This window comes from Dromiciops gliroides, chromosome 4, assembly GCF_019393635.1.
Source record: "Dromiciops gliroides isolate mDroGli1 chromosome 4, mDroGli1.pri, whole genome shotgun sequence".
Classification (NCBI taxonomy): Eukaryota; Metazoa; Chordata; class Mammalia; order Microbiotheria; family Microbiotheriidae; genus Dromiciops; species Dromiciops gliroides.
The window spans coordinates 43877618-44021796 of record NC_057864.1 but is presented as its reverse complement, the minus strand read 5'-3'; the positions used below and the strand labels follow the sequence as shown (position 1 = coordinate 44021796).

Here is a 144179-nt window from a genome sequence, read left to right as displayed (position 1 = left end):
CGGTACTACTTGCCCTGGACATGGAACAGCCATAAAGTAATATTATTAGAGTAAAAATCAGCATTTTCTGAAATTTCCAAAGGCAATATTATAAAAGTGTATTTCACTGAGAAACCGGCAGTGCACAAAAGGCTGCCTGGGCAGTCAGGCCTGATTTCAAGTCCAGCTTCTGACAGATGCTGGCTGATCAACTCTGGGCAAGTGTTTTAACCTCTTAGTGCCCGAGACCTATTCGCCAGGACTCTAAATTGCAGATGGTTGCCATCCACTAATCACCATGAATACTGTCTAGACCCTAATAGCTGTGTGTTGAATGACATGACATAGCACCTACTCCTTGAAGATGAAGCGAGGGAGAGAAGACTCCTATCTCTTACCCCTTAATTTCTCCCCGGGGGCATTGAGTGGTGCAGTAAGTAGAGGGTTGACCTTGGAGTCAGACCCGGGCTCAAGGCCGCCTCAGACAGATACATACTAGCCGTGAGAGCACAACCAAGTCTTTGACCTCTCCGTGTCCCCCGCTACTCTCTAAGACGAAGTTACAGAGTAGCCAAGCTCGATCAGTGGAGGGAGTTTCCATACCATGAATCTCCCCCCACGCTGATGAAATCACTGGTCCGGATGAAAAGAATAGGAATGAGGACAATCACTTGGGAGAAGAGTAAGTAGCTGGAGAAAAAGTAGGAAAAGGCTGAGTCTGCTTTTCCTGGGCTAGGTTGAGGCTACAGCCCCAGTGTCAAGAACTTATGGGTCCCAATTGCTTTTTGCTCCTGTCAACTTGAGTCAGAGGGCAAGGTACATAATCCACTCACCGCCTTGAATGACACAATCGCATTTTTTGTTTTGTTTCTCTCCCCCTTTTTTTCTGGGCTCCCGAAAATCGTCCTGGCCAGAATCAATTATAACTGAATTACCTTCAGACACAGAAAGGAACCCAGGGCGGGTCACAGGGCTGCGGGACCTACAACCCTAACCACCATGCGGGCGGGCACGCAGATTGGCAAGCGCCCCGGGACACCCTGGGCATCACCTTCCTCCTTTGGAAACATGGGAGATTGGACTTGATGCCCCCTAAGAATTGTCCCGGCTCTAAAACCTAGCATTCCCTAGATACGTCTTCCCCACTCGTGGGCTGGGGCAGCTAGCTCCCTTGCCTTAGCCATCAACCGGGAGCTCCGGGAGCCAGGGTGTGGGAGCCCTGGGGCCGCCAACGTCGACCAGGGGAAACATATGCGTGCTGCATTGTGCCATGCCACGGGACCTCCGCGATCTAGCAGAGTTTCTCAACTTCTCAGCGGGGGACTCCGGGCTTCCCCCGAAATCCCCGGCCCTTCCTGGGCAGGCACTGTCTGTGGGCACTCGCCCGTCCACCAAGGAGCGGCGTGACCTCACAAGTCCACTTCAACCACAGGCTGCCTGCCCTCCTGGACCCCGCACCCAACTCACCGCTCACGCTCGCCCCCGCCCGTCTTGGGGCGCTCCGCTCCCTGTCCCGGACCCCGGGAACCGGGTGCCCGCAGCCCGGCCCGAGGACTGCTGCATGCCCGTGTGTGAGTGGGAGTGAGTGTGTGAGTGGGAGTGAGTGTGTGAGTGGGAGTGAGTGTGTGAGTGGGAGTGAGTGTGTGAGTGGGAGTGAGTGTGTGAGTGGGAGTGAGTGTGTGAGTGTTCCCTCGCCCCCTGCCCTCCCTCCGGGTGGAGGAGAGAAGAAGAGGACGGGGAGAGAACTAGGAGTAGGAGTAAGTCTACCGCGGAGCAGAGTGGGACCGGAGAAAAAGTTTGGCCCAACCGAGGGCGGGGAGCTGTTGGAGTAGAAGGGGCTGGGCCCTGGCTCCCTGCCCCACCCCGGCCCGCCCAGCCTCTGCTCCTAGGCTGGCCGGGTGCCCGGACGCGTCTAGGCGGTTCCCACGGGATAGAAAAGCACTACCTCTCTCCCCCCTCGCCTCCTAGAAAGAAGCAGGGCAGCGCGAGCGGGCACCTCGGAGGCAGCCAGCGGTGTCCTCCAGCTGCTGCCGCCGCCGCTGCTTTCCCCTCAGCCTCCCCGAGGGCATGCAGGCACACATAGCTTCTTCCTGGTATCCCTACCCTCCCTCTCTGAACCAGTACCCCGCCCCTACCCCCCATACCCTTGGGCCCAGGGCATCCCATTCTGTGCCTGAAAGAAAGAGCCCAAGACTCCTTTGACAAGATCCCAAGGAAATAACAGCCCCGACCTGCAGTCACACCGCGAGGGAAGTTGCTTAGACAGCCCTCCCAAATTCAGAAGCTGGATCCTAACCCCAAACGCATGCATCAGAACTTCAGTGTTCTCCAACTATGTGGATACAGGCTCTAAAGCCTCAGATGGCAACTCATCTGTGCTTTCTACTTCTTTATAACCCTCATCTGGTGTCCTTAGATCAGTTTTCCTTAGAACATTTACCCAGGCCCTGGAGGTTTTCCCTCTAGGTTTTCAAACATCACCTCCCCTCAGTCGGAACCAAGACGAACTTAAAACCTGAGGATTTAACAGAAGCAGTAGGAATGACCTAAACTGGGGCGGAGTGGGGTGGCAAACTGAGGAGGGGAACTGTAGCATTCTGGGTGGTTTAGCTTAAAAATTCATCACAGAATACACACAAGCTAACATCCTACCCCTTCCTCCTCTGCCGTCTGAGAAGCCATTTAAGCCAAAAAAGTAAATAGTTTCAAGGCTTTTGTTTTTTAACAGCTGGCATAGAAAGCCTCCAGTGACCCACCATCCAAGCAGAAGAATAACTAATGAAAATGATTGCAAGGCAGGCTCTGTTGTTCTCTCTGAGCTCTGCAAATCAAAACTAGGGTGACAAAGATGCAAAAGGGAGAGAAAAAGAAATTCTCCTCAGTACCTCAAGGGTACTTTATATCAGAGGAGAGGGTAAGATAATTCTGGGAAGGTGCAGGAAGAGAAAGGTCACCTATGAATTGAATCATCTAAATTAAATCTTTTTAGTAACCTTTAGAGGATTAAAGAATATGAAATTTATGGTCCCCCTCATTCATTTTGAAAACAAAACAAATGCAAAGCTGAAGTCGAGGTGTAATAACATCATCCTTCTGACTTGTCCAAAACACCATGGGATCAAAAAAAAAATCAGTCCTTCAAAAATTCATGAAGAATGGGGAGGGTCTTTATCTGGCATTCATTGCTAAAGCTCTCCTGCCTTATCGCATATTACTCTTCTCCTTGCATTCTACACTCAAGCCAAATTGCATCACTCTTTACCCCAGGACAAACTTGCAATAACTTGCAGATGTTTCTCTGTTCTCTTGACCTGAAATGTCTCCCACCCCTTCTTCACCTATATTATTCATCCTTCAAAGTCCAAGTCCAATGCTATCTTCTCTAAGGAGCCTTCCTCAATCCCTCTCCACCACCACCTCCTTTTTTCTCTCCTTAGAGAAATAATAACTGACATGTATTTTTCTCATCTGGCATTTCATTTTGCAATTCTCTAATGCACTTCTCTTGTAATACTGTGTATTATATGGTAGTTGTCTGTATTTCTGTCTTTTCCCTCTACTAGACTATAAACTTCACATGGGTAGAAACTCTATCTTATCTAAATTTATATCCCCCCCCCCAGTATATAGCATAGAATTCTGCATCCAGGTGATACTTAATATCCTTTGAATCAATGAACTTATCTACATAGAGAAATGTATTTGACATGTCAAAGGCTGCATATATCAAATGTATGTTTATAGGACAACAAAGTCTACATATACCAAATGTATATTTATAAAACAACAAAAAATGTGTTATGTCCAGCTCAGAAAGAAGCCAGACATAACACATTGATTGGATGAATTCCTACTAATGTAAAAGACATAGAAGACCTAATATGGAAGGAGTCAAGAAATAAGATGGCATCAATAACTGGGCCCTAAAATATGCAACAGATACTTCCCATAAAGTATTATAATTCAAAACAAACATTATTGAGCAGAAATTTCATGTTGAACACTGATTGATCATTGCATCACAGCACTGAGTATTTTATAGTTTCATCAGGTCGAATCCCATTCTTTTGTAGATGGGGAAATGGAGGACCAGAGGGGTTAAATGTTGTTCCCAAGGTGATGAAGTAGGGGAATACAGAAGTATAGAATATGGTCTTTACACAAGAGGAGGTTAATACCAGTCAGGAAGACACTAACAGAACAAACTATTAGCAAATATATAACAGTATATTGTATTAGCAAACATATACCGGTATATAACAAAAATGTTAAAGCTAGGGTATTATGACAGAAAGAATTCTCCCCCTTATCCAAAAGGGAAAGTGAATTTAGTTGTATTCTCAGACAGATCCAAAGTGAATATCCTATATAAACAAAGTTCAGTTGCATAATCTGCCTTCCCTCACCCCAAAACTAATGTATATAAAGCTATTTATATAACGTTGCATTATATAGCGTTGCATAAGTGTGTTATTACTATAACAATACTCATCTCAGTCCCTCCCCCTTCTCTTCACAAATGCTGTGGAAAGCAACCAAGATGACTGTCTCTTCCCTACCACTTCCTTTCTTCTGTCAGAAAGATAACAACAATTGACGGGGATAGAATGCTTTAAAATTTGCAGGCTTTAGCACTTCACATACATCATTCATATGACCCTCCCAATAACTATTTAGAATAAGTACTATAGGTGTTATTTTATATTTTACAGGTGAAGGATATGTCTTGGAGAGATTAAGTGACTTGGCCATGGTCACATAACTGGAGTGTTATTAAATCATATCAGTTGTGTCTGATTCTCCATGACCCTATTTGGGGTTTTCTTGGCAGAGATACTGGAGTGGTTTGCCATTTACTTCTCCAGCTCATTTTACAGATAAGGAAACTGAGGCAGACAGAGTTAAGTGACTTGCCCAGGGTCACATTGCTAATGTCTAAGGCTTCTCCCCCTTCATCATATTTATGAGCCCCAAAGAAATCATCCTAATCGTGACTGGCAATAGTAATATACCTACACAAAGGAAAAGGAAACAAGTTTTTAAATGAAATCAACATAATATTGAATGCTGCTATAAAGTTCTTAAAATCCTCCAGGACTTTCCTTAAGATTTGTCAAAATGCTCTATCTTCTTCCAACTAAATCTGTTTCTCAACAAGTAATAGCATTCCAAACACACACACACACACACACACACACACACACACACTTTTTTTTTCTTCGGGTTCTGTTATTTGGTCACCCTACACTGATGCATTATGCAGGCCATACTCATCAAGGATAGTGCTATCAGAGTACAAGTAATGGAATAGAAGATCTCTGGGGGCCCAGACTGCTTGGTCTTCTTCAAAGGCCCTGGAGCTCTGACCCTCACAGAATAGTTCTCCCAGGTCTCATGAGTCAGGACAAGCAGGTAAGCAGGGTAGGGGCCCCTCACCTCCAAGATCACCAATCTCCTCTACTCCAGTGCTGGGGAAATATATAAGCAACTTAGAAAGGCAAAGGTTGAAAATTAAGAAAAGTCCCAAGAATGAGGGGAATACAGAGAAACTATTCCCAGGAAGCTATTGCCCTCTAGAAAAGAGTCAGGTCCTGGACACCCCTGCTTGTCCCTTACCAGCACTTTATGGCAATGGGAAGCCTATATAGGACCTGGGGAAGCATTCTCCCTTCAGGGCAGGAGTCAGGCATTCGCTTTTTTCTTTTCTTTTCCTTTGTGATCTTTTTTTTTTTTTTTTTTAGTTTTTTTAGTGAGGCAATTGGGGTTAAGTGACTTGCCCAGGGTCACATAGCTAGTTAAGTATTAAGTGTCTGAGGCCAGATTTGAACTCAGGTACTCCTGATTCCAGGGCCTGTGCTCTATCCACTGCGCCATCTAGCTGCCCCTGTGATCTTTTTTAAAAAGAAATTTTCCCCAATTACATGTAAAAACAGTATTTAATATTTACTTTAATTTTTTTTTAATTTTGAGTTCCAAATTCTCTCTCTTCCTTCTCTCCCACCTCCATGAGATGCTAAGCAATCTAATATATGTTATACATATGCAATCATGTAAAACATTTGCATATTAGTCATTTTGTGGAAGGAAGGAAGGAAGGAAGGAAGGAAGGAAGGAAGGAAGGAAGGAAGGAAGGAAGGAAGGAAGGAAGGAAGGAAGGAAGGAAGGAAGGAAGGAAGGAAGGAAGGAAGGAAGGAAGAAAGGAAGGAAAGGAGGGAAGGAGGGGGAGCGAAGAAGGAAGGAAGGAAGGGAAGAAGGGAAGAAGGGAGAGAGGCACCTGTATTCAGATACCATCAGTTTTTTCTCTGAAGGCAAATATCATTTTTCATCATGAGTCCTTTGGGATCGTCTTGGGTCTTTGTATTGCTGAGAACAGCTAAGTAATTGACAGCTGCTCATCAAACAATATTGCTATTACTATGTACACATGTTCTCCTGGTTCTGCTCACTTCATTCTGCATTAGTTCATGTAATTCTTTCCCGGTTTTTCTGAAAGCATCCTGCTCATCATTTCTTATAGCACAATATTATCCCATTACAATCATATACTACAACTTCTTCAGCCATTCCCCAATGGATTGGCATCCCCTCAATTTCCCAATTCTTAACCACCACAAAAAGAGCTACTATAAATATTTTTGTACAAATAGGTTCTTTTCCCTTTAAAAAAAATCTCTTTGTGGGGGGGGGGGCGTGCATCTAGGTGGCACAGTGGATAAAGCACCAGCCTTGGATTCAGGAGGACCTGAGTTCAAATTCAACCTCAGATGCTTGACAGTTACTAGCTGTGTGACCCTGGGCAAATCACTTAACCTTCATTGCCCCACAGCAAAAATTAAAATCTCTTTGGGATACAGACCTACTAGTAGTATTGCTGGATGAAAGGGTACACAGTTTTATAGCCACCAGGTATTATTTTAAATGAAGTCCTCCCACTCCAATTCAACACACTCCCCCAACAAACTCTCTAAAACAGAATGACCCACAATACTTTCAACTTGGTTCTGTGATAAAATAATGGGATTTGGCAGTTGTCCAGGGGCCCCCACCTGAAGGCTGATTTGGAATTGATTTACTTGGGTGAGACTGAGAGCCTATGAGAACCTACTTAAGGATGATTAAATGGAGACCACACCTGGCTGGCTCTGAGTGGGGCGCTGTTCTCAGAGGCTGTGGACTAGGGCATCAACAGGAGACCACCCTCGATGAATCAGTTTGAAGGACCTCTCCTTTCAGGGAGGGAGACAGGAAGTAGGAAGGGAGATTGGCTCTCTACCTCTACCCTTTTATCGTCGGGGACTTTGGTGTTGGTGGCAGAGAAAAAGAGAGGAAAGTAAATAGACTTTTCTGGCATTACAGGACCCCATGTGTTACTCTTTAATAAATACTTAAAAGCCTAAATTCTTGCTGAATTTATCAGTAAATCTTGGTCAGTTTCCCCCCAGAACTGGGGGGGGGGCGGGGGGGGACAGGTTAGGACACACATTAGATTTTAAATGTCACAGTTCTACCTTAAATCCCAGGTCTGGGCTTCAAAAAAGTAAGAGAAGCCAGCAAGGGCAGTCTTTTGGGGGGAAAGAAAAGGCCCCTAGCAAAGAAAACAAGAAGGATTAGTCTTCCAAAGGTACTTGTCTCCCTTACCCCAGCACCTTTTTCTTTGCAAATTTATCCTGGGAAGGGGAGGAGAGGCTTTTCCCAGCCGGCATTTGCCTTTGAACTGACCCCTCCTCATTATCAAGCAGCTCTTGTGCCATCGAGGGGCCTGTACTTCTCTTGGATCAAGGACCCACCCAGAAACCTGGGAAATACATCCTTCTGCACATCCTGAGGCTCCCCACTTACAAGGATGCCTAAACTAAACTATTAAAGAACTCAGTGACCTAAAATTAATTCTGGTCTCATCTACTTCTGTTGTCCTCTTTCTAGGGTCTCCCCAAGATCAATTCCAGAACAGGCTAGATTCTTCTGCCTGCAGTACCCATTCTCATTTAAAGGTACCTCCAAATGTGGCTCCCTGTCTCTTATCTAAACAATAGGTGGCTTGATGGAGACTGCTAATCTGTGTAGCTCTTAATCCCTCAAATTGCCTGGAGTTCTCTCCAGACTAGCTGAGTATTTAAAAGAAATGAGTCTGAGAACACCTCCTGATCCAATCAATGATGATTTTTTTTTCTTGCAGCCAGTGGTCACTTTTTGCATTTAAGCATTAAACAGGCTATTTGTGGTTGTCCCTATAGGCAACCAACCAATAAATCAGATTGTGAACTCCTTGAGAGTAGAGATTGGTTCCTTTGATTTTTGTTGTTGTTTGTCCTTTTTTTGGCGGGGCGGGGGTAATATTTTCCAGTGCTTAGCACATTGCCTGAGATGTAATAGATGCTTGTGGACTTAATTTAATGCTTTTCCCGTTCCATACTGTATTTATACTGTATTTATACTGTATTTACTGATTTATGTATTACCCTAAATAGCCTGGTATGTCCTTCCCCAAAGCACCTTATAACCCCTTCATCTGCCAACTGCTCCTTTGATTGGTTTTCAACCTCTGTGGGTCAATGGCATATAAATTAAGTACCCACAAAAGAAATAGCAATAACCATCATAGTTTGCATTTGTATTTTCATAGTGTTGTAGGGCCTGGCACCCCAGAAATTCTTTGGGGTACATCAAAGAAACTTCTCCTCGAGAAACTAAACAAAAGGACAGACATACCTAAAGAGATAATTGGAATCTTATCAGGACTGAGCTAGCTCCAGGACCCTCACCCTTCATTCCAGTCTCCCTCACCCCTGGGGAGATAAGATTAGGTGGGGCTGCTGCCTTTGTGGCAGGAGGAGGAGAGAGACTTGAGAGATCTACAGCCACCCCTCACCCAACTCCCCCAGCCACCACCAGTGGGAGATGGTCCTCCCTAAATAGGGGAACTTTCCACAGTCAGACGATCACCTCATCGGACCTCTATAAAGTATCTGCCTGTCTCCTGCTCAAGGAGATTGGTATCTGAAAGCCACACTCTGTGCCATGCCTTCTCCCCATGAGAAGAAGTCCAAGGATTTCTCTCTTGGTTTCCCTTCCCCAGCATCTAAATAAACATATTATCTTATTCTACTGGATTTGTGTGCAAGAGGATGTAATTCTTTAAAGAGGAATTCCTCCCAAACCCCCTACCTTATTTCCCCACGACAATAGCATTTTTCTATTCTGTTCATCCAAAACTTTCCTTTAACATCCATGCAGAGTGATTCTATTTCTCTCTAAAGCATGGAACACTATTGTATCAAAATTGCAGGTGACTCAAAAGTCAATAGTGGATTTAAGTAAACAGCAGGAAAAAAATTCAGGAGGATTCACACAGAAGAAGTGGTCTTAGAAGGTATCAACAAAGAAATGTTTTGTTGGAAGAGGTGGGTTAACTGCGCAAAGAGTGATGTCAAATAGATGTAATACATTGGCTCCATGAAATGGGAAAAGAATGAGAAGGTCTCCAGGATATCAGGTAGCATTTCTATGGAAGATTTCTAGAAGGCATGGATAAGAATGGAACTGGACAGAGAGATGCTGATGGATCATTATCTGCCATGGAGGACACTGGCCAAGTTGATGAAGGAGGTCACTCCTAAGCAGGGAGGGGTGGGGTGGGTGGGGGGTGTGGTAAGACCCAGAGCATTCATATGCCCTACCCACATTTTATATATGTAAGGTGTGTTTTGTGTATGTATGAAATGTATATCCATATGATAAGTCTAAACATATAAAGAGGCAGCTCAAAGGGAGGGATGGCTAGATATCTCAGGAAGCTTTTCCACCTCCCTCCAAGGAAGACTTTGATTTCTACCTTTAGGGTAAGGCACTGTGAGTCTGGCTGCTTTGTTCTCCCTCAAGAGGAGAAAATGAACTAGAATTATAGCTACATGACCCCCTAAATATTTCATAACTGAAATGGAAGCAAGGTGGGAGAGCTTGGAGTAAGGAGGTCTAAACTGTTGTCCTCAGCCACATCAGAAAAGTAAGTTCTACATCAGACACTACATCCTAGGAAGGTCGTTGAAGGAGAGTAGAACCTGCCATGCTGGTACTGGTAAAAATAAAAACAACCCAGAGCTATTTAGCCTGGAAAAGAAGATTGGGGGCAGGAGATTGAGGGACTAAGTTGAGGGCTCTCTCATAGAAGAAGAATTAGGTTAGGCGTGCTTAGTCAAGGGGTATTTATCAAGACTGTTCAATGTATGTACCCCAAAAGGGAGAATTAGAAGAGATGGGTGGCACAACCTAGTTAATGTGGGAATGTTTTCCATGACTACTCATGTGTAACTTACATAGAATTTCTTGAGTTCTTGGGGGTGGGGGGGGTGGAAAGGAAGGGAGGAAGAGAAGTTGGAACACACAATTTTTTTAAGTGATGTAAAAATTTGTTTTTACATATATTTTGGAAAATAAAATTCTAAGGTCTTGACACAAAAAAATAAATTAAATTAAATTTTTTTTATTTTAAAAATTAAAAAATAGGAGATGGGTGGGGGCAGCTAGGTGACACAGTGGATAAAGTACAGGCCCTGGATTCAGGAGGACCTGAGTTCAAATCCAGCCTCAGACACTTGATACTTACTAGCTGTGTGACCCTGGGTAAGTCACTTAACCCTCATTGCCCCACAAAAAAGAAAAAGAAGAGATGGGTGGAAGTTGCAAAGATAAATTCCTGTTTGATCTAAGAAGAAACAACCTAACATTTAGAGCCGTCAAAATGTGAAATGGGTTGCCTTGGGAGAGAGTGAGTTGTCTCTTCCCCAGAGCTTGTCAACCAGACTGGACTAGGGAGGGTTGAAGATGTAGAGGAATTTGTGAGGTGGCTGACAAGTATTAGTTGAGCACTCCCTACACCTCAGGCAAGATGTTAAGCAATGAGGACACCATCCTGCACACCCCTCCTCTCCCCGCCTCCCCCGCCCCATGCTAGAGAGACAGAGACAGAGAGATAGAGAGAGACAGAGACTTCCTAGGTACAGGTTGGACTAGATGGTATCTGAGGCCCCATCCAACTCTGAAATGATGCTAAAAAATGCAGGGTGGGACCTGGATTCTAAAGTCTTCAAGAACTTTCCTTAATAAGGCAGCTATAATTAGAGGCAGTATGGTGGTTATGAGTTAGACTAGGAGTCAGGATAGAGCTCATATCAAATCCTACTTCAGATATTTTCTAGCTATGTGATCTTGGGCAAAGCCACCTCATCTATAAAATCAGGACAATAACAACATCTGTTATTGTTGTGAGGATCAACTAAGATGACATATGCTTAGTTTACAAATCTTAAAGCCCTCTGTAAATGCTAAATATTATTGTTGTTGTTGTTATTTGCTCTATTAGGAAAAGAAGCATAACGCTAGTAGATTATATTACGGAAAGTGATCATATTTTTTAATGTTTGTTTCTCTTTACTAACTTCTTGCAGGTCTACTCAAAATCCAGATTCCCTCTTTTTCCTTACAAAATCTTCCTACTCATTTGCCTTTTTCTCCCTGGATTTACTTGTACCTATCACCATACAGGCGACCCCTGACATGAGCTAATCAACAGCTAAGAGTGTCCTAGTAATGAAGATGAAACAGAATTAGAACCTTCTCCCTCTGAGGGCTATTTTCCAAGACTGATATTCTTGTTTACAAATCAAATGTTGTATTAGGCTTATAAACCCACCTGCAAAATTAAAAGATTCAGCGATTACAGCTGGCTTCAGCTCTAAGATGATAAGATTTCTGATTTGAATAAGGGAATGCTAATTTCCTGTTGTTCTTTTCCAAAATGAAGAGCAAACTGTCACCCTCTGAGCTTTTGCTTTTTCTTCTAAATGAACCAATTGAATTGGATTGAACCAATCATCTCTTGATGGACTGAAGGTTAACAGCACTAGTTGTTTTCTCAGTGCATTAGCATTCTACAATGTTGTGCTATGCCTTGGATTGTACAAACATTAAATATTAATAGGATAGGAATACATCAAATCCAAGGGGGGAAATCAATAACAAGAATGAAAGTTTTTGCTTCAGATTATATTTTTCTTTAATTGCAGAACAACAGCAACTGACATTTATGTAGTATTTTACATTCTTTATCTTATCGAATCCTCACAACAACCCTGGGAGGTAGATACTGCAAGGATGATTATCCTCATTTTTAAATCCTCATCTTTAAAAGATGAGGAAACTGAGGTTCAGAGAGGTTAAATGGCTTGCCTGAAATGAAGAAGCTAAGTTGTGTCTGAGGCAGGACTTGAACCCAGCTCTACATCTATAACCCAATGATTTAGAAAACCACCAATTATATAAAACATGGAGTAGTGGTTAGAAGACTAACCTTGGAGTCAGGAAGATGTGGAGTTCAAGTTCTGTCTCTGATACATAAATAGCTGTTTGGTCATAGCTATTATAATATTTTACCTAATAGCTAGTTAAGTCAATTAATCTTTCAGTGTCCCAAGTAACTGTTAGACTGTAAGCTACAGAGAAGTTGCCTATCAGTGGAAAAAAGCCTCCATACCAGGAGCTCTCGTTGAGAGAGACAGAGACAGAGAGACAGAAACAGAGAAAGAGACAGAGAAAGGAGGCGGAGAAAAGGGAGGTGGAGAGAGAGACAGAGACAAAGATCACAGATGTGGACACAGATATACACATTGTCATAAATGTAGATGCTGATGTAGACATAAATACAGGTACAGATAGATATATACAAGGTGAGAAAATTAAAAGCATAACTAAAAAGAACTCTATCAAGTCCCAGACTAAATTATGACCAACTTCCCCCTCTATCTAGAATTCTGTGGCTTACCTTTACCATGATTCTCTATGTTGGGGGATAGTCTCTGACCAATAAATTTCAGACAAGCCTACCCCCCTCCCACTAAATGATGTCACAGAATGCAAAGGGAAGATGTCCGAGGTAAGAAAATTAATGAAGTGTTAAATTAACTGTAAAGATGATAGTGAAAACATTTCTCTAATTGAATTGGAAGAGGAGCTTGGGACCTTCAGGCTAAAATTGGACACAACCCTGGGGGCCTTTTAATAGCTCAGCCAGCCAGGCTGTCGTCGAGGTTCAAGACTGAAAGAGCCAGGGGCAGCTAGGTGGAGCAGTGAATAAAGCACTGGCCCTGGATTCAGGAGTACCTGAGTTCAAATCCGGCCTCGGACACTTGACACTTACTAGCTGTGTGACCCTGGGCAAGTCACTTAACCCTCATTGCCCAGCAAAAAAAAAGAAGTAGAAGAAAGAGCCAGGAGCTGTTGTGTGGAGGAGATTCCATATATATTAGAGGGCAGTAGGGAAGGTTTTCAATTCTCCTTCCCCAATGACCATGGCATCCAACAGTAGACCTACTTACCCAGTGGGAGAAAACCTCATCTAGAAGTTCAAGAGTTGGTCTTTTCCAGAGAGTTTATGGGACATTTGAGGGACCAGAGCCAAATACTCTCCAGACAGACAGACAGACACAGAGAGACAGTGGCTCAAGAGAGAAAGCAACTTCAAGGAGAATAACATTTGATAGCAAGGAGGGAAGACAACCATGGATTCAATGGAAAACCAGCCCTGGAAATCAAACATTTGGCTATAGAGACGCTGGAGCAGAGCTTGGAAGTCCAGCCAAGCAACCTGCACAGCAGAGACAATGTTCTTAGGGAGAACTTTCAGGAAGACAAAGGACCCTGGGAATCAACAGAAATAGTTATAAGTTGATCTGACCATATGTTGCCTATATTTTGCTTCCCTACCATTGTACTCTAAGATTTTGCCCAGTCTTCTCATGGATGCTCTGTGTTATTGTAGGAAAGTGCACCCTCAGGCTTATTGGGGGAATGTTTTTGTAAATGCCTTTGATTTTAGCTAATTATGTCCATAGGCTCAACATCAGGAGCTCCTGAGGTATGTTTCAGGTGGTTCAGATACCCTTTGTGTCTGATAATGTCAGCTGCCCTCTAGGGACCCTAACCTCAAAATCTGAGTGTAGGTTGAAAGAGTAGCCCAGAGATGGGGAATGGCGTAGACTATGAAGGGCAGGGAAGGGAAGAACTACATCTTCCAGGCTGAAAATCTGGTTCCAAGACACTTTCACTCCCACTTCGCTGATTTGCTCAGTTTACCCTCTCCATTGTTAATTTCAGCTGTTCCATTGGGTTTGATTTTTCTATGCACATGATTCCCAGACAAACATCTCCGGTGACCTAATGAACATTTCCACCTGAATGTCCAGTTGGCACCTCAAATTGGCCATGTCCTAAATTGAATTTACCCCTTTCCCCTATCATCCTGCTCCTCATCCCAACATCTGTTCCCCCTCCCCCCCCCGCAATGATGTGGCAATCCCTCCTACTGGAGGTTTGGAAAAGAGGTTAAAATTTCCATTTCATTGATAGAGAGAACACAGAATTCTTCCATGACATATCTTTCTACATAAGCCATTCCTGATGACCATACTGGAGTGGGACAGAGAAGATAAGTAGCAACAATAAAGAAAAAGACAACATTCCAAAAAGATGCCACTAGGGAAAGACTACAGGATAATGGGAGGAAATGGAGACCCCAGTATCTGAGAGAAATGTGTCATGGTACTTGAGTTGGCAACTTCTTCCACAGGCTACCAAAATCTGGAGACAGTACAGTACAGCAGAAAGAATGAGGGATTCACAGAAAAGCCAAGGTCAAGGCTTGGCCTACCTATGGAACCTTGGACAAATTGTTTAGTTTTTCTGAGCCTCAGTTTCTTCATATGTACAATAAAGGTTTTTGATTAGATAACGCATAAGGTCCCTTCAACCTTTAAACCTACCAAACAAACAACCAGCCAGTACAAATCTTTTAGCGAGTAAAGCAAAGGAAAATGTTCTGTTTGGCCAGGGTGTAGAGTCTTTGATTTTAACTCCCTGAATGGAAGGTTACTTGAAATAAATGGTGAGTGGAACAGTTACCAAAGTGTTAGGCAAGTGCTGAAGAAACCAAGGAGAGAGGAGTTAGGCAGAGCTTGCTGCAATGTCTGTGGGGTGGGGGTGGGGGTGGGTTCTTAGGAGGTAGAAGAGAAGCATCTGGAATATTTTAGTTCATTTTAATAGGGTATTTGGTGCATTTTCAAGGTGTTTGGCAACTTGGGGGCGGAAATATACTGTAATAGGAAGAAATTGAATTCAAAATTAAAGTCTCCCTTCTAACACTAACTGAGCCTCAGTTTTCTCATCTTCAAAATGGTCATAATAACACCTGTAAAGTATTATTACAAAGTGGGAAGCTAGGTGGAGCAGTGGATAGAGTACTGGGCCTGGAGTCAGGAAAATTCATCTTCCTGAGTTCAAATCTGGGCTCAGACACTTAACTAGCTTGGTGACCGTGGGCAAGTCACTTAACCCTGTTTTGCCTCAGTTTCCTCATCTGTAAAATGATCTGGAGAAGGAAATGGCCAACCACTCCAATATCTTTGCTAAGAAAAGCCCAAATGGGGTCTCAAAGAGTCAGACATGACAGAACAACAATTATTACAAAGTCACAGGTTTGTTGTGATGATCAAATGACATTACCCTGCAAACCTTAGAGCACTATATAAATGTCAGCTATTACAAATTAAAGATCGTAGGAGACAGCTTCTGGGGATATGGTTGAGTGCAGAGTTATTTCTGATAAACCCCACTCCCTCAACAACAGAAAACAAGCCAGAAAAATATTGACCCAATGAAAGAGAAATCAACTGCCATTCAAATGATTCTTCCTGGTGTGCCAATGACCCTGCATTCTAGAAGTGTATGACAGTGGAATACAAGTCTCCTTTTATGAATTGTCTTTCCCCATTACAATTCAAGCTCCTTGAGGAAGCAACTGTCTTCTTGCTGCTTATATTTGCATTCCTAGCATTTAGTTTAGTAACTGGCACATAGGGAGTGTTTAGTAAATGTGTGCTGCCTACTTGACACAAGCTCTGAAAGGTCCTACTAACTTAAAAACATTCCAAAACACATTTCAAAACATCATGATGGTGATGGGCTGCCTCCTCTTGACCTCCCTGCATCCTTTGATGCTGTTAACTATATTCTCCTTTGGGATACTTTCTTACCCTCTCCATTATAGGGTTCCATGACACTGTTCGGTATTGATTTTCCATTCTGCATTCTAAGCCTCCTTTATTAAATTATCATCCATATTATGCCTTCTAACTATGGATGTACCTCCAAGGTTCTCTCCTGGATCCTCTTCTTACTTGGTGACCTTTTCAGCTTTCATGGGTTTAATTATGTATCTGAATGCTGAAGACTCTCAGATCTACAGATCAAATCCTAGTCCCTCTTCAAAGCTCCCATCCCATATCACCAACTGCCTAGTGGACATTTCATACTGAATGTCTCAAATATCTCAACACATCCAAAAACTAAATTCATTATTAATTCTCTCATAACCTTTCCCTCTTCCAAGCCTTCCCATTTCTTTTGAGAGCATCATCATCTTTCTCCCATTCACCCAGGTTTGTAACCTTGAAGTCATCTTCAACTCTTTACTCTCACCCCACAAATGCAAGTAGTTGCCAAATTCTCTTGTTTCTACTTCTTTAGCATCTCTCACATTCTTCCCTTTCTTCTCACTCACATGGGTACCACCCTAGTTCAGACTATCATAACCTCTCAGTTGGACAATTGAAATAGTCTCCTAACTTGTTGACCTGGTTTAAGTCTCCCTCTACTCCAATTCGCCCTTCATAATACAGCTAATTTTCCAAAAGTGCAGATCTGAGAGAGAGGCGGGGGGAGGGGGGGAGGGAGACAGAGAGAGAGAGAGAAGGAGGAAGGGAAAAGGGAGGGAGAGAAAGAGAAAGAGAAACTATTACATCTAGAATAAAATATAAACTCATCTATTTAAAATTCAAAACTCTTCACAACATGGTCTCACCCTCCTCTTCCAGACTCATTGCACATTACACCCCTTCATACACTCTGTGGTCAAGCCAAACTGACTTTCTGCTGTGCCTCACATGAAATACTACATGGACAATCTCTCTGTGCCTTTACACTCCTGGAATCCTCTCCCAGAACATCATATTCCAAGCCCTCTGATCCTTTAATATAGAAGCTGCTAAATCCTATAATCCTCTTCACCTCTACTTCTCCGAGTCTCTGGTTCCCTTCTAAACAACTCAGCAATCAACTTTGAAAGTATTGGGAACTCTGATCCACATAGTGACAAACCACAAGTTGATTATAAACAGGCTACCTAATAGAGAAGCAATAGACTCATAGCGCAGATTGAGACTTTGGGGGGGGGGAGGGCAGGGAAGAAAATCACCAATGGATTTTTTTTTGCTTCATTATACATATTTGTAACAGAGAATTTTGTTTTACTTACTTTCTTAATGGGAGAGGTGGGAGAGAGGGAGAGAAGGTAGATCTTTATTGGGAAAAAAATTTAATTAAAAAGACAGCTCAAATACTACTCAGTGTATATAGCCTTTCCTCCCACCCCCACCCCCACCCCCTAGTTGCTAATCCCTTCCTCTTTGTGGTTACTGTGTATCTTTTTGTTTCTATGTACTTTGTCCATATTGTTTGTATCAATTATTACTGTCTTGAAATATAAATTTCTTGAGGGCAAGATCTCTGGGATTTTTTTGTATCCTTAGTGCCTAGCCTAATACTCGGCACACTAGGTGCTTAATTGATGTTTGCCGATTTATTGGTATTTTCTTTTGGAGTACCAATTTAGTTTAGTTCTGAGAACAGTTTAGTCCTTACCAAGTTGCTACAGAGTGATACATTTTCCCACCATACCAACTCTCGGAGACCATCTTCCAAGGGGTTCAGCCTTCATCTGCAGAGGGAGTACCCTTACCCAAAAGGATGTTGACAAAATCATGAGTCCTTGAAGTTATGAATTAAAGATAAGATAACTAAAGGGAGATACTAGCAAAAAAAAAAGTGTATGTTGACTCAGGAATTAGAGATGACTTGAAAAATGCTAAGGGACAAATTATAATAGATACTAGATATCCTGAAATAAATGAGGGAAGACATGAACTTCTCTAAAAATACACAAGAGGAGATGAAAGAACTTAGAGGCCGGCAAATAACAAAGAATAATTACAAACACCATTAGAGGTGTTGAAAAGTCAAACCAAAGAACAAGGGACGTTGGAAACAAATTGGGAGGACAATCAATCACACAATTTAACGGGACTAAATCAACAAATGATTGTGGAACAAGAGAAAAAGCAACTGACTTAGAAAATAAATCCACAAGATCAAAGCTCAAAATAATAGAGATCCCAGGCCAGACAGAAAAGAAGATAAATAAATAAATAAATAAATAAAACCTGGATGTGAAATGTAAAGAAATAATTAAGAACAACTCTGGGGGAGCTACGAAGTACAAACAATAGTCTGGGAAAAGCATGCCTCTCTAGTCCATATAAGGAAAAGCTAAGGTTAGAAGCCCCAAAGGCACGCATCAGGGGGATAAAGTGCTGGACTTAAAGTCAGGAAGTCTGAGCCTGAACCCCCAGCTTGGACACCTAAACCTCTCAGTACCTGTTTCCCACATCCAAAAATAATTGAATACTTGCACTACCTACCACATGAGGTTGTTTCAAAGAAAATGCTTGAAAAGTTTTAGGGCGCTGTACAAATAGAATTTATTGTGATCACTATTAAACTCTTAAAACACACACACACACACACACACACACACACACACAAGATCTTTCAAACACTGAAAAAAAAGCCAAAGCTATATCAACAGGTTCAAATTAGATTTGTATCAGATTACAAATTCTAAGAGAGACAATGGGAATAAGATAACATTGATGTTCCAGAACATACAGAAAGCTAAAAAGACATAAGAGTATGGATTTAGTTAGAAAAAAAAACCTTAGAGACCATCTAATTCAACCGCCACATTTTACAGATGAGGAAACTGAGGCAAGAGACATCAAATTACTTGCTAAAGATCATATAAAAATAGTAATTGACAAGAGTCAGGATTTGTATTCAAGTTTTCTAACTCCAAAGCCCAAGCTATTTCCACTGCATGGCATTTCCTTTCATGCTATTAGATTCAAGAATCAGCTTCCCAGACAATCTTTTGGAGGATGGAACAAAAAAAAAATTGATTCAACAATCAATAGGCTTTCAAACAATTAACCAAAGCAAATACCTGAAAAAAAAAATCCTTACTGTTAGAACTGGAGCACTACCTTGTCATTTAGCTGTCTAGATCTTAAAATACTCCTTCAGGACAAAAGATTTCCATAGCTTATTTAATGGTCAAACAACTGCAAAAAGTTGTACAGAAGTAAAGAAACCAGGGCTACTGTGGGGTGGCAAGGCAATTACCCTGATCAGAGATCAAAAATTGGAAGGACCCTTAAGGCCAACCATGTCCAACCCTTTCTTGTTTTACAGATGGGGAAATTGAGGCACTGGGAGTTGAAACAATTTGCCCAGGGTCGCACAGATAGTAGGCACAGAGGCAGGCTTTGAAATCAGGATTTCTGACTCCAAAGGCAATTTTCTTTCCACTGTTCCTTACTGCCTTTCTACTGGTATTTTGTATATTGACCCATTATATTGAGATTGCGGTGGTAGTTGTCTGTGAAGGAGAGACCGAGAAAGAGGAGGCAGAGAGACACACGGAGAGAACAAAGGCCTCTTTGCTTTGGGGGAATACAGCTTTCTTATGTGTATATATTTGTATACCCTTGTTTCATATGTGTGCCTTGGGGAGTTCTTTGTTCTTGGGGCATACTAGGAGCTGCCCAGTTCTCAGACAAAGAGAACACCTAAAGATTGGGTAATGATGAATCTATGCCATAAGGTTAGCAAGAATTTTAGCCTTGAGAATGACTTCTCAGCCTTCTACTCTTCTCTTGGGAATGCCTCTGTCAAGAGACCCTGACAATCACCATCTCCCATCTTTTTGCCTTTGCTCTGGCCCACATGCTGACATTCATTCCCACCTCACTTTCACCTCTTTGAATGCTTTGTTCCTTCAAGTCTCCATTTCAGCATCAACCTTCTACAGGAAGCCTTTCCTCATTTCTCCTAATATGCCCCCCAAATACTTTGCATTTAGTTTGTATATATTCTGTATTAACTTATTGCATACAGTGATATAGTACATATCTCTTCTGATGGAACGTAAGCTCCTTTAGGGCAGAAGTCATTTCATTTTTTACTATCTCCAATCACCTCCATCAAAATACCCTGAAAATCACTTAGGAATCACAAAGAAATATGAAAAATAAATTAGAGGGATATACAAAGGAAATAGAAAGATGAAAATGGCACTATTTACAGATGACAAGTTAGTATTCTGAGAAAATCTAATGAACTAAATCAAAAAGGTAATGAAGATAATAAATGGCTTCAGCAAAGGAATAGAATCTAAGGTGTGCCCACAAAATAATTTGAATAGTCATACACTAGTAAACACTGAGAAGAATTAATAAAAAGAGAAATCTCATTTACAATAACTGCCAGAAATACCAAATAAACTACCAAAGCACCTAGGAGATCTTTATGAAGAGAATCTCAGGTTCAGAACTTCAGATTCATCTTCCATGCTTCCCTCTCCCTCAATCTCCATAGCTGCTTAGCAGATTTTGCCCACTCTACTTCCACATTATTGGTTATATAGAGTGGAAAGGACACAGAGGACCTGGGTTCAAACCTCTCCTCTCTGATGCTTATTACCTGTATGTATGTCTTCAGGCAAGTCACCACCTCCCTGGGTCTCAGCTTTCTCATCTATAAAATGTGAGGGATGGACCATCTAGTGGTAGTGTCTGAGATCCCTTTTGACTCTAGAACTCATGGATAGAGTACAGGCCTGGAATCAAGAAGACCTGAGCTCAGATATGGCTTCAGACACTCACTAGCTGTAGAACTCATTTAACCTCCATTTGTCTCAGTTTCCTCATTTGTCAAATGGGTAAAATAATAGCGCCTACCTCCCAGGATTGTTGTGAAGATCAAATGAGATAACCATAAAGCAACCCTACTTGGCACATAGTAAGGGATATATAAATGTAAGTTATTATTATTGTTGTTGTTATCGTTATTGATCACCATCCTCATCATCATTATCTATTGCATTGAGGCCCATCTCCCCACTCATACAACTTCTACCCTCATTTAGGTTCATAAACCTAGAGCTATTAAGGAATCTTTTAGGTTATCTGGGTCCTCATTACCTCTCACCTGAAATGGTCTCCTGAACAGTCTTGCTACTCCTAGACTCTTCCCTTTCCAAGTCATCCTTCACAAAGTTACCAAATTGATATTCCTAGAACCTATCTGACTGCCATTCTTCCCTAATAAAGAATCTTCATGGTATTCCTATTGGTGCTAGGATAAAAGACCTTAGGAGTCATAGAATCCAACCTTCCCATTTTACAGATCCCAAGTCCTGCAGAAGTAAACTCACTTGTTCAAGGCCCTCCAGCTAGTAAGGATCTTGAGCTTCATAAATGCTTATTGACTGACTGACTTACTGACTCTCATTGAAAAGACAGCCCTATTTCCACTGTATCAGACCACCCCCTTAATCAGTTTAATCAAATACCAATTAAAACCCCAAAGGGATATGAGACCTGGATAAAATGCTAACTAAGCATTTATTGTTTTTTGTTGTTGTTGTTGTTTTAGTGAGGCAATTGGGGTTAAGTGACTTGCCCAGGGTCACACAGCCAGTAAGTGCCAAGTGTCTGAGGCCGGATTTGAACTCAGGCACTCCTGACTCCAAGGCCAGTGCTCTATCCACTGCGCCACCTAGCTGCCCCTAACTAAGCATTTGTAGGAAGCGAAAGCAAGCAAAGATTCCAACAGATAAAGGAAAAATTTGATTGAAAAAGCAGACTTGTTATGTTGGCTACATACATTGATTTGCACCAAAGTCCATCATAAATATCAGCCTTCCACTGAACTTAGAAAGATCAAACATTTGATTTGGTAAGAGAGGGAATCACCCCCAGGCATGTTCCCTTTGAGTTACCAAATATAGTAGCCTTTCCTTAGTCTTCATCCCTCTGATGTCATATGACTAACCTCTGCTAGCTGCTCTCTCATCACTAAGCAGCAAAGGAATCCTAGTTAAGAACCATCAATTGGCCAGACTCCCTCCTTGGAATCAAAAGGGTACCCACCTTATAACTCTGAGTGATCAGCAGAGTCCTTGCTGCACCTCTGGAGCTTCCCATTGAGAGAGAGCGCAGTGGCTTTTCAAAGTCACTTGAGAGGTCAATGGCATTTCAATGTGATGGAAGAAGCAGAATCTTTTTGAGCTTGTACTAAATGATTTGGGGATTTGAAGCTCGGACAGTTCATTGCTTTCAATATCAGAATCTAAATAAGATTTAATGAACCAAGACTTGCCCTACCAGATTCAAAAACATATAAAATGACAGCCATCATACTATTTGGCATTTAGCAGGAGAGTAAAAGAGACAGAGAGTGATGCACAGAGACAGAGAGACACATTCAGAGACAGAGATATACAGAAAGAAATCAATGAAACAGTTCAGATATCTCAGAAATAGACTCAAATGTCAAAAATATGAATTTTTCAAGATATATTTTGGTTCTAAACACTAGAAAGGAATTTTTCCTGATAGAAGTCTACTTTTCTGTGAATATACAAGATACCCAACACAAACAATGCTTACTCCAATGGGTGGAGAAAGAAAAAGACAAATGAAAGAAATGTTAAAGGCAAGGGGTTTGGAGTTTGGGAGATGATACAGTGAGAGCATTTCCCACTGAGATGTTCTTTGTAGCTACTATTTCGGTCAAGGTGTTGACAATTTACACTAATTGCTGATTTGATGCCAGGGAAGATAAGGAGGAGAAGCATCCTCTAAAAGTGGCTGCTCAGTAGTAACAAATACAGAGGCACAATGAACAAGTAAAGCAACTTGCCATGACTGGGAAGAGTTGAGGAGAACCACAAAGAACCAAAGATTCTATTCTTAGCAGTTATTAAAGGAGAAATCCCAGTAGCCTTCAGGAATATGTATACTCAAGGCTCTAGGTGGCCAGTGGATAGTGTTGGGCTTGCAGTCAAAAAGACCTAAGTTCAACTCATGCCTCAGACACAGTAGTTGTGTGACCCTAAACAAGTCCCTCAACTTGTTTTTGCCTCAGTTTCCTTATCTGTAAAATTGAGATAATCGTACCTACATCATTGGAATGTTGTGGGGGAGAGATGTAAAATGAGATGATATATGCAAACTACTTTGCAAACCTTAAAATACTATATAAATGTTAGCAATTTATTTAGAGGTGAATTGGACTCCATGTCAGGGGAGACACCCTTGAAGATTCTGCTTATCATGGAGGATGAGGTGATCCTAGAAAGAATGTTCTTACAAGAAAGGGGTGGGGGTGGGGAAGACTCTTTAAAGATGGAGGAAGAACCAGCCAATGCCAAGAGACTAGAAGAATGTGACAGAATTTGAGAGAGAGGAGAAAGAGGAGGGACAGAGGGAGAAGACTTGGAACCACTAGAGCTTTATATAAGGTTATCTGACCCAACCCTCTCATCTCATAAATGAGTAAATTGAATCCCAGAGTCTCGAATCCCATGTCTTGTTTAAGCTAATACAAATAGTATGTGGAAATAGAACAACTAAGATTCAAATCTAGGTCTTTGTACTCCAAATCAAGAATGATAATGTGCATGCACTAAAATTCTTTCACTATCTTTTGTCCCATTAGACAGAACAACATGGGCACTGTTCAACCATGGTCCTTGCCAGACTTCAAGGGCTGGGCCAGACAAAACTGTAAAATGGACCACATAGCCATAGGCATGAATAAAGCATGGGCCAGGTGAAGTGGCATATCCCAGAGAAGCATCTCCTTTGGTCCTTGCCCTGATGAGGTCAAGATGCAGTGCAGAAACTCTCAAGTCTTGTCAAATGAGATGACCAATTTCCACTTTTTGTGATTTGATAATGAATACTACTGCTAAAAGAATCTTCTAGGGAACCAATGATAATGCATACTACCTACCTCTTGACAGAGTGGTGATGGACTCAAGGTGCAAAATAAGATTTTCCCCCCAGATACAGACAACGTGGGGATTTGTTTTGCTTCACTATGTATGTTACAAAGGTTTTCTTTTCTTTTTTTCCTAACAGTGGGGATGGAATGGGGTAGAAAAGAGGGCAGGATGAAGAAGATGGGATAATGATAGAGTTCCCAAAAAGAGAGAAAGAAAATAAAGTAAAGAGACACTGAAGCATTTTTAAATGCATAGAAGAGAACAAAAGGTCAGGACAAGTAGAATGCTTTGAAAGTTATATACGGAATGTATTATATACTTAAAAAGAAAGTAACATAACAAAGATTCAGAGTTTCACACACAATACTCCTTTTTTTCCTAAAATATATTTTCCATATAGACATAGACATTTTCCAATATATATATATATATATATATATATATATATATATATATATATATATACATATGTATATATGTATATGTGTGTATGTATATATGTGTGTGTATATGTATATATACATATATACATATATATACATACACATATACATATATATACACATATAGATAGATATATATGGAAATGCTTATTTTATTTATTGTTTGTTAAGTTTAGGCCAAAAAAAAATGAAGCAAAAGTAACCTTGAAGCATTAAAACCAAAGCAGAACACCAAAGGCCTTGAGGCCACAGATGGTATTTTCATTACTGCTAATGACTGAAGGTCATGCAGATTTTAGAAGAGAAAAGAGGTGATGAGGTGTGAACAGCTGGCTAAAAAAGTGGTTTTGGAAAATGACATTTGGCTTTCTGGACCATTTTAATTAAGATACAGGAATTATGGGGTTTGGACCAGGCATGCAGTGCATCTGATGGGAGCTAACAAGAATGGATTTGTCTGAAGAGTTACTGCTTTTAACCAACCAATTTTCAACTGAAAATTCAAGAGGAAAGTGGAAGGGGAGAACATTACACAAATGCCAAGCCCTACCAAACACTCATGGATGACAGCTCTGTTTCCCAGGCTCCTCTGAAGGAGCTTCAGTTAGACGTCTTTCTTCTGTCTCCAGTAGCAATAATCTTGAAAGAAGATGCCATCTCCAGGCAGCTGGGACTAAGAGGTATATAGGACCTCTGGTCAGCCTTAAGACATGATTAGGTTTGATGGACAGTGAGTAACTTTAAAGAGCAAGGAGACATTTTTTTTCTTTTTGAAAACATTTTTACTGATGATTTGCAAGAAGAGTAGGCATTCTTATTGAATTCATGAGTGGTCTTATTATTCTGTATATCCATTATTCCTTTGACCAGGCTAGATTCCATCCAATCCAACAAACATTTATTAAGCACCTACTATATAGGAGGCACTGTGGCAAGCTATAGGGATACAATTAATAAAAATGAATGGAGTGCCTGAAATGGCCTCTTTTCTCACTCCCACCCACTAAAATTCCCATTTCTCTTTAAAATTCTGCCTAAGCTTCACATTCCACATGAGACTTTTCCTGATTCTCTCCCCACCACCAATTTCTAATGCTTTTCCTTTTGAAAATCACCTTGTATTTTACACACACACACACACACACACACACACACACACACATTTTGTGCTGTAAAGGGGAAGAGGGAGAAAACAAGCAAATAGCTATGCAAACAGAATATATTGGGGATAATCTCAGGAAAGCACTAAAATTAAGAAGGATTGGAAAAAGACTTCTTATAGAAGGTGGACTTTAGCTAAGAGTTGAAGGAAGCCAAGTGGCAGGGATGAAGAGGAAAAGAATTGCTGGCATGAGAGAGAGAAGGAAAAGGAATAAACATTTATATAGTTCCTACTATATGCCAGGCTGTACTAAGCAGTTTTTTTTTTGTTTGTTTTTTTCTTTTTTTTTAAGCAGTTTTTTTAAAAATAAATATTAGCTTATTTAATCCTCTTAGAAACCCTGAGAAGTAGGTACTATCATAATTATTATTTTGCAGTTGAGGAAACTGAGGCATGGTGAAGTTAAATGACTTGCCAAGGGTCACATGACTAGTAAGAGCAGGTCTCAGGGCAGAACCTTAGGGAACACCTATGCTTAGGTGTCCAGGCATTACCTGGATAAAGATCTAACAAGGGAAACTGAGAGTGAGTGATCAGAAAGGGAGGACAAAGAGGAGAGAAAAGTGCTTTGAAAACCTAGAGAGAAGAGAGTATCAAGAAGAGGATGATCTGAGCAGTATCAAAGGCTACAGAGAGATCAAGGAGAATGAGTGAGAAAAAGCAATGGGATTTGGCAATTAAGGAGCCACAGGTTGGAGGCAGCTAGATGGCACAGTGGATAGAGTACCGGCCCTGGAATCAGGAGGACCTGAGTTCAAATCCGGCCTCAGACACTTGACACTTTCTAGCTGTGTGACTCTGGGCAAGTCACTTAACCCCCATTGCCCTAAAAAAAAAAAAAGAAGCCACAGGTAATTTTGGAGAGAGCCAGTTCTCAGTGAGTGCAAGAAGATTGAAGGAGCAGGGAAAGGAAAGGATTTAAAAATAAAAGCTAGTTTGTTACCTATTGTGTTATCGTCATTGTCATCGTTGACGTCATCATCACCAACAACAACGACGAATGGAGGCTGGATAAATAAAGCAACAGGACTTGTATTAAGCAGGTCACTATTTCCTAAGTCTGAGTCTGGCCATGGAGACAGACACATTAGCCATATTATCTCTTTCTCCAAATAAACAGTTCGTAAAGAGACCACTTTCAGCCTCCCATTGAAAATGTGGTCTCAGAATGTGCCACATCCCCAAAGCTGGAGGGGCACCTAGGGAAGTCCTACAGAAACCCCGAGGAATAGTGCTGACCACAATGGGAGGAAGTCTTCCAGTGGGAGGAAGTTTTGCTTGAAGCAAACCCACAAAAAGAAAACCAAAATAAAGAAGTTTGGGTGGCTACTAATTTGAGGCAGGGACAAAAAGGACAACAACCAGAAGCTATTACAATGTTTTCTGGTTTTGCATTCAGGAGCTCCCAGATACTGGGAGATGGCAGTTTCATTAATGTCCACATCAGTTGGGCTTGACCTTCCAAGCCATCTAGCAACACCCTCCCCCCCACCCCCAGCCTCCTAGAATCCTTAACCTCCAGAGTCTCCTCCCACAGGGAGGCTAGTTATTAGCATCTCTCCCACTTCAGCGGAATTTGCAACACTTACCTGGTGAATGGTGTTACTTTCTAATGATAACAATCTCATCTGGCCATTAGATTGTAATCTCCTTGAGGGCAGGAGTATCCCCAGTATCCCCAGTACTTAGTACAATGCCAGGCCCAACTGGGTCCTTAATAAATGTTGATTGACTGACTGATTGATTAGAATGGAAGGTCTTCTTTTTGTTGTTGTATCTTTAAGTTTCGTGTGACCCCATTTGGAGTTTTCTTGGCAAATAAATTGGAATGATTTGTCCTTCCTTCTCATCTCATTTTACAGATGAGGAAACTGAGGCAAACAGGATTAAGTGACTTTCCCAGGGTCACAAAACTAGTGTCTGAAGCTGTATTTGAACTCAGATCTTCCTAACTCCAGGCCTGCCACTCTATCCACTGTTCTGCACTACCTTGCTGCAGAAGCTCTTCAAGGGCATATATTACAATATCGGTAATTTGTAACTAATATCAACCATTGCATTTTATCCAATTTTAGTCTCTTTTAATGTCTTTTCTCATATAATTGTTGTCCTTGTGCGTGTTGTTCTTCTTACTACACTGCATCAATTGATACAAATCTTCCCAGATTTCTCTAAATTTTTCATATCAATGATGATAATATATCCTTCCACTCACATAGTACAACCACTTTATCCATCTCCCAGTTGATGTGCATTTGTTTTATTTTGTTTAGTTTATTTTTTGTTTTGTATTGTTTTTGAAGGGGTCCCTTTAACAAGGAAAGCCCCTGATTTTATCTTTTAAAAATAAGAGTTTTATACATGCCATTTGTTTTTACAGCTCATTCATTGTTCAGTTGTTCTCAGTTGTGTCTTATTTTTCAAGACCCCATTTGGGATTTTCTTGGTAAATAAAGATACTGGAGTGGTTTGCCAGTTCCTTCTCTAGCTCATTTTTATAGCTGAGAAAACTCAGGCAAAGAGGGTTAAGTGACTTGCCCAGGGTCCCACAGCTATTAAGAGTCTGAGGCCAGACTTGAACTCAGGAAGATAAATCTTCCTGACTTCAGGCCTTTATTGGTGCCACCCCAATGCTTCTCTCATTCATTTCATTATCTTAAAAAGGTAAGAAGATAATGAAGTTGCTTCTTGGTTTTAGCGATAGGGAACAAGTAACATGATTCTGTTGAAAGAGCTTGGGATCTAAGTTCAGGAGATTCACATTTCAATACTAGCTTCACCTTTTTGTTACCCATGTGTAGTAAGTCATTTACCTTCTCTGAGCCTCAGTTTCCTCATCTGTAAAACTAGGGCTTTGGGCTGGATAACTTCCAAGGTCCTTTCCAGCTCTGCATCTATGTGGGAGTAATCTGCAACAGTCCAAAAAGTAACCCTGCCCAGAGATTGTCACTGCTGGAAATATAGCTTGGAAATGACCTAAAGCAGGGATTCTTAACATGGGTGTCTGTATAATAAGAGGTCTGAGAACTTGGAAAGGAAAAAAATGCATCTTTATTTTCAATATCCTTTGGCTTCCTTTGCAATACGCATCAAAAAACAGAATTCTGGGAAGTCTCTAGCCTTCACCAGATAATCAGAGGGATGTATGATAAAAAAAAAAAGTTAAGAATTCCCAATCTAAGGAAACTGAACTCTAGAGAGACTTAACTAGGGTCATATGACAGTAACAATAACAGAACCCAAGGCCCTGGAACACAGACACTTTGGCTCTAAGTCCAGGTCTTCTTCCAAATCACTGGTCTTCCTTGTAGTCTACATGCCTAATTTATTCATATTTGATTTCATGACCTCTTTTTCTCAGAATTAGTAAAATGCATGTGTGTGTTCTTTGCTGCCCTGAGGTGAAACTGTGAAGTGGGTAAAGTTTAGTGCCCACCCCAGCCTGCCATTTCCACACCCCTTTCCCTCCTTGGAGGTATTCACTCCACTCCCCCCATACCACATCTCTGTAACTCAGCACCTTTGGGATAGGTATCCTTCCCCCTTCAAAAAAGTTATTCTGGAAAAGATCTGACAAATACCTTGTCAGTGAGGCATAAATAACTGATTAGGCTTAATGAGTTGCCTCTGCTAGATAACATATCATAACACACCTGGGCAAGATTTTCAGTCCAAGGAATGAATCTTTATTTATAAAATTTTAAAAATAAGTCAGCTAAAGAATTGGAAATCCAAGGAATGCCCACCAATTGAGGAATGGCTAAACAAACTGTGGTATATGATGGTGATGGAATATTATTGCACTGTAAGAAATGACAAGCAGGATGATTTCAGAAAGGCCTGGAAAGACTTGTATGGTGTATAGTAAAGTGAGCAGAACCAGGAGTACACTGTGCACAGAGACAGCAATATTGTTTGATGAAGAACTGGGAAGGACTTAACTATTCCCAGCAATACAATGATCCAAGACAATCCAAAAGGACTAATGAAGGATACTTTCCACCTCCAAAGAAAGAACTGATATTGATTGAACACACACTGAAGCAAGCTATTTTCACTTTCTTTCATTTTTTTCTTTTATTCAAGTTTTTTATACAAAATGACTAATATGGTAACGCTTTACATAAAAATAAATAAATAGGGACAGCTAGGTGGCACAGTGGATAGAGCACTGGCCTTGGATTCAGGAGTTCCTGAGTTCAAATCCAGCCTCAGACACTTAACACTTACTAGCTGTGTGACCCTGGCCAAGTCACTTAACCCCAATTGCCTTACAAAAAACAAACAAACAAATAAATAAATAAAAATAGGCTAATATTTGGGGGTATATTTTTAGGTCAGGCAAATGTTCTTGAACCCTTAAATCATACTACATAGATGGCAAGACAGTCCTGGTGTGTTATCTATTATTATTATTATTATTATTGTTGTTATTATTAACATTATTGTTGCTATTTTCATCTTTTTGTGTGGAGTTCAGATAGAAACAGTGCTGAGACAAGTTTCTATCTTCTACTGTTCTTCAACAAGCAGCTAGATGGCACAGTGGATAGAGAACTGGGCATGGGATCAGAAGTGTTTATCTTCCTGAGTTCAAATTTGGCCTCAGACACTGACTAGCTGAGTGACTCTGGGCAAGTCACTTAACCCTGTTTGCCACAGTTTCCTCATCTGTAAAATGTTCTGGAGAATGAAATGGCAAACCATTCCAATATTTTTGCCAAGAAAACCCTAAATGGGGTCATAAAGAGTCAGAAATGACTGAACAAAATTATTCTACTATAGTTCTGTAGACTATTGTCCAGGTCATACAGAGAGAATAAATTAATTGGAACTGGGTAAAATGCCTGCTTCCTGTTGAATAAAAGTAGCAGAATATAAATATGCTTCTAAGTAGGGTCACTGAAAGCATCTACAATTCAACCCCAGGAACAAACAAGATGACAGGGTTCATCCTTTTCTTCCATGATTTTGATTTCTTCTGTTGAGTATCCATATTTTGAAAGTTTTCGAATCTAAACACCTTAGAGAAAAACGTGTTAAACATGTAGTCCCACTCTCCTGAATGCAGCAGAACCAGATTAAAATGTAAATCAGAACTACTTAACAAAATAGATTAAAATACAATGGAAAATAGATAATGTTAACATGTGGTTTTCTAAATCAATCTGTAGTCTGGAGGGATCCTTATGTATGGTTTAGCAGCCCCCATTTTTATTTGAATTTGAAATCACTGACAGGGATTAGGAATATTTGTTATGAGAATAGCAATTTTAAATGAATTTTTGTTTTAATTTGGAAGGATCGATGTTCTTATTGATTGCTCAGTCCTTTCAGTTGTATAAAACTCTCCATAATCCCATTTGGAGTTTTCTTGGCAAAGATACTATAGCATGTCATTTTTTTTCTCCAGGTCATCTTACAGATGAGGAAACTGAGGTTAATAGAGTTATGTGACTCGCCTAGGGTCACATAGCTAGTAAGTATCTGAGGCCAGATCTGAACTCAGGAAGATGAGTCTTCCTAACTTCAAGCCAGGAGCTCTATACACTCAGCTGCCCAACAATGTCCTATCTGGGCAATTATGGTTGATAGTTTGGTATTCGATGATACACTAGATCTAGTACAGTTGCTTGGTTGGAGTCTCTCTTTATTTATTAGTCTATAAAAAGTATCTGGCTTCTGATGTATAGGTCTAGCCCCCAGGTCACACTTTTGAAGGAACACTTAGATTGTCTAGGCTTCAGTGATATGTTACACAGTTTCTACCATTTCCTTGCATAATCTGCATTGATCATTAAGTTCAAGCTTCTGTCATTTCTAACGTCAATAGCACAGTGCCAAATTGCCAGAAACCATTCCATTTCCATAAATAATTGTTTGCCAGAAACCCTTCCATTTCTATAAACAAATGACAGTCATTTGCTTATGCTTCTTTGTTAAATACTGTTGCCTGAATTCATGCAGATGTTGCTCATGAAGGGTGTTTTGGGATCTTAGCCATTTCATTGGCTACTTCTAGAGTGGGTGTTGATATTCTTGACGAAGATGTTGTTTCTGCTGCTGCTGTTTTTAAGGTTACTGTCATAGAATAATCAGAGCAGCTAGGTGGCACTGTGGGTAGACTGCTGGGCCTGGAGTCAGGCCAACTCAGTTTTCTGAGTTCAAATCTGGCCTCAGATACTTACTAGTCATGTGTCCCTGGGAAAGTCATTTAACCTTGTTTACCTCAATTCCTCATATGTAACAATGAGTTGGAAATAGAAATGACAAACCATGTCAGTATCTTTGCCAAGAAAATCCCAAATTGAGTCATGAAGAGTCAGAAACAACTGAACAACATATTAAAAAATATAGAAGATCGGGGCAGCTAGATGGCGCAATGGATAGAGCACCGGCCCTGGAGTCAGGAGTACCTGAGTTCAAATCCAGCCTCAGACACTTAACACTTACTAGCTGTGTGACCCTGGGCAAGTCACTTAACCCCAATTGCCTCACTAAATATATATATATATATATATATATATATATATATATATATATATAAGATCAAACTCAGAAAATCTGACACCTGTAAGATTTCATATTCCACTTCTGCAAACACATCCTCCTCAAAAGACTGTTGGTGGCATTTGGGGAGTGGAATCTTCCTAAGCTATTCTCTGTCAATTGTCTATATCTGGGTTTGGAAGCCAGTCCCAAATAGTTCAGTCTGCTTCCCATTATTTGCAGTGGTATTCTCAACTCTCTTCCTGGTCATCATTGCCTTTCTGGCTATCTCCTCCTAAATCCAATGGTAACTTCTTACTTCACAACCCATTTTCAGTCTCAAGAAAGTGCAGATCCTTCCAGAATCATTTCTCTTCCTTGGATCACCAGGTCCTGGGATCTATCTTCTACTGTCATGGTGGACATGGTGCTGGCCCTGGAGTCAAAAAGACCTGAGTTCAAAAAAAAAAAAAAAAAAAGACTTGAGTTCAAATCTAGCTTTAGACAATTATGTGACTATGTGACTCTGGGCAAGTTACTTAATCTCTGTCTGTCTCAGTTTCCCCATCTGTTATATCATAATAGTACCTACCTCCCAGGGTTGGTATGAGGATCAAATGAAATAGTATTTGGAAAGAGTGTATGGAACATAATAGGTGCTTTAAAAATGTTTGTTCCCTCTCCCCTCTTCCCTTCTCCTAGCTTTGTTGCCTGTGCTAATGAGGTCAATAATTAATTAATGAGTTAAAAAGTGCAAAAATAGGGTTCAATAAGCAGCATACTCCTTTTTCCATCAAAAATACTGAGAGATAGCTACCATTGAAATGCATTCCTATACCTAAAAAGACCATGGATTTTCTTAATTGTTATGGTCAACTCAATTCCCTGAATCTACAGTGAATAATAGTGGAGGATTCATTATTAATAAGGATGGACAAGCATGAATGTATTGCTGTCAAAGAAAAAAAACTCCCAAATCAATGACATCACAGGGTCATTCAAGTATAGTAGATTTAGAACTGGAAAGAAGCTTAGAGATCATCGAATCCAACCCTTTTATTTTACAGATTAGTAAACTGAGGTAGAGAGATAGTGACTGGCCCCAGATCATACAAGCAGTAAGTAGCAAAGCCAAAATTTAAACTCAGATCTTTGTATTCCATATCCAACAGATTTCCCACCATACTTTCCAACTGCTTCCCGTCTATTTTTGTAACTAGTCTTTCTGCCTCTCCAATCCATCTCCCAAACAGTTGACTGTGTAATCTTCCTCAATGATCATGTCACTCCTTGATTCATAAACCTTCTATGGTTGTCTGTTGTCTGATAGAGAAAGCATACACTCCTGATTCTGACACTCTAGACCCCTTTACAATCTGACTCCAACCCATCTATCTACATTACTTCCCTTCATGTTTTCTACATTCCAACCAAGCTTAAATCATCATCATCATCTTTCTTCTTCTCTTCTTCCTCCTCCTCCTTCTCCTCCTCCTTCTCCCTCTCTCTCTCTCTCTCTCTCTCTCTCTCTCTCTCTCTCTCTCTCTCTCTCTCTCTCTCTCTCTCTCTCTCTCCATCCTACTCTTTCTGTATCTGTGCCTTTAATCACACTGTTCCCCATGCCTAGCATGGATGATGCCCCTCCATCTCAGATCTTTGTCTATTATAACCCTTTGATCTCTTAAAGGACCATCTGAGATGCCCCTCTCTATAAAGCCTGCCCAGGTCCTCTTCTCCTGGGAGAAAGTGTCCTTTCCTTCCTAACACTCTTCACCTATCTCACCCTCCCTTGTATCATAATTAGGACTATAATTAGACTGTGACCTTCTTGAGATCAGGAACTGTCTTTTACTTTTCTCTGTCCTCAGCATTTAGCACAATACTTGGCACACGGTAAGCACTTAACAGATACTTGTTGACTTACTGTGTGTATTTACTATTATATTGAAAGCAGGGTCACTGCTGTATGTTTTTCTCACTAATTTCCATTATATATTTTAGGAGATAAGCTCCTACCAAAAAAAAAAAGAATCTCAGCCCCTTCAATGCTCAGACCTAGAGTTTCTTGCTTGAATCAGTTCCTTGTCTTAATTCTGTGACAGCCCAAGATTATTAGAGGTTCATTTCTGTTCCCCATATTTGTTTATTAAAAAAAACCCACCCAGATGGTAAAAGCCCAAAACAAGGGACATCACATTTTGGAGTGAAAGCTCTCTATGGCTTGAGTACATTGGGCTTATTGTATTAGCACAGTATTAGATTAAATATTCAACATTATAAAAGCATCAGGCATTTAGAGAGATAGAGGTTTCCAGGCACAGCTAATGGACATTTTCAGAAATAGAGTGTATCTAATGCCAATTTTTAGATACATTTCTTAGAACCGAGTGCCTGTTCAGTGTTTTTCCTATCTCAAAAAAATGAACAAAACAATAAGCTTGAACATCTAATTGGCGGAAATTGCAGAGAACAAACTTTGGCTTAATGACAGGCAAACTTTCCTGACAATTAGAACTACCCAAAAGCCATATAAGGTGCCTCAGGAAGTAGTGAACCCCTCAACAAAGGTTTTCAGACAAAAGTTAGATGACCCCTTCTCAGATAACTGAAAATTTGCAAAAGGGGTGCCATCTTGGATATGAGTAGAAGTAGATGGCTGCTGAAGTTGCCTCCATCTTATATATTCTGTGGCTCTGTGAAATACACAAAGATGATATATATAAAGAATACAAAGACACAAGGTGATGAAAACAATTCAATTCCACAAACCTTTGAGGGTCTACTATACACAAGACTGTGCTAAACACAACAGATACAAAGAAAGAAAAGAAATAATCCCTGTCCTCCAGAAGCTTGCATTCTACAAGAAAGGGGTAAAACATGCACACAAACAAACACAGAGTTATTAAAAAAAACAAAACAAAACAAAACAAGAGCATGGGCAGGTAGGTGGAGCAGTGGAAAAGGCACCGGCCCTGGATTCAAGAGGACCTGAGTTCAAATCCTACCTCACACACTTGACACTTAACTAGCTGTGTGACCCTGGGCAAGTCACTTAACCCTCATTGCCCCACAAAAAAACCCAAGCAAACAAACAAACAAAACATCAAGAGCATGTACACACTAAATACCACTAAATACCAAAAGAAAATGAAGAATGGCAAAGGTGATCCAATCTGAAAAAAGTAAGCCACAAAATAAAAAGAAATCCAAATGGAGCAGGGGAGCAAATAGAGTGACTTGGTGATTGATTCACTAAAGTTAATATCCAAAAAATAATTTTTTAATTTAAAAAAATTTTTTAAATTAATTTCCTTTCTTAAGGCAAGTTTCAAACAATGAAATTTGTGGTTTTGAGTTAGAAGGAACCTCGTAAATCATCTAGTCAAGGGTTCTTAACAAGTTTTGTATCAAGAACCCTCTGATGACATCCTAGGGAAACTGAGGCACCCCTTCTCTGGATCATGTTTTTAAATGCATGTAAAAATACAGAGGATGGGGGGCAGCTAGGTGGTGCAGTGGATAAAGCGCCGGCCCCAGATTCAGGAGGACCTGAGTTCAAATCTGGCCTCAGACACTTGACACTTACTAGCTATGTGACCCTGAGCAAGTTACTTAAGCCTTATTGCCCTGCAAAAAAAAAATACATAGGATTACCAAGGAAACTAATTATATTGAAATATGGTTATCAAAATACATTTTTAAAAACAAGATCATACTCCTCAGGTTAAGAACTCCTGAATTCTAGTACAACCCATACCTGAACAAGAAAACCCACTAAAACCAAGGAGATCTCCAATGAGCATTGTGTGTACACTCAGATGCTTGTTTTTATTGGTTTGATTTAATCTCATAGTTTAATTAATGTCCTACTATGTGCAAAATCCAAGGAATATAAAGACAAAAATAGGTCTTCAAGAAGCTTATAATCTGCTTGGGGAAGGGGGATAAAACATATCCATAAACAAATACATCACCCCTCCACTACAGAAGTCAGGGTGAAGTCTACGGAAAAGGACAAGAATTTTTAGCATATTTTGATTCAAGGACTACAGGGACTCTGGAGCTGTGATTGTGTCCAAAAATACCCTATCTCCCCTCTTCCTAGAGAAGGCATAGGTGTCTTTTCAGAAATGGTCCCAGCTCTTATATAATCATTGAGGTCAAACACACCCATGACTCCTGTCGGGTAGATGTCTGTCTTAGCCACACACCTGGGATAAAGGGGTGCTATATAAGGAAATAGAAGATCCTACAAGAAAGGAATGTACACAAGTGAGGAAGCAGGAAAGACTTCATGGAGGAGTGACATCTTACCTAAGCCTGAAAGAAATTAGGAATTCTAAAAGATGGAGGTGAGAAGGCTTTTGTGCAGGCCTGAGGAAGAAGCTGGGATGCTGACTTTGGGGAACAGCAAGTATTTCATGGTTAAATATGGAGTTTACAGATGATGGTGGTGGTGATGTGGGGGGTGGTGATGATGGTGGTGGTGGCGGTGATGATGATGAAGAAGGAGGAGGGGGAGGGGGAGAGGGAGAAGAAGGAGAAAAGGAGTAGGAGGAGGAGGAAGGGAAGGAGGAGGAGGAGAAGAAGAAGAAGAAGAAGAAGAAGAAGAAGAAGAAGAAGAAGAAGAAGAAGAAGAAGAAGAAGAAGAAGAAGAAGAAAAAGAAGAAGAAAAAGAAGAAGAAAAAGAAGAAGAAAAAGAAAGAAAGGAAGAAAGAAAGAAAGAAAGAAAAAGAAGAGAAGGAGGAGGAAAAAGAAAACAACATATAATAGGCTTGAATACACCTTTTTTTTTTTTGCAGGGCAATGGGGTTAAGTGACTTGCCCAGGGTCACACAGCTAGTAAGTGTCAAGTTTCTGAGGCTGGATTTGAACTCAGGTACTCCTGAATCCAGGGCCGGTGCTTTATCCACTACACCACCTAGCTGCCCCTTGAATACACCTTTTAAAAGCCAACCTTACTAACTCTAACAGGACAGCTGGGTGGTGCAATGAGTAGAGTGCGGGGTCTTCCTGATTCATCAGGAAGACTCATCTTTGTGAGTTCAAATCTGACCTCAGACATTTATTGTGTGATCCTGAGCAAGTCACTTAACCCTGTTTGCCTCACTTTGCTCATCTGTAAAATGGAAAAGAAAATGACAAACCACTTTTGTATCTTTGCCAAGAAAACCCCAAATGGGGTCATGAAGAGTTGAACACAACAACAACAACAACAACATTAACTGTAACCCTCCTTACCTCCAACCCTTGCCTTCCCTGGCTTCTTCTTTCAAGACTCAGTTATTATTCTACTTTCTTCAGTGTGGTTCTTGGTCCCTTCAGCTGCTCATGCCTTCCCTTTGAGATTACCTTCTATTCACATTGCCTATGTGTTCTACATACATAGTTATCTGTCTGTTGTCTACTTCATTAGAATGTGTGGTCCTTGAGAGCAGGAACTAATAATGTATTTGTATTTCTTTGCATTTCCAGCACTTAGTACAGTGCGTGACACAGAGTAAACCTTTATTAAAGGCTTGCTAACTGATTTCTAAAGATTCCTAGTCTTTTCCCCATCCATTCCAAACTCCAAATCTCTTTCAAATCCCAAGTGGATGAGTAAAGCTAGAGGGAGAGTATGAGGTATTAGAGAAGAAATTACAAATGAAAAAGAAAAAGGATGAGGTTAAACCCATACCCATAAAATGATTATTTAGCTCAACATTTATTTGCCTTGAAAGCACTTTCAAGTTTATCAGGAATAAATCCAGAGGACACTAAACTCAGAGTAAAAGTAGAATTTCTTTATTGTTCTTTCACTGATATAAAAAAATTATAGCTCTTTCCTTTTGGAAATGAATGTGGTCATAGGTTTAAGGTTAGAAACCAGAGAGGACAGGCAAGCTTGCCAATGTTTACAAAGCAGAATGGAAAAGCTTATATGACTTCTGCAAGTGAAGTTGATTTAAGGAACTCAACTTAAGGAAGCCTGAAGGATACAAAATGTGGTTAATGTGCATGGTCAGGGAGGTGGCATTTCAGCCAAGTCTTGACACAGACATAAGAGTGGGGAGAGCCATTCCAGGCAACAAGGGACATTGTGATTAAAGGCACAGACACATAAAGAAAAAAAACAAGAATGAGACCAGGAATGGAAGAATATTACAATTGAACGATTCCTAAAGTAGAGTAGTATAGACAAAGTGGGTTGGGATGAGCTTATAGAGAGCCCGGAATGCCAAGTTCAGGAGTTAATTTTCTCACTAATGAGGATGCTGAGGCTCCAAAAAGGTTAAGATGGTCATTATAAATACAATTTTAAGATGCCCTTTTAACTCAGGTCTATTGACTCAGAGCCCAACAAATTTAGCACCGCACCAAGTTGGTTCCCATCTTAGATGACTCAATTCAATTCAATTGACATATGAGGAAACTGAGGTCCCAAAAGGTAAATGACCTGTACAATGACACCAAGTGAGTTACTGACAGAACTGAGATCTAGAACTCAGGTCTTCTGACCCCAAACCCAATGTTCTTCCCCAAATATCCAAGTATGATGACTTCCATCCATAATGTAGGAGAACACTACCATAATGACATCTGAATTTGGAGTCTAACAACTTGGACTCAAATTCCAGCTCTGCCACTTACTTAATTTGGAAAAATTGCCTAATGTCTGCAGGTATCAGTTTCCCCATTTGTAAAATGAGGAAGATTGACTACATGGACTCTAGGTTCCCTTCCATCTATGATTCCGTTATCCTTCAACTAGATGGTATCTGAAGTCCCTTCCAGCCTCAAATCTATGAACTTGTGAACATAGTAAGACCTGGATCATAGCTTTAGAACCAGGAAGGACTTCCAAGATCTATAGTCTAGAATCATAGATAGATGAAAACAAAGAGGATTTCTCATCCACTCTCCTTGGATGGTCAGTCCACAAACATATATTAAGCACCTACTATGAACCAGTCACTTTTCTAAGGTCAAGAATGTTGTCACCTTTCATACCTATACCTTTAGCAGCTAGCACAGTGCTTAACTAATATTTGTCAAGTAGTCAGATGGGGAAGGGGCACCCTTTGGTGACCCTCAAAATGTTTGAGTATGCTACCACCCATACATAAAGGACTGGCTACACTTGGGTTTATAGCCACTCATCTTACTACCTTCCTGTTGTGCTATTTCCTACCTGTTACTTAAATTCTTGGGGCCTCAGTTTCTTCATCTACAAAATGAGGAGGACTTCAAACAAAAGTTAGATAATCCCTTATCAGGCAATGTAGACTCACAAGTATTTCCTAAGCATTTATTATGTGCCAAGCACTGTAGATCAGATACACAGGCATGTATAGCACATTAATTGGGGGTGGACACCCAGGGAATTCCATTTGAAAATTTTTCTTTGAGGCAAACATTAATTGATTACTACATTATGTCTCCATCATAAAGGACATGATTTTTATTCATCAAAAAAGCTAAAGAAACTAAAACTGAACTAACCTGATTTTTAAAATTAATAGCCAAGCTTTGCTTAAAATATGCATTTTTAAAATGAAATGTAAAACATGTAATTGGGGAAAAGTAAAATATAAAAAAGAGAAAATATATAATTTATCATATATCATTTAAAAAATATTGAGGGTTTTGTGTTTAGGGCAGGTAGGTGACAGTAGATAGAGTGACAGGACTTAAGTCAGGAAGACTCATCTTCCTAGTGTGATCCTGGGAAAGTCACTTAACCCTGTTAGCCTCAGTTTCCTCGTCTGTAAAATGAGCTGAAAAAGGAAATGGCAAACCACTTCAGGATCTTTGCCAGGTAAACCTCCAATGGGGTCACATGACTGAAATGAATCAACAACAACAAATTGTGTGCTCAGGCACACCCAGGACTCTTCTATACACACCTATGATCAGGTATGTTAGAGAGGGGATTTCTTTTCCAGTCTGGATGGGACTAGAAAACTTTTGATGTCCTCTCCAATTCCAGGATTTTGTGACCTACTATGATGCGTCTCCTAATTACTAATTATATGGCAGTCCTAATAATTTTAACACATCCTTTTCTCCAAAAGACCAGCCACAAAAGGACCAAAAACATTCATTTAAAAATCACAGGGGCAGCTAGGTGGCACAGTGGATAGAGCACTGGCCCTGGAGTCAGGAGTACCTGAGTTCAAATCCGGCCTCAGACACTTAACACTTACTAGCTGTGTGACCCTGGGCAAATCACTTAACCCCAATTGCCTCACTAAAAAAAATTTAAAAATAATAATAAAAAAAACAATAAAAATCACAATCTACACACACACACACACACACACACACACCAGAGAGACAAAGAGAGAGAGTAAACAGCCAGTTGTTAGGCAGAAGAATCTTTGGAAACAAGATAAATTTTGGAATTTGGAATTGAAACCCTGATGGAAAAAATTCTAATACAGAATATTTAATCTGGAGTCAGACAACACGCATTCAAATCTCAGCTCTTCTCCCTTTGATCTCTGGGCCTCAGTTTCCTCATCTGTAAAATGAGGGCTGAGGACTGGTTGGTCTTTGAGGTCCCCTTCAGCTCTAAACCCAATGAACCCATGAATTTTTCAACATATCCTACAATTTAATTGTTCCTCATGTGCCTTTTTTGCAGGCTTTACCGTGGTTAATGTCAGCCTTGTGGTTTGAGTGTCATCGGCTTTTTATTTCTACCCACCACAACCTCCCTAGATACCGTAATGTTTTTCAAAAGTGCACTTAGAAAAATCAATCATGACAACCACTTTCTTACTAAACCTGTCATTTAGCAAACTTCTCATCTCATCATTGATCCTTCACAGAGTATTCAGAAAGATACCAATGATTGTTCAGGGTGATGTAGAGGGGGCTCTCATTGAGATACAGACTAGGTCCCTTCCAAGCCTGAAAAAGAAGATTCAGGGGGTTCTCTTAGCTGGGCGGAACTAGGAGCAATGGGAAGACATTGCAAAGTGGTCAATTTAGTCTTGATTGAAGCAAAAACTTCATTGAAAACTGCAAAAGCAGAACAAGCTATCTCAGGAGGTAATGAATGATAGCTCCTCATTGGAGTTCCTCAAACAAAGACTAGATGACCATTTGTCCGATGTGTCATGATGGGGATTCTTTTGGGGGGTATAGGCTGGGTAACATGGTCCCTGAGAGCTTCTTCCAGACTGAAATTCTATTATTCTGTGATATGAAAAGAAGTTGGTTCTTTTTCCAGTGGGCATTTAAAGACAAAGGATCAACTTTCTTGGCATGGAATTTTAGAGTTTAGGTAGAATCTCAGGCTCTATCTACTCCAGGAATTCTTAACCTAGGGTAAACTTGGGTTTTAAAAATATATCTATTTTGTACCTATTTCAATATAAATAATTTCCTTTGTAATCACATATTTTATTTTAGGCATTTAAAAACATCATTTTAAGAAGAGGGCATACACTTGAATAGACTATCAAAGGGGTCTGTGACTCCCTCAAATGTTGAAAACCTCAGATTTAATCCAACCCACTTCCTGCCCCCATAGAGAATCCTTACTGCAACACAAATACAAAGTGGTCATTTAATCTATCCTGGAAGACGCCCAAAGAGGGGCAGTCCACTGACTCCAAGCCACTCTTGAGCAGCTCTAAATATTAGGAAGTTCTTTTTCCCCTTGGCATCTTCAACTGATTGCCTCTAGTTCTACCCTCTGGGGTCAAGGAGAGCTAGTTGAATACCTTTTCCATTTTGTGGTCTTTCGAGTACATGAATTCAGCCATCCTTTCCTCTTGCCTTTCCTCCCCACCAACTCCACCAGTCTTCTCTCAGCTAGGCTTAATAGGCTCAGTTCTTTCCTCCTAAGGCATGTCCTCAAAGTCCTGCAAGTTCCTGGTTACTTTTGTTCTGGACATTCCTGCTGAAAGAGACTTCTTGGTCAGCAAAAACACAGCCCTTTCAATAGACGGCATTAATGCCATTTCCCATTAGCAAGAAACATCAGCAAATGAAGATGGAAATTCCCTTCCCTCAAAGTAAATGGTCCTCCTCTGGGATAACTCTACCTCATGAAGAGAGTAATAGCCACAGCTGATAAGAAGTGTATGAGGAGTAATTTGTGGCTAATTAGTGTAGCGTTGTTTAAAAAAAAAAGGCTTGAACTTAAAATGCTATCTAAACTCTTTCTATTATGGCTCATGAGCTAATTCAGGTATCATTAGAAAGTGACACATCCATCACCTGTGGTCATCCATTTCGGCGACTTTTTCAGACTTAAGATATTTCTGTAGAAGAAGCAAAGTAGCTAATGATACTAAAGCAATAGGCCATTATTATGGGTGCATTTTACCTCATACAAAGAGCCTTCGATTGAGACACCCAAGAAAAAGGAATAAGGAAGGACTTATAAGGATGGAGGGTGGTGGCAAGAAGACATCCAGATCAAAGTCGACATAGATCTGTAAAATGAGGGGATTAAACTGTATGGTCTCTGAGGTCCCTTCTGGTTCTAAATCAATGCTCATAGGATCTATGCCAGGTTCTCCACCTACCTCTTAGTTTGGTACAGACACACCTGAGCTACATATCTCTGACTCTGATCTGGATGTCTCCTTCCCTCATCCTTCTTCATCCTCTCCTCTTGGGAGTCTCATGTCAAGTCTTTTACTATGTGAGGGGAAATGTACCACAGAATAGGTGTGCTCCCCCAATAAAGAAGAGGTCTAAGTGTTTTACAGGGAAGGACAGAGGTTCATTGGTTTCCCATATCTAATGGTTATTTCTCACTAGAGGTCTTTATGCAGAGGTTAGATCACCATTATTGCAAAGGGAATTCTTAATCAGGGAGGGGTTGTACTAGATTTCCGACATAGGTTTGTTTCAAAGAAGGGAGAAGGAAGTACCAGACATGAGGAAGGGGCACCAACAGAACAGAGCCCGGAAGCCCCAAATTTTTCTGGATGGCCATATCACCATAATAAATCATCTTACCAGCTCACTACTGTCAATAGCTCCCACAGGTCTTTTAGTTCTCAGCTTGTTGTTGTAGTTATGCACCCATGAACGATGATGTGAAAATGTTTGGGTAAAACTCATTTGGCTTCATAATCATAAACAGGCCTAAGTGAAGAGAAGCATTTGGCCATCAGCAGCCCTTTTAGCAGTCTGTAATTTACGGCAACAGTTGTTTTGACCATCTAAGTAAAATGGTATCTGCCACCTCCCATTTGGTTTATCGTTTTTCCTAATAATTTCAGTGCATTTGCTTTTCGATTTTATTCATCGGCGACTCACAGTCAATTTTCTCTGAGGCACAGTATGCTCAAAATATCCTTCAGTATGAAAGCGGCTGGTTAGAGCAAATGCACATCCCTCCATCAGTAAGTGCGTCACTAAGTAACCTTAGAGGGAATGCAGAATTTAGCCTAACAGGACCACCGGTAATCTGCGTTTAGCAAGAGCTCACATCCTAAACCATTTTAATTGCTCTGTCAAGGGAGGAACTTTAGATGGAAATTGGATAAATCAGCTTTATTCTCTTTGGGGAAACTTTTCTTTCAACAGAGCTTTGTAGTCAATCCAGCCTTGGGGACAGGGAGAAAGTGCTTCACTGTCCTCCGAGGAGAGAAAATGCTTAAGGGAAAGCAGCAGCAATAAAGCCTGGTGGATTTTGAATCTGCTTTGATTTGTTTCATTGATGGGGGGAATTTTGATTGGTGTGGTACAATGGAGAGTGATGAATATGGAGGCAGCCCCCCAATCCCCCCTCCCCCGCCTATAATGCACTTCTCTCTCCTAGAATCCCAAGTTTTCAAAGCTCAGCCCAAGCACAACATATGTGAAACCCTTCCCCATGCTAATGCCTCCCTCAAAAAAGTAACCTTATGTTTAACTTATATGTCTGCATGTGTATGTACCATCTCCCCTAACAGAATGCAAACCTCTTGAGAGCAAAGACTGTTTCATTTTTTTAAGTATTTTTGTTTTTTTGGGTTTTTTGGTGAGCCAATTGGGGTTAAGTGACTTGCCCAGGGTCACACAGCCAGTAAGTGTTAAGTGTCTGAGGCCAGATTTGAACTCAGGTCCTCCTGGATCCAGGGCTGGTGCACTATCCACTGTGCCACCTAGCTACCCCTGTTTCATTTTTTGTATCTGAAGCACCAAGGCCAGTGTTGAGTGAGTGAGTGAGTGATGGAGTGACCCTGGGCAGGTCATTTAACTTCTCTGGGTTTCAGTTTCCTGAGGAAAGGGGGAATAAGAGGAAGGGAGGGGAGGAGAGGGGAGAGAAAGAGGGAGGGGAGGAGGGAAGGAGGAAGGAAAGAAAGAAGCATTTATTAAGCACTTACTCTGTGCCAAGTACAGTGTTAATCTCTGAGGATGCAAATAGAAGCAGAAAAAGAGAAAAATGTTTGAGTTTACGTTTTAATATGGGAAGATAATACATAAAAAGGGAGCTAAAACATGTAGGGGGAGGGGAAAGGTGCCTAGTATAGGGGCATAGTTATGAAGTCAGAAAGCTAGGAACAGGGCTGAGAAGGGAATGAAGGCAGACCTAGGACTCTCTACAACATGAAGGCTTCAGAAGGAACTCACCAATGGGAGAAGGGAATAAAATACTCCAGGTTCAAAAGTTTGAAAGGATGGGTGAATGTTCTAGGGTGGTACCTTGAATGAATTCTTCTCTCAAAGTCCCTTCAAACTCTGCTCCATTCTTCTGTTATAACACACGGTATTCTTTATACGTTTGCCTGTTTGTTGTATTTACTGTCTTGGAAGGTCCTTAAAATTTGTCCCTTTCGGACTTGACTTCTTTAAATCATAGGAGTTTTTTTTTTTTTTTGGTTTTTTTTTTTTGGCAGGCAATGGGGGTTAAGTGACTTGCCCAGGGTCACACAGCTAGTAAGTGTCAAGTGTCTGAGGCTGTATTTGAACTCAGGTACTCCTGAATCCAGGGCCAGCGCTTTAACCACTGCGCCATCTAGCTGCCCCCAAATCATAGGAGTTTTAATAAATAACATTTCATAATGTCATGCTTCAAGCCCCAAAATACTAAAAAAAAATTTCAAAATGAGAGCCATATCATTCCATATAGCTTGTTTGAACATGGTTTACATGTTGTTTCCCCTAAACTATGAAAGTCTTCAGAGCACAGACTGCCTTTTTACCTTTCTTTATAGCCTCAGCAGTTAGCATAGCACCTAGCACATAGTGAGAACTTAATAAATGTTTGTTGACTGACTGACCTAACCATCCACACTGGAAAAACTAAATGGATGAGAAAAATGCCTGTTGTCCAAACAGACATCATAGTTTTATACGCAACACATTGAGCTTGTCCAGCAGTATGTAAAATTTGAACAGGTTATAAAATCATAGTTCTGGAACCAGAAAAGAACTTAAGAGGTCATCTAATCCATCCTCTTTGCTTTATAGGTTGGTAAACTGAGGTCCAAAAAATATGAAGTGACTTGCCCAAGGTCACACACAAAACACTGCACAGACAATGTGCAGGTTTAGAAAGGTATTGGAAGAATCAGTACTGTAGATGGAAAAGACAAATGACAGGCATAAGTAGGCTACAGTACATTACTAATGCTAACTCAAAGGTTATAAATGGGACCAAAGACCTTGTAGAATTTACGAATAAAAAGTGGGCCAGTCCTATAGCAGGGGCAAGGCATGACCAATGAACACCCCAAACCCTGTAAGAAATAAACAGACCCAGGAAGCCTCCAACACATTGGGAAGACCTTTGATGATGAAATTTTGGGAGAACATGGTGAAGAATACCCCAGTAAAAGAAGACATGGATGGGATAGGGTTAGAGTGCTCTACATAAAAAGTCAGAAATGTTTGGATCTTAATTCCACCTCTGATGCTTATTGATTATGCGACCTTGGGTCCCTCAGGCTCAGTTTCTTCATCTATAAAATAGGGATGATACTTGTACCTTCTTCACAGACTGATGAGATTCAAACGGGACAATGTATGTGAAAGGGCTTTAAAAACCTTAAAGCCTCTTAGACATTTTAGCTGTTATTGTTATTATTTGTACCACTGGTGGCAATATCCATGTTGAGTAAGTTCATGGATACATTGAGGTATTTCTCAGTCAAGCAAATTATCTCCTCACCTCCCTGGCTTCCTTTAAGTCCCAACTAAAATCCCACTTTCTACAGGCAATCTTCCCCAACTCCTTTTACCCCCAGTGCCTTCCCCCTCTTATTTCCTACTTATCCTGGATATAGCTTGTTTTGTAGATGATGGATAGATAGATGGTAGGTAGATAGATAGATGGATGGATGTTATTTTTCCCATTTGATAGTAAACTTTTTGAGGACAGGGATTGTAAAGCCCTTTTTTATCCCCAGCAGTTATTAACACATTGGCATGTAGTGGGTGCATAATGTTTATTGAATTGAATCGATTGAAGAATACCTAAAATCAGTGAGGAAATGGTAAGAGAATAGCAACTTTTTCTCCCCTTGAGTTCCAGTTCCCATGTGCCTGACAAATCACATCCTAAAGTATTCAGTTTGTAACTGTTTGAGAAATCATGGAGAACGACAAAACTACTGTGCTACTGGAGACAGCAAAGGTTGTGCTAACTTTTTAAAAGGGTCAAGGTCAAGCGAGCTTGTCATTGATTTCTGGAAAAATCTGGGCCCAAATTTTTATAAGGCAGTGGTGGTAAGCATTTATGGAAGCAAATGGTGATCACTATAAGTCAACATGAGTTCATTAAGAATGTGCCATATGGGGCAGCTAGGTGGCGCAGTGGATAGAGTATTGGCCCTGGAGTCAGGAGTACCTGGGTTTAAATCCGGCCTCAGACACTTAACACTTACTAGCTGTGTGACTCTGGGCAAGTCACTTAACCCAAATTGCCTCACTAAAAAAGCAAAACAAAACAAAACAAAAAAAAAGAATGTGTCATACCAGATTAAACTAATTTCCTTTTTTTATGTCCAGCCCTGCCATGCTACTGTTGTGCCCCCTCCTTTCTCATCTACTCCTTGGTTGAGAAGATTGGCATTATGAATCCCTCTGCCTTCCCACCACCCCTAAAAGCATCTGCTTCATTACCTGCTCCCCCTACTTTGCTCAAGTCTCAGCAGATGAGATGGCTTTTTTTCTTTATTCAGGCTAACTCTTGTCCTTGTACCCTCAATCTGATCTCTTCCTGAAACCTGAGGAACTTGCCTATCCATTATTCCCTGTCCAGTCTTCAATCTTATCCTGGCTATTGGTTCCTTCCCCACTTTTTATAAACACCCCCCCATCCCCCATCTTAGAAAAAAAAAAAACTCTTGCTTGACCCTATGGTCATCTCAAGCTCTCATCCTATAAAATCTATTCTCCCTTTCACCAACAGTTGTTTGCACATGCTACCTCCACTCCCCATCTCTATCCCTTGCCTCAACCTCTTGTAATCTGGTTCTTGACCCTACTATTCTACTGAATATACTCTAAAAAAAGGTAACCAGTGGGTTTTCCAACTGCTTCATGATGGTCTTGTCAAAATCCTTATCCTTTTTCTAGCTTTGGACACTCTTCTTTCTTGAGTTTTATGAATGGGCTCTCTTGGTTTCTCTCCCACCTGAGCCTTCCTTCTATTTCCTTTGGTGACAGGAGAGGCAATTCTACCTGACATGGAGGGGACTTGGACACTTATCCCAAAATCAATGAATTGTCATTAGAAAGTCTTCCCAACCATTAGAATTGTCCATAAAAGGAACAACCTTTCTGAGGTGATGGTTTTCACATCCCTGGAGGTCTTCAAGAGAAGTCTAGGTGCCCATTTATCTGGGATATTATAGAAGGGATTCATAATTGAGGTAGGTGGTCATTTTTCAGCTCAAAGATTCTAGGATTCTATGGTCCACTTGACATCTGAGAGAACGTAAAATCCTCTTGTATCCCCAGTACCAGGTATGAGGGAAATGAGCAAAAGTAATCCTAGTGGGGCAGCTAGGTGGCTCAGTGGATAAAGCACCGGCCCTGGATTCGGGAGGACCTGAGTTTAATTCCAGCCTCAGACACTTGACACTTACTAGCTATATGACCCTGGGCAAGTCATCTAACCCTCATTGTCCTGAAAAAAAAAAAAGGCATCCTAATTTTGCCATTTGCTGATGACCTGTAGGATTTGGGGCAAACCACTTTCCTCAGTCTGTTTAGTCATCTGTAAAATTAACAAGGTGGACTAGATAACCTCTGAAGTTTTTTTTTCTAGCTCTAAATCAATGATCTTATGATATTCACAGAATGATGCATATCTTAGCCATTTTCTTAGTAGTCCTAAATGTTATTCAAGAAAGCAAAAACAAATTTATAAGCATGTCCCAGAACAGACACTGGTCTAGGCACTGGTCATGGGGAAGTTTCTTTGTGATTGCCCTATCAGCAAAAAAAAAAAAGTCAGGCAAGAAAAAGAGGGAGAAGCCTGGGGAATTGCTGAAATAAACCAGGTACCTGTACCAGTAGAGGAGAAAGTGTCTTCCAACTTTCAAAATGATCTTCTCTAATGGAAACTTGGAGTAAAGAAAAAGAATCAGAATTGAAGAATGGTTTGTCCCATATGTACTCATTAACTGCAGAGTTGAGAGCAACCCACCCCCTCTCCTCCCATAATGAACTTGGAACAGATGATGCAGAGGGAAAGTTACAATTGTCGTGATTTTTTTAAAAATGAAAATACAATGTTACAACATACGCAGGAGAACCTTGAAGGAAGATTTTTCTTCTTTTAACTTCTTCCACTGGGAGCAACGGACAGTATTGGAGGGAGGCAGAAGAAATAAAACAGTTCTTGGAAGAAGGTCCTAGTCAGAGGATAATGGGAGTATGAGACCATCATTAATCTTTTTCAAGCAAGAATCCTAGCTGGGATCCAAGAAAGAGAATTAAAGGCCACTGTGTCTAACAGAAAAACTCCAAGTGTGCATGAGTATATTATATGCCTGGAAAGGGAAGAAATGTAATCAAATGAACTAATCTTGATCCTGGGTTCTTGTACTCAGTCATACCTCCCCCACCCCATACACACACACACCCCAAGTCTGGAATCTGACTGGAGAAAATCATCTAAATTCTTTGGTTTAGGCAGAGAGTAGTCTACCACTTCCCTTGATTATTTAATACTGACATCCTAGTATGAAACATCATACAGTACCATGAATTGTCATAAAAATATATTTATTGACTTAACAAATTGCCATGTTATCATAACTTGAAAGGTAAACAGCACATTGATGATGTTCAATCAGGAATCAGTTTATACTGAAATGTGTGCTGTCCATGCAATAACCGTGTCTCCTCCCCCCAACCTTCAATTAGGTTAGTGTGCAGTTACCAAGTAACCCTCATGGTAAGTATGGGTTCAAATGAGCCAGTCTCCAGCTAATTCACGAGCTGACCCATTAAGATTAAGATTTCTAAGTCAACAATGAAGTAGAAAAAAAAACACAGGGAAAAATTTTAAAAACAGTTCAAGAAATATCTCTAATAACAGTAAATTGCTTTAGCTCACTTTAAGAATTAAAAAGAAATCTTTATGTCTTTAAATGGCTTAACAGGTCTTCAGTTTGGGGTCTTTTAGTTTCGTCCAGCAACCAACCTCACTGACATGAGGATCATTAAAAACATCTTCCAACCCCAAGCATCACTTTTCTTCCTGTTAGTCTTTCCTAGGAACGACATGTCTCAATGTATGTGGTTTTAACACCATTATTTTAAAGTCTTTGAAATATGTAATATTTATTTCACTTCCTCTCCTTATTTCCCCCCTGCCAAATGTTTCATCTTATAAATAAGACAAACTGGGGAAAAAAAATTAGTTGTCTCTATCTTAATGTAGTTAAGCTCCTAGAGAGATGGGTGGTCTAGTTCTTTGTCATTCAAATACATAAAAAAGTAGCTGCAGTTCTTCAGCCAGTGGGTAGCAGCAATTAGCAGCTTCTCTTTCCCGGCTCTGCAGTTCAGTAAGTCAGTCTGTTTATGGAAACACAGGTCCAAATTCTGTCTCTTTGCAATCTGAGTAACTGTTTCAACAACAATAGCTTGGTCCCACCCTGCATTTCCACGGTGTAAGGAGGCCTGAAGTTCCATTCTCTCTGACCAGCAGGTCCTTAGTTAATAAGTATCAAATTGTCATCACTTCCTTGCCTGTAACAGAGAGAGGGGGAGGTGGGGGGAGGAAAGAAGATGGAAGAACAGCATGATTCGAAATCTTACTGCAGAGAATTAAGAGCACATAGCAAAAGATATACTTCAGCATTGTAAACACCTCAGGTTAAATACAGTTCTTGTTGTTGGGGGGGGGGGTTGTGGAGGGAGTGGACACAAATTTGTGATTTCATTAGTGTTAGGAACATCCTGGTGTGGAACATTTACCCACCGATGCAGAGATCAGCATCTCTGAGAAGTTGGCTCAAGTGCCCCGTCACATAGGTGGTATGTGTCAGACAGCTCTTGAACCCAGGATTTTCTGACTTAAACTCAATGAATGCCTCTCAAACTCAATGAATAATTTTTAAAAGAGAAATACATATTTTTAAGTACTGCATACATACTCCTTTCAAAGGACAGGCATTTTCCTAGGTTAACCATCTCTTATGAACATTTGTTGCTCTTGTTTTGTTCAGACCTTATCAATGCTTAAGTGGTTGACTTTTTCTTACCTTCTAGCAGTCTCTAAGAACTAAAGATGTGCCCTGACTCCAGTGTCAACCCTTCATCGTGTTTACTGAATCATAACTACCCATGCTCATTATGAGGTACAGCAACTTCCTAACAATCTCCAGCCTTGACGATATAAACCCATTCTGAGACTCTTCACATAACATAATTACTACTACCACCCTGCTCCTAATCTCCACTTTCCCGCTTCACCAATTGGCATCATTATGATCCCACAATGCAATTAACTTTCTAGTAGACTGTAAGATGCTTGAGGTCAGGAACTAAACTATTCATCTATCATTATGTCACTGGTGCTTACCCCCAGGTCTTATATATTTAGGTTAAATATATCAGCAGGAACTTAACACACATTTGTTGGGTTGAATTTATTGAGTTCAAGTTCTCATATATATTATTTCCCCAATAGAATGGAAGAGCCTTGAGGGCAGGCATTATTTCTTTGCTTTTTCCCCCCCTTCTTTTTTAATCTTCATCTCCCCACAAGCTAACACCATGCCTGGAACACAGTAGGTATTCAAAAAACACATCCTGATTGAGACTGACTGTCCATTTCTGGCTAAGCACTTCAAAGGTAGGCTGTCTCTACCTAACCATCACCTCCATTTTTCCCCAGCATGAGTTTGGCCTTTCATCTTATTCCACTGCAATCAAGCTTATTAAGGTCACCAATTTCAGTTTAACCTTTCTGGCCCAACTAAAGGCTTCTTTTATTTCCCCTGCTCTACATACCTGTTACTTTTGACACTGTTAATGTCCAGCACTTCTTTGATCCATTTCGCAGCTGTAGATTCATACTCCCCATCCTTTTATCATCTAATGGCCAAACTAGAATACCTCAAAGGTCCCTTTCCACCTTTTGATCCTATGATCTTTGGTGAGTTTCTCCTCTTCTCTTCCCCCAGTAATTACACACATCTTCCAAGATTCAAACTTGAACCATATTTAATCCTTCCCTGGGAAACTAATTTACTTGTAATGGACATCTGCCTTAAATCTGCTTATGTTCCTTGAGGTCCACAAAATATCCCTGATGCCCTGCCACGACCTAAAATGACCTAACCTGAAAATCACCATCCATTCCCAATGTGAACAACAGCAACAAAAAAAGGCTAAACTCAAGACAAAAGTCTTAAATCTGAATTCCATTTCTGCTATTTACTATATGTACAACCTTGTACAAGTCATTCACCTCTATGGACCTCTGACTCCTGTAAAATGAAGGCATTGGACTGGGTGACCTCAAAAGTGCTTTTACTGCCACATAGCAGGAGTTCTTAACCTTCATTGTGGCAAAAACCCCTTTAGCACCCTGAAGAAGGACCCCTTCTCAGAATCATGTTTTCAAATGCATAATAATTTTTTTAAGTTAATGAAAATGAAAATGTATTTTCCCCCCAACCCAAATTCATAGACTCCCCTCCTGAAACTTACATAGGTCAGATATGGAACTGAGGTCATCGCTCTTTATTCACTCATCTAACAGCATCCTTTATTCCCCAATGGTAGTACCAACTCCTCTGCTTCCACAGACCCAATCTTACATCTTCCCTTCATTCCACCTTCTATTTCATAGCATTTCATTGGGGTTTTGTGCACAAAAGGGCCTCCTTGTTGATCTGACATCCTCTTCTCCTTCCTGACTCCTGTCCAGTCTGTCAACAAGTCCTGGAGTCACCATGCATCTGTCCATCACTGGTTAGATGTGGCAGCATGGATGGCACTGGAGACATTCATGGATGGAGCTGTTCTTTGCAAAGAGATGGCTTTTCCAATATACCACAATTACAGCCCCTTGGGGCAGATTGTGGTATAAACTAAGCAGCCAAACTCCAATGACATTTCAATTATCTTTCAGGAGTCATACCTCCACATCCCTCTAATGTATTTGTCTTTGCAAAAAACAAATAACAAACAGGCCCACAATTCTCAGAGCCCTCCACCAAACAGGGCACCACTCAGGAGCCAAATGCCAATCAAAGAAAATGAATTTGCATTTATCCAAGCTCACTGCTGCAATTAAATGTTCATAGAGGATGAAATGTCATTAAAAATCGACTCTTCTCAGAAGCCCTCATTTCATATTTACCAGGCATTCTTTGGAAATGCTCAATCATATCCTCATTTCAAATCCCAAGACAGAGTATGAATTGATTAACAGAGAAATACGTTCTATGCTCTGAAACAGCAACTCAATTTTTCTGTCTTTTTCCCCCCTAGGGGTGGTTTAGATTATTTTTCTCAAACAAATAGGAACTCAGTCTTTTAATGTAGGAAAAGAGGTATTTTGCAGCTGTATTCTCTTTTTTACTTGATACAAATTTATACATATGTGTGTATACATACACATATAAACAGACACACACTCTATATATATATATACATATATATGTTGACTTGAAAGCCCCTAGTTAAGAGGAAACTACTACCTTCTAAGCATATTTAAGAAGCTATTAAGCTCAGATTCAGTCTAGTCTTCAAGCTCTTTCTCTGCTTCTGTTAAGTCTGATTTCAGAACACAGGCAGGATGCTTTTGGAATAATCAGATAGAGAACCCACCAAATGCTAGGAAAAGATGCCTTCCCAACCAGGCAGAGGAGCCAGTGGGGATGGATCTGACTGAGCATCTGAATGTGGTCTCAAATCAGCTTTCCTCCTCTGGCTAAAGCTTTTCACTTCCAGAGAGAGAGAGAAAGGGAGGAAAGAAATGTATTTGGTTTCACATTTTTGAAAGCTCCCTTCTCTCACTCCCAAATTAAGAGTTCATTTGCTAATACTCCCTTCAGATAACTGGACCTGGTGGTTGGGGGTTTTGCCTCTACATCAAGGTTCTTACCCTTTTTCTGAGTGTCATTAGAGACTTTTGATCATCTGCTGAAGCCTATGAACCCCTTTTCAGGGCAGCTGGGTGGTGCAGTGGATAGAGCATTGGTCCAGGAGTCAGGAAGACTCATCTTCCTGAGTTCAAATCTGGCCCCAGACACTTACTGTGTGACCTTGGGCAAGTCACTTCACTGTTTGCCTCAGTTTCCTCATCTGTAAAGTGAACTGGAGAAGGAAATGGCAAACCACTCCAGTATTTTTGCCAAGAAAACCTCAAATGAGGTCACAAAGGGTTGACCATGACTGAACGACGACATGAACCCCTTCTCAGAATAATGTTTTTTAAAATTTCCTAATGAAAGGAAATACTGCATTTCGGGTAGAAATTAAAAATAAAGATGTAATTTCTTTCCCCATCTAAGTTCATGGATTCCAGGTTAAGGACCCTTCCTCTAAACCAAAAACAAACAAAAACCCCCAACACTTTTAATGCTTAATTTTGCTTTCAAAACACCTATTCAACTCAATTTTATTCAACCAATATCTTGCAAGCTCCTTTATGCACTAGACACTGAGGACAAAGACAAAAACAAAACAACCCCTCCCCTCAGGGACCTTGTACTCTACTCTCCTTGTAGGGACATCCAACAACACTCTGCTAACAACTATTAAAAAGAGAAAATTTCTGACCTACTCTGCCATCTTCCCAGAATGCTCCAATCCATTTCTTTGGCTTTTAAAACATCTCTAAGAAAGGGACACAACAAATCCAAGTCCTCAATCTTGGCCAAGTGACTCATAAAGTCTATGGTGGGAAAGGACTTTTGGGGTCATCTTATCCATTTACAATTCAGCTGGCTGGGGCTAGAGAATGCAGTGAATAGGGGGAAAGCAAACCTTCCCACTGAGGAATTAGACCAACAACATCCTCACCAATCCGCTCATTTTACAAATGAGGAAACTAAGGCCCAGAGAGATGAAGTGATTTTTATAGGGTCACATAAGTAGTAATTAGCAGAAATGGCATTTAAAGGTCATCTAATTCCAAATCCAGCTTCTTTGACCGAACCAAAAATGCTTTTGGAGTCCTTCTGCCTCTCACTTCATACCTTCATACAGGCTGTCCCCCATTCCTGGAATGCTCTCTATCCTGGAACCTCTACGTCTCTTCATGGTTCAGCTCAAGTGCCACATTCTATTCCCCTTGAAACTAGTGATTCCTACCCTCTCCCTCCTTTTCACCAAAGTAATTTAATTTGTACACATTTTTATTTACTTAACTATGTACTTTTTTCTTTCCAGCAGAGCACAAGCTCCTTTGTGTTTCCAGAGCCTAGCATAGTGCTTGACCTGTGGGAGGGTTTTAATAAACATTTGTTTGATTGAAATCAACTTAACTTGATTGTTTATACAATACCACACTGTCCTATCTCATAAGAAGAGATAGTCATTTTCAAATGTGACTGACAGAAAAAGAAACCAATTCCCTGGAATACATTGTTTTCCAAACATGGCTTTAGCTTTGGAACAAACTTTTTAGACCAAGAGAATGGTCTCTCAGGAACACCAGAGGGCATCGATGAATCAAGGAAATGGCTGTACCCACCTCTGACAGCAGCAGAGAAAGGTCACGGGTGTGGGAGCTTGTTTCTGATACTCTTCGTTGCCACTGCATTCCTTTAGGAATTCCTGAAGGTCCGTTAGAGGAAAGCCATTCTGTTGGTATTTCTTTTAAAAAATCACATAATGATGTTACCTTATTTATAGAGGGTGAGAAATCATTCCCATTGTCAACAGTCCAAAGCCACCTAGGCTAGAATAGAGCTCTCCCACACTAGGAACAGAGATCCAAGAGCTGATACTAAGTTGAATTAAGCTGTCACTACAGGAACAGAGAAGGCAGGGCCACCATGGAAACCAAGATACAAATGAATATAAAAATCCAAGAGAGAAAGGGAGGGAGCTAACTCTTTAAAATTAGATATGTATATTGGAGTGCTCCATAAACTATGAACGATTATAAAGTATTAGGATCAAGATGGGATGGATAATAATAAAACTTTCTATAGACTAACCCTAATCTACCTACCTTTCCTCCCTCTCACCTTCCTTTCTTCTTCCTTCTCTCCCTCTTTTCTTCCAGCCATCCCTTTTCTCCTTCCTTCTTACTATTTTAGTTGTTTAGATAACTTTCCTTCCATCCCTCCTTCTTCCCTTTCTTCTTCCTCCTTCCTTTCCTCCATTTTCCCATCTATCCCTTCCTTCTAGCCATCATTTCCTTCTTTCTTCCCTTCTTCCCTTTTCTTGGGTTGTTTATGTAAAATATTCCCTTACCCCAGGGATCAGTTATACATTTGCCCCAAGTTCTGCATTTTTTATTCTTTTGCACAGGTGAGAGGTGGAGCCCCCTAAAATCAGAATTTATCTGTAAAAGCTTAATGAAGGTAGATTGTTCCAGCCAACTATCATGTACCTCCCCCAACCATGCCAGCCCCTAATCTCCTCATGTCCAATGGAAGCTCATGGGAGTGACCCACATGAATATTTAAGCTTGGAATACTTTTAGGAATATTTCAGCTTCAAAGATTCATTCTCTAGAATTATAGTAGGTAGCTATTATCTCCCACATAAGTGCTCACTCTTGTTATTAAAGCAAATTGTATTTGATGCTAATGTGAAGATGACAATTCACTAATCTCCTTGTACATATGTTTGCTAGTTAAGAGTTTTTCAATGAAGTTGACTTTCTAGGTGTTATGGGTCAAATGTGAAAAGGAGGCTAAGCAGGGGAGGGGTTGGAACTTCCAACCTCTTCCCAACAATGGCATTACATCTCAAGTGGGTCTCCATGGACAGTGAGTCTCACCATCTGAAAAATGAGTTTCCATGTTGAGCCATCATCACTATAAACACTGAGCTAGAGCTATGTCACACTTGAGACTATTCAAGCTATCTCGATCTTGACCTGAAAGATAACGTCTATCCTCAAATCCCAGAATCTCTGCATTGGAAAGGGGCCTCCAAGGTCCTCTAGAACTACTCACATCTGAACAAGAAAGAATTCTCTCTACTTTTTTGACAAGAGGTCACTTAGCCTTTGTTTGCAAATGTCTAGGAGGAGAAAATCACCATCTCCTGGAACAGTTCATTCTATTTGAAAACAACTCCAAATTTTTTTTAAACAAGTATTTATTATCTCTCCCCCTCCCCCCCACCCCCATTGCCCCATAACTGAAATACACATATACACATACACATACATGTGTATGCTCATGACACACATAGTCCAGCAAAATAGATTTCAACATTGACCGTGTCCAAAAATATATCTTATTTTGAATTTTAAGTCCATTACCTCTCTGGTAGGTGGTGGCTGGCATAATTTCATCTTCATTGCTCTGGATTTATGGCTTATCATTGACAGCTCTAATTGTTTTTCTTAGATTAAACTAAAATTTGCCCCTCTACTGATTCTACCCATTTCTCCTAATTCTGTCCCCTGTGGCCAAGCAGAGTATTTATTCAAAAGCTGAATGAACTGCTTTGTCTGGCGGTGGGTTCCCCTCCTCATTTAAAGTTTTTCAAGCAGAGGCTTGGATGACTGGTTGGTGTATGTATTGTATATTTCAGGTATGGCCTGAAGGTCTCCTTCAAACTCTGAACTTTGTCATTCTGTCCAATCCCTCTTCCACGTCAATCCTCCAAATACCAAATACTAAAGAGTCTCCCCCACCCCCACCCAAGTTTTCTATTAGTCAGTTTAAAGACCCCCAGTTCCTTCATGTGATCCTTACATGACATGAGCTCAAGGCCTCTCATTCCACTAGCTACTCTTCTGGATACTCCCCAGCTTGCCAATGTTCTTCCTAAAATATAGTATCCAGAACTGAACAAATTATTCCAGATGGGAACTGTCTACTCCTTTAGCCCTGGAACCATGAACAATGATCAACTAAACTCAGGCATTGTTCCTGGATAGGGTGTGTCAATCGCCGGAAACCAAGACAGAATTAGCTATAAGACACAATGTTACATGATAAATGATAAGTGTTTTACCTAAATTTTCTATCCATTCCCCCTCACCACCCCTATTCCCCAACACAATACTCTGTATACAACAGATGTTTAACAAGCTTTTATTAATTTATCCACTGGGAATTAAATAATAGAAACTCCTCTTACTCAATTTAAAACAACCCTTTAGGGTTAAGTACTTGAAGCTTCATTAGAAGAGAAAGAAAATCACAGGTATCTGGCCAGTCACCTGTCAAAGGATGCTTGTACAACATTACTGTGCACAGACTGGCATCCAGTATTTAGCTTACAAGTAGCTATATCAAGCTCTATCTGAACTGATTACTGGAATGTCACCATCTTAGTTTGTTTTGCTGCTGGATGAAAATCCAGCTCCCTTTCAGATCTGAACATGAGATTACATAGAACTGCTGCTCTGAAAATTTATCTCCCTGGGGCTTCCGTTACATTATCTATAAAACAAGGGGGTTGAACATGATGAGCTCTAAAAGCTTTTCCAGCTCTCACTCAGTAAACTCTATGTTCCTCCCTCCTTAACCATCATGCCTGGTAGTCAGCCAGCACCCTTCAAAGGAAAACACTGTACCATTTGTTTGTAACACAAGATTGAATAATTAAGACGAAATAACAATTTACCTTAATGGTGTCATAGGAGTCGGTAATAAGTGCGATGAAGAGACTGAGAATCATGTAGATAAAAAGGCTGATGAAGGAATATAAATACACGCGACTGAAGAGCCACACCAAGATGCTCTTTTGCTGGATTTCAGCAAAGGTTGCGAACATGTCGTCACCATTCACCAGAGAAAACAAGCATTCAGCCACTGTGCTCAGGTCTTCAAACTTGGTTGGGGTAGGGAGGGGAAAGAAGAGGAGAGGTTTTAATTTCCAAAGTCCATTTACACAGTAGGAAAAATAGCTCAGCTTGGTTTTTAAAACATTAGGAATTCAGAAATCTACTGGCAATGAAAACGCATGGGCTTCTACCCAACCATGCATATGTTTGTGATTGGTGATGTCAGCTTGGGTCTTTTCCTATGTTATGGGTAGCATTTCTTGGTGGTTCAGATAGGTATTATTGATACAAAGGAAATCTATAGGTCCAAGGGCCCAAGGGTTAAAACACTAGATTCAAAGTGAAATAGGATCATGCTATTGAGAAAACAACAAGGTTCCATTAGGTGAGATAATTCAGCTCTTCTTACAAAAGCCTATTAGTCCAAACGAGGTATCTTCCCAAATCATTGCTCTCATTGTTATCTCTCTCCTACTTAAAAACATGCAATGGCTCTCTAATGGTTAATAAACAAGCCCAGACTTCTCTGCTTGGCTTTTCAAGCTCTCAAAAAATCAAGCCCCCATTTTATCCACTCAAATTTACTCATTCAATCATTCATTGCCCAACTCAAATTTATTTTTAAAAGAAAGTTTCTTTAAAAAAAATGAACTGCATTTAATCAACATTAATATTTCAACATACAGAAGAAAAAACAAAGGATTGTACACACAAACTGTAAACTTTTGTTCCCTATAACTTTTTTAAAAAGAAAGATGAAATTTAACAAGTTTGCATCCTCCTAGACTTTTAAAATTTTTTTAATTTTCAATCTTAATAGTATTTTATTTTTTCCAGTTACAGGTAAAGATAGTTTTCAACACTTCTTTTTATAAGATTTTTGAGTTCCAAATTTTTCTCCCTCCCTTTCCTCTCCTGTCCCCAGTACAGAAAGCAATCACATTACAATCACATTAAACATATTTCTGCATTAGTCATATTGTGAAAGAAGAATCAGAACAAAAGGAAAAACCTCAAAAAAAAAGTAGAAATAGTATGGTTCAATCTGCATTCAGATTCCACAGTTCTTTTTTCTGGATGTGGAGAGCATTTTCCATCGTGAGTCCTTTGGAATTGTCTTGGATCACTGCACTGCTTAGAAGAGCTAAGTCTATCACAGTTGATTCTCACACAATGTTGCTGTTACTGTGTACAGTGTTCTCCTGGTTCTGCTCACTTCACTCAGCATCAGTCCAGTTAAGCCTCCTGACCTTTTTTGTTCTAATTCACTGCTTACTGTTTCCCTCAACACCCTTTACTTCAATTCAATTCAATTCCTTGCTCATCCCCACCTCGAAAGCCTTTCCTCTGTGCCCTGCCCTCTTTCTCTGCCTGTCCAAATATTAACCATTTTCAAGACCTAACTCTCTTTACCTCCTCTAGAAAGCATTCCCTGGCTTCTTTCAGTCCATTCTCATCTCTCTTTGTTGCATTCTTGCTGCATTTAGCCATATATTATAGCAACTAACTGTTTTCTAAATTATTTCATCATCTTTTCTCTCGCCACTCTCCCTAGGGTGTTAGCAACAATAGAGGCCAGGACTACATTCCATACTTCTTTCTCCTTCACAAAAAAAGTCCAGCAGGGACTGGCCTCAATACTTACTGACTGATTAAGACTAGTCTTTTGCGTATTAAAATTATAAGACAGAGTCAGAAGGAAGCTTGAAAGTCAGATAGTCTAGCCCCTTCATTTTACAGATGAGAGAAATAAGGTCTACAGAGGATTAGTGACTTGCCCATGGTCACATAAGCAGTGCCTAAGCTAGGATTTGAGCCCAAATCCTCTGAATGCCTGTGTTCCCCTTCTACTGGATCACATTATCCACAAATAAGGAGCCAGAATTCAAACCCAATAGCCAAGTAAAATAGCTGAGAAGCAGGGGTACCCTAGGTCCTTTGGAATCAAGCAATGGCAGGGTAAATCCTGTGTAGGGCCCAAAGGTAACATGCAAAGTGCATTATGTTAATAAAATAAGTAGAGCTCTTTCCCAAGCTGCCCTTTTCATATTACACCTCCCCTCCCCCAAGCACAAAGTTTGCATCTTTCTTGGCCTTGAATTCTATCACACACCTGCCTTTTGGATATAGCTCAAGGTCCCTGGCCCTTGGTCTGTAGGGAAATATCACTGATGGTTCCATATTTATCCAGCCACCATTGAACAGAGAGGTAGTCTGAATCCTAGGCACTGGGCTAGGAGCCTCGGGAAGTACACAATCCCACCCCCCTATTGTGACCCAGAGGCATCTGTGGCTTGGCTAGTTAGGGTTAGGGTAGTCTGACACCATAAAAGAGGAGAGAGCAAACTGCCACAGAGGGAACAGACCAAAGACATGTACCTCATTAACAACAACTCCAACCAGCCAAGCTAAACCAGGACTTCTGTTAACGAGCCAGAGGGCAGTGTTAAAGAAACACACACACACACACATGGGAATGCACCAGTAAGCAAGTCATTTAACAATGTGCAAATTTTTATTTAACAGTAAAAAGGTCAGAGCTTATGGAGTAAATCATTTCCATTCCCACCACAGGCCTTGAGCCAGTGAATTTAAAACAGTTTTCTGTAGTTGTCAATCATCACTGGACAGCTCCATCAATAAGTCATGTTTATTTCCTGGAACTCCATTAGGATCGAGCCAATTAGTGTTCCTAATTGCAAAACTCAAGAAAATTCTAGGCTTCACAGAATGTCCAGAATTTGCAAGCATCCTAGGCCTGTCTGGCAAATAGCAGTAAAAGGACACTGATTGGGTTGGAATAGAGTTCGGTATCAAATTCATTCCTCCTGTTTCTTCCGCATTAATTAAGGCACAGTTAAATTGGAAAGCATTAAAGAGATTTATACTCATGAAGCCTCCCATCCCCGGTGTGTGTTTAAGACTTATCTCACCCCACCTATCGGCTGTGGAGAGCAAAGCCCCAGTAAGTTACAAACGACTGGCCCCCACTCTCTGTCATTTCATGCACTGTTACCTAGGGATCTCACGCTGACAGCAGAAGGAGCTGGGAGCGGGAGCCAATTTCCGCAGCCAATTTCCTTGTGCTGGGGAGGGTTGGGGGGGGGGGGAGTCTCATGATAACAAGTAGATTTTGATTTTTTTTTTCTTTTTTTTCTTTTTTTTTTAATATACAAGGTTTGGAAGAGGAGAGAGGGCCCTGTCTGACATGCTTTAGGGGTGTGAGAACTACTTCTTATAATCTAGAGATACTCAGAAGCACGGCTTGAGTCCCCAGGGACATTTCCTTAAAGGCCAAGTCAGAGGATGGCACCATCCACAAACCTAACATTCTTCCCCCCCCCCCCCAGCTATGGCTGATGAGAGAAACCCAAGTATGTGGACTAATGAATGACATTGCTTGCATGATTGAGCCAGAATTACTAGTCATTACTATCACGAGTCTACCTCCCAGATCTCTCAGGCCCATTCCAGCATGCAAATTCTATGGGTCTATGGTTTGTACTGGCTCCCAGCCAGTGGGCAGTAAAGGAAGACATGCGGGGCAGATGGAGGATCTTTTTCCTTTACTCAATTTTGGTGCCAGCACCAGCTCTAGGGACCTTGAACCATAGTGTCCAGCCAGAGAGAAATTGTATTTGTTTGTTTTTTTTTTAAAGATTGGGTACAAGGCTGGAGAGGGCCTTAAGCAAAGAGAGCAGAGAAGGCTTTGAGTAGAGAAGTTATCTATATCCAGCCAACAACTCTGCCCATCACTGGGCAAACAGCTTAACTTTCCTGCATCTGGCTCTAAAGGTGACAAGAACCTGTCAAAAACAATCACTTTCACCTGACCCTCCCTCGGTACTCACACAGGCACACCCTCATCACCTTTCACCTCAGCTAACACTGTTAGCCCCTTATTGGCATCTTTTTTCCAAGTCTCTTCCCCCTCCAATCCCTCCCTTATACAGCTGCCCAAGTAGCATTCATAGATCACAGGTCTGGGCTGCATCAGTCCCTGTTTCTCTCAAGCTCATGGATTTAGGAGCAATGGAGGCCTTAGAGGTCACTGAATCCAACCCACTCACATTTTACAGATGAAAAAACGGAGGCCCCGTTGGAATTCAAACCTCCTTCTTGACTCCAAATCCCCTCTTCTTCCCACTGTATCAAGCTGTCTCCAGGATAAAAACATACCTCTCCATTTGGCATTCAAAGCCCTTCACAACAGACTCCCTTTCCAACCTTATTCTTTGTTGTTGTTGTTGTTGTTGCAACCTTATTCTAATACTTCATGAACTCTATGTACTCTGAGTAGGTAAACTAACCCTAACCTTCTCCATCCCTAGAAGGCAATTCTTGCTCATCTCAATCTCTTAGAATTTCTAGTTTCCTTAGAAACTCAGCTCAAGCCCCCATCTTCCCATTATTTTGTATTTCCTTTCTACATATCTTATATTTACTTATATGTGTATTTGTTTTTCCCAGAAGAATGTGAGCTCCTTGTAGGCAGGCACAATTTCCATTTTTCTCTCTGTATCCAGCCCCCCTGTAATACGACTTGGCACATAGCTCATATGTAACAAGTGCCTGTGGAATGAGTGAATGAATGAATAGACCATAAGGCTTTGGAGGACAGGTACAGGAACCTGCATTCAGGTTGTTGAGCACCGGGGCAGGCACACAGGAGGCATTTCATAAATGTCCCTTGAATGGGATTGCTGAGTAATGAACATAGAACACCCTGAAGCTATAAAGCTGAATGAAAATATAGGGTTGACTAATTCAAGATGTGGTTTCAGAGAACCTCAATCACTTTCCCAGTTTCCTCTGCCCAGACATCTTGGTCTTGGAAGATTTTGATGCCAAAGTGCATTAGTTCCAAAGCAAAGAGTCAGCAAGAAGGAAGGAGTGCACCCTGGCTCTTCTTCAATTGAATCAATGAAGTTCAGTGTCAGTAGAGAGGAGGTCAAGAGATGGATGTAGAATTCCTGTTACTTGCTGAATGGTGGCCCAAAAGGATGGCCTTCCCTATTCTCTCTGGTTTGGTAAAAAGGCATTGTTAAGCATCTACTGTCTGGACTAGGGCTTATTTTACATTAATTCTTGAAAGGGGCATTGGGGGCTAATCTCCTTAAAGGTTTCTGGAAAACCCTTTGGCTCAGACACTTGGTGATTTTCTCAATTTATATCTGTGGGGGGCAAGTTTCTGAATATCTCATTTTAAGCCTGGTTAACACAGGGTGGGAAAGTGGTAACAGTCCAGTGATGCCCTACAGGGCTATCCCTAGGAGTCAATGGTTCTTTTTACCAAGTTCTTCACCCAAAGGTGCTCACCTTCCAAAATGGCAGAAACTAAAAAGGCTTCTATAAATAGAAATATAATATAAATATAAATATAAAATAGGAGTCTAAGGTGCCTTCCAAACAGCCATGAATACCACACCTAACTAATCACCTCCCTAGGCTACCACTTTGGGTACAAAGTGGGAGGAAGAGGGGAGATGCTAAACTCCTTAGGTTTTCCTCCAGGCCTATGTAGGGAGAGATAGGGGAGAGCTGACATAGAAAATAAAAGGAGAGACCAAGTCCAATCAAGCCCGGGGGGCCTCTTAGTTATCACAAAAAAAGGATGGAAATGACTGAACCAAAACCAATGAATCCCATTCCAGTGCAAACAAAAACGTGTGGTTATGTGGTTTTATAGCTACTGTTGAAATGTGAAATGGAGATCTTGAGGGATGTCAAAGCAAATGTAATTTGGAAACTTCCAGCCCTGAGATTCTGTGACCCTGCTCCAAAATAACTGGAGTAGATTTTCGGCAGGGGCCAGAAGGAAGGGGAAAATGGGCAGCAACATCTAAGGGGCAAAAAGAAGAGAGCAACCCCAACCCTCTGCTCCCTCTCCCCCACCCCCTCCCCACTACAGTTCTGGGGTCTCTGAGCCAGGGACTTGCATAATGCACCAAAACCAGCTGCAGAGCTCAGTAGAGAATTCCATGAAGTGCAACATTGCCCCCTAGTGACGCATGGAGGTAGCGGCTCCTTTTTTTTTTTAATGCATCTGTGGGGGCAAGGAGAAAAATTAATGTGAATTTTTCCGATGACTAATATATTGAGTTCTCCAAGTCAGAGAAGGCTTACCAGAGACTAATCTACAAGCATCAGTCATCTTTTTAATTTCCCTGCACCAGGTCATCTTTCAAAGCAGAGGCACGAAGTTGGAAGAGCAATAGAAAACCCAAGGCATGTCTCTAAGAGACATTTCTTAACGACTGTTCAAGCCTGGAGGGTTGCTAACCATCCCAGGATAGTCTAAATGGGACACTTAATAAGGCCGGCAGTCTCTGTGTAATAGGCTCCAGGGCTGATTTATTTACAGGACGGGGACCACATTTTGCTTCTTTGAAAAGGATGCTGAGAGAGTTGCACACCAGCAATTGTCTGCAAAACCAAAAAGCTGTTCATATGTCCTGGAGCTACACAGACAGCTTGCCTGGCAACTTTAAGAATACTAGCTTTAGGGTCTGAGGAACTGGATTCAAATTCTACCTTTAACCTTTATGACATGTATGAGGAGTTCCATCAAGTCCACCTCCCCTCTCTGGGCCTCAGTTTCCTCATTTGGAAAATGAGCTAGCTTCTGAGGTTGATCTAGCTCAAAATCTATGAATGGACTAAGCCAATGACCTGTTCTGTCCTTCTTTCCAAGGAGACAACAATGTGGGTAGAATGGATAGTGCGAGACTTGAAAGTCAAGAAGACTTGAGTTCAAGGGGCAGCTAGGTGGCGCAGTGGATAGAGCACCGGCCCTGGAGTCAGGAGGACCTGAGTTCAAATCCGGCCTCAGACACTTAACACTTACTAGCTGTGTGACCCTGGGTAAGTCACTTAACCCCAGTTGCCTCACTTTAAAAAAAAAGAAGAAGACGGGTTCAAATCCTATATGATACTAGTGATAGAATGGACACAGAGTGCTAGACTTGGGAATCAGGAAGACCTGAGTTCAAATCCCACCTGATACTATATGGCCATAGGCAAATCACAACATCTCTGAGTCATCCAGAAAATAAGAAAGCTAGAAATGACAGCCTCTGAAGTCCCTTCTAGCTTTAGTCCTATGAGCCAGTGGCCCTCATCAACAGCTTTGTTGGAGTGAAGCAGAAGCCTAAGTTAAGAACACTCTATCAAGCAAAAGCCACACACCTCTTTTGCTTGTGGACAAGAGTAGGAAGGAGACAAAGTCTCATTTCCTGTCTCAAAAGCTGCAAATCCTATCTTCAAGGGTTCACACTAAGCAATAAGCTCTGGGCATAGCTGTGAAATCTCCACAGTCATAGGATATTGACTTATGCACTATATCAATTTAAAGTTCAGATACCAATCTTTAATAAGACACCGAAATTAAACTGCGGCCACAAACACCTATAAAGATAAGGCATATTAGCACTTCATATTCTAAATCTAATACAATCAGAGCAAAGCAGTTGGACCACTGACACCCTCCCAGCTTAAAACAGATGCCAATCCTAATAGTTAATAAAAAAAATTGAAATTAAATAAAAAATTAAAGCCAAGACTAGTATAATTTCTCTGGCTGGATTTTACTTTTTACTGCAACGGCCTCCTGTCCAAATATCCTTGGCATTCAATGGCCAACAGAGTTAATATTAGCCTCAGTAAGCCGGCCCCAGACTGCTATAAAAGATCCCCCACCCCGACCTCCTGCCAACCCCCCCTTTGTAATTCCTATTTCAATATCTCTAAGTTTCTTCAATATCCTGCAGGGGGAAAAAGAAAGCTTCTAACAGGAGTGTTTAGAGGTTTGGGGGTGGGGAGGGGGTACTCTAGCACAGCCTTCATCTGTCATAGCAGCTCTTGGCTAGGGGTCTTGCTGCTTTTTTTTCCCCTGGGACCACTGAAGAGGGGAAGGATAGAAGAGGAAGGGCTGGGGCCCACTCACATACCTTTTCATGGTAGGGTCCTATGACAATCCAGCCACAGAAAGTGTATCCCAGGTAAATCATCCCGGCACAAGCACAGAACCGGAGGACTTTAGGCAGCGAGGCCTGCATCGTCAAAATGAGCACCTAGAGGGTCCAGAAGCAACACTCGGTGGGTTGAAGCCCCACTAACCAACCCAAACCCAACCAGATGGTGACACGTGAGGTAGGTAGCCTTACATTGTATGTCTGGAAATAGCCCAAGTATCTGATGACTCCGACCCAAGCGAACAAAGTGGACGTCCCAAGCAGAATGCTGCAGAGGTCATAATTTGTGAGATTCTAACACACAGAGAAGGAAAAAAGAAAAACAGATGTGAGTGAAAGACTTTATTCTATTCTATAAAGAAATCATCTTGGGGCAGCTAGGTGGCGCAGTGCATAGAGCACTGTCCCTGGATTCAGGAGTACCTGAGTTCAAATCCGGCCTCAGACACTTAACACTTACTAGCTGTGTGACCCTGGGCAAGTCACTTGACCCCAATTGCCTCACTAAAAAAAAAAAAAAAAAAAAGAAATCATCTGTCCAGTTAGGGCTACCAGCTTTATTTTGTAGGACCTTAGATTTTGAATTGGAAGGGGATTCAGAGATTGTTCGGTCCAACTTACTCCCTCTTTGCAGGCAGCTAGGTGGTGCTTCAGTGCACAGAGTGCCAGACCTGGAGTCAGGAAGACTCATCTTCCTGAGTTCAAATCTAGCCTCAGACACTTAAGAGCTGTGTGACCCTGGGCAAGTCACCTAACCCTCTTTGCCTCAGTTTCCTCATCTGTCAAATAAACTGGAGAAGGAAATGGCAAGACATTCCAGTATCTTTTTTTTTTTTTGCAGGGCAATGAGGGTTAAGTGACTTGCCCAGGGTCACACAGCTAGTAAGTGTTAAGTGTCTGAGGCTGGATTTGAACTCAGGTACTCCTGAATCCAGGGCTGGTGCTTTATCCACTGCGCCACCTAGCTGCCCCTCATTCCAGTATCTTTACCAAGAAAACCCCAAATGGGATTACAAAGAGTCAGACACGACTGGAGAACAACAATAACTTCCTTATTTCATGGTTTGAGGGAAAAGGCCCCCCAAAGTGCAGCTAGTAAGGCATAGAACCAGGATTTGAACACAGGTCTTGACTCCAGATACAAATCCAGCACTTTCTAAATGACAAAATGAAGCAAATTTACCAAGTAATTATAAGTAGACTTCTCCCGGGGTTTCAGAAATTACTTGTTTCCCTCCAGGCACTGCTGTGATTGCATACAATAAAAAAGGCTCTGTTCTTTAGATTTGATTTTGTTCTTTAAGGAGTTGTTCCTCACCCCCTTAAATGTTTAAGGAGAGCAGTTTACTTTACTTTTAAGTGATCCACCTAAGAGACATTTACAACCATCTTAGTATAGGCTCTTTAATGCTTATTAGAAGGGGTTTGGGGGGGTTTAGTTTTGTTTTAACATATTCCAGCCCAAACACACAGCAGTCAAGTCACAAGTGCTTATCAAGCATTACTTACATACAAGGCTGAGGAATCAAAGACAACAGTGCAACTTTAGTCCCTGACCTCAAGGAGTTTCCATTCCATTCAGAGAAATAACATGTAAACATATGCATGATATACATAGTATTTTTTTTTGAGAGAAATCAAGAAAAGCTTTTTGAAGGAGGTGGCAGAAGAGGAGAGGGAGAGCTTAAGTCTTCTAAGGGTGGTGGGCATCAGACTGTGTGTATGTGGGGGAGGGCGTTAAATGCTAAACAGAGGAATTTGTATTGGATCATAGAGGCAATAGGAAACAGCTAGAGCACTAGCTGCAGTGTAACTACAGTCAACCTTTTTCTTTAGAGATATCATTTTGATAGCTAGATAGAGTATGGATGGCAACAGGAAGAGGTAAGAGGAAGAAAGATTGATAGGAAGCCAATACAAATGGCATCTGGTTGGATGTGTCGGGATTTTAAGAGCAAGGAAGGACCTTTAAAAATTATCCAACAGGGGGCAGCTAGATGGTACAGTGGATAAAGCACTGGCCCTGGATTCAGGAGGATCTGAGTTCAAATCCCACCTCAGACACTTGACACTAGCTGTGTGACCCTGGGCAAGTCACTTAACTGTCATTGCACGCCCCCCCCCCAAATTATCCAACATTCTTATTCCACAAATGAGGAAGCAACTCTAGAGAAAGCTGTTTGACATTCAGTGCCCTTCTTAACCTAGTCCCTTCCTACTTTTCCAGTCTTCTTACACCTTATTCACTGACCTGTGATGCAGTGATACTGCCCAAACAAGACACCCCATCATTTGGCTCCAGGCATTTTGTCTCTCATGTGTAGAATGTTCTCCCCTCCTCACTCTGTCTACTGACCTCTTTGACTTCCTTTAAGTCCCAACTAAAATCACATCTTTTACTAGAAGCCTTTCCCAACTTCTCTTTATTTTTTTAATTTTTTATTTTTTTGTGGGGCAATGGGGGTTAAGTGACTTGCCCAGGGTCACACAGCTAGTAAGTGTCAAGCATCTGAGGCTGGATTTTAACTCAGATCCTCCTGAATCCAGGGCCAGTGCTTTATCCACTGCGCCACCTTGGTGCCCCACAACAGCTTTCTTTTAAGAGTTCTTAAAATGTTTAAGCTAGGCTGGATTTTAACTCAGATCCTCCTGAATCCAGGGCCAGTGCTTTATCCACTGCGCCACCTAGGTGCCCCACAACAGCTTTCTTTTAAGAGTTCTTAAAATGTTTAAGCTCTTTTTTTGTTCATGGTTTTTTTATGATCCAATGATTCTGTTAGTAGGTGCTTATAGAGAAGCGCTCACTACATTGCTTCCCATCATTCCACTCTCTTGCTCTGCCTTCCCAACCATTTTGTCATCATTTCCACTTCCCCAAATAATATAAACTGCCCCTACCCCCACAACTTTTCTTAATCCTAGTGCCTGCTAATTAATCTCTGTTAATTACTTCCTATTTATCCAATTTACAGATTTCTTTGTATGTACTTGTTTGCATGTTGTCTCCTCCATTAGATTTGTAAGCTCCTTGAGGGCAGGGGCTGTCTTTTGCCTCTTTTTTATCCCCAGACTTTAACTCAATGCCTGACACATAGTATATGCTTAATAAATGTTTACTGATTGACTGATTCATTGATTGATTAAGAAGAGACCAGTCCTGGGGCAGCTAGGTGGTGTAGTGGATAGAGCACCGGCCCTGGAGTCAGGAGGATCTGAGTTCAAATCTGGACTCAGACACTTAATACTCACTAGCTGTGTGACTCTGGGCAAGTCACTTAACCCCAATTGCCAGAAAAAGAAAGAGAGAAAGAGAGAGAGAAAGAGAAAGAGAAAGAGAGAGAGAAAGAGAAAGAGAGAGAGAAAGAGAAAGAGAGAGAGATAAAGTGAGAGAGAGAAAGAGAAAGAAAGAAAGAGAGAAAGAAAGAAAGAGACAAAGAGAGAAAGAGACAAAGAGACAAAGAGAGAAAGAGAGAAAGAGAGAAAGAAAGAAAGGAAGGAAGAAAGAAAGGAAGGAAGGAAGGAAGGAAGGAAGGAAGGAAGGAAGGAAGGAAGGAAGGAAGGAAGGAAGGAAGGAAGGAAGGAAGGAAGGAAGGAAGGAAGGAAGGAAGGAAGGAAGGAAGGAAGGAAGGAAGGAAGGAAGGAAGAAAGAAAGAAAGAAAGAAAGAAAGAAAGAAAGAAAGAAAGAAAGAAAGAAAGAAAGAAAGAAAGAAAGAAAGAAAGAAAGAAAGAAAGAAAGAAAGAAAGAAAGAAAGAAAGAAAGAAAGAAAGGAAAAGAAAGGAAAAGAAAGGAAAAGAAAGGAAAAGAAAAGAAAAGAAAAGAAAAGAAAAGAAAAGAAAAGAAAAGAAAAGAAAAGAAAAGAAGAGACCTGTCTTGTCCAAAGTCACACAGGTGATTGCTGGGTTCTACCTATGATCAGATTGCATTGTATAGGTACAATGGGATTGGAAAAGAGGGCAAAAATGACTGAATTTAAAAAAAAAAAAGGAAATAGAATAGAGAATGCAAAGGTCAATGAGATCAAGTCAGATTTGTAGCAAAATTCTAGAACATATTAAAAAGAAAATGGTGATCTAGCACAGCTTTAACCAAGTGTCCCACCAGCTGAGGCAAGTCAACAAGCCTTTGTTAGGCTCTTACTGGTGTGTCAGAGCTCTATGCTAAGAGCTGGGAGGGCAAATATAACAGAAAGACAGTCCCTGTCTTCAAGGAGCTTACATGTGAATAAGGGAGAAGACAAAACATAAAAGAAAAGCAGTTCTCTCCTTTTAAAGCAGTTTGGCATTTAGTCCAGGGGCCACATTTTAGGAAAAACATGGATAACATGAAGGACATTCAGAGGAGAGCAACCAGGATGAGATCATTAAGGGCTTCAAGTTCATGCTATGTGAGGAACATTCTTAGGTCAGTGACTGGTACACAGTAGGTGTTTAATAAATGTTTGTTGACTTGACTGTTGAAGTCAAACAACATGTTGATGTGTTGAAGAAAAAAAGGATGCTGGAATGTTTTCCATTTCCTTCTCCAGTTCATTTTACACATGAGGAAATTGAGGCAAACAGGGTTAAGTGACTTGCTCAGAATCATATACCTAGTATGTATCTGAGACCATATTTGAACTCAGGTCTTCCTGACTCAGGGCCAAGTGCTCTGTCCACTGCACCACCTAGCTGCCCTGACAATTAGAACTGACCAAAAAGTGAAACAGGGCTGCCTTGAGTACTAATGAGCTCCTCCTTCCTTGAAAGGTTCAGATGACCCCTTGTTGAGCGGGTTATATAGAGGATCCTCCTGTCTCAGGTAAAGGTTGTACTAGATGGCTATGGAAATCCTTTCTGCTTCTGAAGTCCTGTCCATCAATTGCAGCAGTAATACCCATTCCCCATGTAGTAGTACACTGACTTTGGTTTTAGTCCAAACACATGTTAAACACAAAGGATGATGGGAATAGGATTACAGGCAAGTAAACTATGTCTAACCTTAGAAGGCTCTTCCTTACAGAAAACTGCCCACCAGACAGCCTGGAAGCTTTATTTCCAAACACTCCTGCCCAGCTGGCCCCCAGTAAAGTTTTGCCAAGAGTTACACTAAGGCTGAGTAAAAGGGATTTACCAAGAGGGATTATCTCAGCCAACAGGACTGTAAACAAAACCCCTTAATGGTGGATTTCCACTTGTCCATTTGCCACATTTATCCTATGAGTAATCTTCGGGTGACCACTGTGACCATATCTGTATATTCCATGAAGAAAATAGAGTCTTCCAAAGATCCCCTGATGAGGGATTCTTATTTGGTCATCTTTTCTTGGTCTTTATTTTTCCTTGAGATCTCTATAGCTTTTTTTTTTTTTTAAGTGGGGCAATGGGGGTTAAGTGACTTGTCCAGGGTCACACAGCTAGTAAGTGTTAAGTGTCTGAGGCCGGATTTGAACTCAGGTACTCCTGACTCCAGGGCTGGTGCTCTATCCACTGCGCCACCTAGCTGCCCCTTGGGCCCAGGATTCTTAACTTCCAAGGCACGAATCTTTACTCCCAGTAAACTTTGGGGTTGGAAGGGCAGAGGATTTTTAGCATCAAGTAATCCCTGCTCAAATAAGATAGTATTGCAAAGCACTTAGTAAAGTGCCAGGACATATTAGGTGCTTAATAAGTCCTTCCTTTCCTTCTCCTTCACTGTCTTTCCTCCCTTCCCTTCTTCCTCACTCCCTCCTTCCTTCTTTTTCCTTCCTTCCTTTCTCCCCCACTCCCTTTTTTCTCTCTTCCTCCCTACCTTCTTCCTTCCTTCCCCCTCACTCCCTCCTTCTTTCCCTTCTTTCTCCTCCCTCCTCCTTTCCCTTCTCCCTCCATTCTCCTTCTTCCCCCTCATCTCCAGGCAAGCTGCCAGGACTCTAAATCATGAGGTTAAACAGATTCAGCTTTCCAGAGCCAAGAACTCAGGAACTCCTGTAGCCACAAGATGCAATAGAAACCCTCCCCCCCCCCAGAATCCCACAAAAGACCTCACAAGACCAAGAGGAGGATTAGGGGGTGCCGCTGGATTTGGGGGCAGAGGACTTGGATTTGAATCCAAGCTCTATTCTTCATTCCCGGTGTGACCTTGGACACATGACCTCATTTCTCTGATCTTGTCTTCTCACTTATGAAAAGTAGGGGATGGAAGGGCAGCTAGGTGGTGCAGTGGATAGAGCACCGGCCCTGCATTCAGGAGGACCTGAGTTCAAATCCCACTTCATACACTTGACACTTAACTAGTTGTGTGACCTTGGGCAAGTCACTTAACCCCAGTTACCTCACCAAAAAAAACAACAAAAAACAAAAAGATTAAAAAGTATGGGATGGTAGGGTGGAGAAGATAACCTCTGAGTTCCCTCCCAACCCTAAATCTATGGAGGTCATACAATACAATAGCAAGAATGTGGGACCTGAAGCCACCTGTACAACTCTGAGCAGAACCCTTAACCTCCATAGACCTTAGTCTTTTCATCTGCCAAACAAAGCAGCTGGGCTAAATGACCTTCAAACTCCCATCTGGTTCTACATCTTCAATCCTACCCATTTCTGTCTCACCAAAATCTATGTGAATCCTTGGTTATATAAACCTGGTGACAGAGAACAAAGGTTCTGTGGTTAGCTTCTCCCCAGTTAAGTAGACAGATCTTTGGAGAGTCACTCTTTCCAGGGGGAAAAACAGATTCTCTTTTCACCAAAAAGCATTTTTCCCACTTCAGGGTCTACTCAGCAGATGCTGCCAAGTACACAGTGTAATCAGGAGAATATTATTTTCCACAGTGTGTCGGCCACTTTATTCTACCTTTCTTAAGAAACCAGAGCACAGCAGTGGTTCATTTGTATGTATGTGAAGGGAGGCTGAATAAAAGAAAGTATTCCAGATAAAGCTACAAGGAGTGTCAGTTTTCAAGATAAAAGTCCATCAGAAATAATAGCCTCAGGGTAGCTCAGAATTGACACTTTCTCACCTTTGCTTTGATTTCCATTTTTAATATTGATCCAATGATGGTCATTAGGTCACTGATGATCACAAGAATGTACCATCCGTTGATAAACTCCCAGCGGTCAGCATCACTCACATGTTTTTTATATTTCTCCAGGAAGAACCTTATAAATCTCTGTAGCAAACATTTTTAAAGTGTTTCTTACACACAATTCTGCCATCTGGGAAGTAGGAGAGAAACTCTGAATGGTGCTCTAGCCCAGAGGTGTCACAGACGGCACTGCAACACTCCCAAAGCGAGCCCAAATTAGATTAAAATGTAATTGGGAAATATTTAACAAAATAAAAACAAATACCATGGAACACAGAAAATGTTAATATATGGTTTTCTAAGTCCTTATGTATGATTTAGTGGCCTCCATTTTTTATTTGTGTTGGACACCACTGCTCTGGCCTAGAAAATCATCTGTCAACAAATTTCCCAGCTAGATACTAAGTACCCTGAGAGCAGGAATTATGTCTAATGCATTTCTACCCCCTATAGAGCCTAACTTTGTACTAAGAATAGACACCAGATTTCAACCAATTAATGGATCAAATCAAATTTGTGTGCCAAATTGGTGTCCCAATATTTAACAGTAGCAGACTCGAGCTAAACGAGATCAACTGTAACAGAAGAAAGGCATCATGGTCCAGTAAAAAGGATGCTGGATTTAGTTAGATGATGTGGGTTTGACTCTCATCTCTACTACTTGTGTGACCTTGAACAAGTCTCTTAACTTGCATGGACCTGAATTTCCTCACATGTAAAAGGAAGGGGTTGGATTCAATGATTATAGAATCATTGAACTCTGGTGGGAAGGGGCCTCAGGGGCAATTTAGTACAACTTCATTATAAAATTGATGAGGTCAATGACTTGCCCAAGGTCACATAAGTACTAAGCAGTGGAGATGGGATTTGAACTCATATCCTCTGACTCCCAAGCTACTACTCTTTCCCTTCTCAAGTCCCCTCTAGCCCTAATCCTATTATAGAGGTAAAACATATGTGATATAAAAATGTTGAGAAGTAGTGGAGAGAACTGAAAAAGGAGCAACTATCCAGAAAACTAATTCTTCAGATTTGGGACAAGGGAAAGAAGAAGGAGAAACAATATCTTCTGTGGCCTTTTCCCATGAATTTATTACTTTAGTTAAAGGAGCGTCAATTATCTGGAAGAGCCTCACTCTTCAAAAATCTTTAGTTACTTCCTACACCCCACACTAATTAAATAGCCTGGTGGGGAGGCAATCACTTTCCTCCAGGGATTTAATACATCTGAGGGACTTCTGAAATAGAAGGATGATGCAACATCAATATTCCATCCTTCTGGGCAAACCAAGAGGGAAGGAGCCAAAGGGAGGGAGGTGAGAATCAAAATTCACACACTTACTTTTTGCAATCTGAGGGCCAGGATGATGGATCTGGTACACAGAATAAGGGAAGTAAAGCAACCCACAATAACAAACACATCGAACATCAGGATGTATCGGGTATTTTTCTGACCTGGAAAAAGCAAAACCCAAAACGTCACCTCTAGGCATATTTTACTGAATATTGATTCTCGATATGCCTGCTGTTCTCTGGCAAGTTAGTCTGAGACTATAAAAGTTCTTTGAGATGAAACTGATAAATTTTTACAGCATTTACAACTTGGTTCCATCCAGTTGAAAGCATGAGGCCACCTGGGGTGACAGTTAAATGCCTACTAGTAGAGTCAGAAGACTTGGATTCAAGTCTCACCTCTTGAAACATACCAACTGAGCGACAATTGGTGAAGTCCCTCCACCTCCCTCAGTGCCCCCAAGCAACCAGATGGGTCTTTTAAGTCACAGGTGAGTTTCTGATCTGCAGCAGGTAGAGAAAGTCAATCACAGCTCCCAACCAAAAAAAAGCATGTCAGATTATGTTATACCCACCTCAACTTATTCATTCAGTCATCTCCCAGGTCAATGTAAACATTCCCCCAACCAAGCAGGACTGCATCTTATTTAAACTTTACTAGAATCTCCCTTTAACTACTTAACTACAAAGCCAAAACTCAATTCATGAGGGTCCATCTTGGATGCCACTCAAGGGAAATTTAATTAATGAAATTCTCATAATTCTCATAAGGTATTGGCACAGGGCCATAACACATAATAATGTTTTGGACTTAGCAGATGTTTAATTAATGTGAGGTGTTTTTTTTTTAATTGAATCAAGTGACGGGATCAGAGCATCTGAGGTTACTGTCTCACTTAAGGGTACCTTGGTTCCAGCTGGAATCTATTTCTCCCATGCAGTTACTTCTATTTATCAATGCTCCATAGCTATTTCTAGGACTTCATTAAAATATATATCTTTGGTATTAGATCCAACCTTTCCTTGTTTATCATATATTGCTACTTATACCTTTCTACTCTACACCTCTCTGTTACTCTTTAGGCAATCCTCAGTTTTAATTCTCTGGAGAGTGTAGTGTTCCATAACCTCAGACACTTAACAACCAAAAACATTGTACAGTGGAGAGTGCTGAATTTGGCATCACTAGACCCATGTTGAGGCAGCTAGGCGGCTCAATGGATAGAACAGTGGGTTTGGAGTTCAAATCCAACCTCAGACACTAATAGCTATGTGACCCTGGCCAAGTCACTTAACCTCCATTTGTTTACCTTAGTCCACTGGAAAAGGAAACGGCCAAGCAGCCCAGTATCTTTGCCAAGAAAACCCCATGGACAGTATGGTCCATGGGGCCCCAAAAAATCAAGACATGATTGAACAAGAGACCCATGGTAGAACTTAGACTCTGTCACTTACCACCTGTGCAACCTTGAGCAAATTCACTTTGGGGCCTCCATTTCCTCATCTGCAAAAATTGGTGGGTTGGCCCAGATGACCTCTATGTCTCCTTGCAGCTCTACATCTATTAGCGACCGCTGATTGAAAGATCTGGAAGCATTCCCCAAGGGTCCATTTCTGTACGCAGCTCACAGTCCATGTTCAGTGTCTAAGCTATGTGCACACATGGACAAGCTCTATAGGTTCATTGTTGTGTGGACAGCTAGGCCAAATTCAAACTGACCTGCTGGGAGAGTTCTAGACCTCTGAATAATGTTGTGGTAAGGTACTTCCAGTGTGGAAACTCCTTCCAAGAAACAGATCAACTAACTGTTCAGCCACAGTAACTCAAAGCCTCAGTTTCCCAGGGCACTGAGCAATGAGATGACTGACTCTCCATCAGAGGCAGAACTTGAATCCAAGATCCAAAAGCCAAAGTCTGGCCTCTGAGCTATACCGGAATGCCTCTCTTTATAGTAGGGGTTCCTAAACTTAATTCTAGGGCTTTCCCTCTGTTGATTATTTCCTATTGATCCTATATAGAGCTGTTCTTGTTTGCACATTAGACAGTGAACTCCTCAAGGGTCGGTCCTGATTTTTGCCTTTCTTTGTATTCTCAATGCTTAGCACAGTGCCTGGCACATGGCGGGTGCTTTAAAAATGTGTGCTGACTGACTCAACTTGCTTTTAAAAAAAATTATTTGAGGGGGGATTGTTGGTTTCTTTCAACATCCTGTATATTTTCTTTTATGCATTTAGAAGCATCATCCTGAGAAGTGATCCATCGGTTTCACCAGACCACTGAAGGGGTCCATCATACCAAAAAAGGTTAAGAACTCCTGCTGTTGGATAACATTGAAGGTGCCATTTGAACCTGCCAAATCAAATGCTATTTTGTAGTCAAACAATAATCACAGCAGGATCTGGTATTTCCTGAACTTCTCAGACAACTGTGTATTGATAAAGGTCAGCTGTGGAATACTACTTTTGAAAACTGGCCTGTTCCCTTCTTGTACCTTCAACAACCGAACCAGAACCACAATATGTATGTAGAAGACTCTCTTAAGAATTTTACAGAATGGAAAGCAGCCCCATGGGTGGTTAGTTACTCTCAGTCATGTTTTGGTGCCAACAATATATCTGAGATTCCTTTCTAAGTCTTTGGGGTAAAAGCAATGAATCAAAAAGCATCTATTATGTGGCAACTGTGTGCCACACACCAGGGCTACAAATATGAGGAAGGAAATAATCCTTTTACTTAAGGAGCTTACAGTCTCCTTTAGATGCCTTGACAAGTGATACTTTTACATCTTTTTTTTCAGTCATGTCTTTTTCCTCTAGAATATTATCCAGGACTGTGACGATGATCCAAGTGTCTTAGGTCCACTGTGGTGGGTGGGGTTTGGGTTTGGTTTTTTAAAGTGCAACCTTTGCCAACCTTATCCATGTTTCATCTCTTGTTTTTTTCCAGTTTTATGTTTAAATGCTCTAAGGATGATTTTGCTTTTTGGGGGGTGGGGGGGTGTCTCATCAAGCTTCCCTAAAAATGGAATTTTCTGTCTCTACAGCTGAACAGCACAATGAAAAGACTTCTGACCTTGGAGTCAGGAACGCCTGACTTTGAATTTCCCTCAGATGCATACCTGCTCTCCATCTTACTTTCCTCATCTACAAAATGGGAATAATGATAGCACCTACTTCACAGGATTATTTTGAGGATTAAATGAGAGAACAGGAGGAAGCATTTTGCAAACCTTAAGGTGATAGCTTTTATTAATATTGTGAGGCAATGCTGACCACAATTTTCTACAATACTTCTCTGTAAGATTTTATGAATCGACTTGAATTCTAAACCACTGTAGCTATTACCTGCCACATCTCACTGGGTAGAAAACAAGGGCTAAGGGAGTTTTGAGGTTTTTTTGTTCTCCCAGTTATGGCGACTGATTTATGATATTTCAATCTCTGCAAGAAATTGCTGTTTGGTATGGGTGCCATTTCCCCATCTATTTCCTATTTTTTTTTACCTCAGAAATTCATTTAAATAAAACAGGTTTCTGCTGCTCAGAAAAATTTGCAAGGCTGACTATATACAGTTAATAAGTACTTACTAAGCACCAACTATGTCCAGGAACTGGGCTAAAACACCTCAGACGAAGAAAAACAAAAGATAGCCCCTGCTCTTGAGAAGCTCACAGTCTAATGGAGGCTATAACATACAAACAACTATGTACAAGCAAGATATATGCAGGATAACTGGAGATTATCAAAAGGAGGAAGACAGTAGAATAAAGAAAGATGAGGAAAGGCTGTTGTAGAAGGAGGGATTTTAAGTGAAATTTGAAAGCAAAAGGAAAAGATAAAGAGGGAGTGTATTCTAGGCATGGAGAAAAGCCAGTGAAAGTGGTAAGGTGGCTTATGTGAGGAACATCAGAATAAGGACTTGGCAACACATGGGATATGGGAGATGTGAGAGAATGAGGAGGTTAGGATGACACCTAGGTTTTGAGCCCAAGTGATTGGGGACATTGTGGTAACCTTGACTGTAATACAGAAGTTAAGAACAGAGACAAATCTGGGGAAAAGATAATGAGCTCAGTTTTGCAAATATGTAGTTTGATATGTCAATGGGACTTCCAGTTCAAGATGTCTGACAGGTAGTTGGAGATTGTGAAATTGGAGGTCAGCAGAGAGGTTAGGGGGTAGATAAGTAAATTTAAGATTCATCAGCATGTTTCTGAAAAAGGCCTCATTTCTAAAATATATAGAAAACTGAATCAAATTTATAAGAATAGGGGAAGCTAGATGGCGCAGTGGATAGAGCACTGGCCCTGGAGTCAGGAGTACCTGAGTTCAAATCTGGCCTCAGACACTTAACACTTACTAGCTGTGTGACCCTGGGCAAGTCACTTAACCCCAATTGCCTCATTAAAAGAAATTTATAAGAATACAAGTCATTCCCCAATTGAGAAATGGTCAAAGGATATGAACAGTTTTCAGATGAAGAAATTAAAGCTATCTATAGTTATATGAAAAAAATGTCCTAAATCACTATTGATTAGAGAAATGCAAATTAAAACAACTTTGAGGTACCACCTCACACCTATCAGATTGGCTAATATGACAAAAAAGGAAAATGATAAATGTTGGAGAAGATATGTGAAAATTGGAACACTAATGTATTGTTAGTGGAGCTGTGAACTGATCCAACCATTATGGAGAGCAATTTGGAACTATGCCCAAAGGGCTATAGAACTGTACATACACTTTGACCCAGCAATACCATTACTAGGTCTATATCCCAAAGAGATCCCAAAAAAGGGGAAAGAACTTATTTATACAAAAATATTTATAGCAGTTCTTTTTCTGGTGGCAAAGAATTGGAAATTGAGAGGATGCCCATCAATTGGGGAATGGCTAAACTAGTTGTAGTATATGAATGTGATGGAATACTATTATGCTATAAGAAATGATGAGCAGGCAAATTCCAGAAAAACCTGGAAAGACTTACATGAATTGATGCTGAGTGAAGTGAGCAGAACCAGGAGAACATTGTACATAGTAAGAGCAACATTGTTTGATGATCAACTGGGAAAGACAACTCTTCTCAGCAATACAATGATCCAAGGCAATTTCAAAGACTTATGATGGAAAATGCTCTCCACATCCAGAAAAAGAACTATGGATTCTGAATGAAAATCAAAGTATTTACTATTTTCACTTTATTTGTTGCTATTATTTTTTTTCCTTTCTTTGGTTTTTCCCTTTTGTTCTGATTCTTCTTTTACAATATGATTACTGTGGAAATACAACATGATTTATATATATATATATATACATATATATGTACATATATATGCATATATGTGTGTATGTGTACATATACATATGTGCATATATACATGTGTATATATGTATATATAAATATTGGGGAAGGGGGGAGGGAAAAATTTAGAACTCACAATTCTCACAAAAATAAATGTTGAAAACAATCTTTACATGTAATAGGAAAATAAAATAGAATACTACTAAGAAAAAAAAACACCATAGCATAAAGATGATAGTTAAATCCATAGAAGCTGATGAGATCACCAACTGAAATAGCATAGAGAGAAAAAAGGAGGCCTAGGACTGAGCCAAGTGGAACATCCATAATTAAGGAGGAAGATCCAGCAAAGGAATAGTCAGATAAGTAGGAAGAAAAAACAAGATAGAGTAGTATCACAAAAACCTTGTTAGAATAGAATATCAAGAAGATGGTGATTGACAGTGTCAAAAACCGAAGAGAAATGAAGAAGGATGAAGATTGAGAAAAGGCCATTAGATCTGGCAATTAAGAGAACAGTAGTCATTTTGGAGAGAGCAATTTCCATTGAGTGATATAGTTGGAAGCCTAATGTAGAGAGTTAAGAAGAGACTGAAAGGAAAAGGAAGTGCAGGATCCAGTTGTAGACAGCCTTCTCGATGAGTTTTAGCCACAAAAGGGAGGAGAGACATGGGATAATAGCTAATCAGGATAGATCACCATGGAGGTTTTTTAAAGTTGGGGAAGATCTGGGCATATTTTAAGCAATGGGGAAGCAGCTGGTGGACAGCAAGAGATTGAAGATAAATGAGAAAATGAGGGTGATAGAGGAAATAATCTATTGGAGAAAATGGGATAGAGGGTGTGAGGGTTTGCTTTGCAGTTCAAGAGATTGGAGGTTAGTGAGGACAATATGGTTTAGTGTTGCAAGGCAGGAGAGGTAGAATACCAACAGGTTGTGATCAGATAAGGGATGTTCAGAGTTTACAAACATGAAAAATAGCACATTTCTGGAAGATGACAAGAGCTAGGGTTCAGCCATTTCTGTGTGTAGCTGAGATAGAGTGGAGGAGTAGCTCAGAGAAAATAAGTAAAGGAAGTCAGAGCATGGGGTATTTGACAACTGTATCAGGAATAACTCTAAAGTCAGTAATGAATCATTTCTTGTCCCTTAACTCATGAATTCTAGAGTTCATCATATTTTTGTCGCTCCCTATATCTTGTTTATTCCAAAAGTTTTAACACAGTTTGAAGCTTTAATGGCTATTTAATAGTTTTAAATTCTAATAGCTATTAATAGTTTTAAGCTATTAAAGCTTAAAGCAAGAGTAAGACTTTGGTGACATCCCATATAAGTGTGAAGCTTCTGTGAAGTGCACAAGGCTCATTCTTTACTGTTTTCCATTGCTTTTCCACCCTTCTAATCTACACTCACATTTAAGTTGCTGCCTCTCAAAGTATATTTTGATTTCCTTTAAAAGGTCTTGCCAAGTTCACCATAAAATTTCTCTACCTCTTCTTGCTCTTCAACAGATGCTGGTAAATAAGCTGCAATTATTTTCACGTTGGTCTTTTTTGCAAATATTTATCATAAATATATTGCTTATGACCAAAGCTTCCCTTAAATTAGATTTCTTGTTTCCTTTGGACAGACTATAAAACCAACTTTACCAACCTCTGTAGTTAATTCTTCAATAACTCCCTGAGCCATCCTTCTGTTTAATCTACAAATTCCTTGTTTTCTGGTTTCATTTACAGTGAGAACGATAAGACAAATGAGATTCGTTTCTTTAAGTTGTATGTTCTCTAGGTAGTCACCGTCATTTCCAATGGCGTTGAGAATGTCAAGTTAAAATATATAGATAATCTAAAACCAACATAAAAACATTATACCTTTGCCCCCTTTCCCACTACTCTGCTACCAATGAAGAAATGGAAGGGCACCAGATGTCACTGAGGGCCATCTTACATTTATTTTTCTTTATTTCACTGGTTGTTCTGGCCAAGGAATTCATCTTCCAACATCTGTCTACTAGAAATAAGTCTCTCCATACTCGGCTGCCTTAGTCCTCAAAAAGCAGACAATCATGTTACCACAACTGTCCTCAAAGTCTGTCGAGTGCAGTAGAACCTCCTTGAGCATGGGCCATTGTACCCAGTTTTTGAAAACTCTTTCTTGAACACATGGGGAAAAGGAAATAAACTACATACCAAGACTCTTGGAAAACAAACAAGAAAAAGAGAAAATGTGGGACTTCCCTGATGATCCCATCAGATATTTTGATCTTAACAAGCATCTTGCCAAAGTTGTTCCAAGGTGAATAATCAAAAGAAAAGTCTTGTATGTACCATATATGCCAGTTATAATAATACTTTTTGCAGTAGCAAAGACTTTAATGGAGTCTGGTGCTGAAGGGGTATTTTGGGAGTTTTGAAGCACCCTTTTTTTTTGTGAGGCAATTGGGGTTAAGTGACTTGCCCAGGGTCACACAGCTAGTAAATGTCAAGTGTCTGAGGCCGGATTTGAACTCAGGTACTCCTGAATCCAGGGCAGGTGCTTTATCCACTGCACCATCTAGCTGCCCCAGCACCCTTGATTCTATCTGGGGAATGGCTAAATAAACTGTGGTACATAAATGCAATGGAATATAACTGTGCCATAAGAAATAATGTAGAGAATTCAGAGATGCTTGAGAAGTATATGAACTGATGTAATGCAAAGCAAGCAGAACCTGAGAAATAATACACACAATGACTACAACAATGTAAATGGAAAGAAATTATAATGACAACTCTTGGTCCTAAAGAGATTTGAGAATGTATCTCCCTCTTTTTCTTATAAACTATGGGTGTGGAAGACTATATATATATATATATATATATATATATATATATATATATAGTATTGGACATGACTGGGGCTGGGAGTAATTTTGCTGAACTGTTTTATTTCCCTCTATTCTTCTGTAAGAGATGATTATAGGGGAGAGGGGGTGAGTGGAGATATATTAGGAAATAAAGGTGATATTTTTTAAAAATGGATGCAGCTGAGTAAAATGGGTAGAACCAGGGGGCAGCTAGATGGCGCAGTGAATAGAGCACCGGCCCTGGAGTCAGGAGTACCTGAGTTCAAATCCAGCCTCAGACACTTAACACTTACTAGCTGTGTGACCCTGGGCAAGTCACTTAACCCCAATTGCCTAAAAAAAAAAAAAAGAAAAGAAAAAAGGTAGAACTAGGAGAACAATTTATACAATGACCTACAACATTGTAAAGACAATCAACTCAAAAGGCTAAAGAACTCTTATCAGTGCAATGACCCACTATGGCTCCAAAGGATCAGTGATGAGATATGTTTCACCTCCTGACAAAGAGGTGATAGACTTCAAGTACAAAATGAGACATATATTTTCACACAGGACCAATGTGTGGGTTTGCTTTGTTTCATTACATTGGACAAAGAAGAGATTTTTTTTTTTTTGCAGGTGGAGACTTTGCAGTGGGAAAGAGGTAATAGTGATGAAGGGAAGGGAAGGGAAGGGAAGGGAAGGGAAGGGAAGGGAAGGAAGGGAAGGGAAGGGAAGGGAAGGGAAGGGAAGGGAAGGGAAGGGAAGGGAAGGGAAGGGAAGGGAAGGGAAGGGAAGGGAAGGGAAGGGAAGGGAAGGGAAGGGAAGGGAAGGGAAGGGAAGGGAAGGGAAGGGAAGGGAAGGGAAGGGAAGGGAAGGGAAGGGAAGGGAAGGGAAGGGAAGGGAAGGGAAGGGAAGGGAAGGGAAGGGGACAGCCATGAAGCATTTTTTTAAATGCACAGAAGAGAAGGAAATTGGGAGAGAGACACATTAAGAGCCAGACAGCTTTTAAACTGATGTTGAATTTATAATGTACAATTAAAAAAAAAAGCAAGCAAGCTATACATATAACACATTTGAAATTGAAGAGGAGAGGAGAGAAGAGAAAATGGATATGACCTAAAATTGGAACTAGGTTAAATTAGAACACACTTGGTCTCAGAATGTGGACAACAGTATTGTACAATGAAAATAACAATGAATTTGGAGTCAGAGGACCTGGGTTCAAATTATGCCTCTGGCCCTTATTTAGATGTATGATTTGGGGCAAGTCATTCAACTTTCCAGGAACTCAGTTTCCTTATTTGTAGGACGAGGGGCTGGATTACAGGGGCTCTGAGATATCATTTGGATTAGATCCAGATCATATGGCCTACCTCTCATACGTACTGGCTGTGAGACCCTGGGCAAGTCACTACTGCCTCCAGACAACTGTCCACATCTGTGAACAGGTGAGATGATCTGCACTGGTAAAAGGAATTCCTTACACCAATGAAATCACATATCCAGTCCAAAATCAACCAACCAACCAATAACCCTTTATCAAGAACCTACTATGTGCCAGGCCTAATTAAATGGGAGAGGCAGGTGAACGATATTTGGGATGGAAAGGGCAAAGATCACAGGAGAATAGATTAGAAACCAGCAAGGATCACAGAGACCAACAGCAACCCTTTCATTTTACCAGTGAGGAACCAATGTAGGGATTCGAGGATGAAAGTAGAAACAGCCCACAGAAAAAGAGTTTGAGGGGAAAAAAGAGGACCTGCATGGCAGAGAGAAACTATGAATTCATGGACATTTTTAGGGAAGTGAATTTTGTTTTAAACAACATTCAGACTTATGTTTCACATACAAGCATACTGATCTCAGAATTAAAAGCCCCCCCACCCTTGAAAGACAAATGTCCTTCACAATACCCCACAGCCAGTGGGCATAGTAGAGACAGTGCTGGTTGTGGAGACAGGAAGACCCGAGTCCAAATCTGACCTGAGACACTTATTTGCTGTGTGACTCTAGACTCCTTACTTAACCTTTGTCTTCCTCAGTTTCCTTATCTGTAAAATGGGGCTAAAAATAGCAGCTACCTTTTGCGAGGATAAAATGAGATAATAATCATAAAGCACTTTGCAAACTGTAAAGCACTATATAAATGCTAACTATTGTTAGTAGTAGTAGTATTTTTATCGTTGTGGTTAAAGAACCATCCAGCCTCTTGTCTGTATATACTGTACACTTCCCAAGGCAACACATTAAATTTTGGGATCATCACTGCTTGTTAGAAATCCTAAGTCCACTGCCCAGAATTATTCCTTCCTTCCTCCTTTTTATTTCTTCCTTCCTCCTTCCCTTCCCTCCCTTCCTCCTCTCCTTCCTCCTTTTCCTCCCTCCTATCCTTCTTTTCCTCCCTCCTTTCCTTACTTTCCTCCCTCTTTTCTTTCCTTTCTTCCTTCCTTTCTTCCCTCCCTTCTCTTCCTCCCTTCCCTTTGTGTATGTATGCACCTTTAAATCAGTTTCCAGGGCTCCACTGAAATTTAAGTTTGTGAAGTCTCAGGAAGGAACTCTATAATCATAATTACTTACAACTTAAAAGCAACAGCCATGTCCCAAATGAAAGGGAATGCATCAAGAAAGGCAATAAGATACTTACAAGAGGAAAAGGAATAACGCTTTGGACATCTTGCTAATGCACTCTTAGTTTAGCTAAAAGGCCTAATCAGAGAATTACTTAAAGTAGCAAAAGGCACCGTCTGGCAGAGCACCAGAGGAAAACTCAGTTCAACAGCAAGGGTACACTAAAAGATTAGTCATGTTGAAGTCCATTAGACAGAAGAAAATGGCAAAGGACATGGAAGAATCCAGACTCTTGAGTTATATCATCAGAAAGCATGCGTCACATACTGTCCATTTCAATGTTCCCCTTAGGAAAGTTTATGTTCTCCCTCTCCCCTGGAGTGACTCCGCTGAAGTGACTAACAACATGGGAGAATCAACTCTGAAATATGCCTTTTGATACAGAAGAAGCATCATGGGAAAGGACATACATGAAGCCAGGAGAGACCTGGCTCTGAATCCCAGTCCTCACCCTCCTATACCACTAGGTGTGTGGCCACGGGTAAGGGATGGCAAATTAGCATTTTTAAGGGTTCTATGAATGCCAGCTATTATTATTAGATCGTTGGCTCATAGGACTGGAGCTGGAAGGGCCCCCAGAGATGACCTAGTACGACTCTCTCATTTTGCAGATAAGGTAACAGAGAAGATGATTGGCTTAAGGTCACATAGATATCACTTAATTTTTCTAATTCTCAATTCGCTCATCTATAAAGCAGGGATAATAACACCTGTGGTCATTGTCTCATAGAGCAGCTAGGTGATACAGTGCATAGAGCAGCCGGGCATGGAGTCAAGAAGACCTGGGTTCAAATCCAGCCTCAGATACTAGCTGTGTGACCCTGGGCAAGTCACTTAAGCCTGTTTGGCTCAGTTTCATCATCTGTAAAATGCCCTAGGGAAGCAGATGACAAACCACTCCAGTGTCTCTGCCAAGAAAACCCCAAATGGGGTCACAGAGTCAGATATGACAACTGTTCACCTACTGATATCTAAGATTAGGGTTGTTGTTTTTTCTGCTTATTTCCCTCCCCACTCCCCCATCCCCAGTATTTTGCAACTTGTATAGTGATTGAGGAAACAACAACAACAAAAAAAATTGTCTCAGGATTATCATAAGGATCAAACAAAAGAAAAGGCACATAAAGTGTTTTGCAAACCTTCAGGCTCTTAAAAAATATCACCTATTAATGAAACCTGAAACTGGATTTTCTGAGCAAATATCTACTCTACCCAAATAACACACACACACACACACACACACTCCTGAAAAGAAAATACTTTGCAAACCTTTAAAGCACTATAAAAATTATCATTATCATCAATCAATCAATCAATCAATCATCACCACCACCATCACCATCATTGGAATCATCTATGATTCATAGGAGAAATATGCCTACCACACTTACTTGATCCAGATATGTGCAAGTCTTTGCACTCCTGAATGTTGGCCTCAGTATCAAAATAGATTTTTATTCTACCACTGTGAGCTTTATTGTTAAAGGTAATCTGTAGAGACAAAAATATGGAGAAAATGACTTGAAGAATTAATATTGAGAAAGCTTGGTGTGGGCAACAGAGGGACCCGGTAAAGATGGAGGCCTTACATGGCTGTTTGACCTATGTGTAGCCCCCGTGGGGCTGAGGAAGGGACCTCGAGTGCATTTCCTCACAGCCCAGGAGTAGAAAAGGGCTACCAAGACCTCGAAGCTGGAATCTGTATCTCTAGCAGCCCCGGATCACCCTACTCCACATCCAGAACCTCAGGTCATGGATTTTATAACTAGAAATAAACCTTGGAGGGGCAGCTAGGTGGCGCAGTGGATAAAGCACCGGCCCTGGATTCAGGAGTTCCTGAGTTCAAATCTGGCCTCCGACACTTGACACTTACTAGCTGTGTGACCTTGGGCAAGTCACTTAAGCCCCATTGCCCCGCCAAAAAAAAAAAAAAAAAGAGAGAGAAAAAAAGAAAGAAACCTTGGAGATTACCCAGTCTAACCCCCTTACTTCCTCTTGGGTGGGTATTATTTCATGTATTGTATTTGTATCCTTGGGGAAGCTAGGTAGCGCAGTGGGTACAGCACCAGGCCTGGAGTTCAAATCTGGCCAGGATCACACAGAGTCTGGGCAAGTACCTTAACCCTGTTTGCCTTAGTTTCCTCATCTATAAAATGAGCTGGAGAAGGAAATGGCAAACTACTTCAGTGTTTTTGACAAGAAAACCCCAAAAGGGGTCACCAAGAGTCAGACATGACTGAAAATGACTAAACAACAATAAAAGACGAAAATATGGAAAGAATGACTTGAAGAATTCATATTACCCATAACAAAGATGTCCCCCACCAAAAAAAAATTTATTTGGTAATCCAGAGACCATTATTTTTTTTATTACACATTCATATAGGGTAAAAATTTCTTCTTTTGCACTTCTTTGCAGTTTTTTTAGATCACCTAAATAATTAAAGTACAACTAAATGCAACTCAATTCAGGCTAGTTTCTCACTGTCCAGATTCTGTAATCCTCTAGGGCAGGAGTTCTAACCTAAAAGTCCAAGAACTTTTTTTTGGTGAGGCAATTGGGGTTAAGTGACTTGCCCAGGGTCACACAGCTAGTAATTTTGAACTCAGGTACTCCTGAATCCAGGGCCAGTGCTTTATCCACTACGCCATCTAGCTGCCCCAAGAACTTATTTTTAAAATATTTTGATGACTCTTTCAATAGTCAGATTCCCTTTTAATACTATATATTTCATTTTATGCATTTAAAAACATTATTCTGAGAAGGGATCCATTGGGTTTCACCAGACTGTTGTCAAAGAGATGCATACTGCATCAAAAGGTCCCAAAACTTTTTGGGTTCTAGAAGGGCTAGGAGAAGGGAGTCTATAATATGACCAAAGGTCCTGACTGCAATGCATGGGTGTCAAAGAGCCACCATCTTTGTTCTTCCCCCTTCAAAAGCAAATGCTAACACCAAAGCCAGTTGTTATACTAAACAGAAGAAATGCTGACACCATTCATTTGTGAAATGTTTCATTTTCTCACACTAGCTCCCTCTTCATTCACCCTTGCCCCAAAGACTGCACATGAAGTTCTGAAAATTCTGTGGAACCCAAGGATGGCCAGGCCTGCTTTCATGGTACCTCTAATGTTTTTAAATGGTGTCACAGGGGTAGCTAGATGGTGCAGTGGATGGAGCACCAGCCCTGGAGTCAGGAGTACCTGAGTTCAAATCCAGCCTCAGACACTTAACACTTACTAGCTGTGTGACCCTGGGCAAGTCACTTAACCCCAATTGCCTCACTAAAAAAACAAAACAAAACAAAAAACAAAAAAAAATGGTGTCACAAAACCCTTTTCAAATTCTCCATATTTAATGCTGAATCACTTTAACTGGGGAAAAAACAAAAGCAAATTACTTTGGGAAAAGTAATGGAGAAGCATACTTTTAATTTTTAAAAATTTTTTTATTTAATTTTTTTAGAAGCATGCTTTTTTAAAAAATCAAACAAAAATGATACGGAAATCATGAATGTTGACTATATTTTATCACAAATTGAAGGCAAATATTCACAGAACTGAAAGTAGAAATGATATATTCCCAGCCAAAGAAAAGATACTTTCCTAAATATGCATTCAGCCTGTTCCCTTTCTTATATTCATCTCTGCTGAAAATTGCATTTCTGAGTCCATTTTGGAATGGGAGATTGCAAAGCTCTTTAAGGGTGGGGCTTGTGTACATTTTCATCTTTTAATTACTCCCACCTAGCACAATACCTTGCATATAATAGTTTAATAACTTCAATGAATTAAAGATAACATCCGTAAGCCCAAATTTAGCTGAGGAAAGCCAAGCCCCAAATGTGTAGAGCATAGCTTGTACCTATGAATTCATTTTTACACCCACAGGTATAAGCCCTAATTTAAAAGCTCCATCTACAACTGAACCACCCCGCCCTCCAATATTTCATTCAAATCTACTGATATCTAAGATTAGGGGGTTTTTTTCTGCTTATTCTCCTCCCCACTCCCTCATCCCCAAATAGTTATTTTGCAACTTGTATAGTGATTGAGGAAACAATCACTACCATCTTCTAGATAGCTTTTATCACATTTTAAATTGTTGAATGAATGACAGCAATCAAGCATTTAGGCTTTTTAAAAAATGTAATCAGGGGCAGCTGGGTGGCGCAGTGGATAGAGCACTGACCCTGGAGTCAGGAGTACCTGAGTTCAAATCTGGCCTCAGACATTTAACACTTACTAGCTGTGTGACCCTGGTCAAGTCACTTAACCTCAATTGCCTCACCAAAAAAAAAAATTGTAATCAGCTATCTCTAAATAAAAGAAATAAAGGCTTGAATTTAAAAGTGAAAAAGTGGTGTCTTTTATGCCCACACTGAAATGTGTCCCTTCTGAGGTTGGGGGCAAGAGGAACAAAAGAAATAGTCCCTAAGAAAAATACTATATATTTTTTTCTATATATAAATGGACATTTTAATTAGGTTAAACTCCTCCCCCAAATGCACCACCTAACATAATCTGTTCTTTTGGTCCAAATCCATAATTTTATCAGTACAAAGAACTCCCAGCTTCCACAAATAGGCAACATGTGTGTACCTTGAAGTCTTAGAGTTATCTTGGAAACTGAGGTATTGTGGCTTGCCCATTGCCCCAGAGCCAATATATATCAAAGGAAGGACTAGAACCCAGGTCTTCCTAACTCCAAGGCTGGCTCTCTTATTTACTATATCATACTGTCTTTCCTTGAGCAACATTATTAGTTAAAAAACACTGGGTAAATACTGAAAAAAGCTTCTGATCCTCAAGTATTTTCATTATAATAAAATTAAATAAATGTTTATTGTACACCTACTATGTGTAAGCAGCTAGGAAACACAGGGCTCATTGAAAACTCTTCTTTTCAATATCTTCATTCCCCTCCCCCTATTCATTTTCATGTTTGTCCCACTGGAAAGGTCATATTTACTATTGAAGAAAGAAAATTACGTTTCATGACAAAAACACTACCTTCTATGATAATAGCTGGCATTTATACAGTACTTCAAGGTTTGCCAAGTATTTTACAAATATTATCTCATTCTATCCTCAGAATAACCCTACAAGGAGGTGTTATTATTATCCCCACTTTACAGATGAGGAAACTGAGGTTAAAGAGAGGTTAAGTGACTTTCCCAGAACCACACAGGTAGGCCTGATCTCTTATCTTCCTGACTTCAAGCACAGAATTCAATGCACTGTGCCACCTACATGTCTACTGGCCATCTGGTTTCAGTTTACTAGTTTAAATTTCAGTGTGTTCATGTCCTAGAGTTTAATATGTTTTCCCCCCAGATTTAGTTCTACAAAGAGCTGAAGACTCCCAAAGATCCAAGCTTTTGGAACAAAAGGTGCTGTGTAAACTGGAAAACAGTATGACAGAAACTAGACACATCTCATAACATATACCAAGATAAGGTCAAAATGGGTACATGATTAAGACACAAAAAGTGATACCATAAACAAATCAGGAGAGCATAGAATAGTTTACCTGTCAGATTTATGTATAAGGGAATAATTTAGGACCAAGCAAGATATAGAGAGCATTACAAAATGCAAAATGGATAATTTTAGTTATATAAAATTTAAAAGGTTTTAGACAAACAAAACCAATGCAACTAAAATTAGAAAACAGAAAACTGGGGAAAATTTTTTTACAGACAAGTATCTCTGATAAAGGTCTCGTTTCTCAAATATAAAGAGAACTGAGTCAAATCTATAAGAATACAAGTTACAGGGCAGCTAGATGGCGCAGTGGATAGAGCACCGGCCCTGGAGTCAGGAGTACCTGAGTTCAAATCCGGCCTCAGACACTTAACACTTACTAGCTGTGTGACCCTGGGCAAGTCACTTAACCCCAATTGCCTCACTAAAAAAAAAAAAAGAATACAAGTCACTCCCCAATTGAGAAATGGTCAAAGGATATGAACAGGCAGTTTTCAGAAAAATAAATCAAAGCTCTATGTAGGAACAGCTAGGTGATGAAGTAGATAAAGCACCAGCCCTGGATTCAAGAAGACCTGAGTTCAAATCCAGACACTTGACATTTCCTACCTATGTGACCCTGAGCAAGTCATTTAACCCTCAATGTCCTGCAAAAATAATTAATAATTTTAAAGCTATATATGGTCATATGAAAAATGCTCTAATTCACTATTAATTATAAAAATGCAAATTAAAACTCTGAGGTACCACCTTACACCCATAATATTGGCTAATGTGACAAAAAAAGGAAAATGATAAATGTTGTAGAGAATTTGGGAAAACTATGACAACTATTGTGCTGTTGGTGGAGTTGTGAACTGATCTAACCACTCTGGAGAGCAATTTGGAACTATGCCTCAAGACCTGTAAAAATGGGCATAGTCTTTGATCCAGCAATACCACTACTAGGTCTGTATCTCAAAGAGATCCAAAAGAAAGAAAAAGAATCTATTTGTACAAAAATATTTTAGCAGTTTTTTGTGGCAGCTAAGAATTGGAAATTGAGGGGATACTGATCCAGTGAGGAATGACTGAACAAGTTGAGGTATACGATTGTAATGGAATATTATTGTTCTGTAAGAAATGAAAAGTAGAATGATTTCAGAAAAACCTGGAAAGACTTATATGAACTGATGCATAGTGAAGTGAACAGAACCAGGAGAAAGTTGTATAGAGTAACAGCAATATTGTACAATGAACAACTATGAATGACTTTAGCTATTCTCAACAATACAATGATACAAGACAATTCCAAAGGATTCATCATGAAAAATGCTATCTGCCATTAGAAGAACTGATGTTGTCTGAATACAGACCAAAGCACACCATTCTTCTCTCTCCTTCCTTGTTCAAATTTTCTTGCACAAAATAACTAATATGGAAATGTTTTTACATGATTGCACATGTATAGCCTATATAAAATTGCTTACCATCTCAGGGAGGAGGGAGGAGTAGGAGGGAGGAAAGGATAGAATGTGGAACTCAAAACTTAAAAAAAAAAAAGGAATGTTATAAATTGTTTTTACATGTAATTGGGGACAAAAATAAAATATTTTTTAAAAAAGAGCTGGACTACTCACATTAAAAATGAGCCTAAAAATATACAAGGTAAAATGGAAAACACACTTACAGTGTTATGAAAGACATAACAGTCTGGTAACTCCCGAGCATGGATTGTCTGTAGATCAATGCCTTTTAGGTTAAAGGAGATTTCGACTTGTAAGAGCCTGAATGGAAAACATCATTGATTTGAAATCAGAGGAGAAAAGTCACTCAAATATCCATACCCTTTGACCCAGCTGGAATCCCATTGCTGGAACTATACCCCAAAAAGGTCAAAGATAGAAAGGGTTCGCCTAAGATAAAACACTCAAATCGGTATTTGCGGGGGAAGAAATAAAAGTGGGTGCCCATTGATTGAAAAGTGGCTGTGAACTAACTGTGGTATGTGAATATGATGGAATGTTATTTTGCCACAAGAAATGAAAAATGAGAAATTCTGAGATTTGAGGCAAGAATTGAAGAAATGAACGCAGGATAAAAGAAGCTGGTCCAGGGGAACAATTTGCCCAATGGCTATAATGATGTGAATGAAAATAATACTAAAAGGCAACTCAACTCAGATAAATTGCAGTGGCCAATCTTTGTCCTGGGGAAAAGATCATGAAATGCTCTCATTTTCTTTGGTAGAGATATAGGTGACTATGCGTGCTTGGTATCGCATATACTGTCTAGGGGTTGTTTTAACAGGTTTTCTTTGTTACAGAGGAGGGCTCATTTGATGGGGATGTGGGTATGGATAAAGAGATGACTGATGGGTTTTATATATATATGTGTGTGTGTGTATGTGTGTGTGTGTGTGTATATACAAATTTATATATGCAGATATAAATTTTATCTATATATATGCATATATAGATAAAATTCTTCTTAAACCACTGTGTTCAATTGCCATTGCTTCCCCAAATCCATCAATATAATCCTTTTTTTAACTGCAAAATGAGAAAAAAAAAGTTTAAACATGTTTACCGATAAAATTCTAGACTGAAAAATGAAGAATTCATCCAATGCCCTGAACTCCCACTTGCAAGGGTCTGTACGTCTAAGTGGATACAATCTGAAACAATGAAAGAATAAAACATGTCATTAAACAAAGAAAAAAAAAGATAGCAACAAATCAACGCATTTTGTTTAATGTTGTTATGGTTTTATTAAAATGAAAATACTGCCAGTGCATTTTAAAGAAAAGATGGGAAAATGTCCACTTGGTCCTTTAACAACTGAGCAAATGTGAGTATAATTTTATAAATTTAGTTATTATCTTTTAAAATCTGTTGTTTTTTAATATTTCCAATTTGTTTTACTATTCTTTATACCTTTAAAGGATCTAGGATGCAGTGTACTAGTATGGTATGGCAAAAAAAAGACTGACTTAGAAATCAGAGGCCCTAGGTTCAAATACCAGTCCTGACACCTATTATCTGCGTGACCTCAGACCAGTCACTTAAGTTTATCGGGGCCTCGGTTTCTTTATCTGCAAAATTAAAGGCTGATCTCAAGATTTCCTTATGGTTCTGAATCCATAATCCTATGACCTGGATCCAAATCCAACCTGACTCTTACATCTTGTATGATCTTAGGCAAAAATCACTTTACCTCTTTAAGTCTCAGTTTTCTCATCCGGCTTCTGAAGCCCCTTGGAGCTCTAATTCAATGATCCTATTTTGATTATAAAACCAGTAAGCAGAATCCTGATGTATGTTCTCTCTAACTCCATTTCCCATTCCTAAGGTTGACAGAAATACAGTCATGCAAAAGCTTTAAGAGTCAGAAAGTCCTGAGTTCAAATCCAGCCTCAGACATTAATTCTGTGATGTTGAGCAAGTCACTTAACCTCTGCTTGCCTCAGTTTCCTCATTGGTCAAATGAGCTGGAAAAGGAAATGGAAAACCTCTCCAGTACTTTTGCCAAGAAAACCCCAAATGGGGTCACAAAGAGTTAGACAACTGAAAAAAATGACTCAACAAAAATATATTTATAAATATACAATGCTACAGAAGATATTATAGGGTGGATAAAAATAATTTCATCTAATAACTATACTCAGTTGTAAGACAGTAATGCTAATTTCAATATAAAGCTCATGGCTATGGGATTTATCTAATACATCATACGTTATTATTAATAGTAATTGACATAAATTTTAAAATGGAATTTTGGTATTTTGAATACTGGTATTTTGAAAGCATTATTTAATCATCTGGAAACTTTCCTCTATTCAACCTAAATGGAAATCCACAGGTCTGAACTACAAGAAAACAAAAGTAGGATTACTCAGAAAGAATTCTTTCACACATTATGTCTATCTTCAGTGAAGGGCTTGAGTAGTTCGAGTCACCAAGCTTTCATTTTAAAACAAGGCTATGTAGCTGTTTCCTCTGCTAAAAGTTTCTCTTTGTAAAGAAAATATAGATAATAAAGTCCAACAATGGCCATATGGTGAAAACATTCCGTCTTCTAAAAGCAAAGAAAATAACTTAGAATTACAAGATCCGCAACCCCATTACCAAATAGTCTGGATACAAAAACTGCTTTTCCATCAGATATTCATTTAGGCCACATTTCTAGACCTTGTTTTTGAGGGGAAAATGAATAATAACACTCTCCAGTTTTGTGAAACATTGGAAATAGGTTGCTAATAAGAGGTCACTGGACAAATCTTCAGACCCAACCTATATTCCTATCACAAGACAAAAACCTCGTGTATGTGTCTGTGTGTGTGTGTGTCTGTGTGTGTGTGTGTGCGCACACATGCACACAGTGGGGAGGAAGGGAGAGGGTATCTAAAAGTCCCTCATGGTTAAACATGATAGTGGGGTCTATGATATACTCCTGGACTCACAAAGGGGTAGAGTGGGGCCACACTTCACCAAACAGGCCAAAATCTGACAAAACTAATCACTGGGCACTGCCATGCTATCCTCAAAGACTGTCTGGAATGATATCATCACTGGTCAATAAGGGGCGAGCCCAGCCAAGGTTTTCCCTAAGCTCCAAGAAGACTGGGAGCTACGGGTTTGCTCTTCAGGTCCTGGCTACACAAACAACAGCTGGCTGACAGGGGAGCACAGAAGCAGGCACTGAGGGGGAGGAAGTAGGTTTTTTGATTGTGTTCCTATGTCAATTTACCAACAACCCGCTCCCTGCATACGTGGTCAAAGGCTGATGGTAATGTAGGTTTGGAGTCAGGAAGCCTTGAGTTTGAATCCTGCCTCAGTTACCAGCTGTGTGATCCTGGTCAGATCATTTTTACCTCAGCCTCAGTTTCCTCACCTGTAAGTGAGGATAATAATAGTACTTATTTCACAGGGTCATTTCAAGGACCAAAAGCACATATGTAAAGAATACTGTAAACCTTAAAATACCATATAAGTGTTAGCTATGATTACTATATATGGAAAGTCTTAATTTCAAATTTTGCCCAGCCACCTGTACCAGCAGAGAAGGGTGTAAGGATGAATACTGCTTTATCCATTCTACTTGGATCCACACCCAAGACTCAAAGCAATCAGCATCTCAAGTTAAATGCATGACATTTGTATACAATAAACCTAATAAAACCAAGTAAAATATTTTCCATTAATAAAGAATAGTAGGGGCAGCTAAGTGGTGCAGTGGATAAAGCACCGGCCCTGGATTTAGGAGGACCTGAGTTCAAATCTGGCCTCAGACACTTGACACTTACTAGCTGTGTGACCCTGGGCAAGTCACTTAAACCTCACTGCCCCACACAAAAAATAATAATAATGACAAAGAATAGTAATTTTCACTTAAAATGATAACGCTAAACAAAACATAGTTTAGGGTTCAGAGTAAACTACTGTATATACCAAAGTGTGGACAGCATGACATAAATGACACAAAGATATACTTGGCATCACCAAGTTCTGGGTTCAAATTCCACCTTAGACCTGACCAGCTATTTTACCCTGGTGTATAAGGCTGTCCTGAAATGCAAATGAGCTCATGGGATCATAGATTGAGACAAAAGGGGCCTCATAGGCCACCTAGTCTAACCCCTCATTTGACAGATGAAGAGACTGAAAATTAGGGAAGTTAAGGTACTTACCCAAGGTCACACAGGTACTAAGCAACAGAAGGTGGGATTTGAATTCCGGTACTCCTGAATCTAGAAGCAATGTTCTTTTCACTGAACCATGCTGTATACCATAATGTATGTAAAGCTCTTAGCCCAATATAATAAAAATGATAATACTACCAATGTAAATTTATATTTTTAATGCTATACTAATTAAAGGACCAAGGGCACACTTTCTGGAACTTGATAAAAGAATAATAAAATTCATTTGGAGAGAAAAAGAGATCTAGAATATCAAGAGAAATAATAAAAAGAAGTAGGGATGAAGCATGAATAGCATTTTCAGAATCCCAAACTATATCATAAAGCAGTAGTCATCAAAAGCATCTAGAACTAATTAAAAAATAGAAAGGTAAATCAATGGAAAAGACCACACAAGGGAGAATCTGACACAAAGGAATTCAATGAAAAGGAAAACATAAATTACTTGGAGAAAAAACACCTTACTTGATAAAAACTGCTGTGAAAACAAGAAAGTAGTCTGGTAGAAACTAGGTTTAGACCAACACCTTATACTCTATTCCATAATGTTCTAAATGGATATGCAATCTTTTTTTTTGGGGGGGGGGGGGCGGCGGGGCAATGAGGGTTAAGTGACTTGCCCAGAGTCACACAGCTAGTAAGTGTCAAGTGTCTGAGGCCAGATTTGAACTCAGGTCCTCCTGAATCCAGGGCTGGTGCTCTACTTAGCTGCCCCCAATATGCAATCTTAACATTAAAGATCATACTATTAAAAAATCAAAAGAGAAATAAATCACAATTGTGGGTAAGAAATATATTCTTAACCAAAAAAGAGATAGAGGCAATTACAAAAGATAAAACAGGTAACTTTGATTACACAAAAAATTAAAAACTTCTGCATAGACAAAATTAATGCAATAGGATAATAAGGGCAGTCCAATGAGAGAAAAAATTTGGAAATTAAATTTCTCTGATGGGGCAGCTAGGTGGTGCAGTGGATAAAGCACTGGCCCTGGGTTCAGGAGGACCTGAGTTCAAATCCGGCCTCAGACACTTGACACGTACTAGCTATGTGACCCTGGGCAAGTCACTTAACCCTCATTGTGCTGCCAAAAAAAAAATTTCTCTGATAAGGGTTTGGTATTCAATACATATAATTATAGATAAGTCTAAAAGCCTTTCTTCAGTAGAAAAGTGGCCAAAGGATACAAATAAGCAATTTTGAAAAGAATAACAAAATATTCACAAGCACATGAAAAGAATGCTCCAAATCAATAAGAGAAGTGAAAAACAAAACAACCCTGAGATTTCCACCTCGTACCCAGCAAATTGGTTAAGAAAACAAAAATGGCAATAGTCAATATTGAAGTAGTTATGGGATAAAAGATATACCAGTGAATTGTTGATGGAGTTATAAATTGGTACAATCATTTTGGAAAGCAGTTTGGAATTATGTAAATAAAATGACTAAGCTGTCCGTATTCTTTAAACCAAAGAATTGGGGTTTATACCACAAGGAATCTATAGATAATAAGAATATCCCCTACATACTAAAATATCTATAGCATCATTTTCTGTGGTAGCAAAGAATTGGAAACAGAGTAGATTGGAGAATGACTAAAGAAATTGTGGTACATGAATGTAATGGAATATTACTGTGCTGAAAGAAATGATATGTATGATAAACACAGAGAAACATGGAAAAATCTTCATGCATTGATCCAGAGTGAAGTAAATAGTCAAGAAAACAGTATACAATATACTACAACAATGTAAATGGAAAGAACACACCAAAAAAAAAAAAATGAATGTAGCAAAATAATAAAGATCAAGCATGACTCAAATGAAAAGATATGAGGATGCACCCAACCACTCCTTCATGGAGGTGCGAGGGTCCATATGAGTTACATAATGATTATGTCTTCAAACTTTAAATATATTGATCAGTTCTGGGTTTTTTGATTGTTTGTTTGTTTGTTTGTCTTTAAAAATACTATGTTGGGGCAGCTAGGTAGCGCAGTGGATAGAGCATCAGCCCTGGATTCAGGAGGACCTGAATGCAAATCCTGCCTCAGACACTTGACACTTACTAGCTGTGTGACCCTGGGCAAGTCACTTAACCCCCATTGCCCCACCAAAAAAAAAATTAAATTAATTTAAAAAAATACGATGTTATATGGGATAGCTCTCTAGGAAGGGAAAAAGAGGGATACAGGGAGAAACTGTAAGGATGTAAAAAACCAAAAGACATAAAAAAGTTATTTTTTAAAAAGCTCTTTGTAAATCTCAAAGAATTATGTAAATATTAGCTATTATATAAATGTTAGTTATGATGATTGATGATTATTATTGGGGGGTGAAGACCAGTGTTCAACTTGCGTCTAGGTCATGTGACCTTGGAAAAGTGACTTACCTTTTTATGTCTGAGGCAATTCATTAAGACTTATCTTCCAAGCCACATTCATGGTGGGAGTTCCCATACCTGGAATTCCCTCCATCTTGAATTTCCCTCACCCAAGTAATTTCCAGGTGAATAACAGAAAAGATTCCTGTCAGAGAGGATAAGTGCTGCTCCCTTCAGTGATATGCAGAGATATATGTTCACTCTAACAATTGAAGATGGTAGTTTATCACGATTTTTGATACATTACCTATTTCAACTTCACTGTCTATGTTGAGGGTATAATTGGACGGGAGCACAGTGCCTTTCTTGTAATGTTGTTTGCACACTTTCAAGCCAATTCTATCATCTTCATTCTCTTCATAACCAACCATGCCAAGGGATATATTCTTTAAACGATGATACTGTTTAAAAGAAAGGAGGAAAAACAACCCAGCACCCATGTACTCTTCTAAGTTAAATAAGATGGAGACGAAAATCCAGAACTTATAGATTTATATAAGAAAACATCCCCCTTCTTGCCCCTGTCAGTTACAAGGGCCCATTTGGGTCTCATATCTCTCAGGTAATGGCAATGTAAGTTAAATTAAATGACCTCAAAAAGCTTTGCAGGCAACCAAATGCCTCATGACAAACGTTCCAAAGTCGAATGTGCTTCTCCCACAGCAGGGGAAGAGGGAAGTGCACAGCTGTAAAGGCGATGTTTTCTCATGCCAACATGCTGCTTTCTCCATCCTCCCCACTCCCCTTCGGTAATGTTTCTCACACTTCTCTAGGTAGTCAATTACCAATTAAATATACTACGAGGATTTTCCTGCTACTTTAATGCCAAGGCTTATATCAATCCAGAGGTCCCAGAATTTCAGAGAAGTATTTTCTTTTGAGAACTGCTTAGGGTTCTAGATTAGAGGTTCTTAACCTGGGATCCTTGGACTGACATGGGGAAAAAAACATCATCACATCTTTATTCTCACTAACAAATCTCTAACTGAAATTTAGCATTTCCTTCAGTTATGGATGGAGGCAACAAAACACAATAATATGAAGTAGTATCAGATTGCTAAAGGGGTTCATGCCCCCAGAAGAGGTTAAGAACCCCTGATTGGCGGTCAAAGGGAAAGTGGATTATAAATATTACCCCAGAATAGATGTTCCTAGGAGGCTGGTATTATTTCACTTTGGTCTGAATTCCTAGAGCCAGCATCTGGAACTTAGCAATCACTTAACAAATGCTTGATTAAATAAGATAAAGGATCTGAGGGAAGTGGGGAAGGGATTCAAACCCACTTTGGAAATCAATGGGTCTAAATGGGATGGGGGGGGGCAGCTAGCACAGTGGATAAAGTGAATAAAGCACAGGCCCTGAATTCAGGAGGACCTGAGTTCAAACCCGGCCTCAGACCCTTGACATTTACTAGCTGTGTGACCCTGGGCAAGTCACTTAACCCTCACTGCTCCACCCCAAAAAAAAAAAATGTTAAATGCTAGCAATAGCAATAAAAGAAGAAATTGAAGGAATCAGAATGGGAAATAAGTTAATAATGGGATAGAGGAAGGGGCAGCTGGGTGGCACAGTAGATAGACCACTGGCCCTGGATTCAGGAGGACCTGAGTTCAAACCTGGCCTCAGACCCTTGACATTTACTAGCTGTGTGACCCTGGGAAAGTCACTTAACCCCAATTGCCTCACCAAAAAATAAAATAAATGGGAGAGAGGAAGGCTAGGTGGCTCAGTGGATAGGGCCTGGAGTCAGGAAAAACTCAGGAAGAGTTCAAATCTGGCCTCAGACACTTACTGTGTGAGCCTGAATAAGTCACTTAACCTCAGTTTGACTTAATCCAGTGGAGAAAGAAATGGCAAACTATTCCATTATCCTTGCCAGAAAAAAAACAAAACAAAACAAAACAAAACAGACCCATGGACAGCATTGGTTCATGGGGTCATGAAGAGTAGGACTCAACTGAACAATAACAGCAAAATAGGATATAGAGTAATACTTAAGACAGAACAAAAAAGTCTTTTCTGTTTATTTTAGATATTTTTATGTTTGTTTTGGCAGATGTAAAAATATTTCCGGCATATAATTCCCATCTCTCTTCAACACACACACACGTGCACATACACACATACACACACACACACAGAATCAGTTGGAGTTCTTTCAAAACTTTTATGGAAAATATGTTGCCCAAAAGTCTCCCCAAAACCAAAGTTTCCAGAATTGTAAACATTCACACTTCTACAAAGTTACTCAACAGGTCAGGAGAGCACAAATGTAAAGAATGCATCCAATTCCATTTTCTTTGTCCATTCTGATGAAAGCAAACCTTTCTCACTGAGATCTCAGCAGTTTCCAAACTAAGTCTTACATCAGAGAATAAAAAAGTAACTATGCCCATGTAATAGTCCTTCAATAAAATGACACCTTCCACAGAACTAAAGGAAATGACAAATTTTAAGAGTTGGTTCTGTCAAATTACCACTTAGGACTGAGAGATGATGCCCCCAGGGAGAAAAACCTTAAGCCTCTCCCTTATGGGTTTTAGGACAAAGTAATTGCTCCTATTTCACATCTACAATTGGGGTATTATCCATTCCCTTTTAGCAAAGGATGTAGTGTAGGGATTTGATTGAGGAGAAAATGCACTAAAGTGTTCTATGCATTAGCAAAGGAGGCAAAGTAGAGCCTGGAATGCATTTTCCCACAGAAACAATGGCATAGGTGTGGGTTAGGTAACTGAGGACAGGCCAGAAAAACTTATTTAACTTATAATGTTCCTAACATATGTACAGTACAGCACCATAAGACTTGATTACTTTGCTTAACAATATCTCTTTAGGAAAATGGATTCACAGTCAACAGAAACACAGGATCTCAATAGTCAGAAGGGACCACCAAGGTCGGCTAGCCTGACCTGAACTTGAATAAGACTTCCATCCAATGGCATCCCTGACAGGTGGTCAGTCAGCCTTGGTTTGAAGACACCCCATCCTCCAACTCTTGAGGCAGCCACTCTTATACTTCTAGAATGTTTCCTCATCTAGAACTGAAGGCTCTCTCTTCACCTCTACCCATTAAGTCCCAACTTGGTATGTGAGGAACCCTTTTCTTTCCCTACCTTACTCCTAGCTCCCATGCCAGGGAAGAAAGAATTGTCCCTTCATTCCCATTAGCACCTGGATAGGGGCTCAGAAGAGCAGGAATCGGGGTCACAGAACTCCAGAATGTGAGCATTAGAAAAAGGCTTTTAGCTATCATCTATTTCAACCTATACACAAAAGGAACCTCCATAATAGAGTAATCATCCACAATTAAGAGCTATAAGTGAGGGGCAGCTAGGTGGCACAGTGGATAGAGCACCAGCCCTGGATTTAGGAGGACCTGAGTTCAAATCCAGCCTCAGGCATTTGATACTCACTAGCTGCATGACCCTGGGCAAGTCACTTAACCCTCACTGCCCCACCAAAAAAAAAAAAAAAAAAAAGAAAGAAAAGGGGGAAAGAGCTCCCCAAATGGTAGAAGGAATATAGAATTCCCATAACCCAGCTAAGGTTATTCCCAGATAACCAGGTAAAGGTATTAGCAGGTAAAGGACATTTCCAGATGGCATACAAGGACTTTCTCTGTGTGTTGTAATGATTGGAATGACGCCACCGGCTGGAGACTTACTGTAGAAAAGCTCCGCCATGAAAGGAAGGTCTTTGAGGGCAAGACCATGCATCTTTTCTTTGGCATCAGGAAGTGATGTTTGCTGGTAGGAGGAGGAAGGGGGAGCCGGGGGCTCTGTCTCTCTCTCTTTTCCTGAGGACGCTGGTGGAGAAGGGAGCTAGAAATGCACTCTCCCTTTAATAGATAGGAATCTAGGCCTTTCTCTCCCTCTACCAAATTCTTATTCTCCTTAATAAATGCTTAAAAGTCTAACTCTTGCTAAAGCTTATAATTTATTGGCGACCACTCATTAGATCTTTTAGACAGACTAGCTAGAATTTTAGCCCCTTAACAGTGTGGACAAACCCCAAGGAAAATACTTACCTGGTTAATGACAAAAAATATGCTTTCATAGACATCTTCCTGTGTATAAACGCTGCAACTGTAGTCATCTTCATCTATGCCAGAATATCCCTTTAGAAACAAGTGCTTAAAAGCCACAGTATTATCCTCTTTGAAAGAGACCACCAGCTGGTTATTCAGACCAAAAAGAACAAGCTGAAAAATACGAGATAGAAATGCAATCATTACCTAAACTATTTGCCAGTTGGGATCTTATCCATTCAGTTCAACAAGCATTGATTTAAGCACTTGTGTTGGCTAGGTATTGGGGTAGGTGCTAAGACTGCTATGACAAAAACATAAACCAATCCCTCTCCTCACAAGAGAGAGTTGGGGGAACAGAGAAGGACAGATAAGGAAACAAAACATATACAGATAGGGAGACATAGAATGCAAAATAATCTTTTAAAAATTTTTTCCTTAATAATATTTTCCAATTCCATGTAAAGATATTTTAGCATTCATTTTTGTAAGATTTTGAGTTCCAAAATTTCTCTCTCCCTCCTTTCCCTTACCCCTTCCCAAGATATCAAGCATTCTGATATGTTATACATGTATAATCATGTTAAACATACATCCATATTAGTCTTGTTGTGAAATAAGAATCAGAAGAAAAGGGGAAAACCACAAGAAAGAAGAAACAAACAAAAAAACCCAAAACAACAAAAAGGTGAAGATAGTATGCTTCAATCTACATTCAAACTCCATAGCTCTTTTTCTGAATGTGGAGAGCATTTTCCATCATGAGTCTTTTGGAATTGCCTTGGATCATCGTATTGTTGTTGTTACTGTTCTCCTGTTCCAGGTTCTCCTGGTTCTGTCCACTTCTTTCAGCATCTGTTCATGTAAGTCTTTCCAGGTTTTAATAAAATTGACCTGCTTATTATTTCTTATAGCAAAATTATATTCCATTACATTCATATGCCACAACTTGTTTGGCCATTTCCCAATTGATGGGTATCCCCTCAATTTCCAATTCTTTGCCACCACAAAAAGAGCTGCTATAAATATTTTTGTACAAATAAGTTCTTTCGGGGCAGCTAGGTGGCACAGTAGATAGAGCACCAGCCCTGGATTCAGGAGGACCTGAGTTCAAATCCAGCCTCAGACACTTGACACTTACTAGCTGTGGGACCCTGGGCAAGTCACTTAACCCCAATTGCCTCACTAAAAAAAAAAAAAAGTTCTTTCCCCTTCTTTTGGATCTCTTTGGGATACAGACCTAGTAGTAATATTGCTGGGTCAAAGGGTATGCACAGTTTTATAGCCCTTTGGGCATAGTTCCAAACTGCTCTCCATAATGGTTGGATTAGGAGGCAGCTAGGTGGTACAGTGGATAAAGCACTGGCCTTGGATTCAGGAGGACCTGAGTTCAAATCTGGCCTCAGACACTTGACACTTACTAGCTGTGTGACCCTGGGCAAGTCACTTAACCCTCATTACCCTGCAAAACAAAAACAAAACATAATGGTTGGATCAGTTCACAGCTCCACTAACAATGCACTAGTGTTCCAATTTTCCCACATCTTCTCCAATATTTACCATTTTTCTTTTTTGTCATATTAGTCAATCTGATAGGTGTGAGGTGGTACTTCAGAGTTGTTTTAACTTGCATTTCTCTAATCAATAGTTATTTAGAACTTTTTTCATATAGAAAGCTTTAATTTCTTCATCTAAAAACTGCCTATTCATATCCTTTCACCATTTCTCAACTGGGGAATGACTTTCCAAATAAAAAATTATCTTAATGGAAGATGGGAAGGAGCAGCAACTGCAGTAAATCAGGAAAGGCTTGTAAATATTATTGACTTTGATTAAAGGCATCCTTGATTTTACAAAGAAAAATAATTTTTAATATAAAAGAAAGTACGTAACTAAAAGCAAATGTTAGTATCACTTGCAAGGGAAAAACACCAGAACCCTTTATAATAAATAAAGAAGTAAAACAAGAATACCCCTTCTCCCCACTATTTGACATAGAGATGTTACTGGTAGAAATAAGACAAAAGAAAAAAAAACTAAAAGTATACAATACAGAGTTTTGTTTTGGATGGCCATACAGGAGGGGGCAGGATTTGGAAAGAGAAAATTAATGTTTGTTAATGAAAAATAAAATAAGAGACAAGGTTTTCAAAAAGTAAAGTCATCAGGGCAGCTAGGTGGCGCAGTGGATAGGGCACCGGCCCTGGATTCAGGAGAACTTGAGTTCAAATCTGGCCTCAGACACTTGACACTTCCTAGCTGTGTGACCCTGGGTGAGTCACTTAACCCCCACTGCCTGTAAAATAATAATGATGATGATGATGACGATGATAACAATAATAATAATTTTTTTTTAAGTAAAGTCATCAACATTGTCAAAGAGACAAAACTATCCCCATTTGCTGATGGCATGATGGCTTACTTAAAAAACTCCAGGAAATCATCAGCACTGTGGCCTCCTCCTTTTCCTCTTCCTAACAGACTCCCATCCTGGGAACCTGAGCTCTGATGAGTCAGTTTTCACTTGATCTCTTCTTATCCCATATTTGCCGCACCAATTCCTATCCATTGCTAAGACATACCATCTATACTCTTGCAATAGGGAAGCACTAGAAAATTTCCTAGTAAATAGAAGACAAAAGCAAAGATGCCCCTTCTCCTCACTCTCTCTCCTCCTCCTTCAACCAGAATTATAGTCCCACCAATGAGACCTTGGGATCTGATTGATGAGCTTTCCCTTCGGTTTGCCGGGCTCTTGTTCCCCCTGCCAAAGAAATGAAACAAGAGATACAAAATGGAATATCTAGGGAAGGGGGAAATGGCAAGAATACCATAGAAGAGACAGTGATGAGTCTTATCTAAGAAGTGAACTCCCTAAAAATTAGAATGGGACAAACAGAAAACAACAATCTCATGAGACAACTGGAAATATTAAAACAAAATTAATTTGAAAAACAGAGGAAATCATGAAGCATGTGTATATTTACATTAATATTATTAAATACAACTAATTTAAAACAAGTGAAGCAGAGATTAATCTAAGCATCATTGGACTACCTTTAAAAATTCACCATTAAAAAATACCATATTTCAAGAAATCATATATAAAAACTTTCCACATCCCTCAAAGGGCAAAGTGAAAAGGAAAGTGTCTTCTGGCTGGTTCATAAAGAAATCCTAAAATTAAAACTTCTAGGAACATTAAGGCAAAAATCCTGAGCTGTCAGGTCAAATTAAAAGTCTTCAAGCAGCCAAAAAGAAAATATTTGAGTTCCAAAGGGCAACAGTTAGGATCCCACAAGATCTGGCAGGTACCATTCTAAGGAAGAAGAGAGTTTGGAATACAACATTGCAAAAGGCAAATGATTAGTCTTACAACTAAGCACAATTTATCCAGAAAAACTGGGTATAATTCTATGGAGGGGAAAATGGACCTCTAATGAAATAAAAACTTTCTAAATATCCCTGATGAAAGGGACAAAACTGAGAGGAGTTGAGGGAGCAGAGCTTTGAAGGGCTGAAAAGGTTCTGGCAGAGACTGCTGAATAGGAGATGAAGGAGAAGTCTGGAGATTTAACCAAGTTGGTAATTAAGTGAGTGTGGCTAGTGCCCCTCCTGAAATGGAGATTAGGCAATTAAAGAAGGGAGTCATCCATCAGAAGAGCAGTGTTTCAGGGAATAAGACATTCTTTAGAATAATATTTAAAGAAATATTTTTAGGAACAAGTACAAAATTGGTAATTTTATGATCCTTGATTTAAATTAACTGCATAAGTTAACCCTAACTTTCCTTTATATTCAAGCAAATTACAAACTTCTTTTTTTTTTAAGTGAGGCAGTTGGGGTTAAGTGACTTGCCCAGGGTCACACAGCTAGTAAGTGTTAAGTGTCTGAGGCCAGATTTGAACTCAGGTACTCCTGACTCCAGGGCCAGTGCTCTATCCACTGCGCCACCTAGCTGCCCCAAATTATAAACTTCTAAACCAACCTGAAAGTTTTCTTACAGTCAAAAGTCTTCCTGGGTATATTGAGTCTAGGTCTGGTGCTTCAGGTCTTGAGGAAATAAATCTTTAAGTGTTTTCAAGATGTTTTCCTTTCATTACAAGGAAATTTTCATTCAAATTTTAACTTTCTGCTTACAATTTATTAAAGAGAAGGTGGTAAATTACCTTCTCAGAACTTTCAATTAGCTTTCTGGGCACTATATAGTCCCTCTGACTCTTTTCCTTCTGGCAAAAACAAAAAAGAGAGAGGAAAATCTTGTTGCAGCATGACAGTCTTTTTCTGATTAGAAGAGATTTTTAAGATCATTTTACTAACTAAGCCCAAGTGCTGTCCTTCCCACATAATCTTTGCCACATCTAAATACAATCAATCTTTTTAGTAATAGCTGAGGATAATTCCAACAGTTTTACAATCTGTTTTTTTTTTCTTGAAGTTCACTTTTTAAAAACTGTGTTTTCTGTTCTTGGAACAGTTAAAAATACATTTGAAAATAACATGATAGTTTTAAGGTATAAATATTGAATAATTTCTTTTCAGAAATCTTAAGCATAGAGCCCTAAAGAACTGGCTAAGAAGGAGTTGTGGAGACTTCCCTTAAGCACAGTAACTTAAGGCAAGGACTTTGAACCGAGATGCATGAGAATCTAGCAAGAGAAGATGAAAGCAGAAAAAGTCAATGGATGATTCAGAGAACAGGCAGAAAGATTGTCTTAGGGGAAGAGATGTGGAACGAAGCAGGGAGATGGAAAAGCAGGAAAAGAACACTTACTCTCCAAAGTTTTGGTTAAAGATCTTTAGTTCTCTGGATGTGACTTCATCAGTCAGGTTCAACATTGATAAAGGCTAGACTTTTTCCAAAGTTTGGAAACCTAGCTCAATTCTTAATGCTGACTGGCCACCAAGTCTGTCATAAGACTGCCATTCTTGCAAGGTATGATGTTGACTCAAATTCTCCAATGCAAAGTCCTCTCTTCACTGATGGTTTTCACTCATTGGCAATTAATTTTCAATGTCTCCTCTAAGACACCGCAACAAATGAAGTCCTGCTCTGAGCCCTAGCAGTCTTTCCAATAATCCAGAAGTCATTTGTGTTATCATCCCTTCATAACAGTAGGAATCATTTCTTTTAAAGTTATTTTAAGGCTATAAGCCCTCTGCTGAATCACTACCTGAGAACATCCTTAATGAGGGAATCTGAGATCCTATTGGCCAGCAAGCATACCACAGAGCCAGAGACATAGCACAGCCCACAGCTATGGCTAAGAAGAAAGTTCTTAACCAAATAAAAGAACAAAGGGAAACACAAAAAATAAAAGAGAAAATTTTGTTTACTTGAAATTGAAATGCACTTTTTTTGGCACAATCAAAATCAATGCATCTAGGAAAAAGAAGGAAAGCACTGTTAGGGGAAACAATCTTTTAATGAAGGATCTGCTAGTCAAGATATGTAAGAAATCTATACCAACACATATGACCTGTCAGACAAAGTTGTTCTTAAAGATAGCACAGTGTTTGCACAGTGGATAGAGTGCTAAATTTAAGACAAGAAGACTGAGTAAGTCACTTACTTCTCTCAGCAATATAGGATTACTGTCAGAATCAAGTGAGAACATATGAAAAGCTGTTTGAAACCTTTAAAGCACTTTATAAATGCAAGCTATCATTATTAGCATTATAATTATTAGTGGCAACAGTAAAAATTGTAGAAGCAGCAGCAGTAGTGGTATTCCCCAGTAGCTAAGAGGTCAACGAATAGAACAAACAGTACTCAAAAGAAAAAGGACTTGTAAACATTCATAGCTATATAAAAGAGCGCTTTAAGACTATAATAAAAGGAATGTGAATAAAAACAAGTGCGAGGTTATAACTCACACCCATCAAACTTATCAATGACAAAACACAGAAATGTTGGAGGGGTTATGCCAAGACTAGTACACTATTAAAGCTATGAATTGGTCCAACCACCTTGGAAATCAATGTTGGATTAAGCTAAAATAAAATTATTAAAATGTCCATCCCTTTGATCCAACAATCCCAGTGGTGTGTGTGTGTGTGTGTGTGTGTGTGTGTATCCTATAATCATCAGACTATAATCATAACAACATTTTGTAATTACAAACACCACAGGTACTTTGTGAAAACAAAGTACATGTCTGCCCATGGGAGAATAGTTAAACAAAGTGTGGCATATTAATGTAATAGAATATTACTGTATGATAATGATCATCATCATAATTACTAGCATTATTATAGTGCTTAATGGTTGGCAAAATGATTTACAATTATTATCTCATTTGATCTTCACAACAACAACCCTGGGAGGTAGGACTAATTATTATCCCCATTTTCCAGACAGGGAAACCGAGGAAGATTAAGTGACTTTCCCAGGTAAGACAGCTATTCAATAAGGCTAAACTTGAACCCAAGTCTTCCTGACTCCTGGTCCAGAGCTCTATCTGCTGTCCCACCTAACTAACATCATCATAAGAAAAAGGGGGGAAAAGAAGAGGATGAAAATATGAATAAAGAAAATATAATTAATATGAAGAACTCAGATGTATGGGGAAAATCCTATTAAATTGATGCAGAATGAAGTAAATAGAACTAGGAAAACATCTACAATGACTACAACAATGTAATGAGCAGCTAGGTGGCGCCATAGTGTACAGAGCACCGAGCTTGGAATCAGAAGACATTCTCAGGACAAATCTGGCCTCAGACACTGTGTGACCCTGGGCAAGTCACTTCACCTTGTTTACCTCAGTTTCCTCATCTGTAAAAAATGAGCTGGAGAAGGAAATGGCAAAACTCTGCAGTATCTTTGCCAAGAAGACCCCAAACGAGATCATGAAGATTTAGGTATAAGTGAACAACAACATGAAACACAACCTGAAATAAGAACAACAAAATGGGAAATTAAACATGGAGTAATTACAATAACCAAGTTTAGCTCTAGGAGAAAACTGGAAATAATGAATGTCTTTTCATCACATGTCAGATGTTTGGCTTCATTTTTCTGAAATTTTTTTCAATCTGTTACTACTACTACTACTACTACTACTACTACTACTACTAGTTATGTGCCAGGCATTGCATTAAGTGCTTTACAATTATTGTTGCATTTGATCCTCACGACAATGTTGGGAGGTGAGTGCAATTATTGCCCCCTTTTTCAAAGTTGAGGAAACTGAGGCAAACAGCGATTAAGTGACTTGTAAATATCTGAGGTTAGATTTTAACTCTGGTCTTTCAGACCTGGCACTCTATTCACTATAACACCCAGCTTCCAAGGAAGGGATGGCTCACTGACTAGAGGAGAGGTGAGGAATATATTCAGGAAGGAATGTAATATAAAAACAAAAAGTGAACATTAAAATAAGATACAAATCTTCTTTAAATGTTACCTCAGATACAGCAACAGAATGGTCATTAAGTTAGATGTCACATGATTATTAATAGATAAGTTCAATTATTAGTGTAAATTCCAGAAAATCATCCAGACACTGAAAGAGAGATTTGAACATAACTATTCCCACAAATATAATGGTAGTACACAATTAGGATGTTCCTTGAGAATTGTATGCACAATATTACATCCAAAACATGAAGCTGTAAGAGGAAGACTGAAATTAGGAGGGGATAAAAAGCTATCTGGTTTCTCCAACCCCTTATGTGTTTGCATCTAAAAATAATTTTTCTGGTAGCTAAGTCTGGATCTAAGGAAGGAATTTAAAAGACTTCCCTTCCAGCTGTAGCTAATGAAAAAGAAGGTCAAAGTCTCAGCAAAGAAACTTAGAATAAAAGAGTTCAAAGAACATCTCAATCCGATCCCCCTGAGTAATGCAGAAACATTTGCTGCAGATAAGTTTTAAAGGAGCAATTGCATTGCATTATCAAGCATCGGCTCTTTTCTGGCAAGTGCCAGGGAGGGTGAATCCTGGGTTGTGAAATCCACAGAGGAGAGTCCTTTCTGGTACCAGGAAAATCGGGGCCCCACTGGGGCTGTGTACAGAGAAAAAAGGGAGGGGGAAAGGTAAAGCAACCCTGAGGAATGCTTGCTCCTTCCTTCAAAGGAAAGCAACCTGCTAAGGCGCAGAGTTGGGGAAAAGTCAACATGGAAAGTGGAACAATTTCTCTTCCTACTGGCCCTGGACACCAAACCATCTGCACCTCTGGGACTGGAGGTAGAGAGACAGGAGGTTGAAGAGCCTCTTCCCCCACCCGCTCCCATTGGGGGCCAATGGAAAAAGTATGGAATTCCTAACTCTGTGACTTTAACTAAGTCACTTAAACACTCTAGTCAAAAATGTCCTCATCTATAAAAAGCAGTGTTTGGTCGAGATGACCTCTGGAGTTCTTTCCATCTCTAAATCTATGAATTCTCTGACAAGAGGGTTTATCTTGTCAGACCTGTACTTGAATAGGAAGCCCTTCTTACCAAATCCCGGGCGGGCAGGCACTTAAAAGAAACCCTTTGGGGGCAGCTAGGTAGCACAGTGGATAAAGCACCAGCCCTGGATTCAGGAGGACCTGAGTTCAAATCTGGTCTCATACACTTGACACATAATAACTGTGTGACCCTGGGCAAGTCACTTAACCCTCATTGCCCTGGGGAAAAAAAAAAAAGAAAAGAAAAGAAACCCTTTATCTCAAGCCTGGGCAATTTGTCCCAGCACGCTACACATTTATATAGTAACTATGTCCACACCATGCTAACTATGCTAGGGAGTTTCTGCCCTAACAGAAAGTATATAAAATCTTACAGGCTAGAGGAAATGTAAGGTTTTTGTTGTTGTTTAGTTGTTTCAGTTATGTCTTACCCCATTTGGGGTAAGATCAAGATATTTCTTGTTGTGGGTGCAGCATCCCTTTAATCCAGAACGTCATGGGTATCTGACCTTTTGCTGAGTTTTCTGACACACTGTTAGACCCCTTGCCTTGAATTCCTAGTCTCTACTTATTGAGTCTTCTCACCCTGGCTTCTGATGATTGCAGCCCTTCTGGGAAGTCACCAAGCCCGGAATCCAGTGTGGTGACTTTCTGACATGCTCAAGTGACTCTGCTGGTTCGAGAGCATCAGTTACAGGTGGAGCTATAAGCAGCCACAGGCCACCAAGGCCCAGAGAAAGCAAAGCCTACCATGGCACTCAGAGATCTGGTTGAACTTGACCCTAATCCTGCAAGTCAAAGAGCCTGGCATAGCACCTGGCACATAGTCGGTGATATATAAAATCTTATTCCCTTCCTTCCCCACTCCTCACCCCCACCTTCACCCCCTATTCCTCTTGGGACCTCAGAGTTAAGTAGAAAGTGATAAGATCCTGGCTTGGAAAGAAAAGAGACATTGTATAGGAAGAATCCACCTTGGGCTGAAAAGTAGGAAAGAAAAAATACCCAAGATAAGTAAGAACAAGAGAAAACCCAACTACCCTAAACGAATGCAAGATGACCAAGCTGAAATCAGCTACATTCCCAGGCTCTGGAAAAAAAAAAAAACTGTCAGATGTCAAAACTGACCCACAGTTCAGTGACTTATCAAAGATTTTGGAGATGAGGAGAGGAGAAAAGGCTTTGAGAATATACAGTTTCACCACCTGCCACACTTCCCCACTGCCCTCCCCCCATCAAAAAAATAAGGAAGCAAGTAGCCGCTGACGACAGGCCTGGGAGTTTTGACCTTGATTCTTAGTAGATTTCTAGAAAATGTGATCAACAGAATGCTCAGAGACCATGTAGATAAGGAAGTAGTTATTGCCGAGATGCCCCCTACACAGCATGACTCTGCTAAGAACAAGCAAGGCTCGTCAGACCTTTATTTCCTCTTTTTTTCCATTTTTCTTTTTAAACAGGATTTCTTAGACCGGTTGCCTCACCCAAGAATTCTTCTGACACTTGACTCATCCTGAAATTTTATAGAGTGAAGTTACTCAATGTTTGACAACCTGGGTGGAGGGGCCACAGCTGGGGAACACTGCATATCAAGTCATGTTGTTTTTGATGGGGTTTTTTTGTTTGTTTGTTTGTGTTTTTTTAGATAGGCAATTAGGGTTAAGTGACTTGCCCAGGGTCACACAGCTAGTAAGTGTTAAGTGTCTGAGGCCGGATTTGAACTCAGGTACTCCTGACTCCAGGGCCAGTGTTCTATCCACTGTGCCACCTAGCTGCCCCGTTTTTTATGTTTTGATTGATTTTGCTCAATTTTCTTTCCTCTTCTTCCTCTTTTTTCTTTCTCCTGTTATTTGGAACAGTTCCCTGGGAGAGAGGGTATAAAATCTAGGCATTGTAAAAAAAAAAAAATCCATTTTTTAAAATGGTAAAGGGTAAGCCTTGAACTCAGTTCTCCTTCCCCCCCACCCCCGCGCGGCTGGGGCCTTCCACCTACTAAGTATGTATCACATGTGTATAGGCATATGTACATGTGTATGTGTTGTTCCAACTCTGTGACCCCCTTTTGGGGTTTTCTCGGCAAAAAAAATACTGGAGTGATTTGCCATTTGCTTCTCCAGCTCATTTTACAGATGAGGAAACTGAGGCAAACAGGGTTAAGTGATTTGTCCAGGGTCACATGGCTAGTATCTGAGGCCAGATTTGAACTCAGAAACACAGGAAGATGAGTTGATGTATAAGTTGATATGTGTATGTATATATGCACACACATATATATAGCAATATATGGACATATCTATGTATAGTATATATAATACCGTATATATAGGTATAGCATATAATGCACAGTATATACAGATATAGTATATATAGGTACATATCTATAGTACATATAAGTAAATATCTATGTATAGTGTATATATAGTACAGTGTATATAGGTGTACATATGAGCCTAACATGGGAGGCTAACAGATCTGTTTGTGTAGGAACACTCAGAGAAATACTGTGGATTGTCTAAGGCCACAATTTGTAAATGACAAATACGGGGATTAAAGCCAAGGTTCCTTGGGTCTAAATCCAGTGCCCTTACTGATGAAAATGTATGTATCCCTGAACTTTTTATCTGGTGCAGTGAAACCCAAAAAGATTTCCAAGTACATAAATCATTTGGAAATATGAAGGACGTTGTTATGGATGTACATTTGTGGTGTTGATATCCTGCAGTTTTCTGAAACCATGGGCACATACTTGGAATTCCTTAAATTCCATGGGGTTGTAAGAAGCTTATTTCTAGTGACATTGAACTGGCCTGGACACCATTCAGATGCTTCTTTGGTATCCACAGTTGAGCTATGTGTGTTCTCCAACCTTACTGATAATGGCTAATGCCTTTAGGAGTATCTGAAACAGAATGGTGGAGAAGGAGCCTTCAACTTAGAATCAAGAGTTCTTCAGTCATTTTTCAGTCGTGTCCGACTCTTCATGGCCCTCAGTTGGGGTTTTCTTGGCAGAGATACTACAGAGGTTTGCCATTTCCTTCTCCAGCTCATTTTACAGATGAGAAAACTGAGGCAGAGTGAAGTGACTTGCCCAGAGTCACAACCAGTAAGTGTCTGAGGCTGGATTTGAACTCAGGTCTCCCTGACTCCAGACCTAGCATGCTATCTACACCACCACCTAGCTGTCCCATAGAATAAAGAGGCAAGGAGTCATAATCTCTCCATCAGTCAGGTGACTAGACAAGTGTATTATACCATGCTGCTTCTTGCTGATTGGTTGTTAACTATGTCAATTTTCCCATTGCTCAGCACAGTGCCTGGTACATAGTAGGCATTAATAAATGTTTGTTGATTGATTGTCATTTGAGGGAAAGCCTAGCTAAATATGGAAAAGTTCATCACCAGGTGGTCCATTACATTTTCAGCCTCATCAGTCCCTGAAAACCATCAATTAATGTGGAGGGGTAGCAATCTGTCTTGGAATCAAAGGACATGGCAGACAACAAGCACTGAATAAATGCTGATTTGGTTGACTGAATAGCAGGAGTGCCGATACGTTGACAAATGAATAGGGCCAGGGCGCGTGTGCTCTTCCCCGTCTCCCCCTGACGCCTGCGCTCTTCCCCGTCTCCCCCTGACGCCTGCCCTCTTCCCCGTCACCCACAAGATCCCCCAAGTCCTAACCTGGAATGCCCAAGGAGTCAGAGTCCTTTTAAAAACAAAAACAAACCACTTTACTGGTAATAATGATGAAGGTGTTCATCACTCTGGAGAGGAAAAAAAAAATGAATAAAATAGAAATTACCTGGGTTGTCACCATTACTATCTTCAAAATCTGCAGCCCCAATTTCCACGGAATCTGGCGTCTGGCTCGATACTTTTCACAAGGATTCATGAAGTAAAACTTCAAGTCTTCTTTCAGGCACTCCTCCATCATATTGGATTCTTGATGGGCCATCATCGAACTGGCAAGAAAAGAAGAAATTCATCAAAGCCCCTTCCAAATATGATGACAAAGACTTCAGAGGGCAGAAAGTTGTCTGCTACTCACACCCCTAACCTGTCCAGATCAGTACAAACAAAATGGATCGACTCTTCTCAAATTGAACCACTGTTCTCTTTTCTACATAAACATCAATACTTCCAGGACTTTTGATATCACTAGTGTAGGTATGCTTTTCAGTGACACAGGTCATGACCTCTGGGTGTTTTAGTAGATTGTCATGGAAATTATATTAATCTTAGTGCCATCCCTCTGAGACTACCACCAATTTATCCTGTATGTATTGTTTGCAGTTAGAGGTTTGCATGCTGTGTTCCCCCCCCCCCTTTACACTGTAAGTCTGCTGAGATCAGAGATTGCTTTTTTGACCTTTCTTTGTATTGCAAGTGCTTAGCATAGTGCCTAGAAAACAGTAGGTGCTTAATAAATGCCAGTTGACTAACTGCACTTTCCTGTGATGGGGAAATTCCTTACCCTGTGGCCAGTCTGATGATGGTTCATCAAACATGTATTCCATCACTGGGCCCATATTCCCAATGAGGTCCCAGTACTCTATTCAGAGTCATACATGATTGTAACCTCCAATAAGACAAGAATGTTATTGTGTTTAAATTTTTACCTACTTTAGTACAGAGAACAGTATTTTATATCTTTGTGATTGGAATGGATCTTTGCTTTCATTGGTCTGGTAATTCCACTGAAGAAACTCCCTCTATCAATGTAGAATGCCATCTTCTCTTTAATTTATAATCTCCAGGGGCAGCACAGTGTCACAGTGGATAAAGCACCGGCCCTGGATTCAGGAGGACCTGAGTTCAAATCCGAACTCAGACACTTGACACTAGCTATGTGACCCTGGGCAAGTCACTTAACCCTCATAGCCCCCCAAAAATAAATGAATGAATGAATGAATAAATGAATAGATGAAAAGAAAAACAAACAAATAAATAATTTATAATCTCCAAGTCTCTGGGGTCCATCAAGAGTGAAGGTGCCTAGCCTATAGAGGTAACTAACATATCAGAAGTGACACTTGAACCCAGTGGACTCTGAAGTCCACTATAGCATATATACCCTCTTTGCTCTGCATGTAGTTGGCAAATCATGTTGATATGAATCCATCCATATCACAAAATAGACACTACACAAAACATCAATATTATAAAATTTGTGCCTCCTAAAGAAAAACATCATATCATTTTTTGCAGTTTGGTATGATAGAAGTTCCATATGACATCATGGAAGCCTAACCTACAATCGTGACTATAGAATTGGGGGGAAAAAACCAACAACAATGCAAAGGATAGTGCTAAGGTATAACTGATAATTGAATTTTTGAGGGGAAAGACAAGAGGAATTGGAAGATAATTGAGATTCTAAGGCTGAGTGAAGGGAATAATTGTGTTGTCATTAACAGAGATAGAATGTTTCTTTTTTTGTCTTCACATGATTCCCAAAGGCAGTACAGTACCTTATACACAGTAGGTGCCTAATAAAAGTTTGTTGGGTTAAATTAACTAATATGAGAACTCGAGAAAGAGAATGGAGTCCTAGGGAAATATAAATTTAGTTTTAGATACATTGTTAGCCTTTGCTACTTCAGTATGTCTTAATCAAGAAACCATTTGGCTGACATGAACCCCTACCTTTCATTATTATTACTTTTACCTAAATTTCTCCTAAAGTATTAACCGATAAAAATCAGAGACATAAGTATAGAGGAAATAAAAGGAGGTATTTTTGAGCCAGAGATGATATACCAAATATATAAAGAAAGGAAAAGTTTTGCTTCTTACTACTTCTAAGGAACTAGAAAATTACATTACCTTTCTGTAGGTATTTTTTTTAAAGTGAGGCAATTGGGGTTAAGTGACTTGCCCAGGGTCACACAGCTAGTAAGTGTTAAGTGTCTGAGGCCAGATTTGAACTCAGGTCCTCCTGACTCCAGGGCCAGTGCTCTATCCACTGTGCCACCTAGCTGCCCCTCTGTAGGTAAATTTAACAGGATTTTAATATTCAAAAAATCAGAACTAGGCATTCAAGTTTTAAGATTTTTTAGAATTTTGAAATTCCTCATTTATCATATATTTTAACAACATAGTATAATGGGTAGGCCTGTCTCAGAATCAGAAAGACTTGGGTTCAAGTTCAAGTTCTGATACATCCTGGTTATGAGACCCTGGAGAAGTCACTTAACATTTTGTCACCCCATGCAACTCTCTCAAACTGCAGAATTTCTGTTTATCTGCATCAATGAAGGAAGTTTTTGAATTTTGGAGATCCCCATACTAATGGAATCATATGTCCAGACCAAAAAATAAAAATAAAAAAACAAAATCCATGTCTGATTTCTATATCATGGAACCAATAAGATGGTAGACTAAATAATCTTGTGGAATCCCCAAACAATGTGGAACTACAATCAGAACTTCCAGAGTGACCTAAAGAGAAATGGGATTAAGAGGAGAAGAAACCAGGTAGGAAGATGTCAGAAGTTCTAGTGTTCAAGGCAGTAATAAAAAACTCAATTAACAAACAAGAAAAAAAATTGAATCCCCCATAGACTGTTGAAAATTAAATATAGTTTAATCTGCATGTCTCCTACAAACAGAAATAAACAGATCAGAGAAATTATTCTTCTAATATCTCCTACAATTTGTTTCCATACCTGTCCCCCTACAAAACAAAACAAAACAAAAAAACAAAAACAAAAACAAAAAATATCAGAGAACATGGCTAAAAACCAGATCAGAGAACATAACGTCTCCTACAAGATAAATCAAATCAGATCAGAGGTAGACAGAAAAAATACCATACCAATTAATTTCATCCCAAGAAGAAATATAACATGATCATGCAAAATGATACGAGAATATTGCCCAGAACTTTTGAATATATAGATAAAAAACTCAAAAGAACTCAGAGATTCTCTCCAGGAAAAAGCAACAAACATGTTTGAAAGGCCAGAACACCTAGTGGCTAAATTTAACAATTCCAATGGCAAATAACAAGTTTTGCATGCAGTCAAGAGAAAGACCCAGAAAAAATAAAGGAAAGGGAATTTGAATGATACAAAATTATTCCACAGCCACTAGAAACTACACAAAGTAACAGAAAAATATAGTTGGAAAGGTAAAGTACTTCGAATTCCAACACACAATGATACATCCTGTAAACCTGAATCTAATCAATGGAAAAGATGGACAGTCAACAAAGGAAAGACATTCAAAGTATTCCTAGAATAGAAACGGACATGAAAAAATATGACATGTCTAGCTCTGGAGCAGTTTCTTTCCCCCAGGACTATTAAACTCATGTGTTATTATTAATAATTTTTAGCCTATATTGTCTACTTTAACAAGTTTAGAAGAGACAAAAAAATTGCTACCTTAAGGCTCACAGATTATCTATTATTTTCTGTTTCATGAAGTTATTAAATTAATTTTCCAAATTGATTTTATTATAAGCTAGTCAAGGCACTTAAGAAATGTTTCCTCTCAACAAATAGTTACCTCTTTAGTTTTTCAATGTACATAATAATCCACTTGTTGATTATCTGTAGGTAGTTTTTAGCCCTGGAACAACTTCATTTTATTAATATTATACATTATGATACATAGCATATGTATATGCAATCAATCAACACACATTTACTACGTTCTTACTATACGATAGGTAGGCAGCTGGGTGACCCAGTGGATAGACTATGCAGGGCTTGAAGTCAAGGATATCTGAGTTCAAATTTGGATTTAGACACTTCCTAGATGTGTGACCCTGGGAAAGTCATTTAACCCTGTTTGCCTCAGGGTTCCCCATCAGTAAAATGAATTAAAGAAGGAAATGGCAAACCACTCCAGTCTCTGTCAAGAAAACCTCAGATGGGGTCCCAAAGTGTCAACCACAACTGAAGAACAACAAATTACTTACTAGAAATGATGAGGCCATGTAAAGGGCTCACATCAATTATCAGACCTTTGAGGTGAAGGGGAAAAAAGAATGACACATTTGTTCCCAAATGTTGGTTACCTTTACGACCAGTGTAAACTTTGATGCTTTCTCAGTTCTCTTGTGTGTTCTAGTTTCCCAAAGAGCAAATGATAAGAGCAATAAATAGCCCTCTATCTCTACCTTTACAAAAGAATTGGGAAGAAAGGGAGTGATACCGTGCTCCTCAGTTTAAAAAAGGCTTTCTCACAATGATCATGGGAGATTGATAGGACTAGGGAAGATGGGACTCAGAGATTAAATGACTTAAAATCAAAGGATTACAGAATTAAAGTTGAAAACATCCTTTGAAATCACCTGGTCCAACTCCATCATTTTTCAGTAGAGGAAACAAAAGGGGGGGGGCCTAAATTACTCCCTCAGGGTAAGTGACAGAACCAGAACTTGAACTCAGTACTTGTCTAACTCCAAATCCAGCATGCTTTCCAATGTGCCATGCCTGAGCACGTAGATTAATCAGTGGAACCCAGGGTTTTTTGAAACTAAACCTCATGGTTTTTCTACTATGTCATTCTGAAGGCGCATAGTACAAGGGAGAGACCTCCAGACTCAGGCACAGGAGGGCTCAGTTTAATAGCTAGGTTACACAGTGGGTAGTGTTGGACTTGGGTTCAAGACCCGAGTTCAAATTTGGCTAAGGTCACTGACTGACAATTACTGACTGTATAACGCTGGATAAGTCACTTAACCTGTCTACCATTGCTTTCTCAAATAGAAAGCAAAGATGAGGAAAAATAGCACCTAGATCCTAGGGTGGTGGTGAGGATCAAATGAAATACAATTACTACTACTACTATTAAAACAAAAACAACAACTACTACTATTACTGCTGCTGCTAGCATTTAAGTAGCACTTTAAAGTTTGCAAAATGCCTTACATATATTAACTCATTTTATTCTCACAACCACCCTAGGAGGCAGATGCTATTATTATCCCCATTGTACAGATTAGAAAACTGAGGCAGAGATTAAGTGACTTGCCCAGGGCCACAGAGCTTGGGAAGTAAGTGTCTGAGGCTAAATTTCTTTTTCTTTTTTTTCTTTTTTTTAGTGAGGCAATTGGGGTTAAGTGACTTGCCCAGGGTCACACAGCCAGTAAGTGTTAAGTGTCTGAGGCCGGATTTGAACTCAGGTACTCCTGACTCCAGGGCCAGTGCTCTATCCACTGTGCCACCTAGCTGCCCCCTGAGGCTAAATTTGAACTCATTTTTCCTGATCCCAGGTTCAGGGCTCTATCCACTGCACCCCTTAGCTACACTCTATTCACTGTACCACCTAACTGTCCAGAAAGCATTTATTTAACAAATCTCAAAACTATATAAATGCTTGCTTTCTTCTTACTTCTTCTCTTGACACTTACTAGTCATGTCACACCAAATAAGTCACTCTCCTCTCATTTGGACTCAATTTCTTAATCTGTAAAATGGGAATTATAATACCTAGGCTATCCACCTCACAGAGTTGTTGGGAGGAAAGTGCTTAATCAACCTTAACATGCCCTAGAAATGGGAGCAAGTCATCCTAAAAATCAGTCATGTCAGAATAAAAGGAGACCTAAAGACCGAGGCATACCCACAGATATCCAAGAGAATATAGGAGCAGAAAACTGTAGTCCAATCTCTGAACGTGAGGGTTTGAGGTCAGCAGATAAGTCATTTTGCAGCTTCAACTGCAAAAGGATGAGAAAGCTTCTCACCAATGCAATGGCACAGAAGAGTTCCAGGGAACTCATGATGGAAGAGGATCTCCAAATCCAGGAAAAAAAAAAAAAGAACTGCGGAGTATAAATGCTGAATGAACCATACTATTTCTTTTGTTTTTGATGCTGTTGCTTTTTTTCTATTTTGAGGTTTTCCATCATTGCTCTGATTTTTTTCTCCTATAACATGACTAATGCAGAAATAGGATTAATGTTATTATGTGTGTGTGTGTATATATATATATATATATATATATATATATATATATATATATATATATATAACCTATATCAGATTACCTGCTGTCTAGGGGAGGGGGGAGGGAGGGGAGGGAGGGAGAAAAATCTGAAATTGTAAAGGTTGTATAAACAAAAGTTGAGAACTATCTTTACATGTAACGGAAAAAAATAAAATACTTTATTAATTTAAAAAAAAAAAAGGATGAGAAAGAAGAAAATGGTGGAGCAGTGGGCAGGCCACCACCTCACCATGGAAGGAACAAGAGGAAATGAAAATGTTAAAGTATAAGCCCAGCCACGAGCAGAGCAGATGACATTTAAGATCTCTTCATTGCAATGCACCCAGCAGAAATGAACAGAAATAACTACGTACCTTATCAATTATTTACTTTTTTCATAAACTAGAGGGGGGGAAATGAGGACCTTGGGGCTTTATAAGCTCAATCTATTGCAGAGTTAGGACCAGCCCTCTAGGAGGAAAACATACTTTGAAATATTAAAAAAAAAAAAAGGCTTACAATGGTCTAGCTGGCCACCCACACAGCTGACTTAGAGCTTGAGGAAGACTAGACTTTGAAAGGGCCCATAAAATGAAAACCCTGCGGTCAGAAGTGGTGGGGTGATGGGAGTAGAAGAAGCAACTCAACCATGACTCTGAAATCAGTTTAAAAAAAAAAAAAGGAAGAAAGAAAGAAAAGAAAAACCCAACACGGGTAACTCGAACTGCCCTTTGGTAGCCAATGACACAATTTCCACAGCTATTGAATCATTCTAATCTTAGCAAATCAGTTACTTCTTGGTTTAAACACTAGAACAATTAACTTAAGGACACTGAGTTCGGTTCTGGACGTCATGTTTTAAGATAGACAAATAGGGGCACGTCTTTTTGTTTTGTTGTTTGATCTTTTTTCCAGTCGTGTCCAACTCTTCCTGACCCCATCTGGGGTTTTCTTGGCAAAGATACTGAAGTGGTTTAGCCATTTCTTTCTCCAGCTTATTTTACAGATGGGGAAACTGAGGCAAACAGGGTAAAGTGACTTACCCAGGGGCACACAGCTAGTAAGTGTCAGAGGTCAGATTCAAACTCAGGAAAATGAGTCTTCCTGACTCCAGGCCTACTACACTCTATGAACTATGGTGACCACTAGCTGGTCAAGTGCACTAGAAGGGAGCAACTAGTATGGTGAGGTCATGTCACAAAAGTAAGGTACCTGGGATAATCATTTGGAGAAAAGAAGGTTTATAGGGAAACATGACAATTATCTTTAAGGATGTGAACAGCTACTGTCTAGGATTATTAAATCTTATTTAGGTTTCCAGACATATTTAGGAACTACAAAAGTATTTGTAAAAGCCTTGAAAAGAGCATTCTGGAACTGGAGTCAGGAGGACCAAACTTCAAATCTAGCCCCAGACATTTAGTTTTATGACCCTGAGTAAGTGACTCAGTTTCCTCAGCTCTAAAATGGGGATAATAGCAGCTACCTCCCAGCATTGTTATGAAGGTCAAATGAGACAATATTTATAAAGCAGTTAAAATCTTACAACACCATATAAAGGCTAACTATTATTGCAGTTATTGAATATATCAATCAACAAACATTTATATTGAGGCTTCCCATGTATTAAACAAGAATGAAAAGAGATTCAATGAAAAAGCAAAAACAGTCCTTGTTCTCAGGAAGCTTAGATTCTAAGAGGAGGGACAACATGAATAGAAAAACATAGACATAATAAAAACAGATAATATTTATATAGCATTTACTATGTGCCTGGTACTGTGCTAAGCACTTAACAGTTATTATCTCATTTGTTCTTCACAATAACCCTAGAAAGTAAGAGCTATAATTATCCCTGTCTTACAAATGAGGAAACTGAGGCAAAAAGAGGTCAAGTGACTTGCCCAAGGTTTCACAGCTAGTATATATCTGAGGCTAGATTTGAATTCAGATCTTTCTGACTACAGTCCCTAGTGCTCTATCCACTCTGCTAACATACTGGGTCCATGATACATTAAAGGAGAAGACACTAGTATCTTGACCTTAGAAATCTATTACCACAGAAAGGATGGATACCAATCATTTGTTGGTAATGCAAAGGTAGGTACCTTTATGCCCAGGCTAATGTTTTCTCAAATGGTCCTTCAGCTGTTCCAGATTCTAGTTTCCCTCTTTCTACAGGTATCGTTGGCTTCAAAGTGATCAGGTCCAGGGGCCAAGCAGCCCATAGGCCAGTCAATATGGTTTGCCTGGGCAGCTGTGGAAATAAGTTCTCATAGTCTTTCTGGAAACCGCAGCAATACCGAATTGGATTTTAAAGTAGGGGTATCCAAACTCAAATAGAAATGAGCCCACAAAGCCAAACAAAAATGTCTTTGTGGGCCACGTATTTTTTTATTATTATGTAAAACATTATTATATTAGTCATTTTGTACAAGAAAACAGTTTTAAAATGTAATGTTAGGGGCAGCTAGGTGGCTCAGTGGATAAAATGCTGGCCCTGGATTCAGGAGTACCTGAGTTCAAATCTGGCCTCAGACACCTGACTAGCTGTGTGACCCTGGGCAAGTCACTTAACCCCAATTGCCCTGCAAAAAACAAAAGAAAAAGAAAAAAGAAAATGAAAAAGAAAATTAATTGAAAATGTGATGTTATGGGGGGGGAGTTTATTTATTTTGCTAAATATTTCCCCAATTACATTTTAATCTAGCTCAGGTACCAGTGACATACTTGACATTTTCTGCTTTAAAGCGTTACCCATTTGCTGACATAGTACATGTTTCATCTGTGGAATCTTGCTATCAAGACCCCCTCAATCAATAAGCAGATAATAGGCCCAAGTCAGTCACTGGAGAGGTGGGAGGCAAAGGTGCAGATGGGATTCCCCCAATGGCCAAACTTAATTTTCTGAGTGTACCAAGCATGACAGTAGGAAATGTAAGGAAGCAAAACGTCTGTAATAAGCTTTGAGTAGAAAAGGAGCCTCCTTAGTTTATACACCCCAATACAGCTGTCACATATTGAAGAGAAATTAGATTTTTTCAGCTTGGCCCAGAGGGCAGAACAAGGAGCAATACGGTTGATGCCAGAGAGGCAGATTCTGGCTTGATAGAAAGGATATAATTCCTCATAACCAGAGCTGTCTAAAAGGGGAAGAACAGACTGCCTCGGGAGGAAGTGGGCTCCCTATCACAGAAAGGTTTCAAGCCAATCACTATAACCCAAGTCAGGAATATTGTAAGGAGAATTCCTATGTACAGATGAGGTGAACCCTCTCAGGTCCTTACCAGCTCAAACTCTTTAATCTTCCCTACCAGAAGTTTTTAAGAATGTGAGAAAACCATCTGAAAAGAAATATTAACTAGCTGAATTTTTTACATTTTGATTCATGGTTCAGTCAGCTAATTTGGGCATCTCTTTTGGCCAATGACTTCAATGAGCTATGTATTCAGATTAGAGAAAACTTACCTCTCCAAGTTTGAACTTTTCTTGTATAAGAAAGCAAAGCTGAGTTTGGTATCTTCAGGAAAAAGGAAAGCATTAGGCCAAACTGGTCTTACTTTGGATTGGAAAGTCAAAAATGGCATTGGGTTAAAAAAAAAAAAAAGCAAAATCTTTTTGATTAGATCCATCATTTGATGGACATCCCTGGATAAGCATCAGTGAAGAGAATGCATAGTCTGCAGCTTCACTATAATATGGTCATCCCTTCCACATCAGGGTGGAGGTGGGGGTGGGGGATATGGTACCCTCCCCACCCCACCCCCCACTCCTCTCCCTGAGATCTGGAAAATCCACCTAAAATGAATCCACCTAAAATGTTCATACAAGAGAATATGTCTGAATTATTCTGGTATTAAAAGATAAAATGTTGATAATACATAATACTATACAGATATTTTATGCATTTCTGAATTTCTCAACATTTTCTATGTCATCTTCAGCTTTCACAAAACTCCCCCGAAAAATCCCATTTAATTTCTTCTCCTGATCTGCAATATATCAAAACCTTAATGGGGAAAGTCGAGATGTGGAAGAGATAACTGTACAGTCTATCTCTGAGCCTAGACTGCAAAAATCCTTATAACTAAGTCTGTAAACTCCTTGAGGGCAAGGACTGTCTTCTTCCTCTTTTTGTATCCCCAGTGCTTAGTACCTGGCACATAGTTGGCATTTAATAAATATTTTTGGATCAGATTATTGGCTTTTCAAGTTCTAATGGCTTTACTTTGTAATCTCTCTAGAGTACAGCCCCTTCTTTCTACTCCCACTTGAAACATTCTAGTTCAGGTTGTTCCTGTTTCTACAATGTTCTCCCTCCTCACCACTAAAACTCTAGTTTCCTTCAAACCTCAAGTCAAGCCCCTCCTATGAGAGAACTTTTCTAATCCTTCCCTCCCATCCCTCCAGCTACCAAAGCCATATATGCACGTGTGTGCGCGCGCGTGCACATAAATGTATGTGTGTATATGTGCATGTACGTGTGTATACAACTGTCTAGGTAATCTTTTTAATGTATCATTCTGTATCACTCCCTTAATTAAAGAACTTCAGTTAACCCCTCCTCCCACCACTGTCCATTAAATAAAGCATAAAGTCCTTTTATGCTGGCATTCAAGGCCCTTTGAAGTCTGGCTCTAATTTTCCTTTCCAAATTTATCTCACTTATTTACATTCCCACTCCCTACAAGAGACAGAACTGGATTAGTCACCACCTACTTTTGCTCTTCCCTTGTTTGTATATTTTTGTTCACACTGTCCCCCATTCCCAGAAAGGACTCTTCTCTGGTCTTTCAGCTAGATATTTTCTTTTAAGACCTCACCCACATACCCAGTTCATTCATTCATTAGTGTTTGAGGGGAGAATTCTGGGAAGATAGTGGAATAGTTCAGAAAATTTTCAGCTCTCAAAATTTCCTCCACAAAAAAAAAAAGGGGGGGGGTAGAAGAACATAACCTCAAAGCAGCAGAAATAAACACATGGTAAAGCACGTGTCCTCCTAAGACAACCTCCTGGGGCAGAGGTTCAGCTTCAGTGAAATACAAACACCTCCAGGCTACTCTACAGAATCAACAAACAAGTCCTGAATGCAGCTGGTTTGTGAGGCAGCTGCATTCAGGAGAAACTTTCACCTCACAAATTGAGTGAGGGTCTGAACATGGAGTAAAAGACTGAAAGACCTTCTACTGTCCAGGGATGTCAAGTACAGCTTTGCTGATCAGAAGCATCCCAGCTGTGATGGGGGAAGGGGGGGGGGAGGAGCTAGCACACATCTGGTGAGTGCAGTAGTAAGGGGTGAGGACCCTGTGGTCCTCCTGCAAGAGAGTTCCAGAGCAGAGAGGACAGCTCTAGTTTGCAGCCACCAGAGGGAGCGAGATCATTTGTGTTACAGTATGGCTGGTAGGGGGTCTAGCTGTGGCTTAGGAGTGAAGAGGAAAGCCCGAGGTTGGGCCCCAAGATGGAACTCAGAAGACAACTGCTAAAAAACAAAACAAAAATAAATAAATAAATAAAAATAAGCAAGCAAAGGAGAAAGAACCCAACCATAGATAGTTACTATGGAAATAGAGAAGACCTGGATTCATATCCAGAGGAAGATAATGGAACTTTAAAAAGCCACTCCTTTTTCAATGAGAAACAGCAAATGGTCTCAAGCACAAAAAGACTTCTTGGAAGAATTTTAAAAGGACTTTAAAAACCAAATAAGGGCAGCTAGGTGGCACAGTGGATAGAGCCCTGGACCTGGAGTCAGGAGGACCTGAGTTCAAATTTGGCCTCAGACACTTGACACTTACTAGGTGTGTGACCCTGGGCAAGTCACAACCCCAATTGCCTCAACATAAAACAAAACAAAACAAAAAAAGGTAGACAGAAAGCTGGGAAACAATTTAAGGGGCAGCTAGGTGGCATAGCGAATAGAGCACCGGCCCTGGATTCAGGAGGACCTGAGTTCAAATCCAGCCTCAGACACTTGATACTTACTAGCTGTGTGACTCTGGGCAAGTCACTTAACCCCAATTGCGTCACCAAAAAACCCCCCAAAAAACAAACAAACAAAAACAAATAAGAGGGATTGGGGAAAAATTAGAAAAAAAAATAAGAACAATCCAAGAAAAATCAAGAAAATTGTGAAAAGAAAGTCAACTAACTTGAAATAGAAAACCAAAAACTTAAGGAAGAAAATAATTCCTTGAAAACTAGAATTCAGCAAGGGGAAGATAATGACATCCTCAGACAATAAGAAATCATAAAACAAAACCAAAAGAATGAAAAAATAGAAGAGAAAGTGAAACAACTAATCAAAAAAGAAAGATCAAGGAGAAATAATGTAAGAATAATTGGACTACCTGAAAATCATGATTAACAAAAATTATCTTGATACGATATTATAAGAAAGTATCAAGGAAAATCACCCTGAAGTTGTAGAACAAGAAGGCAAAATAGAAAAAAAAAAAAAATCCACCGGATCACCACCTGAAAGAGATCCCAGGAAAAAACCACAAGAACATCATAGCCAAATTTCAAAGCTTTCAGGTTAAGGAGGAAATGTTGTAAGCAACAGGAAAAAAATTTAAATACCATAGAGCTACAATCAAGATTACATAAGACCTAGCAGCTACTACATTGAAGGGCTGTAGGTCTTGGAATATTATATTCCATAGAGCAAAAGAGCTAGGGTTACAACCAAGGGTAACTTATCCAGCAAAGTTAAGTATAATCCTGAACAGAAAAAAAAAAATGAACATTTAACAAATAGAAAATTTTGAGGGTTTTGTGACAAAAACTCCCCAAAACTTAAGAGAAAACTCAACATAGAACATCCAGTAGAAAAATGAGGTAAACATTAAAGACCAATTATAAAGGAATCAGTAAGGACAAAGTGTTTACTTCTTCTTCTTTTTTTTTTTTTAGTGAGGCAATTGGGGTTAAGTGACTTGCCCAGGGTCACACAGCCAGTAAGTGTTAAGTGTCTGAGGCCGGTTCTGAACTCAGGCACTCCTGACTCCAGGGCCCGTGCTCTATCCACTGCACCATCTAGCTGCCCCTCAAAGTGTTTACTTCTTATATGTGAAAATATTAGCAGTACTTTTATGACTGTCATTATTATTTGGGTAGTTTGATAGAAAGGCTTTGCTGACCTGAGTATGATAGGGGTGATTCTAAAAAAATAAAACTGTAGGGAGAGATAGAGAGGAGTAATTGTCTCATACAAATGAGGTACAAAAGGAAAAACTGATACAGAAGAAGATAGTAGGGAGAAGAGCAGGTAGTAATGGAACCTTACTTTCATCAGGAATGGGTTAAAAGGGGATGGGGGCGCAGCTAGGTGGCACAGTAGTTGAAGCACTGGCCCTGGATTCAGGAGAACCTGAGTTCAAATCCAGCCTCAAACACTTAACACTAGCTATGTGACCCTGGGCAAATCTCTTAACCCTCATTGCCCCACAAGGAAGAAAAAAAAAAGATAAAAAAAAGGAAAAGGAGCTAGGGAAGGGGGGAAAGAATAAGGGAGGGACACTTAGAAGGGTGAGTAGGATAAGGAATAGCAGGACAAGGTAGCAGTAAGGAATGAGGAGGGATAGAGTAAATAGGGTGAGAAGGATAGTGAGGAAAAAAAAGGAAAAGAGGAATATTTACAATGCGTAATTGTAGCTTAGAATGTTAATAGGATGATTCTACCCATAAAACGGAAATGGATAGCTGAATAAAAATTTGAATTCAACAATGCTGCTTTCAGAAAACATTATAAAAATGAAAGGTACACACAAAGATAAAATAAAAGGCAGGAGTATAATTTATTATGTAAAAAAGCAGGGATAGTCATCATGATCTCAGACGAAATTAAAGTTAAAATGGATTTAATCAAAAGAGAAAAATTGAGAAACTACATTATGTGTCAGCAATAGTATTCAATATCGCTTTAGATCATTTAAAATAAGTAGACAGTATAAAATACCTGAGCATATAGCTGCCAAAACAGACACAGGAACTATTCAAACATAAAACACTTTTTTATATAAACTCGGGTCACAATAATTGAAATAATATTTCATGAGTATGTAAAGGCAATATAATTTTTAAATGACAATTTTACCTAACTAATCTACAGACTCAATGTCATTCCAATTAAATTACTATAAAGTTATTTTACTGAGTTAGAAAAAAATAATAAAGTTCATTTGAAAGAACAAAAGTTTGGAGGCAGGGGGCAGCTAGGTGGCGCAGTAGATAGAGCACTGGCCCTGGCGTCAGGAGGACCTGAGTTCAAATTCGGTCTCAGAAACTTAACACTTACTAGCTGTGTGACCCTGGGCAAGTCACTTAACCCTCATTGCCCTGCCAAAAAAAGGAAGAAGAAAAAGACGATGAAAGAACAAAAGTTCAAGAACTTCAAAGAAACCAGGCAAAAAGATATAAAGGAAATAGTTCTGGCAGTATCAGATCTTAAAGTATATTATAAGGTAAGAGCATTGTTGAAGTGTAAAGTGGATAATTTCAATTATTTTAAATTAAAATTTTCTTGTTTAAATAAAACCTATCTAGCCAAGAATAGAAGGAATGCCGAAAATTGGGGGAAAAACTCGTATAGACAATCTCTTAGATAGGAGGTGACTAGGTTGGAATATTGCTGTGGTGTAGATGATAAGCTGGTTGACTCAGAAAGGTATAGAAAGACTTGGACATGTGAAGGAAGATGCTAACCACCATCACAGAAACAGATGATGACTGGAAATATGCATACTACAGTCTTACATAGACATGTATGAGTATAAATGTGTCTATGTGTATGTGTATAGATAGCTAAATGTATATACATCCATGCTTAATTGTAGCCTTCTTTAGGGAGAGGTAAGGGGGGAAAAATAAAGTAAAAAGTGCACAGCAGGGGCAGCTAGGTGGCGCAGTGGATAGAGCACTGGCCCTGGATTCGGGAGGACCTGAGTTCAAATCTGGACTCAGACACTTATCACTTACTAGCTGTGTGACCCTGGGCAAGTCACTTAACCCCAATTGCCCCCCCCACACACAAAAAAGTGCACAGCAGAGAAGAAAAGACAACCAATAAGGAAGCAAAGAAAAGCTGGGCAGATGTGAAAACAATGCGCAGTATTTATTACATAGGTGTTCCTAAAATGGAAAGTTATTGTTTTATATTGAATCCTCTCCTATGTTCTGCCGTGCAACTTTTTTTCTCTCATTTTGTATTTAAGTCTAAATCCTTTTTTAAATTAAAAAAAAAAAGTCAAGCATTTGAGGTCTCCCTATATACCAAGCACAGGACGTGCTGAGGGTACAAAGACAAACATGAAAATAGCCTCTGCTCTCAGGAAGCTTATGATATATTGAGGGACATAACGTGGAAATATCTAAGTATAAACAAAACAGATACCAAAGAGTTACAAGTTGATTGGGAGAAGATGGCACAAGCAGCTGAAGGGATCAGAAGCCTCCCTCATAAAGGACAAATATAGGGAAGTGGCATGTAGAAAGGCTGCAAAGGCAGGAAGGAGTCAACTTGCCAACAGCTTGACATGCCAAATGAAGAAGTTTGTATTTGATCCTGGGAGGAATAAGGAAGCACTGGAGTTCATTAAGTGAGGAGCAACATAGTCTGATTGGAACTTTTAGAAAATCAGTTTGGTGGTTGCATGAAGGATGGAATGGAGAGGGAAGAGACTTGAGCCAGGGAAGCCAATTAGGAGCCTATTATAAATAGACCAGGCAAACAAGGGTGACTTTCAGTTACCTCCAACTAGGGTAAGGGCTCCATGAGAGAACAGGAAAGATTAGAGACATGAAGGAGGTAGAAATGATAAGCTTTAGCGACCGATTGGGTATGTGGGGTGAGGGACCATGAGAGGTCAAAGATGGCTCTTCGGTACCTGGAAGATGGAAAAGAGAACAGAGACCACAACAGAAATAAGGAAGTCCTACATGAAGTCCCCCACAACTGACCAGATGAAAGTGATTGTTCCCTCTTGGGTTTTCTTTTAGCACTTTGTCAGAATCCTTCTCTCCTTTGCACTTAACCACATTCATCCTTGCTTCCTAACTTTGTGTGCGTGTCTTTTTCCACTATCAAATTGAAAGCACAGGGAACATCAGATTTGGAAAGAATCCAAGAGCTCACCTAATTCAACTCATATCTGAACAAGATCCTTAACAAATTAGAGCAGGGCCTGCTGTCCCTAACTTGTAGCATCGGGCCTTGTAAACCATAGGTGCTTAATAAATGATTTATAATTAAATTTGCTGGGGTCAACAAGATTAACAACCAAGCCAAAATCAGTGAAATATGATACCTGTCAGCAGGATACAACTAGAACAGGATACAAATGCAACACCATGGGAAACTTATGAGGATAAAAGGATCCAGTCAACTGAAGGTTACATTTAACACACTCCAGAAACTGAGTACTCAACCAATTCCCTGAGTTGGTTCCAGAGTTGACCCATCAAGGGCCAACTAGTGATCAGGGGCTCTACATATGTAAACACATGAAGGGCTCAGATATCAGATTTAGAATTAGAAGGGATGTCAGAGATTCATCTAGGAAAAAAACAAACCTAATTTTACAGAAGAAGAAACTGAGGCCCATTGAGGCTAGCTAAATGACTTGTCCCAGCTCACAAGGGTAGTAAGTAGCAAAAATGAAATTTGAACCCATCCCTCAGATTACAAATCCTATATTTTTTCCCCTAGTTCTACCCTCCTTTGGGCAGTAATTACAAAATTTTTAGTAGGGAGAGGAACAAGCAATTATTAAGCACCTATTATGTGTTAGGTGCTATGCTAAGGTTTTACCAGAGGCCAGTTTACAAGACCTTTAAATGCCAGATGAGTTTTATATTTGATCCTGGACATAATAAGGAATACCTGAAGTTTACTGAACTTGGGGTGACATAATCAGAGTCAAGTTTTATGAGAAACGCTTTGGCAGCTGAATGGAGAATGGGTTGTAGTAGAGAAATATTTGATTCAGGGCAACCAATAAAATGGTTAGTGCAACGGGCCGCCCAAGGCGGGATAAAACCTGAAATAGGATTATAGCTCTGAGCGGAGAAAAAAGTAGAAATCACAAGATTTAGCAATGGATTGGATATATTGTGTTACTATAGGCCAGGCACTGAATTAAAAGTTTTTTACAAGTATGATCTCATTTGATGCTTACAACAATCCTGTGAAGGAGGTGCCATTTTTATCCCCATTTTAAAATTGATGAGACACAGGTTAGGTGACTTGCCCAGGGTCAAATAACTAGTAAGTGTCTAAGGCCATATTTGAACTCATGTGAAAAGTTGGGGATGACACTGAAAATGTGTCTGAGTGACTGGGATGATGGTGATGCTCTAGACAGTAATAAGTAAGTTGGAAGAAGAAATGATTTGTGTGGGGGAAAATAATGAGTTCTGCTTTGGACCTGTTTAATTTGAGATGCCCAAGAGACATCCATTTTAAAACACAAGAGGCTATTGGTGATGAGTTCAGGAGAGAGACTTGGACTGGATATATAGACCTGGGGATCATATATAGAGATGATGATTAAATCCATGGAAGCTCTTAAGATCACCAAGGATAGTAATATAGAGGGCAAAGAAAAGAGGGGTCATAACAGAGTCTTAGAAAACACTGACAAGTAGAGGACAGGCATTGACTGAAGATCTAAGTAGGCAGGAGGATGGTGTCATAAGAATAGCTGCATAAAAGCCAAAAGGAAAGAATGTTCAGGAGGAGAAAGGAACCAACAGTATCAAATGTTGGAGAGGCCAAGAAGAACTGGTAACTCTGAGGAAAGCAGTTCAGCTGAATGATAAGATTAGAAGCCGGGCTATAGAGCTTGGAAGTAAGAACAATAGATGCTACAATATCAATTGAAAGAACTATACACCAAAGAGTCAAAAGGAAATAGAATAAGGGCAGTCAGATGATGCAGTGGAGACATCACTGGCCCAGGTTAGAAGGACCAGGGTTCAAATCCAGCTTCAGACACTTACTACCTGTGTGATCCTGGGAAAGTCACTTAACGTCGATTAATTCTGAGGTGGGGGGGGGGGGAAATGTAATAAAACTTTAAAGATCAAGCAGTACTTGAATAGAGATATATTAGAGGACAACCCCACCCCCCACCCCACCTGACCCACTTCTTTGTGGAGGTAGGCAGTCCGCAGTATTTCCTCATTAGGAATTCCCATTACCGATGAAATCACGATCTAGTCCAGAATAATATAGACCAGAATAGTCCAAACAAAACCTACATTTTTCAATATATTGATCAGCTGTGCTGATGTTTTTATCCTCCAAAAAATACTCTGTTATATGAGATGGATATGTGAGATAATCCTAGAAATATAAGAAACAGAAGTGAGCCTATCAGAATAGCTAAAATGATAGAAAGGAAAATTGACAAATGCTGGAGGGCATGCAGAAAAAAAATGGGACACTGATACACTGTTGGTGGAATTGTAAACTGATCCATTGATTTTGAAGAGCAATCTGGAATTAGGCACAGTTATAAAACTATGTAAACCCTCTGACCCAGAAATACCACCATTAGGTCTTTTACCCAAGGTGATAAGGGGAAAAGGAAAAGAACCTATATGTCCTAAAATATTTCTAGCAGCTCTCTTTGTGGTGGCAAAGAACTGGAAATTGAGGAGATGCTCATCAACTGAGAAATGGCTAAATAAGTTGGGGTGTATAACTGTGATGGAATACTACTGTGCCACAAGAAGTGATGAGCTGGTTGGTTTTTTAAAAATATGGAAAGACTTGTATAAAATAATGAAGAGTGAAATGAACAGAACCAAGAGAACACTGGGTAAAGTAACGGCAATATTGTTTGAAGAGTAACTGAGAATGACTAAGCTATTTCAAATAATATGATCATCTAAATCAACTATGAAGGACTTATGAAGGAAAATGCTATCTATCCACCTCCAGAGAAAGAATTGATATATGGAAATATGAATTGTATGGTTACACACACACACACACACACACACACACACACACACACAATGTTGGCCTTCTCTAATGTAGGATTGGGAGGCAGAAAATTCAGAACTCAAAATGTAACAAAAAAATTTTTTTAAGAAACAGAAGCTATCAATAAAAGTTTATTTAAAAAAAAAAGGAATGATGAGAAGAGGAAATGGAGTTTAGCAGAGAAGCAGAAGAAAAATATAGATGGGCTAGATAATTGTGGTATGAGAACTCCACTTACACAGATCACAATCTTTCTCCAATTTTGCCTTTTTCACCCTGAGAAGACATTTAGTAACTTGCTGGGATCCCATAGCTAGTATTAGAGATAGGTTTTGAATCTAGTGCCTCCTGACTTAAAAGTTCAGAATCATTCTCAAGGGACTTAAAACATTCAAAGCTTAAGTGTTTTCCACAAAGTAGTAAAAAGAAAACAAAGAAGAAAAATATTGAGGAAAGGCCTCTAGTACAGTGTGTGTCCCTGTATATACTGCCCCTGTTGCTAGCTGGTTCAGTAGACAGACACCTATGACTGGAGATGGGAAGACCCACATTCAAATGTGACCTCATTACTACTCATCCTCAATATGATCCTGAGTAAGTCAATTCACCTCTATCTGCCTCAATTCCCATATCTATAAAATAGCGATAATAATAGCACCTACCTCACAGGGTTATTGTTAACAGCCAATAAGATAATATTGGTAAAACACTTTGCAAACCTTAAAGTAATGTAAATAGTGCTATCATCATGATTATTATTGTCATGTGGAAGATTTCAAGAATACAGGCAAACACTGCATGGGAAGACAGGTCACAATCTATATCCATGAAGGAAGTATACAAGCGAATGAGATCATGGATTTTACTAAAGCAATTTTAACAAAGTTTCAAATGCGTCAACTCAACTCAACCAAAATTTTGCCCTTTTATGAACTATGAAAAACCTCCAAAAACATCACCTGTGATAATTTTATTCTTAACATCAAAGGTTAAGGTTCTACAAAAAAAACCTTTTAAAGGTCTTTCCATCTCCATCTCCATCTCTCCCCCCTCCCCCAACCTTTTTTGTTTTAAGGAAGAATTAAAGCCTTCACCTCAAGGACATAATCTAATATGTATCAAGAGTTGAGACTTCGGAGTTACAGATTCTGCACAGAAATAGCACTAGACACCAACCTAGACAGGTAAGCTTCCTCTTGATTAATAGCAAATTTGAAGGAACCACACAGGTACTCTGGGAAACCCTAGGCCCAAAGAGTGGAACTGAACATAGAATCCCAGACACCATCTTGCCCAGCCCATACAGTGTAAGTAGCTCCTCCAAGCCAGGCTTTCTTAAACTTTTTCCATTCAAGACCTATATAAAGGTATATAAAATAGGTATACATGACCTTTAACTGTTGCCAAATTTTTCATGATCCCCACATTCAGTTACTTGACCCCCTCTGGGGTCATGACCCACAGTTTATGAAGCTAGACTCTATACCATCCTCAACTGACCTTCAGTTGAAGAACCCACCACTCTAGAGATAATTCTACTCCGTTAGGACATCCCTAATTCTTAGGAAGTTGTTGGTTTGTTTTTTTTCCCCTGACATCAAAGCAAGCTTGAATTTTCATCTTTGCTACTTCTCCCACCCCTCTTCCACATGGCCAGGCCTTCAACTGTCCAAAAATAACTATCTTGGTCCACCTGGGGATCTCTTCCCCAGGCTAAAGAATGTCTGCTCTTTTCCATGACCATAAGCTTTCTGGGACATCCCAGGATGGTCAGGGAGTGCTGACTATGTGTCTTATTAGCCTGTGGGTTTTATTTGGAGTCTTCTAGTTTGGAAAGGTTTGGGTTTTTTTTTCTTCCTCATACTAGACCATTATTTCAAAATGAGGAAATTCTTTCTCTACAACTGGAAGTTAGCTCTTACACAGCAACTTATAAGTTTAGGGAGTTTCCTGGAGAATTGAAGGGTTACATGACAGCCAGGTGGTCTTCCTGGCTCCAAGGCCAGTTTTCTATCCACTACACCATACTGCCTCTCTTTTAAGGGCTATCCCTCCCCCAAAACTTGTTTTTCAATTATGGTTAAAAAATTCTGAGGATGAAAGTTCTAAAACTGATTAGGCCACGGTCCCCACCTTAGTAAGTTAGTATCAGACCATCCGTGTTTATTTGATTGTCAGTCAAACATTATTTAAGTGCAGAAGATACAAAAGAAAGACCAAAATAATAATAATAATAATAATAATAATCCCTGACCTCAAGGAGCTCACACTCTCATGGGGAGACAACTGACCATGCTTGCCTAGTCGTACACAACAATAACTGTATATGCCAGATACATACAGTGTAAATGGGAGATAATATCAGGGGAAAGCTTTTTCCAGTCTACAGGAGGTGGAGGATAGAGAGGAGTGGGTTGGGCTGGAGTCAGGAAGGTCAGAGGTCAAATCCTGCTCAAGGAGGCACTTTTTAGCAGCATGAGCCTGGGCAAGTCACTTAACCTTGAAAAGAAATCTTTGGTTCTCTATAAATGCTTAGGTCCTTCCTCCTTTCCAAATAGTTACAAAAATGAAGAAATGACTAGAAGAACAGGAATTTCCCTAAAAGAGAATTCTTAAGATCTTCTCTGACTACCCAATTATTGTATCCAGAAAGCAGAACTTCAGCTTCAGGGCATTAAAGGTTACATCACAAAAAAAAAAGAATTATCTTCCTAAGGGAGATAAACAGCTAATGGGGGAAAAAGTAGACTAAGCCATATGGAGGGAAAACTCCATTTTGAAGCAACCCTGGAATAAACCCTGGTGTAGATACAGCTGTGTGACTGGCCAGGGATTTCACAATAATTTCTGGAAATATGATTCTCCCCTCTTCTTTCAGAATGAGCTCTCCCCTTTAACAAGGAAACCCCCAAATACTTCAGCTGACAACATTCTGACCTAGTCCCCCACCTCTGTCTGAGGAGAGCCTGACCCTTAAACTTTTCCACAATTACCAAGAAGTGTTTTCAATGATTCCCTACAGAAATCTTCAATGGGAAAGATTCTATTCTATGCCCCTTTGAGCCCCAGGAAGGAAGAATCATAATTAACTCTTTCTTGGAAGAACTCAGCATTGTTTCTGTATGAATTCTTTCTATAGATTATAACATGCTGGTGATCCTCCAGGAATGACCCCAGATATTTATCTAGGCCCCAGGAGCCTTTGCATCTTTATGAAAACTTATGGAGGAGCTGAAAACATTAGAAGAATCATAATTAAACAGGATTGTCATTTTTCCTTCTCTATTTTGTTTGTCCATGTTGTTCAGTCATTTTTCCAGTCCTGTCTGACTCTTCTTGACCCCATTTGGGGTTTTCTTGGCAAAGATACCGGAGTGGTTGGCTGCTTCCTTCTCTAGCTCATTTTACAGATGAGGAGACTGAGGTGAATAGGGTTAAATGACTTGACCAGGGCCACATAGCTAATCAAGTGTCTGAATCTAGATTTGAACTCAGGTCCTCCTGACTCCAGGCCCAGCACTGAACCACCTACCTTCCCCTTCCCTAGGTTGATTATCTCCAATTTATTCATTACCCAGCTAGCTGGGATGGCTTGTTATCGTCCCATGAAATTTTGCAGGGATCTTCTTTTCACTTTCTTAGTATTCTGCGTAAGTGTTTCTTGACTTGTGGGAAGTCCAGTGGGAAAGTACTGGACTTGTATTCTGATCATTACTGCCCATGTGACTTAGGGCAAGCCACATTCTCAGTTTCCTCATCTGTAAAATGAGAGGGTTGGCCCACATGACTGCTGCGGGTCAGCTCTACATCTGTGGCTTAAAAAAACTCTTCTGTATCTGGATGACAAGAGGGCAAAGCTCAGGAAATCTACTTTTACTGTGGTGCTCTTTCCAGAAGAGAAGAAACAGGCCTCCACCTTTCTTTCCTCGTGGTCGGCTTAATTTTTAGTGGCCAGAGATTAGTTTATGACAGTGGTTTTGTTTTTTGTATTTGGGAAGCCTCTTTTTTTTTTTTTTGGCTCAGTCTTCTTTATCTTTTCTCACTGTGAACATGTTAAATTGTATACTAAAATTTAAAGTTGTTACATGTACTGTGGTTCTCAAGCAAGGAGGGAGAAGGAAGCTGGGGGAGGGGAAGGCCAAGGCGGCTGAGGCAAAGCAGAAAGAAGCACTGGCCTGGTTTCAGAGAGTGGACAGGGAGGAAAAGTCCACAGCTAGAGTGGTCATTGGCTATGAGGGCAAAGGTCTAGAGAGCCTGGGAAAACAAGCCAATTTTGGAAGGAACTAGGGTTGAATAACCTGTGTTATGTCAAAAGCAAAGGGTGTGGTTTCTGAAGGTTCATTACGATATTAGTTTAGAAGCAGGGAGAGTTTTTGAGTGCTTTTGTGGGATTTTTTTGTTTTGTTTAGTTTTGGTGAGGCAGTTGGGGTTAAGTGACTTGCCCAGGGTCACACAGCTAGTAAGTGTTAAGTGTCTGAGGCCAGATTTGAACTCAGGTCCTCCTGAATCCAGGGCCAGTGCTCTATCCACTGTGCCACCTAGCTGCCCCGCTTTTGTGCTTTTTAATGAAAAAGAGCTACAAAAATCCAGGAGAAGGATTGGTAGACATTGGCAGGCCTCGGTAGGCTCCCTCTCCTCCCCCACCAAAATTCCAGGGTCTAATGAGGTCATTCCCTTGAGATTGGGAGCAGCTGTGCTGGGTCTAGGAGTGAAGGGAGCAATAAAGTTAACTCACTAAGCCCAACTCTTTCTATTTTACAAAAGGGGAAACTGAGGTTAAGAGATTAAGTGACTCATCCAGGATCTCACAGTTCCAAAGGGCAGAAGAGCCAAATTGGGAGTCTTTCCAGCTAACAAGCATTTTTTTTAAAGTGCCTACAAAGTGCCAAGTACTGTGCTTAGAGCCAGGGAAACAGGCAATAATAATAATAATAATTAGTATTATTATAAATAATAAATAAATAAATAAAATGGATAGATGGATGAATAAATGAATGAAAAGATGGATGGATGAATAAATAAATAAATTTTTAAAAAGAAAAATAGTTCTTCCTCTCAAGGAGCATAATGAAGAAATCTGACTTTTCCAGAATGTAAACTGTTCGGTCAGAGAATTCTCAGGGTGGCCAGAGATCAGAAGAAGTAACTCATCAGGGGAATTGTCAATCTGTGGCAGATCAGGCAAAGGCAGAGCCACTCTGCATCTGAGGGCTTCCACTCAAAGTCATTTCTGTTTAAATCCAGCTTGGTAGTAGAAAGGCAGGGGTTGCTTAAACTACTTTTCTGTGTTTCTTCTTTTTAAAAAATCGAGGCATGGGGGTGGGGGGAAGCAGGCAGCTAGGTGGCACAGTGGATAGAGTACTGGCCCTGGAGTCAGGAGGGCCCGAGTTCCAATCCAGACACTTGACACTTACTAGCTGTGTGACCCTGGGCAAGTCACTTAATCCCAACTGCCTCACCAAAAAAAAAAAAAAACAAAGAGGGAAGAAAAATCTCCCCAAATCTTTAGATAATTATTTGGGCTGAGGGAAAGACTCTAAAGGGTAATACATGGAGCTAATCTTCTTAGGATTCAGTTAAATTAACTTTATCGTAAATGAGCATGGGTATTTTCAACCCATTTTAATCTACCAGCATTTCTTTTTTGTTTGTTTTTTTGGGGGGGTTTGGGGGGTTTTTTGTTTGGTTGGTTGGTTTTTTTGGTGAGGCAATTGGGATTAAGTAACTTGCCTAGGGTCACACAGCTAGTAATTGTTAAGTGTCTGAGGCCAGATTTGAACTCAGGTCCTCCTGAATCCAGAGCCGGTGCTCTATCCCCTGTGCCACCTAGCTGCCCCTACCAGCATTTCTTAAGCACCTACTTGAGGCCTGGCGTTGTGCTAGGTAAAAAGGGTACAGGGACAGCCCCTGCCTTCAGGGAGTCCACTGGAGTAAGGCAAAAAATGGACCCAAACAATTCTGTTCAACTAGCATTTAGTAAGCAACCATTATGCACCAGTTCCTGCCATTGATAGGCTTATAGTTTACTTCAAGTCTATTGAATCGAATCAAGAATCATTTATTAAGGCCTTACTAGTGCCAGGCACTTGGGCATACAAAGTAAGACCACAACAGCCACTGTTCTCAATTAGCTCACAGCCTAACAGCAAGCAAACAGCTTTGCACAGAGCAACAAAAGAAGGCACTAGTTTTAAGGGAATATGAAATGTTTATTTCTCCCTCCCTGGTACTTCTTCCCTCACTGGTGGATGTTAAATACATCTGTAATACTGCAAGTCTGTTCTGGGAGGGAAACAGGAAAGTCTCCAAATAGTATTTAAAGTAAGCCTAACAAGTGAACACTGTATTTGCTTTGAAGGAAGGAGGGGGAGAACATATGCATGTTTACATACACTACCTTCTGTCAGGCTAAGCTGCCAATAGAGTCCTTTTATAGGTCTGAACTATGTACTCTCTCATAATGAAGCGGAGGAAGAGGGGGGCTTGGGGTGGCACAGTGGCTCTCCACCTAGAGAGAGGGAATTGGAGTTTAACCAAATTAAAATCCACCAAAGGAAATGAAAGACCAGTTTGTTCCATGGGGGAAAGCTAGCATTTGGTTGTCTGATCCAGTGTGACACAAGAAGTGAGAGCCTCGAGAAGGATGGAGTCATCGACTATATGAACTTTTGAAAAACAAAAAAACAAATAAACCAAACCAGGCCAGAGGAGCCCAGGAAGAGGCTCACCTGATGGGCCAGCTGGGAAAAACTCCATCCGTGTCCCTCACTTGAACGATAAGATAAGGCTTCCAGAGTTTATTCCTTTGGCTTGCAAAACTTTCCAAGGCTCTAGAGGGTTATTTGGGACGGATGGGCGGACGCGGACCCACGGATCACGGACATGGACCCACGGACACGATTTGCTCAGCAGCTCCCAAAGGGTGAGACACCCAGGAGGGAGGCATCCATCCTTCTGGTCTCACATGTTCCCCATGGCCCCCAGAGCTGACCCCTCGGAGCGAGGCCATAGAAGCTCTAAAGACCCAAGAGTGGAGTTGAGCAGAGGGATGAGCCTGGGAGCCTGGCGGCCCAAGGATCCGCACGGAGCCCCGGGACTCAAAGGCTCCTCTGTGCCCCTGCCCGCAGGGGTGGGGAGCGTAAATACTGGTTTCCGCCCCCGACTGTAAGTCACCACCTGACTGCATCTGCAGCTGCAGGAGAGGGGCGCCCTAGGGAGAGGACCCGGGGCCGCAGCGAACTTGGGAGAGTTGGAAAGTTTATCCACCCACGTGACAAGCCATCCAGGGTCCGAGATCTCGGAGATGAGAAAATCAGGGCAGAGAGGATGTGGGAGGGGCGGGGGGAATCGTGGAGAGGGGATGAAAGGGCTTCTCAGCTGGAATGAGGAAACTGGGGGGCGGGGGGGATGGTAAGGGGCAGACGCATGAAAGGAAACCAGGTGGGCGAAAGCAAGCGAGAAGGTCAAGATCACTCTCTGTCTGAAGTCGGGGGAAGGGGCTGATCTCTAGCCCGTCAGCTCTTCATCCAGTGCTCTGAGCTGGCACAAGTGGCTCTCCTCCCCACTAAGGGGGGGGGGAGGGCCACACTGTCCCTCCCCCTTCCCACCCTGTCCCCCAGGACTCCCAAAGCCCGAGGCTCTGCTGCGTGCCACTGACCTGTTGCTGGCTCCCCAGGAGTTACTTTTAGGGGGGAATCTCACGGGCAAATCCATCGAGTCTGCCCCGCGGGGCAACCGGCGGCAGGGCTGAGACATAGGGTGGTGGAGGTAAAGGAGGAGGAGGAGCTGCAGGAAGAGGAAGGCGCGCCCGGGCTGAAGCAGGCAACTAACCCAGCAGGTGTCACGTGAAGGCCCCTCCAGCGAAGGTGAAAACCGAAGAGGTGCTTTTCACCTGCTCGCCCCACAGCTCCCGGGACCTCTGCGGGTGGTGAAACCCAGCTCCGGGCCTGCCCCGCTTAGAGGAGAGAAGGAAAGAAGAGAGGGGACGGGAGGAAAGGGGGTGAGCAGTGCCAGAGGTGGGCGGGACGGCTGTCTAACAGCTTCCCAAAATTTTCTCTAGAAGCGAAGTTTTGCAAAAGCGCTTGGGACTTTGGAAAAGTGTCTGGGGCGGCCTTCCCGAGGCTTCGCCTTCGCAGTCACGCCCAGTCCCGGCCCGCCCAATCCATGGGCAGTTCAAGCTCCTGTATTCTAGCCCCCGCCCCAAGTTTCACCCTGGCCCCTTAGTTGTGAGGGCCAGTAGCCTCAGTCAGGGACAGTTTCAAACCACCAATCCTCAGCCCAGGAGGGGCTGGAAGGATTTGGTCTGTTTTGAGTAACCTAGAATGCCGCTAGAATAGACACTAACATATTTTACCCAGGATTATTCCTTCCTCCTAGTGGTATGGTGGAAAGAGTGCTAGATATAAAGATCTAGAGAATCTAAATTCAAATTCTACCCTCCCCACGTGTGTGACCTTGGACAAGTCACTTCAATGAGCCAACAGAGATGCCAAACACTTGCCCCCATCGCCAGGGTGGGAACCAGATTAAAACCTAATGGGGGGGGGGGGGCAGCTAGGTGGTGCAGTGGATAGAGTACCAGCCCTGGAGTCAGGAGTACCTGAGTTCAAATCCGGCCTCAGACACTTAACACTTACTGGCTGTGTGACCCTGGGCAAGTCACTTAACCCCAATTGCCTAACCAGAAAGAAAGAAAGAAAGAAAGAAAGAAAGAAAGAAAGAAAGAAAGAAAGAAAGAAAGAAAGAAAGAAAGAAAGAAAGAAAGAAAGAAAGAAAGAAAGAAAGAAAGAAAGAAAGAAAGAAAGAAAGAAGAAAAAACCTAATTGGGAAATATTTAAAATAAATAAAAATACAGCAAAACAGATAATAGGTGGTTTTCTAAGTAAACATGTGGCTGCTAGGGTCCTTAGACCACTCCACTAGATGATCTCTCAGATCCTTATCAGGTTTCAATTTATGAAGAAAGTCACTTTATCCCTATCTTAATCTGACAGACTGTGATGATTCTGGTCTCTAAGGGGGCAGCAGGTTTTCAAACTCGAGAACTTGGTGTGGGGAGGGAGGGACATTGATGTTAGGTACGTGAAGCCATTTAGTCAACTATCATTTATTTGCTATTGTTCAATTATCTTCAGTCCTGTCCTACTCTGCATGACCTAATTTGGGGTTTTCTTGGCAAAGATACTGGAGCCATTTGCCATTTCCTTCTCCAGCCCATTTTACAGAGAAGGAAACTAAGGCAAATTGGGTGAAATGACTTGCCATGTGTCACACAACTAGTAAGTTTCTGAAGCCAGATTTGAACTCACAAAGATGAGTCTTCCTGACTCCAGGCCAGGCACTCTACCAGGCATTTATTAAGCACCTACTGTATCCCCAGCTGGGTGCTAAGCACTGGAGATACAAGGAAAGGCAAAAAACTGCCCTCCAACAGCTCACAGTGTAATAGGGAAGATTACAAACAGCTAGGTGGTGCAGTGAGGGGGACTGGGAAAGGCTTCTTGTAGAACATTGGAGTTTAGCCCTGACTTGGAAGTCGAGCAAACAAGGAGGCAGAGATGAGAATGTAGAGAGTTCCAGGCAAGGGGAAAAGCCCGGAGGCTAGAGGACTATCCCTGGTGAGGAAGAGCTATTATAGAGTATGTGAAAAGGTAGAGGAAGGGGTCAGATTGGGAAGGACTTTAAAAACCAAGTGGAGAGGCAGCTAGGTGGAGCAGTGAATAAAGCACCAGCCCGGCATTCATGAGTATCAGAGTTCAAATCTGACCTCGGACACTTAACACTTTCTA

At 40.2% G+C, this 144179-nt stretch overlaps 2 protein-coding genes across 2 annotated transcripts in view; both read right to left on the bottom strand.

Annotated features, from left to right (window-relative positions):
• The window catches only part of LPAR3 (lysophosphatidic acid receptor 3), a 132085-nt gene extending 130384 nt beyond the window's left edge, over positions 1 to 1701 (bottom strand). Inside the window, exon 1 of the mRNA XM_044005422.1 lies at positions 1447 to 1701. The gene's annotated coding sequence lies outside the window, so the exon portion shown is untranslated. The remainder of the gene's footprint in view (positions 1 to 1446) is intronic.
• A 47585-nt stretch (positions 1702 to 49286) lies between these two features.
• On the bottom strand, positions 49287 to 142270 carry MCOLN2 (mucolipin TRP cation channel 2). The gene is made up of 14 exons (XM_044005139.1): positions 142049 to 142270; positions 115263 to 115422; positions 103067 to 103240; positions 99283 to 99436; positions 93541 to 93628; positions 92642 to 92738; positions 86877 to 86976; positions 74774 to 74886; positions 73366 to 73515; positions 66584 to 66685; positions 66368 to 66490; positions 58259 to 58465; positions 55194 to 55315; positions 49287 to 50230 (listed from the first exon to the last, which is right to left on the bottom strand). The coding sequence occupies exons 1-14, from the start codon at positions 142144 to 142146 to the stop codon at positions 50194 to 50196; spliced, it is 1725 nt and encodes a 574-aa protein (XP_043861074.1). The 5' UTR covers positions 142147 to 142270; the 3' UTR covers positions 49287 to 50193.
• Positions 142271 to 144179: the final 1909 nt, after the last annotated feature.

What these genes read in the sequence shown, in the direction of transcription:
- MCOLN2 (XM_044005139.1), bottom strand. Translation starts at nt 142,146, where the DNA reads ATGTCTCAGCCCTGCCGCCGGTTGCCCCGCGGGGCAGACTCGATGGAT. An exon ending in TATTTTTTGTCATTAACCAG is followed by an intron (nt 99,437 to 103,066) that starts GTAAGTATTTTC and finishes TCTTTTAAACAG; the next exon opens with TATCATCGTTTAAAGAATAT. An exon ending in TAGGACCCTACCATGAAAAG is followed by an intron (nt 58,466 to 66,367) that starts GTATGTGAGTGG and finishes ACCCCAACCAAG; the next exon opens with TTTGAAGACCTGAGCACAGT.